This window comes from Sorex fumeus, unplaced genomic scaffold (assembly GCF_029834395.1).
Source record: "Sorex fumeus unplaced genomic scaffold, SorFum_2.1 ptg000098l, whole genome shotgun sequence".
In the NCBI taxonomy this organism is placed as follows: Eukaryota; Metazoa; Chordata; class Mammalia; order Eulipotyphla; family Soricidae; genus Sorex; species Sorex fumeus.
In genome coordinates, this window is record NW_026606155.1 from 25242735 (window position 1) to 25364630 (window position 121896).

The window sequence follows — 121896 nt, forward strand, 5'->3', positions numbered from 1 at the left end:
CTGGCTCTGTGCTTAGGAATCAGACCTGGTGGGTCATGGTGGGCCATATGTCGTACTGGAGATTAAACCTAGGTTGGTTATGAAGGCGAGTGCCTTGCCTACTGTACTTTCTTTCTGTCCCCTCAATGTGCTTTATGAAGTAGAATAGGTCTGCAATGGAATATGAAAATGTTATTCTCATGTTATTTTTCACAATCACAGTCACAGTCCTCCTGTTGTTCATCTATTTGCTCAAGCGGGCCCAGTAACGTTGTGAGACTTGTTATTGTGTTTGGCATATCGAATATGTCATGGGGAGCTTTCCAGGCTTTGCAGTGCAGGTGAGATACTCTCGGTAGCTTGCCAGGCTCTCCAAGAGGGGTGGAGGAATCGAACTTGGGTCAGCCATGTTGGCTGCGTGTAGGGTAAATGCCTTACCCGCTGTGCTATTGCTCCAGCCTGTTATTTTTCATTATTTACCTTTACAGGGCTGTTAGTAAAGCATTCATTTGCTGTTTTACTTGAGAGGGGCCTTTTTAATGGTTTTCCAGGATAGTTTTAGATTAAATGAAAATTCTTTTATCACTGGAAATGATCTTTAGAACCAACTTATCCTGACTCTTGAGAGATATGTACCATTGTAACATTGATTAGGTGGTGAACAGAACAGATAACACAGAGGGTAGTCAGAACAGGAAAGATGGTTTCATGATAGCACTGTAGCACTACCCTCCCGTTGTTCACTGATTTTGCATGAGCAGGCACCAGTAATGTTTCCATTGTGAGATTTGTTATTACTGTTTTTGGCATATCAGCTTCACCACGGGGAGCTTGCCAAGCTCTGCCATGCGGGAAGGATACTCTCAGTAGCTTGCCAGGCTCTCCGAGAGGGACGGAGAAATTGAACCCGGTTGGCTGTGTGCAAGGCAAATGTCCTACCCACTGTGCTATCGCTCCAGCCCATATACTAAAATTGGTTTCATGATATCTTATAATATTACCTGAAGAATTAGTAGTATTTATTGACTAAACAAGTTAAATACAACTGTGTAGGGTGATGAGTAACTACCACATAGTCCCTAAGAGGTTATGTGTGATTGGCTGTATTCAGTGAGTATTTTGAATCCTAAACTAAGAAATGGAAACATGACTTGCACAGAAGAGTAGCAACAAGACAAATGGACCACTGAGCAAGCAAAACACAACTAATTGTAACTTGACTTGGGCTGCAAGTGTAAAGTACGTACTGGATTCAAAGACAGCACAAAATAATGTAGAATAACTCAATAATCGTAGATCACTGACTATGCTTAAATGGTAATTTGTAATTTTTTTATGGCAGCACCAGGTTGTGCTAGAACTGCTGACTGTGCACTCAGGGATCAGTCCAGGTGGGGTTAGCTAGACCAAAAGGGGTGCTGGGGATCAAGCCAGGTCAGCTGCATGCTAGGCAAATGCCCGACCCACTGCAGTATCAGCCCAGCCCCAGGAATGGTAATATTTTAGACACATTTGCTTAAAATATAAAATTGTGCTCTTAAAATGTAACTGCAAGAAAACTTAAAAGTACATGTTGGGGGGAGGGGTATGATGCTGCCAGCAGGTCAATTTGTACCTGTGAGGCGAGTGTATCAGCAGCCTGATGGCATCATCAGGCTTTCAGATACCCCAAAATTGCTGCTGAGCCTTTCGTCAGACCCCAAAAACTTGGGACAAAGTATACCAAGAAAGTAAACAGCCAAAAGTTAGGTATGTGGGAGACACACCCACAAACCACCTCTGGCTTAGCTATATAATTGGAGGTATGGCCTCTCTGGTTCCTGATTGAACTGCTTAACGACCATGATTCCAGAGACTCAGAAACGAATCTTGAAACCCAAAGGCTTTTGGCAGAAATGCGTCCTGTTCCTGCAGTAGGTTACTGGCGCTGGGCCAATACAGGTGGGAGTAGGTTTCGTGCCTTGGCCTGTTCCCCCTGGCGGCCTGGTGACCGCCATCCTCCAGAGGCCACAGGACAGTCAGGTTTGGGCCTGCAGTGACGAGACACGCAGGGCCTCACCAGATGGGGGTGGAACCAGCCCTTTCCTCCCCATCCCAACAAGGCCCCCAAGTCGCGGCCTACAAATGGCCTCTCTGGCTCCTGATCAAGCAGATTAACAGCCATGATTCCAGAGATTCAGAAACAAATCTCGACACCCAGTGGCTTTTGGCAGAAATGCATCTGTACCTCATACAAGGTGGCCGCTGCCTCAGAGCTTATTGGAAAGCCAGGTATGAGCTGGCGGTGACGGGGCAACTGCAGTCTCATGGGAAGGGGGACAGTACCGACTCATCCTTCACGCCCTACTGAGGTCATGAGTTGCCCCCCACAGCAGCTCTCCGGCATGGCCATGGTTTCAGAGGCAAAAGGACTTAATCCAGAGCCTGGCAACTTGCGGCAGAAAAGTGAATGGAACATGCGTTAAACTATGGCACCATGCCTCCCCGCGAGGAAAAGGGTGTTGCTTCCTTCTACCTCCCCCCCACTCCCCTTGGCAGCAAGGTGGCTGCCGCCTCAGAGCTTGTTGGAAAGCCAGGTATGGGCCAGCGGTGATGGGGCAACTGCAGTCTCATGGGAAGGGGAGTGGGGCCGGCTCGTCCTTCATGCCCTACCAAGGTCATGAGTAGCAATCTGGCACAGCCATAACACCAGACGCACAGAAACCAATCTCATGATTATTTGGCTCTTTGCAGAAATCCAAAATCGCAAGGCTGTCATTGTGGCCACACAAGATTATATGATTCTCATAACCAGCTATAGAAAACAAAGTATTTCACAATGCCTTTTTAGCAATTCTGATTGTTTAAGGGGGGGAAATTCTAAACAATAATGGTGCATCTTTTGTCGAAATAATGAATATAATCAATGTAGAGAAGAGTTAAGTAGAAATCATCTGCCTAACAGGCATTGGGAGGGGTGGGAGGGGGGTATATTGGGGTTCTTGGTGGTGAAAAATGGGTACTAGTGAAGGGAAAGGTGTTTGATCATTGCATGACTGAGACTTCAACCTGAAAGCTTAGTAGCTTTTCCCACAGTGATTCAATAAATATAAGAATAATAAATACAATTATGAAAAAAAGGCCCCCGCGCCTGGGTGTTCCTTCCCGGAGTCCCTTGGAGGGGAGCGGGTTGAGCTTTCCTCCCCGCCCCGACCAGGGCTACGGCAGCCGAAGACCTCCAGGACCAGCCACCACCATGCTGAGACCACTCTCCGCACACATGAAGGTACTGGCAGAGGGACAAAGCCACGCGGGTTCCGGGGCCGAGACCTCCAAGCCTACTCGAATTGGAGTCGAGCATCTTCCACCCAGATCCTCCGAATTCCAGTAGGCGGGGGTCACACCCACCACCTGGCCCCCTGGCGCCGTGTAATCCCATCAGCGGCCAAGACTCAGAGACTATAAAATCCAGATCCCGGAACATCTTAACAAAACTTTTTTTTTATGACATCTTATTATCTTATTTCTACTTTGGACAAACTTGCAGGCTATCGAATGTAGCCTGCCCACAGGGCAGAGTCTGGCAAACTCCCCGTGGCGTACCAAATATGCCAAATACCAGTAACAATGATGGGTCTCACTCTCCTAAATAGCCTTGAATATAATCTCAGGGCTAGGATGAAAGAGACGTTACTGGGGCCTGCTCGAGGCAATCGACGAATAACAGGATGATGAAATGAAAATGAAAATGAAAAAAAAGTAAGGTGGAGTTCATGCCCAATTCAATCAGCTAATCAGTGACTGAGTAAAAAGCAGTATTCCTACATAAAATTTTTTAAAAAGTACATGTTGGGATGAAGATAAGGCTCAGCAGTAGAGCACATGCCCTGCATACTTACAATCTAGGTTTATTTTAGATTGAAAGGATTTTTTTGCTCTACAAAAGAGTTTGTGATTAATACTTATTTTAAACCCATAAACCATTAATATTTCCACACCAAAAGGGTAGCAGCTTGATTATGATATTGAGAGTAATAAAACAATAGCTGACATCACAAAAGAAACCAATGAAGTGATTAGTTTTTGCATTTCATTTTCATTTCATCATCCTGTTATTCGTCGATTGCCTCGAGCAGGCCCCAGTAACATCTCTTTCATCCTAGCCCTGAGATTATATTCAAGGCTATTTAGGAGAATGAGACCTATCATTGTTACTGGTATTTGGCATATTTGGTACGCCACGGGGAGTTTGCCAGACTCTGCCCTGTGGGCAAGCTACATTCGATAGCCTGCAGGTTTGTCCAAAGTAGGAATGAGATAATAAGATGTCATAAAAAGATGTCCTGATAAGATCGCGGTGCACGGTTCCGGGAGCTGGATTTTATAGTCTCTGAGTCTTGGCCGTTGATGGGATTATTTTTAAAATACATGCTCTTGAAGTTTTATGGAACATTACCATCAGGTAGATCTTCATCACTGACTTGCTAAGAATTATAAATGATGTCAGTAGAGACCCAATTACATGTGTAAGACTGGTTGAAAAGTACTAATGTAGTTAGTTTTGTATTTTAGAAAGAGCAGTGTCCTAAAAAGGGCTGGAGAGATAGCACAGAAGTAGGGTGTTTGCCTTGTGCGCAGTCAGCCTGGCTGAGCCGGGTTTGATTCTTCCGCCCCTCTTGGAGAGCCGGGCAAGCTACTGAGAGTATCTCGCCTACACAGCAAAGCCTGGCAAGCTACCCATCATTAATATGCCAAATTCAATATGCCAAACACAGCAACAACAAGTCTCAAAATGGAGACGTTACTGGGCCTGCTCGAACAAATGGATGAACAACAGGAGGACAGTGTGTGTTTGACAGTTTGTTTAGAAAGATAACCAGACAAATACAGAGGATGTGTAAAGAAGAAATTGCAGGGAAGTGAGATTGTGCAAGGTTTAAATTAATTTCGAGTATTTATATAGAGAGGAGATAGTCATTCTTTTCATCATTCTAGGGCCAAAACCAATTCCCAAAGGCTATATCCAACTTCGTGTTGGAGAATTAGGAGAAAGACGGCCTTCTATAATGACCTCTGAGGTCTTAAAACATTGTTCCTTGGGCATAGAGAATTAAATACATTCTTGATCTCTTTGCAGTCTCTTGTTACCCTCTGTATGAGCACAGTGTCAGCCAGAAGCATTTGTGCCTCATGATTTGGTTATGCTCATCTGCTGTGCTTAATACTTGAGCTTTTCAACCTTAGCAGTGTTGCCCTTATATAAAATGGGTTGCCCCAGTAAATGTTGGACAGTTAATATCTGTTTGAAGCTCCTTAATTTCATGTTTTTAATTCTTGTTACTGCTGAAAATTAGGCTAATAAATGTGTGATGAGAATTCAGACCTTCAGAATCTTCTGATGTCTTTCCAGTACTATTTCAGAAGTTGCTAAGACACTGATAGGATATTATTACAGCTGGGCTTATCTGAACACATGGCTACCTGATCATATTGTAGCTTTTATTTATGTAATGTTGATTTAGAAGAATATTGTGTATGCCTCAAAGGTACATCTTCTAAATATCCACTGCCACACTGCACATGTGGCCAGCAAAGTAGCACTATTCTAGTTTCCTTCTTAAAACCACATCCTACTAATTCATCTAAGAATATTCTCTATAAAAGATGAGGTAGTATAAATCCAACAGGCCTGCACAGTGAGGCCAAATACTGTTGGCACTGCTGAGGAAGCTACCCATAAAATATGAGAAAGCAGACAGTGGTAGACAATACTGTTACTACAAGGTCTGGATGAAGTCCAGCATCCACATAATTGAAATGGACGATGGTACATAGAATATAAGTACTTCATATTTCCAAGACATTATTTATTTCCTCTCCTGTTTCAAGGAGAAATGACTTGTTCCTTCAGGTTGCTATAGACATGTAAAATACTAGTTGCATATGAACCAATATATGACCTACCTTAGGAACATACTAGGGACATAGAATACATTATAATATGGCTATTTGGGGCGGGCTGTCCATGACCCACCTTTGCATTTAAAGATGAGCTGAAAGGACAAATATTGATCAAGACTAACCAGCTATAAGAGGAACGACACAAGTGGAATATGGAGGAATCCATGTGGAACCTTCCTTATGTTGTTTTCTTCCTGTGAGAGGTCTCATAGAGAAGACTCTTCTCTTAGCAACACAAAGCCCTCAGATCTCTGGCCATGTAGTCTTTTAGAGACTTGGTTCTCACCTTGTGGGGTGGAGTTGGGCTTGTTGTCGCTTAGGTCTCTGCTACTTCACACATACCCAAATTCTGTTATTCCCTAAGAAAGAACAGGTGTCCAGCAGCATAAACCGCTGTTTATGATAGCAGAGCAAACCACCATTAGTTGGTGATAAATGGTGAAAATCCTCCTAAAATAAAGTTCCAAGAGAGAATCATGTGCCAGCATTGTAAGCTAGCCTTTCCTAGGATAGCATCTCCGGCTTACTATGAGTTTTCTGTTCCAAGGGTAATAGAGCGGAGCTCTGTTTTGACCTTCCAATGTGTATTGGTTTCTGGAATTTGCAATTGGAGTGGGCTGGAAGACAGTAGGCAGCCTGATTCTAGAATTTGTGAAAACAAAATTTTAAAAACAAAACAAAACAAGGGAGAACATGCAAATTAAGAAAAATTCAGAAAACAAATGGAGTCATTTATCTTAAAAGTGAAAAGAACACTTGGGGCTGGAGCAATACCACAGCGGGTAGGGCATTTGCCTTGCATGTGGTCGACCTGGGTTCGATCCCCGGCATCCCATATGGTCCCCCAAGCACCACCAGGAGTAATTCCTGAGTGCAGAGCCAGGAATAACCCCTGAGCATCGCTGGGTTTGACCCAAAAAGCAAAAAAAAAAAAGGGAAAAGAACTCTTCTGAGTTAAGAGGAAAGTATCAAAAGGTCTTCACGTGGCTGTGTCTATGAGGGTGGGTCTATGGGAAGGAACTTGAGATGCCCACTTCCTTTTTCACATAAGAGGTAAGGGACCAGAGATTCTAGTGTGTAAGGCTCTTGGCCTCCATGCTGTCAACCCAGTTCAGTCTCCAGTACCCAAAACGATGCCCTGGACCTACCAGGAGTGATCCCTGAGCACACAATCACGAGTTAGTCCTGAGCAAGTCAGATATAAACTTCTTCCTTGCCACACCCCCAACCTCTCCCCCCAAATCAATAGTAGAGGCTGCAGAGATAAAAGTGTAAATGGTAAGGTACTTGCCTTGTGTGGGGCTCCCTTTGCCATGTTATTCAGATCTCCATCCCCTACTCACTGCACTGTCCAAGATCAGTTCTGAGAACAGAGCCAGGTAATTAACCCCTGAGCACCGCCAGCAGTGTCCTAAAAAGACAAAAGAATAAACACACAATAAAGAGGTAAATGATTGGCTGAGGGTGGGTCTTGAGGAAGGAGGCAGTGTTACAGAGTCTTTTACTTGCGTAATGGGGAAAGAGCAATGGCAGTGTCCTACTGGAGAGATTTATTTTATATGATTTTTCTTATTACAATGATGAGTTCTTGTTTATATTGCGTTTCCTTCAGGTGAATACATAGTTCTTAGAAAAATACCTCTTCTTTTTTCTTTCAGCTTTAGAGGATTTATCAAAACTATATACTGCTTCCTTATACCTCATCTTCCCCAAGTACATAAATCTCTGGAGTCTGGAAAAGCTCGACTGTCTCTGCCACCGGACTCTACTAGTCTACTTTTGGTAGCCTGGATACAGAGGGAAAGAGTGTTTTAGTGGCCAGAGCAAGAGTACAACAGATAAAGAGGGGATTTGACTTGTATGTGGCTGACTTGGGTTAGATACTGGCAACCCATTGATCTCTCAAGCACCACCAAGGGTAATTTCAGGGTGCAGAGCCATGAGTGACTCCTGAGTATTGCTGGGTGTGACCCAAAAACGCCCCACCAGAAAAAGAAAAGGAATTCTAAGCGTTCAAGATTTTCCAGTTTGACAATTATTTTTCCCCTTGAGTTTTATATATATATATTTTTCTGGAATAATGGAATAAGTTAGGGCTGGAGCGATAGCACAGCAGGTAGGGCGTTCGCCTTACAAGAGGCCAACATGGCGGACCCGAGTTCGATTCCTCCGCCCCTCTCGGAGAGCCCGGCAAGCTACCGAGAGTATTCGATATGCCAGACACAGTAACAACAAAGTCTCCAATGGAGACGTTACTGGGCCCGCTCGAGCAAATCGACGATCAACGGGAGGGCCTTTACCTTACCTTACCTTAATGGAATAAGTAGAAAATGATAAATTTACTTTGTATTCTACAGAGAAAGACTCGAAGGAATAGACACTTCTGTAAGTCTTGTATAATTTTCTGTAAGTCTTGTATAATTTGCTTTATAATTTGTATTAAGGTATACTTTTTTATTAAGAATTTTTGTCAAGGGCTGGAGCGATAGCACAGCAGGTAGGGCATTCGCTTTGCACACGGCCGACCCGGGTTCGATTCCCAGCATCCCATATGGTCCCCTGAGCACCGCCAGGAGTAATTCCTGAGTGCAGAGCCAGGAGTAACCCCTGAGCATCGCCGGGTGTGATCCAAAAAGCAAAAAAAAAAAAAAAAAATTTTTTTTTTGTCAAGAAAAGCCTTGCTATTGTGTTCTGTTTTTTCCCTCTCCCATGACTCTATCATCCCTTCCATTTTTTTTGTAAGTAGCAAAAGTCTGTTTAAAAGCCTGTCCCAGCTATGCCTTTTCTAATATTCTTATTATCAGAATCTAATATAAACATCCTGTTTAATGTCATAACTACTTGCATAGGAGATGGCCCATGACAGTTTTGTAATTCTAGAGACTTTCATTACATTTTGTTAGTCCAAGCACTTTAGATCTGCTTAATTGCCCAAAGTGGTGTTTGTGTGAAAGTGATTTTAATATTTCAAACATGAATTATTGTGAAATGAGGAGACATAGAAAAACCAGGGTGATTTGAGGTTGTTTATATTCAGATTCAACGGGGGAAAGGGACTTCTATTTCATTTAAAACAGGTAGTATACTATAAGTTGAATCTAGGCTAGAATAGTTACAGTTCGGTTTTAATCACTGTGTCACTGTCATCCTGTTTGTTTGTCGATTTACTCGAGCAGGCACTAGTAAAGTCTCTATTCCTCCCAGCCCTGAGATTTTAGCAGCCTCTTCTTACTCATCTTTTCCCAACGATTGGAGGTTCTTTCAGGGTCAAGGGAATGAGATCTGTTGTCGTTTCTGTTTTTGACATATTGAATATGCCACAGGGAGCTTGCCAGTCTCTGCCTGTGCGGGGCGGGATACTCTGGGTAGCTTGCTCGGCTCTCCAAGAGGCCATATTTCTCTCTATGATTTATTGCCTACTGTCTGAACCCCATCAAATATGGTATGGTAATTATGGAAACATTTTTATATGTGTCATGCAGCTGGGAGTGGCTTATGGATGTGACCTGTGGGTCACCAGAGACTGGGGGAAGCAGGCAGAGGATTTCTGCTCTCAGGCTCTATTGAGCCCAAAGTCTAAGGTCACAAAGTTCCACATTACCTGGGTTCCATGGGACTTCATTCATGCATGAGGCTCAGTTCGAGCGTCCTGAAAGCGGCCTGGAGCAAAACAAAAATTATTTGTCACTACTTCCATTTTTTTTAAAGAACATATCTAAGAATGTTCTTTCAGAAAGGATATAAGAGGATTATTGTGATTCCAGTGGAACATTTTTATATATCTTTTCTAACTTTCCCTGATTAGACATGAGCAGCCTTGTCACTTCACGTGCACGTCTGCACACACATATAAGCTAAATAAAGGAATCTATATATATTAGCTCATCATGCCTTACTTCCAACCTTATCGTTCTCTCTGAATTATTTCTAGATGCTCTTTGTAAGCACACAATTGTTAAAGTTATAGCTAAGCTTCCTTTCTTTTATCGGTTGCATACTTTTGAGCATTTGAGTTACAACTTGAGATATAAAACAAAAAAACTCTACTCATCATTACCTTACATAAACTAAACTTGTGCATATCATTTTTTATCACTTCCCCCAAGCACCACTGCATGTGTTCCCCAAACACTTAATTAAAAATGCAATCCTTAGTTTACTTCTTTTATCTGTTGTAAGTACCACTTTGTGTTTATTTTTGTAAACTGTTTTAGTAATTCCTGTGAGTGTTCTGTTTCCTTTCAGTTGTTTTGTTTTAGGGACTGCACCCAGTGGTGGTCAGGGTACTCCTGGCACTGTTTGTGGGTAACTCCTGATGAACTCAGGGGACCGTGCAGTGTATGACTTACTACATGCAAAGCATGAACTCCAGCCCGCAGAACTATTATTTCAGCCTAGTGGTCTGTTAAGTTCTTACTGTGTTTTGTTTAATTTTCTTTCAATTTTGTGTTGTTCTAAATATACCTTTATCTATTATTCTAATATCACTGAATATTGTTATCCCTTCTTGTTGCTAATCATGCAACATGGTAGCATTTTATTAAGTGCTACAACAGTTTCTCATCTTTCATTTCTGCCATGTAATGTCTGGATTCCTCGTATTTTTAGTTTTTGAATTTTGACATAATTCTGGCTTATAGCAAAACTGTAAAATTAATAGAAAGATTCCTATTGCCCAAATTCTCCATGTAGCAACATATTTTCCATATTTTTAAATTTCATTAACCACTTGATTTTCTGATGTCAATTTCTGCTTCTCTCTGTCTCTCTGTCTTTGTCTCTGTCTCTGTCTCTGTCTCTCTCTCTCTCTCTCCCTTCACTCTCCCTCTCCCCTGCATTCCCGTCCTTCCCCCATCCAATTTCTGTATATGCATGTTTATTGAAAACACATATAAATTTCTTATTTTGGGATCAAGAGTTGGTTACAGTCAGGATGCTCCCTTTTACTAGGTACTTTAATATGAATTATCTAAAACCAAGAAAGCATTTTTTTCTTTTTTTTCTTTTGGTCTTTGGGTCACACCTGGCGATGCACAGGGGTTACTTCTGGCTCTGCACTCAGGAGTTACTCCTGGCGGTGCTCAGGGGACCATATGGGGTGCTGGGAATCAAACCTGGGTCAGCCGTGTGCAAGGCAAACACCTTATCCGCTGTGCTATCTCTCCAGCCCCAAGAAAGCATTTTAGACACTTATGAACATCAAAGTTCAGTTTATCAAAAATACAGTTGTGCAACGCTGGTAGACATTCTCAGAATTTGATAGTGGTGCCAGGGAAGTCATTTTGTCAAATGAGTATCCCCAATTATTTATTGCATTTAGTTATCCCATTTCTTTAGGTTGGTATACAGTTCTTTAATCTTCCTTGTTTTTCATGAGACTTCTTAAAGTAGTTATTTATTTTGTTCATTATCTCAGACTGGATATGATTTTATTTCAATATTTATTTGTGCATTTTTGTTAAGAATCAGAATAGATGGTCTACAGTAACATTTTCTTTGCATAACAAAATTATAAATAAAAGTACTTTATATACTTCAGTGCTTGAAGGCATAGGCTATTAAGTCATGTATTGACATTGTTAGGAATGACCCAGTAAAATGAAAATTTAAAAGACTAATTGAGCAATTAGGAGGAATTTAATCTTCAGAAATGTGCTTATATAGACTTCTACCAACTGATGATAGTCTATGAGTAAACACACACACACACACACACACAAATGTCTTATGGCACTCAAGTTAGAAAATATCCTGGGATGGGTGTAATAGGGTGATGTGTTAGCAGCAAATGTAAAACCACCCCAAAAACTAGCCTAAGTGTGTAAAAAAATGAACTGTAAATTGTCCAAAGTGGTATTCTGTCATATAACCTTACACTCATTTAGGATCTCTTTTTGGGAGTAAATACACAGATCACAGATCATCCTGTTATTCATCGATTGCCTCGAGCAGGCCCCAGTAACGTCTCCTTCATCCTAGCCCTGAGATTATATTCAAGGCTCTTTAGGAGAATTAGACCCATCATTGTTACTGGTATTTGGCATATTGGGTACGCCACGGGGAGTTTGCCAGACTCTGCCGTGTGGGCAGGCTATATTCGGTAGCCTGCCAGTTTGTCAAAGTAGGAATGAGATGTCATAATAAGATGACATTCGCGGCCGCGCGGTTCCGGAAGCTGGTTTTTATAGTCTCAGAGTCTTGGTCGCTGATGGGATTACACGGCGCCAGGGGGCCAGTTGGTGGGTGTGACCCCCGCCTACTGGAATTTGGATTTACTCTACTACTCTACTACTACTTTGGGAGTAAATACGTGATTTCCAAAAATCTAATATCAAAGCAGTGGGAATCTGGATTGTCTGCAGTGGTATCCCAACCATCATAGAACAGATTCTGGACACTGCACAGGAAAACTGACATAAAAAAGTGTTAAGGAACAGAAGGTGATATGGAAGTCCTATTCCCCATATAATGCAGCCAGATATCATAGCCTGCTCCAGCCAAAAGCTTAGGATACTTACAGTGTAGATATGAAAGCTTCAACTAAAACTACAAGGAAACAAATAGATTTCTTTTCCTGCATATCATGTTGGAGCTCCTTTATCTTTTCCGCAGTTGCATTTATTCTGCTATTCAAACACTCCTTTGCACTTATTATATCATCATAGAGAATACCTCATTATTTCTGTCACTGCTGAGTGTAGTTTTCTTGTTTCTGCTGTCACACTTCTTGTGCTCTGCTGACAACCTGTTACATCGTCCTAGTTTGTTTGTTTTATTTAGTTCATGTAATATCCTCAAAAGGGTATCCTTAAAATCACTTTCTGAGAGTTCACAGAACTGGTTGGTACAGGTAGAGCCTTCTGTGTTACTCATTTCACTCCTAGAGCTTGGTGTGGTTCTGCGCCTCTTTCCCACTGTGTGGTGGTGTTCCTGTTCTGCTGAGGGTGAGTCTTTGTATTTAGACCCTGGGCGAGGGAGGGTGTCGTCTGGGTGATAGGCTGGGTGCTGCTCTTCTGCTCCTCATTTTGTCCTGTGACACAAAGGAAGTCTTAAGTGTGAGCTGTGTGTAGTGTGATGAGCAGAGATGTTGTGTAGTTGCATAAGCAACTGTGCTTTTTTCCATAATTTTATTTATTTTTTTCTTCTTACATTTATTTATTGAATCACTGTGGGAAAAGTTACAAAGCTTTCAGGTTTAAGTCTCAGTCATACAATGATCAAACACCTTTCCCTTCACCAGTACCCATTTTTCACCACCAAGAACCCCAATATACCCCCTTCCCACCCCTCCCAATGCCTGTTAGGCAGATGATTTCTACTTAACTCTTCTCTACATTGATTACATTCATTATTTTGACAAAAGCTGCACCATTATTGTTTAGAATTCTCCCCCTCCCCCAACAATCAGAATTACTGAAAAGGCATTGTGAAATACTTTGTTTTCTATAGCTGGTTTGAGAATCATATAATGTCATATAATGATTTTGGATTTCTGCAAAGAGCCAGATAATTACGAGATTGGTTTCTGTGCGTCTGGTATTATGGCTGTGCCGGAGAGCCACTCATGAGGGGCAACTTGTGACCTCGGTAGGGCGTGAAGGGCAAACCGATACCGTCCCCCTTCCCATGAGACTGCAGTTGCCCCATCACTGCCGGTTCATACCTGGCTTTCCAATAAGCTCTGAGGCGGTGGCCACCTTGATGCCGGGGGGCGGGAGGGGAGGAATGTGGAAGGGAGCAACACCCTTTCCTTCCCAGGGAGGCATGGCACTGTAGTTTAATGCATGTACCATTCACTTTTCTGCCGCAAGCTGTTGGGCTCTGGACTAAGTCCTTTTGCCTCTGGAGCCATGGCCATGCCGGAGAGCCACTCATGGGGGGCAACTCAGGACCTCGGTATGGTGTGAAGGACGAGCTGGTACCATCCCCCTTCCCATGAGACCGCTGGCTCATACCTGGCTTTCCAATAAGCTCTGAGGTGGCGGCCACCTTGTATGCGGTACAGATGCATTTCTGCCAAAAAGCCGCTGGGTTTTGAGATTTGTTTCTGAGTCTCTGGGGTCATGGTCATTAATCTGCTTGATCAGGAGCCAGAGAGGCCATTTGTAGGCAGCAACTCCGGGGCCTTGTTGGGATGGGGAGGAAAGGGCTGGTTCCACCCCCATCTGGTGAGGCCTCGCGTATCTCATCACTGTAGGACCAAACCTGACTGTTTAGTGGCCTCTGGAAGGTGGCAGTCACTGGGCCGCCAGGGGTAACAGGCCAAGGCACGAAACCTATTCCCACCTGGAGGGGCCCAGCGCCAGTGACCTACTGCAGGAACAGGGTGCATTTTTGCCAAAATCCTTTGGGTTCCAAGATTCGTTTCTTAGTTTCTGGTATCATGGCCGCTAAGCAGTTTGATCAGGAACCAGAGAGGCCATGCCTCCAATTATATAGCTGAGCCAGAGGTAGTTTGTGTGTGTGTCTCCCACATACCTAACTTTTGGCCGTTTACTTTCTTGGTAAACTTTGCCCCAAGTTTTTGGGGTCTGGCCAAAGGCACAGCAGCAACTTTGGGGTATCTGAAAGTCTGACAGTGCCATCAGGCTGCAGATGCACTTGCCTCACAGGTACAGATTGGCCTGCTGGTGGCACCATACACCCGCAACTGTGCTTTTTGAGAGATGTGGAGATGGCCAGCTGATATCGTGGAGGCGGCCAAGGGGAAGGTGCCAGGACCCAACTGGCAGTCTGGGCAATTGGCTTCCAGACATAAAGGCCCCAGGGATATCAGGTGGAAGTTGAACCTCACCTAATTGTTGAAGTTTCAGGACTTGAGGAGGTGACCTGCTAAAAGATCGATTAAGAATGTTTTTGATTTCTAGCATTTTGTTGGATTGTCTATAAGGACTATTTTTTTTTAATCTCTGTCCTATATCCCACTTTTGCTGCAATGAGCACAAGAATATTCTCCATATTGCATCTCCCCTTTGTCCGATGTTCCCCTTTTTCAGATAGACCTACAGAAGTTACTGATTCTCTTTTGGTCTTAAAGGCACTTTCTGCTCATGAGGGTAAGAGGGTAATAATTAACATTTCAAATCTTTAGATGTCAGAGTAGAAACTGAAAGTAGTGTGTTTTTGTGTCATTAGTATATTTGTGTTTTTAAGGTGGTTTCACTGTTTTGTTTTTTGGGCCACACATGGAGTTGGGGACTACTTACTAGTGGCTTTTCAGTCAGAGGCTCATGGATCACTCCTGGTCAGGTTTGAGGGAGCATTTGTGGTGCTGAGGATTGCCAACACCTTGTGGTGTTGACTGCATGCAAGGAAAGCTCCCCCCACACATTGTACAGTCTCTCTGACCATAGGTTTCTGTTATTTAAAATGTACATGCACTTGTCTTTGACAAAAATGCAAGCAATTTTGTTAAATGCACATGCATTATAAGATTCTGTATATACTGCCATATTTTTGTTTTTTGGGTCACACCCGGCAATGTTCAGGGGTTACTCCTCGCTCTGCACTCAGGAATTGCCCCTGGCAGTGCTCAGGGGACCATATGGGATGCTGGGAATCAAACCTGAGTCATCTGCGTGCAAGGCAAACACCCTACCTGCTCTGCAATTGCTCCAGCCCCTATACTGCCATTTTTAGTATAGTATTTTATATTTATTAATAGGTTACTTTGATTAGTATTTCTTCTATTTCCTTAAATTTTGTCTCCTATCTCTGTTACTTACTTTTCTCTTTTCTGTTGGAAAATTCAAAGTCTGCCTCCCACTGGTGCAAATCATGCAGCTGGATTTCCCGTACTTGGGATACTTTCAGGGATATGTATCTGGAATGCAATAGGTAAGCCTTGCCTAAGTGTTGCCTAAAACACTTTCATGATGTGGCTTTCCCCGTCAGGTAAATATAGTTTATTCTGTTTCTAAGAGAGGTGAGTAAATATTTTTGAAGAGAACACTAGATTTTTATCTTTTGTGGTTTATTTGTAATGATGCCAGGGATTTAATTCAGGGCCTTACACATGGGAGGCACATGAAGTCAACTGCAGTGTCTTCAATTATTTTGATGTCTTCCAGTTAGATGCATACAAAATACTGCAGTGTCTCTTTTCACCCTTTTAAACATTTTATCCTGTACATTAATTCTCATTGTCTCTGATTTCCTCCCCTTACCATCTTTTCAATGTGGTTAGATCAAACTCATTTCTGTTAATGTTTGCCATGTTTATTTTTTCCTATCTAACTGTTCAAGTTTTTTTTTTTCAACTCCTCATCTCATGACAACTCGTACCTAACAGATTGACTACGCTGGGTTTTTAGTGAGGAAATTACAACTGAACTAGGTGTAATTACAGTTACCCTGACCTATTTTCAGAAATCAATACTGAGTCTTCAACATCTCATAAGGTTCCCCGAGGATAACCAAGAGTTAACTCCAGAGAATAGAGGCAGGAGTAACCCCTTTTCATCGCTGGATGTGCTCCCCCTCCACCCCAAAACACAATCTCTGTGAGTCAGCTAGTTTAATTTGATCCACTCTGCCTATATGTTTTCTATTTTCTTTTCACTAAAGAAAAGAAAATGTCCAAGTTTATGATAAGTATGATAAAGTTTTGTGATAAGTATGTTTTATTCCTACAGTTCACTATTAAACTCTCTGTTTCTCCTTCTGATTTTTCTGTTTGCTTTATTGTGCTATCTCCTTCTATAAGTAAATAATATTTTAGTTTCGTTTGGGGGCTACATAGGCAGTGGTGAGGTGTGCCTCGCTGTGCACTCAGGGACCACTCCTGAAGGTACTGGTGGTAAGGGTGGCCAACATCCTTACCACCCATATATGCAGGAGATCAAGCCTGGGGTTGGGTCACCTATCGATAGTCTTGTCTGCTACAAGTATGGTGGTTTATTTCTTTTATTTCACCACAAAATAAATGAGTGCGATCTAAGTTACTCTGGTCTTCTCATTTCAGACTTTGAACTTATTCATCATAACTCTGGATCATATTAAACTATATTCTGATATGCTTGTAGCGCCAGTAAAAGTGATAGTGGTGTTTCTTGCGGCTAGGATCCACTTGCAGCATTCCTTCCCTGCTGATGTAATTGCAAGGTCTAAGGACTGAGCCATCTTGACGAATCACACAGGAAAATTTTCATGGTAAAAGATACACAGGCAAATCTAGTTCCTCAAAATCAGAGTTCCTGAACTCCTGGATTTAATTCTTTTTTTAAGTGTCAAGGTTTTTCCCTCTCTATGATGCTTCCTCTCTCTTAGGCGGGGGTCACACCCACCAACTGGCCCCCTGGCGCCGTGTAATACCATCAATGGCCAAGACTCAGAGACTATAAAAACCAGCTCCCGGCCTCGCGACATCTTATTATGACATCTTGTTATCTCATTCCTACTTGGACAAACTGGCAGGCTACCGAATGTAACCTGCCCACACGGCAGAGTCTGGCAAACTCCCCGTGGCGTACCCAATATGCCAAATACCAGTAACAATGATGGGTCTCATTCTCCTAAAGAGCCTTGAATATGGTACTTTCTTAAAAATCTCAGGGCTAGGATGAAGGAGACGTTACTGGGGCCTGCTCGAGGCAATCGACGAATAACAGGATGGTCGTGATTCGTGATGATGCTCTCTGCAAATCTGTGCATTTGACTTATGCTGTGATGCTATAATTCCACAATTCAACTTTGATTTAAAGTGAGATTGGCCCTGTGGCACAAACAGATGGGTGAATCCTTAGATCCCTGAATCCTGTAGATTCCTCAAACACTTGCTTGATAAGGAACTTCATCTTGTGGTAACTCAGTGAATTGTGATGTCACTACATTCCCATTCTCCATTGGAGTTTGGCAGGATGGGAAAGCTGCAGACACACCCAACCTACCCAGAATCTCATTCTTCCCTCTTGGCAACACTCTGTATCAACACTCTTATCTGTTGAAAGCTAATGCATGGACAAAAATGGTTAACATAGGGAAATCTTTGAAAAGGCGCTAGAGGACTGAAGAGATAAATAGGGAAGGAAGAATAAGAAAGATATACAGAGGTATGAATGTCAGAAGGAAAGCCAATAGTAATACTGAGGAAATAAATATAAATTTATTTTTATTTATAATTTAATTTATAAATATATAAAATTTATTTTATATATAAATGTATTTCATACAAATTTATAAATAATTCTAAATTATAATTTATAAATATAAATAAAGGAAAGGGGTTGAGATGGCCATATCCTAGAAATTTAAATAATGGACTACATCCATGTGGTCCTTGAATGTATAAGTCAAGGCATTTCCCTGGTTTTGCTGGTATTATAAATAATCAGAAAAGATGTTCAATGTTGCTAGTAGCTGTACTTTTCATAAGGTAATACTGAGCAGGTGGTGGTTGCTTAGAGACTTAGAAGGTCTCCAGAACGGTGACTCAACATTTGAAGGGAAAGTTATTGCTTTAGCCTTATCTCGAGGTGCTTTGGGGTATGCCTTTGGGACACTGACAAAGGGAAACTGGATGACTGGTATGGGTTGCCTTGAGAATGACTGTGTATTGTTGGTTCTCAGACGTCTGAGAAGACTGTGGGGTCTAACTGGTTTTAATACTTTTTTTAATCTTGAAATAATTTTTGGAACGTGATCACCAGCTCCCCATCAGAGTTGGAACTGTTGCTAGGAATCACAGAAAGTAACATCAGGCAAATGGATACCAAGTCTCCTGTCTTCTCCGTTTCCTTGATTCTTCCTGTAGTGACCTTCTTGGTAAAACTCTTCAAGAAGGTGGTGGGGATATAGAACAAAAGGCTGAACACAGGCTTGACTTTGCATGCTAGAGCTCGGGGTTGGCTCTCCAGGACCATTTGGCCTTCTAAGCACCCTAGGATGACCCTCAAATTTAGAGCTGGGAAGAGCCCATGAACACCACCAGATGTGTGTCCCCACCAAGCAAAAATAATACTCTTGCAGAAACCTTGCCTTACGAGGGTCCCCCCTCAGCACCATAGAAAGAAAAATTATGGCCTTTTCTGCCCACAAAAAAATAGTACTGTAGCACTGTCCTCCTGATGTTCATCGGTTGGCTCGAGTGGGCTCAGCAACGTCTCCATTGTGAGACTTGTTACTGTGTTTGGCATATCTCATACATCATAGGTAGCTTGCCAGGCTTTGTCGTGTGGGCGAGATACTCTCGGTAGCTTGCCAGGCTCTCTAAGAGGGACGGAAGAATCGAACCCGGGTCAGCCACATGCAAGGCAAATGCCCTACCAGCTGTGCTATGGCTCCAGCACAAAAATATAATGTTACATAAAACACTCTTCAGGAAGCTAGTAGCAATAAAAAAAAAAGCCAGTAGCAATCAAAAAAATATAGGTGCAGCTTACCAGCTCCAGCTTTATAGACCAAATAAAAAGTATAATTTAAGGTTAAAAACTTATCAATAATCAGCACATAGTAAGATCAGCAGAATGATGCCACAGATTTGTGGGGACAGGGACATCAGAAACCTTGGATCTCAAATCCATGGCACTCTCTGCTGTTCACTCTTTCATTAAATTGTGGCCCTCCAAATGAATTTCATGACATTGAAAGTTCATGACCTAAGTTTGAGAAATACTAAGACTCTGGCTGATTTAAGAGAGAGGGTTTAAGGAATTTGAGATCACTGCTGAAAATGGAAGAATTAAATGAACATAAAAGAGGAGCTCCCAGTGCTTGAAGTGCTGGTAATGGTAGAAAGGCAGGGTGGGCTGGAGAGAGAGCACATGGGTTTGAGTCTAGGGGCCGACCCCTACCAGGAATGATCCCTGAGCTCCTCCACGTGTGACTGAAAACAAAAGACAGGTTTGCTCAGTGATACCGGTTCACCTAATGATAATGTGACCTTTCATTTAGGAGGATTTTATGGTGGCACTGCCGTATTTTAGAGTCCCAGCAACAATGTTTTTTTCTGCTAATGCAGTTGACCATACAATATACCTCAATAGCTTTTGATGGGTTATTTTCCTCTTTACACAGCATTCCCTTTATTCTCTTCCAACTTATTCCACTGCTATCCTAATAATCTGAAATCTGTGGTAAATGTCAGAGATAGAAGATAGACATACAGAAGCCATCTGGCAATTAGTATACATCTCCATAGATATCCTATCAAAGATAGATAGATAGATATCCTATCAGATGATATCCTAAGAAATTTCATATAGCGATCTTGATTTTATGAAATCATGTTATCTATTGGTTTGCGGAAAATCCCAGACAATATAGGTGTTCTTGGTGAATCAATTCCTTAAAATGTCCCAATGGACTTGCCCCATTCCTATGGGATAATGGACAGTATTGCTCAAACACAAGTTAATGTTCATTCAGACAGTTGAGCATCAAAATGCAATCTACTTAATATTTAAAAGCAAAAGTTAAATTAATTTGGAGATATGTTTAAATTTTAGAAGGCCTAAACTTCAGAAAATAATAATGCAAATAATGGGACTGCACTGTCATGTATAAGAAAAAAATTCCCAGACATTTTACTGATTAAAAGCATCATTCTACTTGAGCCAACTTGTATCTCACTCTTTCCTCTCCTTCTACCATTTCTATTACCAGTTGCCCACCAAGCCCAACCTAGGTCATCTTTGACTTTTTTTTCCACTTTCAGCATGCAGTTCTCTGATGATTCAACGCTTCCATGACACTGATTCGCACAGGTCAGCCCAGCTCTTAGAGCTACTTTGTGAGAAGAGCTGGACCAACAGCACCACAATCTTCTCTGGTTCTGAAAAGATGATGCCATAACGCCAGTTCCATCATGGCAATGAATGAGGCCACAGTGCCCCTCAGGGCCTTTGTTCTGCTACTTATGTTTGGGGTGTGTCTGTGCGTTTATGTTCACTCTCCGACAAGGCCCTCCAAGCTCTTCTCTTCCCCAGAATTGGTGATCCCCTTGAAGGTGACCAGCAGGGCCAGAGGTGCCAAGGTTATGGGCTTGCTCTCCTATAGTCTGCGATTTGGAGGTCAGAGACACATTATCCACTTGAAGGTCAAGAAACACCTGGTTTCCAGACACTTCCAACTGTTCACCTACACGGACCAGAGAACCCTCCAAGAGGATCAGCCTTTTGTTCCTAATGACTGCTACTACCATGGATATGTGGAGGGGATCCCCCAGTCCATGGTTGCTCTCAGCACCTGTTCTGGAGGCTTTCGTGGAATGCTGATGATAAATGATCTTGCCTATGAAATCAAGCCAGTTAGGTTTTCTGCCTCATTTGAGCACCTCTTGTATAAGATAGACAGTGATGACACACAGTTCCCACCTAAGAGATGCGGGGTAACAGATGACAAAATAGCTCAACAACTTAAGTTTCAAGAGTCATTTAATTTCACACCAAGGCAGACTGATTATAAGTCCTGGTGGACCCACTGGAGATATATTGAGTTGTTGGTGTTTGTGGATCATCTTCGTTTCCTTTATCAGTATAGTAATGTATCATTAGTAGGGCAGGAAGTATTTAATGTTGTCAATATAGTGGACAGCTTGTACCAGTCTATAAGAGTAGATGTGAGTTTGACTGAACTTGAAATCTGGAGTGTACAAAACCCCGTGCCTGACTGGGATATAGACAGCTTTTTAAAATACTTTGCTGTGTGGAAGTTGATAGCATTTGGTGCAAGAAGAGAACATGATATTTCTCATGTTTTCATAAAAAAATCTTTTGACTTAACTCTTGGTCTTGCCTATGTTGGGACAGTGTGCAATTTTCCTTTTAACAGTGGAATTGAGTCTTTTACAAGTGATAATCTGGCTGCTTTTTCAATTACTGTGACCCATGAGATAGGTCATAATTTGGGCATGCAGCATGATAAAATTGAATGTGTATGTGAGTCTGACTTTTGCATAATGTATCCCTCCCTTCATGCAACAGAAAAATTTAGCAACTGCAGTTATGAGAGTTATTGGAACACTGCTCTTAAGTTTGGAACTTGTCTGACTAATGCTGCTCAAAGACAGAGTTTTAGCATACATTTCTGTGGAAACCTCATAGTTGATGAAGGAGAACAGTGTGACTGTGGAACCATATACCAGTGTGCAAATGATCAGTGCTGTCTGCTGAATTGCACTCTGAAACCTGGGGCTGTCTGTAGTCATGGAATGTGTTGCAAAAACTGCCAGTTTTTACCCTCAGGGACTTTGTGTAGACAACAGGTCAGTGAATGTGACCTTCCAGAGTGGTGTCATGGCAACTCCCCTGAGTGCCCCGAGGATGCATTTGTGCAGAATGGACTCCCCTGTCGAAACTCTTCCTTTTGCTTTCTGTCCAGATGTAGTACTACCCATGACATACAGTGCAAGAGGCTTTTTGGCAAAGATGCAAGGACTGCATCTCACGCATGCTTCCAAGAAGTGAACATCCAAAAAAATCGATTTGGTCACTGTGGTATTGTTAGAAATACCTATGTGAGATGTGCAGACCCTAACATCCTGTGTGGGAGGCTTCAATGTGAAAATGTGAAAAGAATTCCTAATATGATGGATCATACTACAGTGCATCAGTTTTACTTAAATGGTACCACTTGCTGGGGCACTGATTATCACTTAGGAATGAAGATACCTGATAATGGGTTAGTGGAAGATGGCACAGACTGTGGTCCAAAAATGATATGTCTCCACCAGAGCTGTATTAGCCTTAAGAATTCTTGCATTCCTGAAATCTGCCATAAGAATGGTATCTGTAATAATAAAGAGAATTGCCACTGTAACTATGGATGGGCACCTCCTCACTGCAATGTCAAAGGTTATGGAGGTAGCATTGATAGTGGGCCACCTCCTCTGTATCTAGGAAGAAAGAAGAAACATTTGGATTTCCTAACAATATTATGGATTATTCCTGTCATAGTTTTCTTTTCATATGTGTCTCTTCTGCATTTTAGAGGAGAAAAAGAAAGGAACAAAAGGGGGGAAGATGGAGGTAAAATTCCTAATAAATCTAAAGGAGAAAGCAATAAAGAAAGGAATGAAAGAGAAAATGATGGAGGAGAAATGCCTGATAGATCTAGAGGAGAAAGCTAGGACACAGAGGAGGAAGGAACTGGAGAAAGAGATTTTAAATTAAGGCTTCTGCTTCATTTTAAAATGTCAACTCATGTTTTTCTTCTACCAGAGAACATTATGATTTGGTTATTTAAAGAAAAACTTAAGGATCCATCATATCACAATCATAAATATTAATATTACACCACATGGATTCTGAGCTTTTTACTCTCATGTTTTAAGCAATATCAACAGTTCATTTACTCTACAGTTTTTTTTTCACTTTGTTTCCTTATCAAGGGTACAGAACACCATTTAAAAAATGAATAATTTATCCTCATTCTTCTTCAGTATTGTGTAATTTAAGGTTTAGCATTAAACCTCTCTTTGAATTTACCACGCAAAGCACTGAAGTTTCAGTACCATCCCACGAGCAAAATTACCCCTCAATCCTTCTATCCTGCTTCCGTTTTCACTCCAGTAGCTACCATATTATAGGAGTCAGTTTCTTTGGTTCCACCCTCTACCCCCATTTTTTCCCCTAAACATTACTAGGAATGATCCCTGAACACACATCCGGAAGTAAGTCCACCAATGTGCACGCCTTTCCCCCACCCCACCCCTTGATACTAGCATGTTGTGTTTCTATAGTTTTTATTTTTGATAAACTTTGATAGATATTTGGCAAAGTTATTTTTTTAATGAATCAAAGTTATCAAGTTCTTCATGATTGAGTTTAGGCACACAGTGTTTCAACACCAGTACCTTCACTAGTCACCACTTCCCTCCACCACTATGGAGTTTCCCTTCCACCTCTCAATCTGCCTCTATGGTTATTGTGCTTTCTACTTAATTTCAGCATTTCATCTCCTTCACAGTCACCACTTCCCTCCACCAATATCATGTTGTACCCTCTCCTGACCTATCTCCTTGACTACCTACACGCAGACACGTGACAAGCTGTTTACTAAAGACCATTTATCTTGTTCACTATTTCCATTGTCTTTAAGGAATTGTTATTACCCTGCTATTTTTTTTAATATCAAATATTTGGTAGAGATCATTCTGTATCTGTCCTTCTCTAACTACTCAGTATTCCATTGTGTATATGTATTTTAGTTTCTTTATCCAGTCATTTGTTCTTGGGCAATTGTAGTTCCAGGTTTTGACTACTATGAATAGTGTAGCAATAAATGTAGGAGTGATGTTTTCTACATTTTTGTTTGAGGCCCAAGGAGTTGAATTGCTGGATCATATGGAAGCTGAATTTCCAGTAATTTTGAGGAATTCCCATAGTTTTTTAAAAAGGTTGTACCAGTCAACATTCCCACAGCAATGAATGCAGGTCACTTTTGCCCACACAAGCTGCTGCTATTCCTTTTGATGTGTCCAGATATCTTTCTGGAGTGAAGTCATATCACATTGTTTTGATTTGCATTTCTCTGATGATTAGTGATGCAGAACATTTTTTCATTTACCTTTTGGTCATTTGTTTTTCTTTTTTGAGGAAGTTTCTCTTCATCTCTTCTCCCATTTTTTGGATAGAATTTGATATATTTTCTTGTAAAGTTATACAAGTGCTTTATATATCTTGTATAGTAACTCTTTATCTGATGTATGGTGGGCAAATAGTTTCTTCTGGTCTGTGTTATGTCTTTGTATTCTGATCATTATTTCCTTTGAGGTAGAGAAGCTTTTAATTTAATGTAGTTCCATTTGTAAATTTGCTTCCATTTGGTTGACCAAGGGTATTCTATCCTTAATGATGCCTCTAACTTCAATGTTATGTAGACTTCTGCCTATGTTTTCATATGTATCTTATGAATTTATGTCTGATATCTAGGTATTTAATCCAGTTTGAGTAGACTTTTTTGTATGGAATTAGAAAGGGGTCTGAGTTCTTGTCTTTTTTCCCCTTTATCTCTTTCTCTTTCCTTTTTTTTTTTTGCATGTGACCAAGTTTTTCCAACACTATTTGTTGAAGAGGCTTTCCTTGCTCCATTTCATATTTTTTTTTTGCTCTTTATCAAAGATTAGCTGGCCATATCTGAGGGAATGTCTTTGGATTTTCAATTCTAGTCCATATGAAGGGTCCATTTCAACTCTGAAGGAGATGAAATGCTGAAATTAAGTAGAAAGCACATTAACCATAGAGGCAGATTGGGAGGTGGAAGGGAAACTCCATATTGGTGGAGGGAAGTGGTGACTAGTGAAGGTACTGGTGTTGAAACACTGTGTGCCTAAACTCAACCAGTATCATGATGTTTTAATTATTACTGCTTCATAGTACAGTTTGAAGTTGAGGACAGCAATGCCACCCCATCTTCTTTTTCCTGAGGATTGTTTTGGCTATTTTGGCATAATGGGAGTGTGATTTTTTTCATATGAATTTCAGGAATGTTTGATCTCTTTATTTGATGTAATAATTACCCTTATGGGGACTACATTGAATCTCTATAATGCTTTGGGGAATATTGCCATTTTGATGATGTTAATCCTCCCAGTCCATGAGCAGGGAATGTGTTTTCATTTCCTTGTGTCCTTTTTTATTTATTTTAGTAGTGTTTTGTAGTTTTCTTTGTATAGTCCTTTCACCTCTTTTGTTAAACTGATTTTGAGGTCTTTGACTTTCTGAGCCACAATCATGAATGGGATTTTAAAAATTCTTCTGTTTTATTACTTGCATAGAAAAATAGCCATGCACTTTTGAATGTTGATTTCGCAGTCTGCCACTTTACTATCAGTCAGTCAGTCCTCCCGTTGTTCATCAATCTGCTCAAGTGGGCCCAGTAATGTCTCCATTTTGAGACTTGTTACTGTGTTTGGCGTATTGAATACATCAGGGGCAGCTTGCCAGGCTTTGCCGTGCGGGTGAGATACTCTCAGTAGTTTGCCGGGCTCTCTGAGAGGGGCAGAGGAATCGAACCCGGCTTGGCCAGGCTGGATGCGTGCAACTTTACTATACCAGTCTATTATTTCTAGGACTTTTTTTTGGTAGCATCTCTAGGGATTTCTAAGTATAGTATCATGTCATCCACAATAAAGTGAGTACTTGACTTTTGTTTTTTTCCTGTCTGGATCCCCTGATATCTTTTTCTTACCTAATTGCTATGGCAAGTACATCTAGTACTATATTGAATAGAAGTTCCAAGAGTGGGCAACCTTATCTTGTACTTGATCTTAGAGGGAAGGCTTTCAGTTCTTCCCCATTTAGTAAAATATTTGTTGAAGGTTTGTGATACATGGTTTTAACTGTTGTGGAAAGTTCCTTTAACTACCATGTTGTTGAGCGTTTTTATAATGACTGGGTGCTGAATATTGTCAGATGCTTTCTATGCATCTATTGATATGACCATATAATTTTAATATTTTTTATATTGATATGGTGAATCCACAAAGGTTGGCTTGCACCACCCTCGTATCCCTGGAATGAATCACATTTGGTCATGGTGTATGATCTTTTTGATGAGTTGGATTTAGTTTGCTGGAATTCTATTGAGGATCTTTGCATCTATGTACATCAGGGATATCATTTTGTAATTCTCCCTTTTTGTGCTGTCTCTGTGTGCTTTCAGTATCAGGGTAATGTTTGCTTCATGGAAACTGTTTCAGGGTGTTTCTCTTTCTTTGGTTTCCTGAAAGAGCCTGAAAAACACTGACGGTAGCTCTTCTTAAGTTTTGCAAGAACTCACTAGTGAACCCATCTGGACCTGGCTTTTGTTTTTGAGGAAACTTTATTACCATTTTGAGTTCCTTGATAGTAATTGCTGTTTAGGTATTCCATATCTTCTTGGTTCAGTCTTGGGAGATTAAGGAGTTCAAGAATTTATCCATTTCTTCTAGGTTCTCTCACTTCATGGTATAGATTTTTAAATTAGTCCCTAATGATCTTTCAAATTTCAGTAATGTCTGTTGAGATGTCTCCCTTTTCATTTCTAATTTGATTTATTAGTGTTTTCTCTATTTCTTTGTGAATCTTGTCAGTGATTTATAAGAAAAAATTTTTTTAAAGAGCCAGCTCCTGGTTTCATTAATCTTTCAGAGTATTTTCTTGGATTTGCATTTGTTAATTTCTGCTCTGAATTTTATTTCCTTCCTTCTGCTTTGGGGTCTTTTTGTTAGTCCTTTTCTATTTAGGGGGGGATGTGGGGTGTTTTCACACCCAGCTACACTCAGGTTATTCCTGGTGGTGCTAGGGGGACCATACGGGGTGACTGGGCTGTGTGCAAGGCAAATGCCCTACATGGTGTACTTTCACTTTGGCCCACCTTTATAGTTTCTTAAACTGTGTGTTAAGTTATTTATGTGGGCCCTTTTTTTCTTTCAAAGAATGCTTGCATGACTATGAAATTTCTTCTTGCTACTGCTTTTGTTGTGTCCTGTAAGTTTTGGTAACTCATGTTTTCATTCCCATTTGTTTTCAGAAACCTTTTTATTTCCTCTCTGATTTACTTTTTGACCCTCTGGTTGTTCAGTAGTGAGAGGTTCAATTTCCATATGTTTGAGTTTCTTTATGGCTGTTTGTGATAAACTTCCATTTTCAGTGTATCATGGTTTGACCAGATAGTTTATATGAATTCTAGTATCTTGGCTTTATAGAGAAACACTTTGTGACCTAGCATGTGGTTTATTTTGGAAAATGTCCCATGTGCATTACAGAAGAACATGTATTTGGCTTTTTTTGGCGGGAGGGGTGGGTGTGCAAAATCCCTATACGTATCTGCTAAAACCTTTTCCATTTATTTCTTCAGAGATAGTTTTTCTTACTGAGTTTTAGTCTAGTTGATCTATCTGGAGGTAACAGAGGTGTTGAAGTTTCTATCATCGTGTTGCTATCAATGTCTTTTTTTCCCTTTTTTGGGTCATACCCAGCAATGCTCAGGGATTACTCCTGGCTTTGCACTCAGGAATTACTCCTGGCAGTGCTCAGGTGACCATATGGGATGCCGGGGATCGAACCTGGGTCAGCCGTTCGCAAGGCAAATGCCCTACCAGCTGTGAGATCACTCCGGCCCCTATCAATGTCTTTTTTAATGTATCTGAGCAGACATATTTTGCTGGTATCATTTTCTGGTAATTTGCTGGTCCTTCATTAGGTGCATACTTGTGTAGGAGTATGAATTCTTCTTGTTGTACACATCCCTTGATCATTAAGAAATCTCCTTCTCTCCGTCCTTTAAGACTTATAAACTCTGAAGTTTATTTTTTTTATACAAGTGTGGCTACCTCAATCTTTTTGAGGAAATTTTTTGCTTGAAATATTGTCTACCAACTTCTGACTTTGAGTCTGTGTTTTCACTTACTATTTTGATGTGTTTCTCGTAAGTAGCAAAAGGTTGGATTCAATTTTCTGATCCTTCATTCCACTCTATGTCTCTTAATTGGTACATTTAGGCCACTGACATTAAGTGAAATTATTATCATAGAGTTTTATGCCATATTTATGTAGAAGTTTGGGATGTTTTTAAGATTTGTCTTAAAGAAGCCTCTACAGTTCTTCATGCAGCACTGGTTTTGAGCCAACGAAGTTCTTGAGTTCTTTATATGTGAAGTTTCATATTGTTCCTTCAAACCAATGAAAGTCTGGCTGGTATAAGAATTCTTAGTGAGGTATTCACTTATCACTTAATCACTTAACTTCCCGTTAGTCGTCGATTTGCTCGAGCGGGCGCCAGTAACGTCTCCATTTGTCCCTGTCGCGTGCTAGTGTAGCCCAATGGCATCTGTTCGCTCTGGGAACATGAAGAGCCTCAAACTGATCGTTCATGATCTTGATGAAGAAGTCTGACCATCTGGTAGGTGGGCGGCCACACAGTCTTTTGACATCCCGTGGAATCCAGTCAGTAACAGCTCTAGTCCAGCGGTCATCTTTAAATCTCATTACGTGACCAACCCATCTGATTTTTGACACCTTGGCAAATGAGACAGCGTCCCTGATTCTTGATCGTCGACGGATGTTGGAACTCCGGATTCTTTCTCTCATTTGAGTGAAACATGATATTCCAAGCATAGCTCTTTCTATTCCTCTTTGGGAGACCCGAATAGCATTCTCATCCTGTTTACGTAGGGCCCAGGTCTCTGAGACATATGTTAATGCAGGAAGAACAGTGGACTCAAAGAGATATGCCAGGAGCCGGAGGTTCTTCGTCCTCTTAGTTATTTCTTCGACGTTCTTGAAGGCATTCCAAGCCGCTCTCTTCCTCCTGCGCAGCTCGGGTGCCAGGTCATTTGTCATGTTGACTTCTCGACCTAGGTACACATAGCTGAACGGAGATGGTCGTTCCATTGAGAGAGAATGGGGCGTCAGAAACGACGTTGTTTCTCATAAACATTGTCTTCGTAAGATTCAGCTGCAGTCCGACCTTTCCACACTCACGGTCAAAGTTGGCCAGCATTTGTGCCGCTTGGCTGATGTTTGGTGTTATTAAAACAATGTCATCAGCAAAGCGGAGGTGGTATAGTTGCCGACCATCTATCTTCACTCCCATTCCTTCCCATTCCAGTCATCGCATGATGTTCTCGAGGGTGGCACTGAAGAGTTTCGGTGAAATGGTATCGCCCTGTCGAACCCCTCTTGACATCAATGATTACTTCTTTGTAGAATGGTGAGATCCTGGTAGTGAATCTGCAATACAGCTCACGGAGGATCTTGACGTATTGAGCTTGAATGCTCTGATTGGCTAGGGATTCAATGACCGCTTCCGTCTCAACAGAATCAAAGGCCTTCTTTAAATCAATGAACGTTAAACAGAGCGGCATCTTGAACTCCCGAGAAACCTCAATGAGCTTGGTTATTGTGTGGATATGGTCGATGGTGCTGAAACCTTTGCGGAACCCAGCTTGCTCGCATGGTTGTCCTTCATCTAGTGTTCTGCCAATCCTATTTAGGATGACTCGAGTGAACAACTTGTAGATGACAGACAATAGGCAGATCGGGCGATAGTTGCCAATGTCATGGATGTCTCCCTTCTTGAACAGTAGTACGGTCCTGCTGGTTTTTCACTGGGATGGAACCTTGCATTCAGACAGGTAGCGTGTGAAGAGCCGAGCCAGTGTATTGATGAGTACTGACGGCAGGTTCTTCAGGTGTTCAGATCTGACCTTGTCTGGGTTGGGTGCTGTTTGTTTCTTTACCGATGAAATGGCGTGTTGGATTTCGGAAGGGAGAACATTGGGAACGACATATCCATCCTGTGGAATTTGGTATGTTGGCAAGTGGACATGGCTATCGAAGAGATTTGAGTAGAAGTCATGGATAATCTTCTCCATTGCCGTTCTGGAGGATGTGATGGATCCATCAGGACGTTGGAGGGCAGTCATCTTGGTCTTGTAGTTGGCAAAGGACAGATAGGTGTTACGAATACTTTTCCCGGCTTCTGCCGCATCTACCAGCACTTCTGCTCTTCTCTCTTTGAGGTCTTCCTTGATCGCATCTCTGCACTGCTTTGGGAGCTTGGATGTTAGCCTATGCTTGCCTGAGGCATGCGCCAAACCATGCTGGCGAATAAGCTCAAGAGTTTTCGAAGACAGGCGTTTTTCTGTGGCTATCTCTCTCTTGGCGTTCCTTGCACATTCATGGAGGTGCTGTACCAATCGATCGTATTCCTCATCAATGTTGTCAACAATGGCATCTTCCCATGTTGCCGCAATAGTGCCAAACTCCCAGTTGGTGGTCGTTCTGGGAGTTCTCTTTTTGAACTTTGCAGCCCTTTCTCCCCACTCTGTGAAGTAGAATTTTGCACGAAGGAGACGGTGGTCCGATCCCGCTCGGAATTTTGGGACAACAGCGACATCGGTCAGGCAAAACCATCTATTGAATATGATGTGATCTATTTTGTTGTGGAACCGTCCACCGGGAGACTCCCATGTCCAACGTTTAGATTCGGCCTTCTGGAACTGTGAGTTACCATGGATGGTCTTGGTCGACATGATGAACTCAGACAGTCTCTCACCCTGTTCGTTCCATTCTAGGCCACGGGTCCTGATGTGAAGTTATTCAGCTGATCTTCTCGGTCCTATCTTGGCATTAAAATCACCCACAATGATCTTGTCGAAGGTGTGATCTTCTTTATAGAACTACTCCAGTTCCATGTAGAACTACTCGATTTCTCTTTCATCATAATGAGTTGTTCGTGTGTAGACAATGAAGATAGAAACTGCCGGCAGTGAGCCACATCTATTCAAATGTAAATGTCCGATTCGGGTTGTTAGGCATTCAAATGAATCAATGCTCATGGCCAAGTTTGTGTTGACAAGGACACCGATGCTTCCAACACCTCTTTTATCGCATGTTCCGAGGAACAATTCTTCTCCAGTGTCGAAAACGGCATGGTGAGAGTCATGCCTTCTTGTCTCAGTCAGACCAATGATGTCGTACTTGATCATTCGCACTTGTACCATCAGGTCCTTGATGGATGCATCTGATGCTAGCGTACGTGCATTGAAAGTACAGACGATCATTTTTGTGTTCCTTCGTTGTGGCAGCCTAGTTCGGCCTTGAGATTTTATCGGCCTCTCCTTTCTCATCCTTCTCAGTGCTGCCATGTCGGTGAAGCCTTCAGGGTCAGGTGAATGAGACCAGTTGTAGTTACTGGTTTTGGCATATCGAATACACAATGGATAGCTTGCCAGGCTCTTCCGTGCGGGCGGAATACTCTCGGTAGCTTGCCAGTCTTTCTGAGAGGGATAGAGGCTTTTGGGGCGACCTCTAATCGCCCTCGTAGGTGTTCCCATATTTGAACCCTATCAAATATGGTACGACAATTCCGGAAAATGGGTATTTAGTGTTTTATGATGTGTTGCGCATCCGCTTTGCGGCCGCGCGGGTCCAGAAAGCCTCCTGGAGTGTGGTGGCGGCTGGGTAGTGGAGGTAGTGTCCATAGTGTCTGCCAGTGGGGTATTTATCTGGTATTTATCTGGTAGAGTGGGTCTTCTGTGCGCAATCCGATCCCTGGGTGGTTGGTGGAAGCGGACAGGGCAGGGTACGGTGGGGCTCCTGATTAGAATCCCTTTGTCACCTGTGGTTGGTGGAAGCAAGCAGAGGATCTCTGTCCCTTGGTCCGCCGAGCCTGGAGTCCACGGTCTCAGAGAGTTCTGCTTATCTTGTTCTGTGGGTCTTCAGTCGTGCATGAGTCTCGGCCGGAGCTGCCATGCGGGTGAGGTATTCATTTTATTGATATAACCTACCATTGTCTTCAGGCCTGCAGGGTGCTGTTTGATAAATCTGATTCTATGTGTATGACTTTCATCATTCTGATTAGGGTGTGTCTTTAAGTTTTTTTTATTTGAATCTCTTTTTGGATTTGTTGTTACTGTGTTTTGGCATATCGAATACGCCATGGGTAGCTTGCCAGGCTTTGCCGTGTGGGCGAGATACTCTCGGTAGCTTGCCGGGCTCTCCGAGAGGGGTGGAGGAATCGAACCCGGGTCGGTTGGGTCGGCCGCCTGCAGGGCAAACGCCCAACCACTAGCACAGCGGTAGGGCATTTGCCTTGCACGCAGCCAACATGGCTGATGTGAAATCAATTTCTCTGCACCCCTCGGAGAGCCCGGCAAATTACTGAGAGTATCTCACTCGCACGGCAAAGCCTGGCAAGCTACCCATGACGTATTCTATATGCCAAACACAGTAACAACAAAGTCTCACAATGGAGATGTTACTAGGCCTTCTAGAGCAAATTGATGAACAACGGGAGGACAGTGACAGTGAATCTCTTTTTGCTGGTACAATATGGGTCTCTTAGATCAGAATGCACATGGTCTTCAGTTCTGGAAACTTCTCAGAAATAGTGGCTTTGACTGTTACTTCTTAATCTGGGTTGTCTTCCAGGGTCTCCAGGATTCCAATGATTTCTATGTTGTTCCTCTTGAATTCATCTCAATGTTCTCTTGTCATTTATTTTGAGGCTTTTTCTATCTTCTGCTGTTGTTGAGGGTTTTCTCCATCTCATTTTGGAGCTCAAAGTCGGCCAGCATTTGTGCCGCTTGGCTGATGTTTGGTGTTATTAAAACAATGTCATCAGCAAAGCGGAGGTGGTATAGTTGCCGACCATCTATCTTCACTCCCATTCCTTCTCATTCCAGTCGTCACATGATGTTCTCGAGGGTGGCACTGAAGAGTTTTGGTGAAATGGTATCACCCTGCCGAACCCCTCTCGACATCAATTATTACTTCTTTGTAGAATGGTGAGATCCTGGTAGTGAATCCGCAATACAGCTCACAGAGGATCTTGATGTATTGAGCTTGAATGCCCTGATTGGCTAGGGATTCAATGACCGCTTCCATCTCAACAGAATCAAAGGCCTTCTTCAAATCAATGAACGTTAAACAGAGCGGCATCTTGAACTCCCGAGAAACCTCAATGAGCTTGGTTATCATGTGGATATGGTCGATGGTGCTGAATCCTTTGCGGAACCCAGCTTGCTCGCATGGTTGTCCTTCATCTAGTGTTCTGCCAATCCTATTTAGGATGACTCGAGTGAACAACTTGTAGATGACAGACAATAGGCAGATCGGGCGATAGTTGCCAATGTCATGGATGTCTCCCTTCTTGAACAGTAGTACGGTCCTGCTGGTTTTTCACTGGGACGGAACCTTGCATTCAGACAGGTAACATGTGAAGAGCCGAGCCAGTCTATTGATGAGTACTGACGGCAGGTTCTTCAGGTGTTCAGATCTGACCTTGTCTGGGTCGGGTGCTGTTCGTTTCTTTACTGACGAAACGGTGTGTCGGATTTCGGAAGGGAGAACATTGGGAACGACATATCCATCCTGTGGAGTTTGGTATGTTGGCAAGTGGACATGGCTATCGAAGAGATTTGAGTAGAAGTCATGGATAATCTTCTCCATTGCCATTCTGGAGGATGTGATAGATCCATCAGGATGTCAGAGGGCAGTCATCTTGGTCTAGTTGTTGGTGAAGGACAGGCGGGCATTACGAATACTTTTCCCGGCTTCTGCCGCATCTACCAGCACTTCTGCTCTTCTCTCTTTGAGGTCTTCCTTGATCGCATCTCTGCACTGCTTTGCAAGCTGGGACGTTCGCTTGCGGTTGCCTGAGGCATGCGCCAAACCACGCTGGTGAATAAGCTCAAGAGTTTTCGAAGACAGGCATTTTTTTGTGGCTATCTCTCTCTTGGCGTTCCTCGCACAATCATGGAGGTGCTGAATTAGTGGATCGTATTCCTCTTCAATGTTGTCAACAAAGGGATCTTCCCATGTTGCTGCAATAGTGCCAAAGAGTTCCCAGTTGGTGGTCGTTCTGGGAGTTCTCTTTTTGAACTTTGCAGCCCTTTCTCCCCGCTCTGTGAAGTAGAATTTTGCACGAAGGAGACGGTGGTCCAATCCTGTTTGAAATTTTGGGACAACAGCGACATCGGTCAGGCAAAACCGTTGATTGAATATGATGTGGTCTATTTCGTTGTGGAAGCGTCCACCGGGAGACTCCCATGTCCAACGTTTAGATTCGGCCTTTTGGAACTGTGAGTTACCATGGATGGTCTTGGTCGACATGATGAACTCAGACAGTTCATCACCTTTCATTCACCTTTCCATGAGTGTGGAAAGGTCGGTCTACAGCTGAATCTTACGAAGACAATGTTTATGAGAAACAGCCTCGTTCCTGACACTCCATTCGCTCTCAACGGAACAACCATCTCCGAATGCAACAGCTATGTGTACCTAGGTCGAGAAGTCAACATGACAAATGACCTGGCACCCGAGCTTCACAGGAGGAAGAGAGCGGCTTAGAACGTCTTCAAGAGCGTTGAAGAAATAGCTAAGAGGACGAAGAACCTCTGGCTCCGGGCACTTCTCTTTGATTCCACTGTTCTTCCTGCATTAACATATGCCTCAGAGACCTGAGCCCTACGCAAACAGGATGAGAACGCTATTTGGGTCTCCCAAAGAGGAATTGAAAGAGCTATGCTTGGAATATCACGTTTCACTCAAATGAGAGAAAGAATCCGGAGTTCTGACATCCATCAACAATCAAGAATCAGGGACACTGTCTCATTTGCCAAGGTTTCAAAAACCAGATGGGCTGGTCACGTAATGAGATTTAAAGACGACTGCTGGACTAGAGCTATTACTGACTGGATTCCACGGGATATCAAAAGACTGCGTGGCCGCCCACCTACCAGATGGTCAGACTTCATCAAGGTCATGAATGTTCCTAGAGCGAACAGATGCCATTGGGCTACACTAGCATGCGACATGGACAAATGGAGACGTTACTGGCACCTGCTCGAGCAAATTGACTATTAACGGGAAGTCAAGTGATCAAGTGATTTTGGAGCTCACTGATTTTGTTCTCAGCTTTTGTTACTCTGATGCTGAGGCCTTCCAGTGAATTGTTCATTTCATCTACCAAATTCTTTAATTCTGTCATTTATTATATTTTAAACACTTTTCTGTATTTTCTTGCCTATCAGTACTACTGTTTCAATAGTACTGAACAATAACAAGCTCAATGAACAACTTCACCAATTCCTCTCTAAATTTCGTTATCTGAGAGGCTGTATAGGTGGCTATTATTGATTGAATATTTCAGGTTATTATCTTTGTTTAGTGAGCATAATGGGGTTTCACACTGTTTCCCTATCATGCCTGTTGTAGCCTGGATTGGAGAGTTTCCCCTTCTCCATTCATGCCATTCTGTTTCCAGGAACTTTTCTGGGGGAACCAACTATATGCTCAACTATTCATTCCCTGATGATTTCCAACCCATTTTTTTGTTATTAGGTTGTTTAGAGTTTCTTTCGTTGGTTCTGGGAAGCATTCAATACCCTTGACTCCATCTGTGTTTTAGCTTTTTGTGAACCTTGCTACCATAACTGCTATTGTAAGATTTTTGTGGGAATGGTGGTTAGAGCTAGGTTAAACTGAATATTTGCACAGTGTGGATGGTGGTAGCCAAATTATTCCTGCATTAGTTTTTAAAATTTTATTTTATTTTAATAAAATTATTGAGTCATTTAGTACATTCAGTATTCCAACACCAATTCCACTACCATTGCACCTTCCCACCACCATTATTTCCTATTTTCCCAACCACCACCCAAGCCTGCCCCAATAGCAGTTCTCAAATGATTTATTTTGTATTGCTTGTTATGGTTAATTCACTAAAAATGATGAAAAAATATTTCCTTAGAAGAAAGTGTGTTAAGATTGTTGGAGCCATTAAGCTATTGTATAAGAGATCACTAACCTGTTGTTACAGGTTAAGCCTTGTGTGTTGATGTTTTCTAAATTAAGATTGGTTGCCTTCTACTTTACATCCCATCCAACATGGTGTGATACTCCTGGTATATCAGTGATGCAGAGTAGGAGATGTCAAGCAAACATGAAAGTGGTCACAAGCTCCAGGAATTATAAAATTTTGATGAAGTGATAGTGCTGGAGTTAAAGTTTTAACTAGATGGTGACTCTGAAGTCCGGAAGCATCTCTGCAGCTTGTTGGTCAAGATTTATTTATGAGTTTCTGCATGAGTTTAGTATAGAAGGACAAGGAATATTTTCTATGGTATGTGCAGGAAAGGTATTATTCACAGCCACTTTAGCAGTTGTAATTTCATTTACACAAATAATGGTAGCCTTTTCCTAGACTACTTAAGCAGGGTTAGGATCTCTCCACTTAAATGGTGGCAGGAAGTGGATGCTGAGGATAAAGCAATTCACCAAATTTATTAATTAAAAAATCATTCGTTGGGAAAGGATATTCGCCCAATACCCATCGGACAAGGGGTTGATATCAAGGATATACAAAGTACTGGTTGAACTCAAGAAGAAAACATCCAACCCCATCAAAAAATGGGGTGACGAAGTGGCCGAGATTAGTACCAGGAATTTTGTTCCATGACTTGGAGGCCAGCCACACATGCTAGGGGAAAAGGAAGCTCAGATAGAGAAGAGAGCACCAAATAAAGGGTGTTTGGAGGATCCTCCCAGGGTGGGAGAAGCATGCTGAAAGTAGACTATAGACCAAACATGACTGCCACTCAATGCCTCTCTTGCAAACCACAGGACCCAAAAGGATAGAGAGAGAACAAAAGGGAATGCCCTGCCACAGAGGCAGGGTGGGATGGGGGGGGATAAGGGGTGGGAGGGATGATGGGACCCGTGGTGGTGGAGGATGGGTGCTGGTGGAGGAATGGGTACTTGATCATTGTATAACTTAAACGCAAGCACAAAAAATTGTAAGTCTATAACTGTACCTTATGGTGTTTCACTAATAAAAAAAATGGGGCGACAAAATGAACAGATACTTTCTCAAAAAATAAATCCGAATGGCAAAAAGGCACATGAGAAAATACTCTATATCACTAATCAGGGAGATGCAGATCAACACAACAATAAGGTATCATCTCACACCACAGAGACTGGCACACATCCAAAAGAACAAAAGCAACCGGTGTTGGCGTAGATGTGGCAAGAAAGGGACCCTCCTTCACTGCTGGTGGGAATACTGACTGGTTCAGCCCTTTAGGAAAACAGTATGGACGATTCTCAAAAAATTAGAAATTGAGCTCCCATTTGATCCAGCAATACCACTCCTGGCAATATATCCCAGAGAGGCAAAAAGTACAGTCGAAATGACATCTGCACTTCTATGTTCATTGCTGCACTATTCACAATAGCCAGAATCTGGAAAAAAACCTGAGTGCCTGAGAACAGATGACTGGTTAAAGAAACTTTGGTACATCTACATAATGGAGTACTATGCAGCTGTTAGAAGAAGTCATGAAATTTACACACGTGGTACTACATGGAAAGTATCATGCTAAGTGAAATGAGCCAGAAAGAAAGGGACAAATATAGAAAGATTGCATTCATCTGGGGAATATAAAGTAACAAAATAGGAGACTAACACCCAAGAATAGCTGAGATAAGTACCAGGAGGTTCACTCCATGGTTTGGAGGCCAGCTGCACATGCTAGGGGAAAAGGAAGCTCAGATAGAGAAGGGAGCACCAAGTAAAGGGTGTTGGAAGGATCCTCCCAGGATGGAAGATGCATGCTGAAAGTAGACTACAGACAGCAGTCTGGATGATTTTCACTCAATGCGTCTTGCGAACCACAGCACCCAAAAGGAAAGAGAGAACAAAAGGGAATGCCCTGCCACAGAGGCGGAGTGGGATGGGGGGGGGAGTTAGGGGAATGGGAAGGATACTGGGATCACTGGTGGTGGAGAATGGGCACTAGTGGAGGGATGGGTACTTGATCATTGTATAATTGAAACCCAAACACAAAGACTTGTAAGTCTACAACTGTACCTCATGGTGTTTCACTAATAAAAATTAAAAAAAATTCTTACTAACGCACTGGGATTTACAATATGGTTACACGTGATTTTCATGTATGCATCATTTCAACACCATACCCATTACTAGTGAGCCCGCTTTCCTCAACAACTGTTCCAAGGATCCTTCCCACCACATATCCCCTGTAAGCTCAGTTCTATAGACAAAATTCTCAGTTCTGATAATTTTGACCATTTGTTGTTCCTTTACTATTTTTATTTTATCTCATATTTGGGATAGAGCTCTTAGTTTTTAAATTGTGGTAGTGGTTACATATACACATTTAGGTAAATAGAGCTAAACTTGAATTTTTCAAAACTAAATCAATCATAAATAAAGTAAAAAGTTTTTCAAACGTATATCGTTTTCTTACAAGTACATATATTTAAAATAATATGTTCTACCAACAAAAAAATGCTTTATCACTAATCATCAAGGGCATTCAAGTGAAAACAATGAGATATCTTCTCATGCCACAGAGACTGACACACATCCAAATAAACAAGAACAACCAGTGCTGGTGCAGATGCGGGGAGAAAGGAATCCTCATTCATTGATGGTGGGAATGCTGACTGGTCCAGACTTTTTGGAAAACAATATAGAAATTCCTCAAAAAAAAAAATAGAAATTGAGCTCCCATTTGACCCAGCAATACCACTTCTGGGAATATACCCTGGGGCTCAAAAAACACACAGCAAAAACACCATCTGCACTTCTATGTTCATTGCAACACTATTCACAATAGCCAGAATCTGGAAAAAATCTGCGTGCCCAAGAACAGACGGTATGGATAAAGAAACTATGGTACACCTCCACAATGGAGTACTTACACAGCTGGTACAAAAATGAGTTCATTAAATTTACCTATAAATGGAGATGGAGGGTAGTTAAGATAGAGGAGGGACCATTATGACAATACTAGTTAGAAATGATCACTCTGAACATGAATGAGTGTTGAAATCAGGTAAAGGGATATGCATGATAATCTTTCAGCATGTGTATCACAAATCATAATGCCTAAAAGAGAGAAAGAGAGAGACAGAGACAGAGAGAGAAGAGAGGTGCCTGCCATAGAGAGTGTGGCTTGAAGAGATGGGAGGGTAACTGGGGACACTGGGAAATTACACTGGTGGAGGAATGGGTGTTGGAACATTGTATGTCTGAAACGCAATCATGAACAATTTTTTAATGTTCTATCTCATGGTGATTCAATAGAAAAACAAACTTTAAAAATTTTTATTTTTTAATGAATCACCATAGATAGTTATAGACTTACAAATTTTCGTGCTCACGTTTCAGTCATACACTGATCGAGTACCCATCCCTCCACCAGTGCCCATTCTCCACTATCAGTGTTCCCAATATCCCTCCCTCAACCCCCTCCAACCCTCCCCCCTCCATCTCTGTGGCAGGCAGATTCCCTTTTTACCCGCTCTCTCTCCTTTAGGGTGTTGTGGTCTTCAATGCAGGTATTAAGTGATGATCATGTTCGGTCTGTAGTCTACTCTCAGTACACATCTCCCATCCCGAGTGGGTCCTCCAAGCATCCTTTTCTTGGTGGTCCCTTTTCTATCTGAACTGCCTTTTCTCCCAGCATGTGAGGCCAGTTTCTGGGCCGTGAAGTAATCCTCCTGGTTCTCAGCTCTACTATTCTTGGGTGTAAATCTCCCATACTGTTACTTTATATTCCACAAATGAGTGCAATCTTCCTATGTCTGTCCCTCTCTGACTCATTTCACTTAGCATGATACTCTCCATGTTAATCCACTTATATGCAAATTTCATTACTGCATCTTTTCTAACAGCTGCATAGTATTCCATTGTGTAGAAGTACCAGTTTCTTTAGCCAGTCATCTGTTCTTGGGCATTTGGGTTTTTTCCAGATTCTGGCTATTGTAAACAGTGCTGCAATGAACATATGAGTTCAGATGTCATTTCTACTATACTTTTTTGCATCTCCGGGATATATTCCCAGAAGTGGTATTGCTGGGTAAATGGGAGCTCAATTTCTAATTTTTTGAGAAATGTCTATAATGTTTTCCAAAAGGGCTGAACCAGTCAACATTCCCTCCCCACATCCACACCAGCACGGGTTGCTTTTGTTCTTTTGGATGTGTGCCAGTCTCTGTGGTGTGAGATGATACCTCATTGTTTTGATCTGCATCTCCCTGATGATTAGTGATGTAGAGCATTTTTTTCATGTGCCTTTTAGCCATTCGGATTTTTCTTTGAGAAAGCGTCTGTTCATTTCGACACCCCATTTCCTATGGGTTAGGATGTTTTCTTCTTGTGGAGTTCAGCCAGTGCCTTGTATATTCTTGATATCAACCCTTTATCTGATGGGTATTAGGTGAATAAACTTTCCCATTCTGTAGATTGTCTTTGTATTCTGATCACTGTTTCTTTTGAGGTACAGGAGCTTCTTAATTTAAGATAGTCCCATTTGTTTATGTCTATTTCCACTTGCCTGGTCAGTGACAAGTCATCTTTGAAGATATCTTTAGCTTCAATGTTGTGGAGGGTTTTGCCGACCTTGTCTTCAGTGTACCTTATGGATTCCAGTCTGATATTGAGTTCTTTAATCTATTTCGATCTGACTTTTGTGCATGCTGTTAGGTAGAGGTCTGAGCCCATTTTTTGCAAGTAGCTGTCCAGTTTTGCCAGCACCATTTGTTAAAGAGGCTTTCCTTGCTTCACTTCACATTACATATTACATGCTAGTACATTTTAGGATTTATAGGAAATAAATAATAAAAATATAAATTCTGTGAGTGAAGAGAGTTAAGCAAAATTAAAGGGGAGAATCTGAATATGCCTCTAGAAGTATAAAAGTGCATTTTGTCTTAAGAAAGGGAACGGTTTTATGTTAGAAAATATGATACTGCTTATGTGTCTATATTAATAAGTAAGGATTGTTGAAAATCTTCTATGGATATAAAAAAACTCACTTGGTCAGATATGTAACACCCAATATAAATGAAATGTTAGTTTGATATTGTGAATGTATAAAATTCCCTAGAGTAGGAGTAAACAAACTTTATCTAGTAGAGGGCAAACATAAATGACATGAGTAAATGCCATACTCAAAGCCAAATACTGAGGAGTTTATCTAGTTTTAAAAACTAAACAAAACAAAACTCCATTAATGTTCTTGCAAGACTAGTTTCAAATCTATTAATTCCCTAAGCTGTTGCCTATCCTCGAAGTTCTGTGTTGTTCCTTCAAATTTGAATAATAATCTAGACGAAAAGAGCATTCTTGGTGAGTGTTCAGTTCACTGAGTTTTTGCACTATAAGCCTCTGTTCTCTTCTGGCTCGGAGAGTCTTGTTTGATCTGCTGTGAATCTTTTAATATCTTTCAAATAGTTTTAATTTTCTTATTTACATAGGTCAAAATCATACAGTAATCACAAATTGACTCTTACTGATTTATTTTCTGATCATTCTACTTACCATTTCTTAAAGTGTTGCTGGAATAAGCAGTGTAAAGTAAATTTATTATTTGCCTAAGGGGGCAGGCTGGGGTAGGCAAGGAAGCTGGGGAGGCAAAGTCACACTGGTGGTGTTGGAACACTAAATGCCTGAAACATCTGTATAATGAACACCTTTGGAAATAATGGCGTTTTTAATAAAAATTAATTTAAATTTTAACCTATGTAGCACTGCACTGTAGCATGTCCTTCCATTGTTCATCAATTTGCTTGAGCGGGTTCCAGTAACATCTCCATTGTGAGACTTGTTACTGTTTTTGGTATATCAAATATGCCACAGGGAGCTTGCCAGGCTCTGCCGTATGGGTGGGATACTTTTGGTAGCTTGACGGGCTCTCCAAGAGGGACAGAGGACTAGAACCTGGGTTGGCCGCATGCAAGGCAAACACCCTACCCATTGTGCTATTGCTCCAGCACAAATACGGAACGCTTCACAAATTTGTGTGTCATCCTTGCACAAGGGCCATGCTAATCTTCTCTGTATTGTTCCAATTTTAGTAAATGTGCTGCCAGGGCTGGAGTGATAGCATAGCAGGTAGGGCGTTTGCCTTGCACGCGGCAAACCCGGGTTTGATTCCTTTGCTCCTCTCGGAGAGCCCGGCAAGCTATCAATAGTATCCCGCCCACACGGCAGAGCCTTGAAAGCTCCCAGGGCATATTAAATATACCAAAAATAGTAACAAGTCTCACAATGGAGACGTTACTGGTACCCACACAAGCAAATCGATGAACAATGGGAGGACAGTGCTACAGTGAAAAGTTATTCACAGTAATTTATTACATTCAATGTTCCAACACCAATCCCACCACCATTACACCTCCCCACCACCATTATTTAGAAGTTTCCCACCACCCAAGCCTGCCCCAAAGCAGATACTCATTAATTTATTAATTTGCTCAGTACTCTGTTTCTATCTTTGGAGTCTGTCGTTTTGAGTACATTGTGTCTTAGAATTTTCCTATTTGAGTCTATTTTATCAGGACCCTCAACTCTGGAAAATTCTTTTTATTGTTTCTTCATAAAATTTGCCTGTTTCTCAGAATGTTGATAATTCTTGAGCTCATCCCCTAGTTCTTTGGTATGCTGTTGATTTCTTTTCAGAATATTTCCCACCTACTATTGTTTTCTAGCGGTTTTCTCTATCTCATCTTGGAGCTCCTTGATCCTTTCCTCAGTTGCTGTTAATATGCTGGTCAGAGCTTCTATCAAGGTTTATTTTTTCTTTTCAGTATCTTTCATACTCTTCATTTCTGTCATTTCTGCTTGGAGTTTTCTCATTTAAGCTCTCACACTTTCCCCCCTCATTTCAGCTCTCACACAACCTGTGCCTTTTTTCTTTGAACTCATTGAACATCCTCAAACTCAAGATGGTGTCACTAAAATTTTTGAAGAATTACTAAGCTGGTTGGTGCTGGATGCGGCTTCTGTGTTTTCATTCATTGAGTTTGGTGGATTCCTATGTATCTTCCCCATGGGGTCTAACTGTGCTCCTGTTGTGGTGAAGGCGAATATTTATAGTCGTCTTCCTGGGATTCTCTGAAGAATTAATTAGGCTGGAAATTGCCCTTTTCCTTCCCTGCCTATCTTCACCCAGTGATAGAGAGTATAACAGTGTCACTGTCACTGTCCTCCCGTTGTTCATCGATTTGCTCTAGCGGGCCCAGTAACATTGTGAGACTTGTTACTGTGTTTGGCATATCAAATACGTCACGAGTAGCTTGCCAGGCTTTTGCCTTGCGGGCGAGATGCTCTCGGTAGCTTGCCAGGCTCTCCAAGAGGGGCGGAGGAATTGAACTTGGGTCGGCCATGTTGGCTGCTTGCAAGGCAAACGCCCTACCCACCTTGCTATGCAGTGTGAAATTTTATTAACTGTCTAGATCTGTGGAGCTGGGCTCATTGAAATGGCAGAGGCCAGGTGTGGAGGCTACCAGACCTTGCTAGGAATGAGGAGAATATGCCTGCTCCCATTCTGAAAAGACATTGGTATTGTCAGCTGGAAAATTAATCTACTTGAAGAGATGGTACAGCCAAGAGAGGTTCAGAGGGCTGTGGAACCGGGCCAACTGAAATGGTGGAGGACAGGCATGGAGACTCAAAATTAATTCTTCTCAAGGAATAAGGTTTTGACTTTGTTCTTTTAATGTAATTATTTTAATGTCTTATTTTTGCCTCTATTCCTTAGAATTTTGTTCAATTTATCTATTTTTTCTCCTTTTTTTTGGGGGGGGTCACACCCAGCGGTGCTCAGGGGTTACTTTTCTGGCTCTGCACTAAGAAATTTAGTGCCTTAATCCTTGTATTATATTTCTGGCTACAGAGAGCTGTTTGCTTTTGTTTTTGTTGAGGAATCTGAATCACACCTGGTGGTGTTCAGGGCTCATTCCTGACGCTATGCTCAGAGATCACATCTGATAGTTCTCAGGGCACTAGATATTGTGTCAGGAACCAAACCTGGGTCAGCTGAGTCCAAGCCATAGCGGCTTGCTCTACGAAACCTCCAGCCCCAAGGGGTCCCTTTTCACCAGCTATTTTGTGTTTTCTGTGTAATCTCTTTTTTTTTCACTTTTTTAAAAAACAATTCATTAGTGAAACACCATGAGGTACATGACTTACAAAATTTTGTGCTTGGGTTTTGATTATACAATGATCAAATACCCATCCCTCCACCAGTGCTCATTTCCCACCACCATGGATCCCTAGTATCCCTCCCACCCCCGTTTCCCCCACACCACCCTGCCTCTGTGGCAGGGCATTCCCTTTTGTTTTCTCTCTCCTTTGGGGTGTTGTGGTCTGCAAAAGAGGAATTGAGTGGCAATCATGTTCAGTCCATAGTCTACTTTCAACATGCATATCCCCTCCTGGGAGGATCCTCCAAACACCCTTTATTTGGTGCTCCCTTCTCTATCTGAGCTGCCCTTTCCCCTAGAATGCCCAGCTGGCCTCTAAGCCGTGGAGTAATCCTCCTGGTACTGATCTCGGCTATTCTTGGGTACTAATCTCCTATTTTGTTACTTTATGTCCCTCAGATGAATGCAATCTTTTTATGCCTATCCTTCTCTTTCTGACTCATTTTGCTTAGCATGATACTTTCCATGTAGTACCACTTGTATGTAAATTTCATGACTTCATCTTTTTAACAGCTACATAGTACTCTATTGTGTAGATGTACCAAAGTTTCTTTAACCAGTCATCTGTTCTTGGGCACTCAGGTTTTATCCAGATTCTGGCTATTGTAAAGAGTGCTGCAATGAACAAACAAGTGCAGATGTCATTTCGACTATGTGTAATCTCTATTCTAACGGTAAAATGAGAGCTTATTGTTCTTCGTTTTGCACTTCCTCATTATTGTGATCGTTAGTTTTTTTTTAATGTTTCCATTAAACATTAAATTACTCCATTAAACATAAAGTGATAGCACAGCAGTAAGGCATTTGCCTTGCATGCAGCCGACCCAGGTTCGATTCCTCTGCCCCTCTCGGAGAGCCCGGCAAGCTACTGAGAGTATCTTGCCCACACAGCAAATCCTTGCAAACTCCCCATGACGTATTCAATATGCCAAAAACAGTAACAACGAGTCTCACAATAGAGATGTTACTGGGCCTGCACGAGCAAATCGATGAACAACGGGAGGACAGTGCTACAGTGCAATGTTTCCATGAACAAATTTGATGCCTATTTTTTAAAAAAAGTATTGTCTTTAATTTACGGTCACACCCTGCAATGCTCAGGACTTAATCCTGGCTTTGTGTTAAGAGATCACTCCTGGTGGTGCTCTGGAGACCATATGTGGTGCTGGGATAGAAACAGAATCCATTGCTTGTGAGGCAAGCACCTTCAGCCTTGTATCATCAGAACTTACTTCAGCCTCTGTGGTAAGGGGGTATTCCTGGTGGTGTTCTGGGACCATATGTGGTGCTGAGGATGGAATCAAGGTTCACTGCTTGCAAGGCAAGCACTGTCACCCCGTACTATCTTTCCTGCTTTTGATCAATATTTGGAATAATGTTTAGTTATGTCCATTTTAAAATTTGATAGTTTTTTCATTATTTAAATTTACTGAGTTCTTCATATACGTTGGGTAATAATACTTTCTTCAATGCATGGTTTGTAAGAATTTCTTTCCAATCTGTGAGTTGTCTTTCCACTTTGCCAATTGTTTCTTTTGCTGTGCAGAAGGTTTTGAGTTTGATTTGCCCAATTTGTTAATTTTACCTTTGTTGTTTGTACTTTTGAGATTATGTAGAAGAAAAACCCTCCCAAGGCCAATACTGATATACTTCTTCCCTCTATTCTTCTTGGAGCTGATAGTATTAGATACTAGAGATAAATTAAGGGTTAGAAAGATAGTACAAAGGTTAAGGACCTTGCCTAGTCTGTGGCTGTGGTTGCAACCCTAGGTTAAAAAAATTTTTTTATTAAATAACTATGATTTGTAAAATTGATAGTTGAGTGTTAGGCATATAATATATCGACATCAATCCCACCACCAGTGTCAACTTTCCTCCATCCCAACCCCTAACCCATCCCTACCTGTCAAATTGACAGGCACATTATAAAGTTTCAGTGGTTGCAGCTTAGATCTCATGTTTTCAGTTTTGTTGAGTCTGTGTTATGAGTATATGGCTATACCACTCACTTATATCACTGGTACAACTGAAGCCCTGATGCATGTTCATCTATTACATCTTATCCCCCAACCCCCTCGCTGCTCCCCGCTTGATATCTTTCATTTGTCCTTCTCCTTTCTAAACACTGGGGTCAAGGGTGATCTAGGCATCCTTCCTTTACTACAATACATTTCCTCATCCAGTGTTCTACATACCACAGGTGAGATCATCTGTGTTTGTCTTTCTTCTTCTGACTTACTTCACTCAACATATCTTCCAGTTCCAACTAGTTTGCAGCAAATTTCATGATTTCATCATTCCTTGCGCTGCTTAGTATTCCATTGTGTGTATATACCACATCATATTTACTTCATCTGTACTTTTTTTTTTGGCTTTTTGGGTCACACCCAGCAATGCACAGGGATTACTCCTGGCTTTACACTCAGGAATTAGCCCTGGCAGTGCTCGGGGGACCATATAGGATGCTGGGAATTGAACCTGGGTCCACCACGTGCAAGGCAAATGTACTATCACTCCAGCCCTCATCTGTACTATTTTTTTCTTAAATTTTTATTAATGAAACACCATAAGGTACAGTTGTAGACTAACAAAATTTTGTGCTTGGGTTTCAGTTATACAATTTTTAATGTTTTGAGAAGTTTCCAAGCATTTTTCATTGTGGCTGAAACATGCAACAGTCCCACTGGCAGTATATAAAAAGTTCTACTTTTACTATATCCCTGCTAGCACTTATTGTTTGTAGTCTATATACATATATATGATTATCATATATCTCATTTTAATACATATTTATCAGATAATCAGTGGATGAACATCTTTATACATGCCTGCTGGTCATATTTATGTCGTCTATGAGGACATGGTTGCAAATCTCCTCTCCCCATTTATGATGCGAGGGTGTACCAGGTGTAATGCAGGGCTTATTTCTGGAACTGTGCTCAAGGATCACTCCTGTTGGTGTCTGGGATACCATATGCAGTGCTGGGGATTGAATAGGGGTCAACTGCATTCAGGGCAAGTGCCTTAACTCTGTTACTATTTCTCCAGTGAAATAATATTATTTATAATAAATTTAATAAATTAATTAAATTATATAATTATAATTAATTTATAATTAATTAATTTAAATATAATTAATTTATAATTAATTTAAATATATTAATTATAATAAATTTATAATAAATAATATTATTTTGGGGGGGCAGGCATACGTAGCAGTGCTCAGGGCTTACTTTTGGGTCTGTGCTCAGAGATCACTGCAGCTGGCACTTGGGGACTATATGCACCATTGGATATCAAAATATTCTGCTATGTGTAAGGCCTTTCCCTGTCTTTTGATGTGTTAGTTGTTGTTGACCTTTTGACAGTGCTTTGTATATTTTTGATATTATCCCTTAGTCTGATGCAAGGTGTGCAAATATTTTCTTTGAACAATAGCATGTCTTTTAAACTTAGGCCTCATTTATTTTGCTGTCAAAAGCATTTTAGTTATATACATTTTAGTATATAGTCTCATTTATTTCTGCTTTTTTTTCTTTGCTGATAAGACTACATTGTTGAGAATTCTTTGGAGATAAAGATCTTGGAAAGTTCTGCCTCAATGAGTTTTATAAATGTAGCATAAGCATAACATTGGTTTGCCCTTCCTCCCTGACTGCAGGGAGCTTGGGTTTGTTGACTGCTCCCCCAACCTTTCAATTACCTTTGCCTCCTGATCAGGCTCTGCTGACTTGTAAATACTGTTTTTCTCTTCTCTTTAATGTCCTTTGCATAGTTACTTTAGAGCAATTGCTTTCTGTATGGACAGAATGTTGAGACTAAAGTGGTCATCGAAGCCCTAGCCAAACAGGGCATTCAAACTCAATACATCAGGATCCTCCATGAGCTGTATTATGGATTCACTACCAGGATCTCACCATTCTACAAGGAAGTGATCATCCATGTCAAGAGAGGGGTTTGGCAGGGTGATATCATTTCAGTGACACCGAAACTCTTCAGTGCCACCCTCGAGAATGTCATGCAATGACTGGAATGGGAAGGAATGGGAGTGAAGAAAGACGTTCATCAACCACACCACCTCTGCTTTGCTGATGACAGAAGAAATGCTGGCCAACTTCGATCGTGAGTGTGGCAAGGTCGGACTGCAGCTGAATCTCACGAAGACAATGTTTATGAGAAACGGACACGTTCCTGATGTTCCATTCGCTCTCAATGGAACGACCATCTCCGAATGCAACAGTTATGTGTACCTAGGTCAAGAAGTCAACATAACGAATGACCTGACACCTAAGTTGTGCAGGAGGAAGAGAGTGGCTTGGAACACCTTCAAGAGTGTCAAAGAAATAGCTAAGAGGACGAAGAATCTCTGGCTCCAGGCACATCTCTTTGATTCCACTGTTCTTCCTGCATTAACATATACCTCAGAGACCTGGGCCCTACAAATACAGGATGAGAACGCTATTCGGGTCTCCCAAAGAGGAATTGAAAGAGCTATGCTTCGAGTATCGTGCTTCACTCAAGTGAGAGAAAGAATCCAGAGTTCGACCTCCATCGACGATCGAGAATCAGGGACGCTGTCTCATTTGCCAAGGCATCGAAAATCAGATAGGCTGGACATGTAATGCAATTTGGAGACAACCTCTGGACTAGAGCCATTACCAACTAGATTCCACAGGACATCAAAAGATCATGTGGCCTCCCACTATGAGATGGTCAGACTTCTTCGTCAAGACCCTGAACGATTGGTTTGAGGCTCTTCATGTTCCTGGAGTGAGCAGACACCACTGGGCTACACTAGCACACAACAGGAATGAATGGAGACGTTACTGGCACCTGCTCGAGCAAATCGATGAGTAACAGGATGTCAAGTGATCAAGTGATGGACACAAGAAGACAGTTAAAAAATACATGCTTTTTCTAACTTGGGGATTAATTGATCCAAGAAAATATTACCTCCTGGACATCAGCTCTCTTGACTTAAACCTCAGTTGCCCTTACTTCCTAGGTTCCCAAAAGCAGGGTCCCAACGAGAGACTGGATGGACCCAGGCAAGTAGCGAGCTACCCTGGCATTAAAATGGGCCTGGCCAAAGTGTCATAATGCTTAAGTATAAGTTAGGAGCATAGTCATGGACAAATTCTGTCATGATCCAAAAAGGGATAACTAGATTCAGACCTTGCTAGGGTTAGGAATGATTAATACGGCCTGAGCACTGTAGTTTGAGTCTGTGGCGAGATGTCCCCAAGAGAGTCGTCCTACAAGCTTAATTGTGTCTATTACTGTGTCCATACAGAATGGCAAATATTAGGAAGTTGAATTAAGATGTTTAATTAAATTAGAATTAAAAGGTAAAGGTAAAGGCCCTCCCGTTGTTCATCGATTTGCTCGAGTGGGCCCAGTAACGTCTCCATTGGAGACTTTGTTGTTACTATGTTTGGCATATTGAATACGTCACGGGGAGCTTGCCAGGCTCTGCCGTGTGGGCGAGATACTCTCGGTAGCTTGCCGGGCTCTCTGAGGGGGCGGAGGAATCGAATTCGGGTTGGCCAAGTTGGCTGTGTGCAAGGCAAACGCCCTACCTGCTGTGCTATCGCTCCAGCCCCAAATTAGAATTAAGATGCATAATTAAATTATGGATCTAAGGAGAGAGGAAACACACCTTAAGTGCTGTTTTGCCCTGGTGAGCTGCAGGTGGTCAGGAAGGCTTGAAAAACATGTTGACTGGGCTTCCCTGGGAAAGCGTGGTTTGGGAGGCGTGGTTAGAGAACAGGTGGTTGAGGTGGTGGCTGCAGCCAGGGTCTCAGAGCTGGATTCAGGAGGGAGACAGAGTTGCAAGGAAATTATACAGCAGAGAGTTGGAGAGAGCTGGAAGAGTTGGACAGGTAGAGAGTTGGAGAGAGCTGAGAGGGTAGAGAGACAAAGTTGTGGGCAGAGTTGTGGAGAGCATTGTGGAGAGAGTTTGGGAGAGATGCAGAATGGAATAAATGGCAACTAATCACTAACCAGCTTGGCACTCATTTCTCCTTCATCCACCCATTGCAATGGCCTTCCTGGGTGGGGAAGTGGTTTGAGAGCACCGAACGCGGGTGGCGAGAGAAAGCCACCTGGATGGAGAGCCCATGATCATCTATTACGTGTGATCACTCCTACTGTCATCTGAGCTAGAAGGGGTTTACACAGCCTGGTGATGAGGTGTTTATACAGCTCTGAGGAAAGGTGATTACTCATATAGAGACAGGTGTGATGTCAAGGTCTTTTAAACAGTTTGAATTGACCTTTGTGTATGGCGTGATATGGGTTTGAATTATTTTAAGTTTTCTCAGCACTATTTGTTGAAGAGGCTCTCCATGCTCCACTTCATACACCTAGCTTGAAAAACCTTATCAGTCCTGTACCATATATCTAGAGTTCAACATGATAGAAAGAAACCAAGTGTTTGTATATAGAATTAATGCATTTCTCTGCACTAGAATTCCTTCATTATTTGTTTCTAGCCATTTTCCCATGTTATTACCCTAGTAGTATCACTAACCATTTTACTCTTTCCATTCATATACTACGTTACTTGCTCCATTTCGTATATAGACTCATCAGTATCCTGATTCCATAATTTCTCTCAATTTTCTTCTCTTAGTGAGAACTCTTTCTTATTTTTGAGTTCTTAAAAATTATTCTTTTGGTGTCAGAGAGACAGTATAGGAGGTAAGGCACTTAGCTTGCATGTGGCTGCAGTGGCCTGACCCTGGTTTGAATCCTAGGCACCATATATGGTCTCCTGACTACTGTCAGGGGTCACTCATGAGAACAGAACTTGGAATATCTCCTAAGCATCACAACTGTGAATATATTTAATCACAAAACACAATATATTTATACTGAGGTATAAAAGCAATTTATTTACATAATCTCTTAGCACTGTCCACTGTCCTCCCGTTATTCATCGATTTGCTTGAGCGGGTCCAGTAACATCTCCATTGTGAGACTTATTGTTACTGTGTTTAGCATACTGAATATGCCATGGGTAGCTTGCCAGGCTCTGCCATGCGGGCGAGATACTCTCAGAGTATCCCAGAGGGGCAGAGGAATCGAACCTGGCTCGGCCGGGCTGGCCTCGTGCAAGGCAAATACCCTACTGCTGTGCTATTGCTCCAGCCCCTTCTTTTTAAAATTAAAGAAATTTAGTTTTTAATTAAATCACCATGAGATACAATTATAAAGTCATTCATGATTAGGTTTCTGTCATACAATATTCCAACACCCATCCCTTCACTGGTGTGCATTTCTGACCACCAATGTTCTCAGTTTCTCTTTAGCTAAGCCTTCCCCCCACCCTGCCTCAATGGCAGGTATTATTGCTCTCTCTCTCTCGCTCTCTCTCTCTCTCTCTCACACACACACACACACATACTTACACACACACTCACTCTCTTGCTCTTTCTCTTTTATTTTTGTTTTTTCACATTTTATTTCACGATCACGATCACGATCATCCTGTTGTTCATCGATTGCCTTGAGCAGGCACCAGTAACATCTCTTTCGTCCTAGCCCTGAGATTTTAAAAAGTGCCATATTTAAGGCTCTTATTCGATATGCCAAACACAGTAACAACAAAGTCTCCAATGGAGACGTTACTGGGCCCGCTCGAGCAAATCAACGATCAACGGGAGGGCCTTTACCTTTACCTTTACCAGGGTTAGGAAAATGAGACCCATCATTGTTACTGGTATTTGGCATATTGGGTATGCCACAGGGAGTTTGCCAGACTCTGCAGTGTGGGCAGGTTACATTCGGTAGCCTGCCAGGTTGTCACATTTTATTTTTTTAAAATTTATTTTGTATTGAATCACCATGAGATAGACCACTACAAAGATGTCCGTGACTGTGATTCAGTCATATAATGTTCCAATACCTATCTCTCCACCAGTGTACATTTCCTACCACCTGTATCCCAAGTTTCCCTCCCACTATCCCAAACCTTCCCCCCCCACCAAGTCTGTCTCTATATCATATATCAGACACTTTTCTTCTCTCTCTCCTCTCTCTCTCTCTCCTTTCATGCATTATGGTTTGCAATACTGTTACTGAGTAGTAATCGTATTTGTTTAGGGAGTTCAGTATTTTTATCTGGAAGGTACAGCTGGAGTAGCCTTTCCAACTCGGTGGCAGCTTTAGGGTGTAGACTCTCTTTCTCCCTTTCGGCAGTGTGCAATCCACTTATCTTCTATGGGGTGACTACGTAAAATATCACTTGTAACACCTGCATCATTTGTATCACTTGTCCCGTTGTTCATTGATTTGCTCGAGGGGGTGCCAGTAATGCCTCCAATTGTCCCTGTTGTGTGCTAGTGTAGCCCAATGGCATACTGGGGGCTCTTTCAGGGTCAGGGGAATGAGATCCATTATTTTTACTATTTTTGGCACATTGAATACATCACAGTAGCTTACCAGTCTCTGCTGTGGAAGAGGGATACTCTTGGTAGCTTGCCAGCTCTTTGAGAGGGAGAAACTGCTCTTTGAGAGGAAATAATCTCTTATTCCCCTGAAACTAGGTTAAGAATCAGTGTTAGATAAAGACGCTGTCCTTGCCCCAATGACTAAAGGACAACTTGTTCTCAGTCTTCCTCATTCTGTCCTTTCCTTTAAGTCTAATCATTACTTTCTCTTGATTTGGAGATAACACAGTGTACCTCAGGAAACCATCCCCAAAGGGATTTTAGTCTTTCTGGATACCCACTAGTTTGCCACCAGAAAATGTTTTCCCATGACCCTAAGTGTGGTTGCTTTAAGGGCATGAGTCCATCTTCCATTCTGTCATCTTGGTACGAATGCACAAGCTTGATTTTTTTTGGGGGGGGGGCAGGTGAGGGGAAGGGGAGGTTAGGGTTTTAGGGCTTTATCTGGGATACTAAAGGCTATTCTAGACCTCATTCTGGGCTTCGCTTCTAGAGTTGCTGGTGGATAGTGCAGAGCCAGGCATCCAACCAGGCTCAGCTTGCATGCAAAGCAAGCACCCTTCCTGCTAGACCATATCTTTGACCCCTAAACAAGCTTTCTTGACCCAATTTCTTTCTTTCTTTTTTCCCCTTTATTTTATTTTATTTTTTAAGTTGTAGATTTACAATTTTTTGTGCTTTGGTTTCAATTATACAATGATCAGATACCCATCCCTCCACCAGTGCCCATTTTCCACCACCATGGATAATATCCCTCCCACCCCCATCCCCCCATCCCCCCTGTCTCTGTGGCAGGGCAATCCCCTGTGTTCTCTCTCTCCTTTTGGGTGTTGTGGTCTGCAAAAGAGGCATTGAGTGGCAAACATGTTCAGTCCATAGTCTACTTTGGACATGCATATCCCCTCCTGGGAGGATCCTCCAAACATCCTTTATTTGGTGCTCCCTTCTCTATCTGAACTGCCCTTTCCTCTAGGATACCTGGCTGGCCTCTAAGTTATGGAGTAATCCTCCTGGTGCTGATCTCAGCTATTCCTGGGTATTAATCTCATACTTTGTTACTTTATATCCCCCAGATGAATGCAATCTTTCTATGTCTATCCCTCTCTTTCTGACTCATTTCGCTTAGCATGATACTTTCCATATTGTACCACTTGTATGTTTGACCCAATTTCTTGACCAATTTGATTGTTTCTTGAGTGGTAATGGAATTAGACCTTTGCAGCAGTTACATTTATTACCTCTATTTCCTGAATATACTTAGTGACACTTTTTGTTTTATTACCCTATGTGTTTCTTTGAAGTTGGGAGCTTAGGTGAACAGGACACTATTTTCAGGCACAGCGAAATGATTTCTCCCTTCAGTAGTCTACTGGAATGTTCCTTTTATTTAGAATGTTTTGAAACATTTTTTTCATTGATGAATCTTTTTTCATTTTATCTTTCTTAAAATTTAATTTTTTATTTTTGGCTTTTGGGCCACAGATGGCAGTACTCAGGGAATGCTGGCAAGCTGTTCAGGGTTACTCCTGGCTGTGCTCCTGGGGGCATACAGTGCTACAGATTTATTCCAGGCCTCCTGCATGCAAAGCACATGCTCCAACCCCTTGAGCCATCTCCCAGGACCATGGATGGCTTGCTTAATTTTCTTTCTCCGGTCTCCCCTAACTCACCCACTTTTTGTGTTGCTTTCTTGGTTTTGGTGCCAATGATTAAGCCCAGAGCCTGACATATGGGAGGCATGCACTATACACTGAGCTACATACCTAAATCCCTTCTCCAACTTTATTGATCTCTTCTCTGGTATTCCAATTTCACTGACTTATACCTTATTTTATTATGGATCATATTGTTTTTAAAATATTATTTGTATTGAATCACTGTGAGATACAGAGCTAGAAAGCTATTCATGGTTGGGTTTCAGTCATACAGTGTTCCAACACACCCATCCCTCCACCAGTGTACATTTCCCACCACCAATGTCTCCAGTTTCTTTTTTATTTTTTTGCTTTTTGAGTCACAGCCAATGATGCTCAGGAATTACTCCTGCTGGTGCTTGGGGCACGATATGGGATGCCTGGGATTGAACCCGGGTAGGCAACATGCAAGGGAAACTATCTACTGTACTTTTGCTCTGGCCCCTAATGTCTTCAATTTCCCTCCTGCTACCACCACTATCCCCCAGTCTGTCTCTGTGGCAGGCACCTCTCTCTCTCTCTTCCTCCATCTCCCTCTCCCTCTCCTTCCCACTTCCCCTCCTCCCTCTCCCTCTCTCTTTCCCTCTCCTTCTGGGCATTATGGTTTGTAATAGATACTGAAATGTCATTATGTTTTATACTCTGCTTTTTATTACTATTAGCCTCCTCCCACCTCTGCCCGTTCAAAGAGAATCAGAAGTGAGATCTGAGTTTGAAGTTGAGGTCAGTTGTTTTCAATTTCATCTTATTTGATCCTTTCAACAATCTTTCAAAGAGCTGCTGTATTTTTTCAGACAGGGAAACAGGTGACTTAGGTTATCTGTGCTAAATCAAACAACCAGAAAAATATGGAACCAAAACCTGAGATAAGATCATTTGACATCATTTTTGCCTGCCTGACTGCCTTCCTTCCTCCTTTCTTCCCTCCCTCCCTCTCCTTCCTTCCCTCCTTCCTTCCTTCCTTCCTTCCTTCCTTCCTTCCTTCCTTCCTTCCTTCCTTCCTTCCTTCCTCCCTCCCTCCCTCCCTTCCTTCCTTCCCTCCTTCCTTCCTTCCTTCCCTTCCTTTCCTTTCTCCCTCCCTCCCTTCCTTCTTGAACTACACCCAGTGTTGTCAGGAGCTACTCCCAGCGGTGTGCCTTGCTCCAAGCTGCAAGCACCTGCTTGCCACATACATACAGTTTAATTTTCCCTCTGCATAATACTAGTTAGCTAAAACATATGGCCACTCCAAAGGTTTAAGTCCTCTGTCCTGAGCACAGGCACGTAATGCGGCGTATCTGCCTGCAAATGCTTACCTGAAGGAGTGAGATTTCTGATTTTGCGACCGCGCTAGTAGATTTGCCTCCGAGGACTATCTCAATCTGGTTTAACAGTTCCCAAGTGATGAAGGGTTTTTTTTGTTTGCCAGCTGTCATGTGTGGGTATTGTCTGAGAAAGCAGGAGATTTTCATTAGGCTTTCCATGGGCAGTATCAGCTTCCCGCTTACCTTGACGCTTCCTCTCCTCTCCGTCCACCCGAGGACTTGGCTCCAACTCGCACCTCCCTTTGAGACCGAGCGGCGGCGGGCGCCGCGCAACGCCGCACGCGCACGGCTGAAACCACGACTCCCAGCATTCCAGGCGCTCCCCGCCGGCCGGACTTCCTCTTCCGGTCTGGGGGCGGGACGGAGGTCGGGGGACGCCGCTGAAACCGAAAGTGCTGTCGCTGCGGGCGGCTGGCCAAGTTCCACTCACCTTCACCTGTGCGCGCCCTGCTTGACCCAGGTGGGAGCCAGACGAGCAGGGAAACATGAATGGACGAGTGGACTCTTGGGTCAGGGAGGAAGAGATCAATCTGACCCGAGGACCTTCAGGTACGCGCGGAGCCGGCCGTCACTCGGAGTGGGGACTGGAGGGTGTGATTGCCGAGCCGGACACGTCTTCTGAGGCAGAGGCTCCTGGCCTCGGACCGGCGGGCCTCCCCCCGCGAGAGGGTTCCCACGTCTCTTGTGAGCTCGTTGGAGAGATCCTGACGGCCAGCGTGAGGCAGACGCGGTCGTGAGGGGTTCGGCCTCACCACCGCATGTGTGTCTAGTCAGGAGAGTTTCCTTCTGCCAATGCCCTAGAAAACGTATACACATTTTCGGGGGCGGAAGGGGCGGTGTATATGTGTGTGTGTGTGTGTGTGTGTGCTGTGTGTGTGGTATGGGTGGTGTGTGTGTGATGTGTGTGGTGTGTGTTTGCTGTGTGTGTGGTATGGGTGGTGTGTGTGTGATGTGTGTGTGTGTGCGCGCGCGCGCCTATGTGGTATATGTGTGATATGTGTCTGATGGGTGGTGTGTGTGTGTTTGTGTGTCGTGTGTGTGGTATGTGTGCTGTTGAGTGGTGTGTTTGTGTGCCTGTGTGGTATGTGTGTGATAGGTGTCTGATGTGTGTGGTGTGTGTGGTGTGGTATTGAATATGGTGTGTCTGAGCGTGTGTTGTGTGTGGTATGCGTGGTGTGTGTGTGTGTGTGTATGTGTGTGTTTTGGGGTGGGTGAAGGGGGGGTGAACTTCTGCCCCGCAAGTTCCCTGGAGCACACACCCCCTTCCTTTGTCTGTCCACTCTTCTTTTGTCTGCCCTGTCCTTCTGAGAGATGGTTTAGTTGATGGGAGCACAGTCTGTATGGACTGTAAAGGGCAGGTTGGGGGCGGGGCGGGGGGGTGTTGCTTGTCTGCTTGTTTCCCTGCTTATCTGCTTTCTGGGAAATTCATTTAGTATTAACTTGATTGTCAACTCAAGAAAAAAAAAAAAGAGACCTTTGGGGTATATTACAGCAGTACCCATATCCGGATCTGCCTCAGTCTTTTTAAAAAAATGATTCCTAGGTCCTGTCTTTCAACATTGGGAATCAGCACGTACAGGTGCTGTTTAATTCTATTTCTCTTTTACCTTTGTAGTTCTGTTTCCCTTGATTGACTCCCTCTGACTTTAGGCATTCTATGTGCTCTCTGCCTGGGATTTTTGTGTTTCCTTTTCACCTGTCCAGTGGGCCTCTTGAGAGTTTGCCCTTGAGATTTTGTCCATTGAAATCTATGATCTAACCTTCAGACTGTTTCTTATTGGTGGGCAAACTCTACTGATGTATGCCTTTGTTTCTAATCTGTAAATGGTGCATGATAGGATCCACTTCGTAGTGTTATGAAAAGATCTAGGATCTGTATACATGTATGTAAAATATCTAGAACATTGCCTAGCACAAGGTAGATACTGTGTAATTGTCATCATTGTTGACTCTCATGCTAGATTAGATCTGGCTATCACAGTAAATTCTGGTCAACAGTTATTCTAAGAATCTCTCCAGAAAGTCATCAAGTGCTATGAGCTCTGTTTCAAAAGTGTTTCTAAAAGCCTTCTGCCCCCTGTTCTTCCAACACTACTACCTAGAACAAATCACGATCTTTCTTATTTGGAATTTTGCCATAACTTTACTTTCACTCACAGTATATGTATCACTTATCACTTAATCACTTAATCCCTTAATCCCCGTTATTCATCGATTTACTCGAGCGGGTGCCAGTAACGTCTCCATTCATCCCGGTTGCGTGCTAGTGTAGCCCAATGGTATCTGTTCATTCTAGGAACATGTAGAGCCTCAAACCGATCATTCAGGGTCTTGACGTAGAAATCTGACCATCTTGTAGGTGGGCGTCCACGTGATCTTTTGATGTCCCGTGGAATCCAATCAGTAATGGCTCTAGTCCAGCGGTTGTCTGTAAACCTCATTGCGTGTCCAGCCCATCTGATTTTTGATGTCTTGGCAAATGAGACAGCGTCCCTGATTCTTGAGCGTTGACGAAGATCAGAACTCCGGATTCTATCTCTCATTTGAGTGAATTGTGATATTCCAAGCATAGCTCTTTCGATTCCTCTTTGAGAGACCCGAATAGAGTTCTCATCCTGTTTTCATAGGGTCCAGGTCTCTGAGGCATATGTTAATGCAGGAAGAACAGTGGAATCAAAGAGATGTGCTCGTAGCTGGAGGTTCTTTGTCCTTTTAGTTATTTCTTCAACGCTCTTGAAGGCATTCCAAGCCGCTCTCTTCCTCCTGCGCAACTCAGGTGCCAGGTCATTCATCATGTTGATTTCTCGACCTAGGTATATATAACTGTTGCATTCGGAGATGGTGGTTCCATTGAGAGCAAATGGAGCGTCAGGAACAAGGCTGTTTCTCATAAACATTGTCTTTGTAAGATTCAGCTGTAGTCCGACCTTTCCACATTCACGGTCAAAGTCGTTCAGCATTTGTGCCGCTTGGCTGATGTTTGGTGTTATTAGAACGATGTCATCAGCAAAGCGGAGGTGGTGTAGTTGCCGACCATCTATCTTCACTCCCATTCCTTCCCATTCCAGTCATCGCATGATGTTCTCGAGGGTGGCACTGAAGAGTTTTGGTGAAATGGTATCACCCTGCTGAACCCCTCTCTTGATATGGATGATTACTTCTTTGTAGAATGGGGAGATCTTGGTAGTGAATCCGCAATACAGCTCACAGAGGATCTTGATGTATTGAGCTTGAATGCCCTGATTGGCTAGTGCTTCCATGACCGCTTCCGTCTCAACAGAATCAAAGGCCTTCTTTAAATCAATGAACGTTAGACAGAGTGGCATCTTGAACTCCCGAGAAACCTCAATGAGCTTAGTAATCGTGTGGATATGGTCGATGGTACTGAATCCTTTTCGGAATCCGGCTTGTTCACATGGTTGTCCTTCATCTAGTGTTCTGCTAATCCTGTTCAGGATGACTCGAGTGAACAGTTTGTAGATGACAGACAATAGGCAGATAGGGCGATAGTTGCCAATGTCGTGGATGTCTCCCTTCTTGTATAGTAGTACAGTCTTGCTGGTTTTCCATTGGGATGGAACCTTGCATTCAGACAGGTAGCGTGTGAAGAGCCAAGCCAATGTATTGATGAGTACTGATGGTAAGTTCTTCAGGTGTTCAGGTCTGATCTTGTCTGGGCCAGGTGCTCTTTGTTTCTTTACCGACGAGATGGCATGTTGGATTTTGGAAGGGAGAACATTGGGAACGACATATCCATCATGTGGTATGTGGGCAAGTGGACGTGGCTATTAAAGAGATCTGAGTAGAAGTCATGAATAATCTTCTCCATTGCCCTTCTGGAAGATGTGATAGATCCATCTTGATGTCGGAGGCAGTCATCTTGGTTTTGTAGTTGGTGAAGGACAGGCGGGCATTACGAATGCTTTTCCCAGCTTCTGCCGTATCTACCAGTACTGCTGCTCTCCTGTTTTTGAGGTCATCCTTGATAGCTTTTCTGCACTGTTTTGCCAGTTTGGATGTTCGCTTGTGGTTGCCTGAGGCATGTGCCAAGACACGTTGGCGAATAAGTATATGTATATACTTCATAAAGTGTGTATGACAGAACTATCCATACTTTATCGTCTTTTTTGTTATAAAAAAAGTGGAAGTCTGCTATTAATATGACTATATATCATTGCAAAATTGTATGGTTTAGTGTCACGCTTCATATGGCAATTGTTTGTTAAGTTTTTTCAATATGTCGAAGTCTATTAGATTCACTTTTTCCTTTTTATGTAAATTTCTCTGCTCTTATTTTTTTTTTATCCCCCACCTCTCTTGGTACCCAGGGCCTTTCAAATGGCATTCCACTGCTCTATCTCTGAGCTTCATTCTTCACCTAATTTTTATTGTCTTATGAGATTAACATGAAAAATGATTTAACCAAAATCTGTTTTTTTATACATTCATTGGCACATTGTTTTTTCATTTGGGGGCAATTAAAAACAATGGTAATTTGCTTTTTGTTGCAAGAATTTTAAGGCATCTGATTATTCTCCTATTTTATCTCCTGTAGCTTGAATATCTTTATTACATTAGCTATTTTGTTATGTGGTTTGAGGTTTGATTCTTGTCTCTTGCTAGACCATTTGCTGTGGCATCCACATTATTTCCAGAATGTCCTGAAGATAGCATAGAGAACTCTGATACTATCTTTCATGCTCTAGTTAATACATAGCTTTTAAGTTGAGCATATTATCAAATATTACTTCACCATGTTTGGTATTTATGCTACAGTATTACTTTCAACAAACTTTATATTTGGGGGGAAGGTGGGGTATGGAAGCCAAGCAGTGTTCATGGGACTCACTGCATGAAGTCACTCCTAGAAAGGAAGCTGGGCAGGACAGTTGAATTCTAGGGCAGCCCTGTGGTACCAGTGTCCCCCTACCTGCCCACCCCAGGGTCACTCCAGAGATCCTCAGAGTGGTGGTTGGGGTTTACTAAAATTTCAAGTCCGGTTGATCTTGCAAAACCAATGTTCCTGATGTTTGTATTTGTATTCTAAATCAAATCAGGAAAATTAATTAAGAATTCTAATAGGGGTCAGGGAGAGAGTTCAAAGGGTTGGAGCCCATGTAAAGCAAGCAGCAGGCCCTGAGTTTGATCTCTGGTGACCTTTAGTATCCTTAGGCACCAGCAGTCCTGAGTTACTGGCCTGAACACCATTTTGCCCCGTTGATGAGTATCAGATATGCCTGGGCCCCTGAGCATTGCTTGGGAGCTAACTTTTCCCCTCCTATGCCCCCCAGCCCCCAAATAATTTATATACATGTAGTATAGTCACCTAGAAGTAATTTAATTTGTATGCTAATTTATTCATCCTATGACGTCTTTAATTCTGAGTATTGCCAGGTTGCTCATAGTGTTGAGAGTTATAAATTCAGTATTAAAATCATACAAAAAATACTCTGTCACCTAGAATTATTTTTCTTGATATATGATACTTTAAAGAAATCTTGTAATTCAACTTTTCTTCATTGTGTCATAATGAAGATAAAAAGGTAGTACTTAGTTGTTGTTGCTAGAAACTTATGCTAATTTTGGTAATTCTGTAGAGATTTTGTTTTTTTTGTTTGTTTGTTTTGTTTGTTGGGTCACATCTGGTGGTGCTCTGGGCTTACTCCTGGCTCTCTGTAGAGATGGCTCCTGTTGGTGCTCAAAAGACCTATATACTGGGGATTGAACCCATATATACTAGGCAAGAGCTTTCTCTGCTATCTCTCTAGCGCAGTTTTGTTTTAGTCTATAGAAGAAATATGAAAAACCTCCAGTTCTAAATAACCACTTCTATTTTATAGGCAGCCTTGTACCTTTTTCTGTATATGATGTCTTATGCAAGAATATGATCATTTAACCAGGCAACTGCAAGAAAATGTCTGTATTCACTTTGTTTTGTTTTTTCATCATACCCAGTGGGACTCAGTACTTACTCTTTCCTATGCATTTAGAGATCAGTCACTCTTGGCAGGACTTGGAGGGCCATATGGAGTGCTAGGGATTGAACCCAGCTTGTTTGTTTGCAAGGCAAGTGCCCTACTTGCTGTACTCTCACTCTGGCCCCTGTTTAATTTGTGTGTGTGTGTGTGCCAGTATTCTGTCAGAGGCAAGAATCCAACAACATATGAAAAGAAGCATACACTGTAATCAAATGGGTTTTATCCCACAGATGCAAAAAATGTTTCAATATATGTAAATCAATTAATGTAACCGCTGTACTAAAAAGAGGAATGATAAAGGCTATAATGATCATATCAGTTGTTGCAGAAAAGGCTTATGACAAGATTCAACACCATTCATGAGAAAAAAAATTAAAATTAAAATAGGGAGAAAAGTAACATACTTCAAAATGGTAATGACCATTTTTCTTTAAAAAAACATTTTTATTTATTTTTGTTTTGTTTTTAGTTTTTGGGTGACACCCTGCGATGCTTAGGGGTTACTTCTGGCTCTGCACTCAGGAATTACTCCTGTCAATGCACCGGGGACCATAATGGGATGCTGAGGATTGAACCTGGGTCAGGTGTGTGCAAGGCAAGCACTCTTACCCATTGTACTATCTTTCCAGTCCCAGTAATGACCATTTTCAACAAATTCACAGCCATTATCATATTCAGTGATAAAAAAAGAAAACTCTTCCCCAAGACAAGGCTGTCTACTTTCACCGCTCATCTCATTCTTATTCTGTACGGTTCTGAAAGTCTTTGCTGTAGCAGACAAGAAAAAAGAAATCAGAGTAGTCCAAATTGGAAATGAAGTTAAACTATATATGCAGATGGTATTATAATATACATAGAAAACTGTAAAGAATCCACCAAAAACTTGGAATTTAAGCATCTTTTAAGACTAAATCAACAGTGGAAAGTTTGAATATTAACTGTTGATAGAGACTGAACATACCAAGGTGAGAATCTAAGAGAAAGACACCCAATTAAGACCTAGTGTGTAAACCTCCACAAACCTGTCTTATACTTTCTGTTTAACTCGGGACTCATGGTAACATTTTTCTGTTTATTCATGTTCCAAATAGATCTGAAGTTAGAAGCGCCATCTCCTTTCCTTATTCTTGACTATATGAAGTTTAGCCCTCACAGAATTTATAATCCCAGGGAGGCTTGATGTTCACACGTAAAAATGTTAAATTTCAGAGAAAAGATACTGACGGTCAAGGGCCATTGTGACTGTTTTGTAGTGGGAGGGTGAAGGAAGTGTGGAGGGGCGTGTATTAATCTGATTGTGTGCTGAAAAGTTCCAAGAATGGAGCCCTGGCTGAAGCCCAGATGGTCAGTACAAAAAAAAAAGTGAAACCTTGTTTGGTTTTCACAGACAGGCTAGTGTCTGGAAGAGGTCTGTGGGTGGTGTAAGCAGTAATAAAGAAAAAATAGAAGAAAAAAAGTAAAGCACTTTCTGAGATCAGGAATTAATTTGGATAGAAGGAGGGTTTATTTTGGAGCACAAAAAGGGAGATGAGGATAGGCAACAAGATGCTTAATTGCCTTGCATGTGACTGCTTTAGCTGAGACACTGGTTTGAATCTTTGCTGAAGAACCTTTTCTGAGGTAAGTAGGAACTGGATGTTCTTCTTAATTTTAAAGTGGAAACTTAGCCTTTCTTTGAGCTTTTGTTTTCTTTTCTATCCCTTTCCTACTCATTGGTTGAGATTCAATTGCAGTATTAACTCATTTCAGAAGCTTTTATTTTATTTATTTTTAATGAAACACCGTGAAATAGAACTACAGACATACACAGTTTCGTGATTACATTTCAGTCATACATACAATGTTCGAGTGCCCATCCCCCCACCAGTACCCATTTTCCACCACCAATGTTCCCAGTATCCCTCCGGCCACCCCCATCCCATCACCTCCCTGCCTCTGTGGCAGGCACATTCCCTTTTATTCTCTTTTCTTACCGAAGGTATTTGTTCGCACATTAGGAACACCATGCACTGTTTATTGAGTGTCTGTCATGTTTTGCCAAACTAATAAGCTCTTGCTTTTATTTATGCCCAATAAGGAGCAGGTGAATAGTGATTTTCCCATCTTATACATGAGGAAACCTTGACTCTTACATTATACAGTTCTTTAAGTAGCAGAGTTAAGAATTAGATCCAGAGGCCAGAGGTTATGGTGCATAGAAGACCCCAGTTTGATTCCTAATACCACATCACCCTTGAGTACCAATGGGTGTTACTCTGGATGCCCTCAAGCACCATGGGTTGTGGCCCTGGTATTTATTGCACTGCAGAACCCAAGCAGCACCACATCTTCCAGCTCTTGCATTCTAATTCTGGCCTAATTGACCAAGAATAGCCAGGAATATCTGTTGAGAATAGCTTGGTAGCCTCATCCCTTTCAAAATAAAGAGAGGAAAATTAGAATTACATTCAGATCTATGTGAATTTAAAAAACCGAGGCTTTGAGTCATTATGGAAAGTTGTTATCAATTTTTTTAATTCAATTTCTTGTCTCTTTTGTTTCCACAAGATTCTTCACATTGCTATCTTAGTATTTCTGTATTTGCTTTCTTATCTCCTCCTCCCTCTAGTTAATTCTGAGCTCATCACATTAAAAGAATATATGTTTCATTTCTTGTTTTTCTAATGACTAATCTGATGCATGACATACAGTAGTCAATAAATGTTTATGAGTTGACTCAGTAAATTGATGAATAGCAGAAAAATATAATAAGGCTTTTGTTAAGAGAACCCCTGACATTGTGTCTCAGCTTTCAAAGAATCATAAACAAGGTTTTCCCACCAAATGCTTAGGTTGTTAAGAAAGATTAACTTTGGGTATAAAGTGTTATAATGCAGTGTTCTTCAATCTTTGTACCTGCATAGTAGGGAAAATAGAATTATTTCTCAGACTGCCAACAGCTAATACAGAGACAAAAACTAATATAGATAGTATTTTTATTTATTTATTAAATCCAATATCACAGAACTATATATGTTGGCTAGTGAGACATTTGTTGCTGCTTCGAGGTTAAGACATTTTATGTATGTGGCTGGAGCTTTGATTTTTTTCTCTCTGAAAAGGTCTTTTTACACAGGTCTTTTTACACAGGAAGTTGAAAAAGACGATAAAAAAATTGGATAACTTCATAACTTAGACATGGATATTCTGTTTTGAGTAATATCCAGAATTGGAACAATGATGGCATTATTTATGCCTGGATATCAAATTGACATCAGAAGACAATTTGATCAACTTTTCTTTTTCAGATATCTTTCTTTTCAGGAAGATGTGTGTGTGTGTGTGTGTGTGTGTGTGTGTGTGTGTGATGATACTCATTTTCAGGGAAATAATGATTAAAGTTTTCAGATAATACCCTTAAGGGTTGAATTTTTATGTTGAGTATGACTTGCTATTGATAATATTCTCCCCCAAATGGAAATGTGTATCTCTTTCTCTTTAGGCAACTGTCCAGACACAAAACATCTTTTTGAATGCATCCACTTATCTCTAGGGGTAAAGGTTTTTGTACAAGAGCCCTGAAGAGGAATACTAAAGTTTGTGAAGAAGGCTAAATAATATGTGCCATATACACAAGCTTAGCCATCCATTCTTCTTCATTTAGTAAGAAGAAGAGCTTACAGCTAGGCCAGATTTCACTCTCACAGAAACTGCTTTACTACCTGTCAGTTCAAAAAGACATGCAGGTGCCTTGTGGATAACCACCTTACTTCTCTGTGGAGATGATGGTAGTTTGATCCATACTTTTGTACTGTATCATTGTTATGAACAAGCTGGAGTTCACAGCTCGACTTCAAATTTTATTAAAGATTTTCACTGCGTTATTCATCATGGTGTTTAGTTCAGCAGAAAGCTGCTTTGTTGTGAGGTGCTCCCATTGAATCATGAAGTGAGTAGACAAAATTACTAGGTGTTCAACTTACTTTCCTTTATTTTTTGCAACTACTCCTGATTGATATCAGTCATATTCTAAGCACTGTTTGGACACACTTTGGTGCACTTCCTCCCTGCTTTTGAAAGTACTCATTCAAGAGCACTATTATTTCTGAACTAGTGTTCCATTCAGGTAAGTCAAGGCAACAAAGAAATTCTTTCCTTAAGCAGTCATCCTCGCTGAACTTCATGAATTAAAGTAGGAGAGCATGGTTACTCATATTAGGTGACTCATCAGGTTGAATCACAAAACCTGTCAATTTCTTTATTGTCTCTTATAGCTTGCTTTGCAGTATTGGCCATATCAACAGTTGTGTTATGACTGATGGTGTCTGAAAGTGATAGAGCCTCTAGTTTTTTAAGTGCCTTGAGGACCCAGAATTTCCTGAACAACAACTGAGATGCAAGATTTTACTTACCAAACTTATTACCAAATAGTAAACATATTTCATTTTTTTGTTTTAATTATTTGAAGAGCAGTTAAAACTCTTCAAAAAGTGACTTTTCATTGGTCACCATTTTTTATTTTGCTTTTCTGATTTTCATTTTGCGGATATAATGTTTGATAAAGTTCATTGGGTTATGAGAAAAATCTCTCTGCTTTAAATGTAAATGATAAGCAACTTTGGAGGTTTCATAGTGTCATTTGACAGAATATACTACATCAAAAACTTGGAAGGCAGTTCATTTCCAGGTGCAGTGATGAAACCAAGTTTTAAATACTGGTTGTCATAATTTCCAACACAATTTCCCATATATTGCTCCAGCCATTTATTATTTTTTTTCTATTTGTCTTTTTAGTTTTTAATTGCATATTGCTAAGTATCAGCATACTTCTTTTTTCTTTCTTCTAAATTTTTAGCACTAAGTTTTGATAAACTTTTGGTACCATCACTGTTTTTCTCCAGAATATTGTCCTTGTCTCTGCTAAAGAGAATTAGAAGGTTTTCCTATTGCCTTTTCTTTTTTTGTCCTCATTTTGTATCACTGTCATCCCGCTGTTCATCAAGTTGCTCTAGTGGGCACCATTAATGTCTCCATTCGTCCCAGCCCTGAGATTTTAGCAGCCTTTCCTTACTCGTCCTTCCCAATGGTGCCATATTGGAGGCTTTCAGGGTCAGGGGAATGAGACCTGTTATTGTTACTGTTTTTGACATATTGAATATGCCACGGGTAGCTTGCCATGCTCTGCCGTGTGGATGGGATACTCTCAGTAGCTTGTAAGGCTCTCTGAGAGGAACAGAGAATGTGTAAAAGAGAATATGAGCAATTATGTTAAAACCAAACACGTGTGCTGCTTCAGGTACATCAGTGGACTAGACTATAAGAGGCCACACGCTTCCGGGAACTTTGTTCTATAGTCTCTGGATCTTGGCCATTGATGGGATTACATGGCGCTGGGGGCAGTTTGTGGGTGTGACTGCCAAGCTACTGGAAAATGGGGGATCTGGATGGAGGAAGCCCAGTCCCAATCCAAGCAGGCTTGGAGTTCTCCGTCCCGGGTCCCACATACCTGGGTTCCTCTGCCAGTTTCTTCATGTGTGAGGCTCGTTGGATGTGTAGAGAGTGGCCTTGAGCTTGGCTGTGGCTAGGTTCTGGAGGTTTTCGGCTGCTGAGGTTCTCCGAGGGGCCTCGGCAAAGACAGCCTGGCACAGGGACAAGAGATTCTCTCATTTTGTAAGGTTTCAAATTTTATATAAAAAAAAAATGTTTTCTGAAATACTACAGTGCAATACTAGAAAATGAAATGGATGCATATGATAAAATAAGAATTTCAGCAACATGAGATCAGCAGATGGGCTGATGCAGTATTGGTGTTCTCGTGCCATGCACTTTTTGTGGCACATCAGTAAGCCAGGGCTTACTCCTGGCTTTGGGGATCACTCCTAGCAGTGTTCAGGACCCTTATTAGGTGCCAGGGATCAAATCTAGCTGGCTGCATACAAGGCAAGCCTCCTTCCTCCTATACTATCTCTGTGGCCCCATATTCAAGTGATTTTCTTATTGTTGTTTTTGGGACTTATCTGGCTGTGCTCAGGGCTTACTCCTGGTTCTGTGCTCTTGGATCACTTTTGGTGGTGTTCTGGGAATCATAAGTGGCACCCAGGATCAAATCTGGGTGACTGCAAGGATAGTGCCCTATTATCTCAGCAGCCCTCCTATTTCTATGCTTATTAGCGATTCATATATATTCTGAAGTTTACTTTGAAGTTATTTGCCCGTTTTTATTGGGTTGTTTTCTTATTATTGGATTGTAATAGTTCTTCATATGTTCTGGATAAAAGCTCTTTCATGTCTAATGTTACAAATGTTTTTATCTGCTCTGTTTTGTCTCTTTGGAGTAGGGATTGTGTTTGAAAGAGTAGAAAACTTGAGTTTTTTTTCCCCCCAATTGGTTTTTTTTTTTTTTTTTTTTTTTTTTTTTTTTTTTTTTGCTTTTTGGGTCACACCCAGCGATGCTCAGGGGTTACTCCTGGCTCATGCACTCAGGAATCACTCCTGGCGGTGCTCAGGGGGACCTTATGGGATGCTGGGAATCGAATCTGGGTTGGCCATGTTGGCTGCGTGCAAGGCAAATGCCCTACCCGCTGTGCTATCGCTCCAGCCCCCCCCCATTGTTTTGAGGTACTGTGATTTACAATACTGTTAACAATAGTTTGATGTTTACATTGTTTCAAAACAATAGCCACCAGTAGAGTGACTCTCTTCTCTCCACCAATGTCCCAAGGACCCTTCCCATCCACCCTGTCCCAGGTAAGCTCAGTTCTGTACAATTCCAGAAAACTTTCAAGTTTTTATTGTTGTTGTTTTAGGGCCACACCTGGCATGACTCGGGTTACTCTTGGCTCTGAGCTCAGGAACTACTCCTGGTGGTGCTCAGTGGACCACAAGGGATGCCAGGGATTGAACCTGTGTCTGCCATACTCAAGGCAAGCACCCTACCTGCTGTACTCTCACTCCAGTCCCAGACTTTCAAGTTTCAGGAAGATGAGTTTGATAGTTTCTTTTTTTCTTTTTGATTTTTGGGCTATAGCCTTGTGGTGCACAGGGCTTTTGCTGGATCTGTGTTCTGGGGACCTTATGCAGTACCAGGTATCAAACTGGGATGAGGAGAATGCAAGGCAAGTATCTTATACCCTGTACTCATTCTCTGGCCCCTTGACAGATTTTTTCTTTGGGAAAGTTTCTGTTCATTTTATCACCCCATTTTTTGTTGGAGTTAGATGTTCCTTGACAGATTTTTTTGAAGGTTTGCATTACTTGAGTCTCATCCAAGAAATTTTAACTATCCCAGGTAAAGATTTCTATGCTGCCTAGTGGAAATTTTATGGATTAGTTTTTATAGATTAGTTTTTGTGTTCAGTTCTGTGATCCATTTTCAATTGTTTTTGCTTATGTTTTCCATTAACATTGATGCTGTCTTATTTCATACAGATTTGCAGTTGTCCAAACACTATATTAAAAAATACTATGCATTCCCCATTGAGATACAGTACTACTTAAAAAAAAACTGATTGACTATATGCCGCCCCAATATTGACCTTTCTTTCTCTATAAGTACCACAATATGTTAATAAATGTAACTTTATTTAAACTTTAAAATAAAATGTCTTCCAGTTTTGTTCTTTTTTTTTCCAAATGTTTTGACATTCTAAAATAGAACCTTAAGGATATACATTTTTGGGGCTAGGGACGTAGCTCATTATAGCACATACAAGGCCCTGGGTATCCTTGGTAGACATATACCTTTGAGTGCCACTGGGAGTGGCCACTATTAAATATAGGTATGTATTATTATTATTATTAGTTTTTGGTTTTGGGGCCAGTCCTGGCAGACTTGGGGAACCACATGGGGTGCTGGGGATTGAATTTGAGTCATTTGCATGCAAGGCAAGCACCCTGCCCACTGTATTATTGTTCTGGCCATGTGTATGTATTTTTTGTAGTGTGTATATATCATATGTATATAAATTTCTACAAACTTTAGAATTAGTTAAGCTGTTTCTACATTGGGGCTGGAGCGATAGCACAGCGGGTAGGGCATTTACCTTGCAAGCGGCCAACATGGCCAACCCGAGTTCGATTCCTCCACCCCTCTTGGAGAGTCTGGCGAGCTACTGAGAGTATCTCGCCTGCATGGCAAAGCCTGGCAAGCTACCCATGACGTATTTGATATGCCAAACACAATAACAATTGTCACAATGGAGACGTTACTGGGCCCACTCGAGCAAATCGATGAACAACGGGAGGACAGTGACAGTTTCTACATTGAATCTACCATGTCAGTTTAGGAAGAATTGCCGTTCTCTCTCTTTCGGTTTTGCCCCCAACCCCCGTCACACAATGCTCAGGGGTTTACTCCTGGCTCTGCACTCAGGAATTATCCTGGTGGTGCTTAGGGGACCAAACTGGTTGCTGGGAATTGATCCCAATGTGCAAGGGAAGCACCCTACCTGATGTGCCGATGTACTCTCTCTCTAGGATCTCTCTCTCTCTCTCTCTCTCTCTTTTTTCTCTCTCTCTCTTTTAAGAATTTCTGTCTTAGGTAACCAACACACACAAGTGAGTTGGAGGTTGAGGAAGAGGAAGAGTGGGTGAGAGGGAGGGGAGGGACATGGGTACATTGGTGATAAGTGTGGTGTCAGAATTATGTCCATGAGAGACTATTAATAGTAGTATTGTAAGCCAAAAATAAAATTGAAAAAGATGTCAGTTATACCCAGGGTTGTAGTCCATGAACATAGTCCATGTTTTCATTTTATATAATTTTTATTCAATTATCTCTGTGGATTAGGAACATAGATCAGTGTTTCTGGACCCATGTCTTGCATATCCAGGATCCCAGGCTTGGCCACTGGTACTGCATGGCCCCCTGAGCACTGCCAAGTATGTCCTTGGTGGCCCTCATGCACCATTGCATTGCCATGCCCAAGTATTGAACCATACAGTTTGGGTAGCCATATGTTGCCAGGAATGATAGCTCCTCCTGGAACTCCTGAGTACTGCTTGGTAGTTGCCTTCATATAAATAAATTTTCTTAGTAATGTTTTATAGTTCTTCACATAGAGGTTTTTTACATTGTTTAGGAAATTTATTTCTAAGTATGTACTGTTCATTGGAGTGATAGCACAGTAGGTAGGGCGTTTGCCTTGCACGTGGCCAACATGGCCAACCCGAGTTTGATTCCTCCGCCCCACTTGGAGAGCCTGGCAAGCTACAGAGATTATCTCACCCACACAGCAAAGCCTGGCAAGCTACGCGTGACGTATTCAATATGCCAAACACAGTAACTAGTCTCACAATGTTACTGGGCCTGCTCGAGCAAATCGATGACCAACGAGAGGACAGTGACAATGACAGTACTGTTCATTGATTTGAATAGTATTATTTAAAAATACTAATTTTGGGCTAGAGCGATAGTACAGCAGGTAGGATGCTGGGTTTGCTTGAAGCTGAGACCCGGGTTTGATCCCTGGCATCCCATATGGTACCCCCATGCACTTCCAGGAATAATTCCTGAGTGCAGAGAAGGAATATGCCATAAGCATCACCGGGTGTGCCCCGAAACAGATCAAAACAAAAAACCCTATTTTTCAGGGCCAGAAATATAGCTCAATATCTGAGTGCCATGGTTTGCATTCCAGAAGCCTGGGTTTGATCCCCTATGTCACATGGTCCCTGAGCACCTCCAGGAGTGACCCCTGAGCACAGCTGGAAGTAGCCCTCAAGAACTGCCCAGATGTGGCCCAAGTGACAAAAGATTAAAAAAAAATGACAAAATTCTTATTTCTAATTTTTGTGTTTTGACCTTGTATTAATGCAATCTTGATTAATTAAGTTATTCAGTTGTGAATTCAGTAATTTGTATTATTATTTCAAGTTTTGGGGCCACATTTGGCAATGCTCAGGAGTCACTACTGACTTTGCATTTAGGAATGACCATGTGGGATGCCAGGGATTGAACCTGGGTCAGCAGCATTCAAGGCAAATGCCCTACCCACAAGACTGTCTCTTGGCCTCGTTTGTATAGTCTTTATTTAACATTCATTCATATCAATATAAACTATCATGATTTCTGTAATCAGAGGCAGTTTTCTTTTTCTTACTGCATGCTGAGTAGGACCTCCAAAACAGCATTAGAATAGTAGTGAAGAGAGTGGGCATCTTTTACTTGAACCTGGTTTTAGGGATCTTACATGCTTATAGATGTTTTTGTGTTAGACCAATGAAGATCTCTTATATTTTCAGTTTGCTAAAATACTTTGGGGATTCCTTCCAACCAGTGCTTATTCTAAGAGGGTGGACTGACAGGGTGGAGGGATATAGTAGAGAACCTAGGAACATTGGTGGAGAGAAGTTGACACTGGTGGTGGAATCAGTGCTGCAATATTGTATATCTAAAACTCAACTATGAATAACTTTGTAGATCATGATACTTTAATAAAATTTTAAAAATTAATTGTTAAATGTAGGATTACCATATGATCTAGTAGTTCAACTTTCTAGATATACATCCAAAATAATTGAAAGTAGGGACTCAGACAGGTACCTGTATGTGGTTTCATAGCAGTGTTATTCACAGTAGCCAAAATGTAGATATACATATATACACTATGAAAGATAATTTAGAAATGAGTTTCTGATATATTTTACACCATGAAGATAATGTGCTTAGTGAAATATGAAAGACACTAAAGAACAACTACCGAGTGATTCTTCTTATAAGAGATATTTGGAATAGGCAGTATTTTAGAGACAAAGGTTACTGGGGCTAGGGCAGGGAAAGAAATGAGAAGTTTTTATTTAATGGGTACAAATTTTTTTGTTGTATTGGTTTGAGGACCACACCCGGTGTTGCTCAGGGGTTACTCCTGGCTCTGCACTCAGGAGTTACTCCTGACAGTTCTCAGGGAACTATATGGGATACCAGTGATCAAATCTGGATTGGCTGTGTGCAAGGTAAACTTGTAGTACAACATATAGGCTCTATGGGCATACTTTTTTGGGGCAGTGTGGGTCTAATCAAGTGTTCCGGTTGTGATGTTTGCTGCCCAACATTGTGGGTATATTAATGACAATGAATGTTTGTTTAAAATGTTAATTCTTACATAATTTTACTACTCAATAAAATTATCTGACCAGTCAAGTTTGGTTTTATGTTACATTTATTTTAGCATAGCATAAGTGAATAATGAGTTATTTGTGCAATCGAGTTTATTTCTGGGAAAAATTAGCAATTCCCTGGGTATAGGAAAAGCCATTGATTTGGTGAGAAATGAGTGATTACTAATCTGTCCTTAACAACTGAAGTGGCTATCAGAATTACTATTAATGTGTTATTTAATTTTAGTTATTTCTAGAATTATGATTATGATTTCTGGAACTTTTATATATGTGTATATATATCTGTATTCCTACTATATAATATATCTGTATATGTAATATGGTATTATTATTTAAATTAATCTGGTTTTGGGGTCATACTTGGCAGTGTTCAGATTTCTGCTCAAGGACTGTGGTGCTCAAGGGTTACTCCCGGAAGTACTCAGATCCATATGTGGTGCTGGGGATTGAATTGGGGTCAGCTGCAAACAAGGCAAGTACCTTAACCCCTGTGCTACCTTTCTGACCCTTATTAACTTTAACATAGGTGGGAACCTTTTTCTGCCATTTGAATATTACATTACTCACTTGCCACATAATACAGGCAGACAACACACAGACAGTCTATGAGAGCTACATGTCTGTTCAGTCTGGTACCAGGGCCAGATCACATGATTTTGCAGGCTGTATAAGATGCAAATTCTCCCCACTTCTGCTTTAGGACATTACATTTTAGAGATAAGAATCTGAATGAAATGATGGGTCAACCCTCCCCTCCCTGCCCCCCCCCCCCCCGCCCATGCACACACTTTGGCCTAAAAGTAAACAATAGTGGCCCCTACTAACCTGACAAATCTCTAGAATGATCACTTCTTCCTCTAGAATGTGTTACTCATGGGGACAGTTCTGCGATCATTAGCCCTTCATTGCTTATTCTGAGCCACCAAAAAAAGAGTTAACTCCTAAGAAATCAGCAGTGCTTAACAAAGTTCTTCAAGTGTTTGGTCATTTTTCTTCAAAAGTACCATATAGCAACATGATTGAAACTCACTCTTAAGTTATCAGATACTCATATCTTGACTTCAAGAAGAGCTGTGTGACCTTTTGGATATGGTATAACCTCTTAATGCATCCTCTTTCAACTTCACCTGAAAAAATGTGAATGCTGATCACTTCATGTTTGTTGAGTTTAAATGAGATAATATATATAAAGTGTATAGTCTTATATTTGATACATATGAAATGTCAACAGTGCATTGTCCTGACTTAGCATCAGGAGGAATCTACAAGAAAGAGTTGAATTATAGATAAGTTCAGTTAGATAAGTATTCTGGCTGACCAAAAGGATTTCACATCAGTTCAGGGGTCTTTATGTTAAGTGGTATTGTTTATTTACACCTGAAGTAGCAGGTTGTAAGCATCTCTATGATGATATTTCGGAGGGGCAGTAGACTGCACTTGTATGCTTACAGAGAAATGTAGATTTCTTTCATTCTTTTTCAAAGCCCCTCCTTTTTATAATTACTATATTGCATCCAGGTGCTTAACACATGCTTCTTGTTTTCAATATTCCCTGAGGCAGCTGTTGTATTTGATTAGGATCTTGTATTTCATCAAAGATATTCTTCAAAAAGTTTGTTCCAGTATTAGGGGAGACTAACGGGCTTCAGCCACCTTGCTCAAACTTGTCACAGTTTTTAAGTAACTATAAAATCTTATATAGTAAGACTCCATTTACTTTTCCTTCTTATTTCAAGTAATTATAAACCATCCCTTTATAATACCTCCCACCTACTCTGACTCACAGTGCAAGTGATCTATGAGAAACCATTTAATATCTTAAATTTTTTTCGTTTTACCCTTCTAGGAAGTTGAAATAGTCATCTTTCAAAAAATGACTTTCTCTTTCATTCTCTTGTAGATATTCTGTGTAAGGTGTGCTGTTTAGATTCTTCCTGGCACTTCTCTCTTTGAGCTCTGTATGGTTCCATTATATCATAGATTAATTTGATAGCACATATGTTGATATTGCAAACTTCATGTGTAAAGTTTCATTCCACCGATAGGGAGAATTTTTCTAGAAAGCCTATGTTTATCTCCTATATTTCTGTTTTCTATTGAAACTGCCAATAGGCTAGTATCAATGACTGTATCTTCCAGTTGTACCACCATATTACTGTTTTTCATTTGTTTCCAAACTATCTTCTACATTTTTGCACAGTGAATTCTAGAGTGTCTGACATAAAACTAAAGAAAAGAAACAAGGAAATTTCTTTTCCTATAATGCATACGTAAATCCCCTTTGTAACATAGTTCTGTAAAATGAAATCCCTCCCACAACTTAAGAAAAAAGTTAGTTCATGGAAATAGTGCTTGTTTCCTTTTTTTTTTAAAACTTAACTTTTATTGTAAGAACTCAGATGGAATTTACTCAGTAGATTTTTAGGTGTACAGTACCAATGGCAATTGTGTTAATAAAATTTATTCATCTTGCAAAACTGAAATTTTACGCAGTTAAAATAGTCATACAAATAAGGAATAGAATAGTGGTAGCCATGGAGTACGATAGTGAAAAGGGAATTGATAGTAATTTTTCTAAAGTGACTAAGACTTGTTAGTGGTCTTAGTCACTTTAGAAAATTGGCATGACAGTGGCGTCTTCGTCAGCCGCATCAAAGAGAACGGGGCTGTGCGGTTGTGTTTGAAATAGAAAAGGAAAGAAGAATGAATTTGGTGATTTAGTCCTGTGAGGAAGCATTAGTCATATTTCTGCTGACACCCTATACTACTGTCTTCTGAACCCCTTTTCCCATCATTCAGACTAGGGAAAAAAGAGAAAAGGAAAACCATTTCTTCCCAAGACCATTTCTTTCCAAGTGCTACCATACGATACTTTGGTTTCTCTTCAGATCATATGAATCTTTTCCTTTTACCAAGATTCCACCATACACAAGTGTTGAAAGGTTGAGAGAAGTATAGTGGGGGGAAAATTTGATTAGTATCTCTTTTACATTAAATTGGGAATAGTTCACTTGCAGATTAACTAAAAGCATAACTGCTTCTTATGAAGAAAACTAACCCTGTTATTTTGGTAGCAGAAAAATAAAAAATTTGGCCCTTAATCACAGGAAAAATCAAAACTAAGAAGCACAAAAAAAAAAAAAACAACTAAGAAGCACATCTTCGAATCACTATTGTTTCACTGGGTTTAGCATAGATTTTTTTTTCCCTTGTTAACGAATGATAACAGTCACAGTATTTTTAATCTTGTTTGATTTAAGTGAACAAATATGGGTTCTCTTGAAATGCTGTTGGTGATACTGTTCATGATCTTATCCATGACTCTTCACCAGCTAAATTATAGTCACCATCAGCACCTGCCTCACAGGACCCTCTTTCTTTCTCCTCTTTTATAATCCCTTTCTTTTCACCTCATCTCCTTCATGATTCCTCCATGATTTTCTTAGGGCTGGGCTTCAATATCATCGGTGGGACAGATCAGCAGTATGTCTCCAACGACAGTGGCATCTTCGTCAGCCGCATCAAAGAGAACGGGGCTGCAGCCCTGGATGGGCGGCTCCAGGAGGGTGATAAGATCCTCTCGGTGAGAACTGGCTTTGGCCTCCTCAACTGTTCCTTGCTCCCTAGATCCTAGCCCCTTCCCCAAACCCCTTCCCTTGGGAAGAATTCCTGCCTTTTTTCTTTAATTGGGAATATCTAGGTTGAAGTTCAGTGAAAGGGTCTTGATCATTTATCTTTTCTAGCCATAGAGTAATACAACCATCGAGCATGGAGGGTATTAGTTCACTTGACAGACGAGGAAAATTAAGACCAATATGTGAAGTCACTCAGGTTTAAAAGACATAAAATAGGGTATAGTGAGGGACTGTTTCAGAGGGGAAGAACTTAAATCTGCAGTTAGGGGAGCTGGAGAGATCATTCCAAAGGCCAAAGCACGTGCCTGCATACGTGAGATCTATGTTTAATCCTCCCTTGCAGCCTGTGGTTTGATCTGAGCCCTGCAGGATATGACCCTGTTAACCTCTATCACCACTGGGTCTGAACAGCATTACATTACTAAACCAAAGTGTTGAATCTCCTGGCCTGATTGACTTAGTATTTCCAGGGGTAACCCCTGGAGCATTGTTTGAGAGGACCCCCACCCCCAAATAAAATAAAACCAGTAGTTTTTGTTATTTATTCATAATACTTTATTACCTCACTTCTGATTAACAGTGATCTGTCCTTGCTCCAAGAGGGGATAAAAATAACATCGGAATTAAATATCCTTTTAAGTCGCAGAGCCCTTTTTCACCCTTCAGTAGGTGTAAAATTGAAGTACAATATGTTTTGTGTATTTGAACACTATAATCCCATATTCTTTGCTAATGACTTTAATAAGATACAATATAAATTAGATTACTTTCTGGAATTCCTTAGGGGTGGGGATCAGGTTTCGTTTTTAATTTTTCTTTAAACCTTCTTTATCCTAGCACAGTTCTCAATATATAACAAATGAACTGGTTAGGACATTCAGGCAAATCCAGAAAGACTGACTGATCCAGGACAACTATATTGTCATGAATGGTAATGTACCATTTTAGTACTTCTGTTTTAGTTCATTCAGCTTAGACCTAGAGATTGAGAGTTTACCAATGATCTCAGAAAGATATTGGAAATATTGATACGTTTACAAGTAGAATATTTCCTATGGCTTCTTAAAAAAACCGTTTGAAAAAATAGGAAATCAAGTTGAATAAGACATTGAGGAAAACTTGGTAATGAGTTGTTACAATAAAGGTATAATATGTAGTTAGTGATTATGCTATTTAATATTGTAATACAGTCAATACTCTTTCCAGAACTATAAAGCCTGGAATCCGTGGTTGAGAGGGATTTGAAAGTTTAGGGCTTAAGAAGAAAACCAAGTTACTCAAGCTTTGGTTGGGACTAGAAAGATAATACAGGAGTAAGGCACTTGCCCTGCATGTGGCTGACCCTAGTTTAATCCCCAGTATTGCATATGGTCCCCCAAGCCCTACTAGGAGCAGTCCTTGATCATATCTGGGTGTGACTCAAACTACTCCCTCTCAAAGAAAAATCTTTGGTTACAGGTAGATTGTTGAGAAAAATGAGAATAGTTCAAACATTTTTAACACAATATTCCTAGAAATTTAAACTTAGTGTAACATTGTTATAATTCTGTGAGTTAGGTGCATTTCTTTTACCTATTTTGTAGCTAAAGAAACAGAGTCCTGACAAGTAAAGCAGCTTTGTCCAAAGATCATAGAACTAGTAAATGGGTGAGGAGGAAAACTCTGATCTATCTGAATTTGAGTTGTCTACACCTAATCAATATTCTATTCTTCCTCCTAAAAGGTAAATAAGGAGCTAGGATTTGTTGTCCTAAGTAGAAAGTTGCATGGTGAGTAAGCAGTTGCTTTTTTGTAGGGTTTTATCTAAAAACTCAGATTAGTCTTTCTGTTAACGGTTGAATTAATGAGAGGGAAATAAAAGGTATACATCTCAATATGAGAAAATTTATTAGACATAAACTGAAATGAACCATCTTTTTTGAGTCATTGCCTCATAAAGGAAAGAAATCATTAGAAGAATCACTCAAGTTTTTTAAAAGGGTGTGGTAGGAGTGGTGAAGGATGTATATAGCTTAGTGGTAGAGCACATCCTGTGCATATATGAAGCCCTGGATTTGATCCCTGGCACCTGTCGCCGTCCCTGGCAAAGAAAGGTTTTGGTAGGAGACTGAATGTCAGTGAAAAGTAGAAATCTGAAAACTTAGCTCATTTGATGATAAATTTATAGCAAAGAAATTAGCATATAAATATTACAAAGATATATACAAGATAATAAATAGTATGAATATATATGTGACATATTACAAAGAACCACTTGAATTTATGGCCTAGTCAGCTAAGGAACAGATGTGAAAGAAGAAGAGAGAATGATCAAAGTAGAAAAGGCAAATTGCAGCAGATACATGGGAAAAATAAAAAAAAAAAAAAGAGAAATAGAAAAGTATACATATACAAGAGGAAACGACCAGCATTACTTCTCTATCCTGTTTGGGGTATATTCTTTGACTCCTGTTTCTTTTCTAAGAGTTTGCTCCAAAAATTAAGGGCTGAGAGAAGTGGGGCTCTCCCAAGCAATGCTCAGGGGATCTGGGTGCTATTTCCAGCAATTTTCAGCCAGTTGGACTTTACGGTTCAATCTTAGGATGCAGTGCTGCAGAAGCTCTGTAGTGCTAGGAACTACCAAAGGCACCTGGTGACTCTGGGGGGCCCTGTGCTGCCAGGGATTGAGCAGTACATGCCTTGTTTACCTTATATTATTTCCCTGGCCTAAAAATTTTTTATTAAGTCCCACTCCTTAAAAAACACTGCCTTATAAGAAGACAAATAAAACCTGTGTTGCTGCATGCACTATTTTACATCCTCTCTTTTGAAGTGAATGTATGGCTTATTAACCATTAATTGGTTTCATCAATTGATTCTTAAGCTCATTTTTCCCCCTTAATATTAAGGTATGTACTTAGTATTCTCTTATTATTGACTTTGGAGTATTTGTAAAATGATGCTAAATTATGTATTATTCTGTATTCCCATTTATTCCTTCTTTGTGTGTGTGTGTGGGGGGGGGGGTTGGGGCATACCCAGTGGCACTTGGCCTACTTTTGGCTCTGTGCTTAAGGATCACTCCGGATAGTACTCAAGACCATATGCAAATACCAGGGATCAAATGGGGTTGTCTGTGTGCAAAACAAGTGCCTTATTTAGTCTTTCCATTTCTCCCTGATAACGCCTGTGTTTCAGGGTCTTAAATTTAAATAGCTAGAATCTGGAAAAAACCTGAGTACCTGAGAACAGATGACTGGTGAAAGAAACTTTGGTACATCTACACAATGGAGTACTAAGTAGCTGTTAGAAAAGATGAAGTCATGAAATTTACATACAAGTGGTACTACATGGAAAGTATCATGCTAAGTGAAATGAGTCAGAAAAAAAAGGGACAGACAAAGAAAGATTGCATTCATCTGAGGAACATAAAGTAATAAAATCGGAGACTGACACCCAAGAATAGCCAAGATAAGTACCAGGAGGTTTACTTAATGGCTTGAAGGCCAGCCGTACATGCTAAGGAAAAGGCAGCTCAGATAGAGAAGGGAGCACCAAATAAAGGGTGTTGGGAGGATCCTCCCAGGATGGGAGACGCATGCTGACTATAGACCGAACATGATTGCCACTCAGTGCCTCTTTTGCAAACCACAGCACCCAAAAGGAGAGAGAGAACAAAAGCGAACGCCCTGCCACAGAGGCGGGAGATGGGGGTTGGGAGGGATACTGGGATCAGTGGTGGTGGAGAATGGGCAGTGGTGGAGGAATGGGTACTCGATCATTGTATAACTGAAACCCAAGCACAAAAATCTGTAAGTCTACAACTGTACCTCACAGTGTTTCACTAATAAAAATTTTTTAAAAATTTAACTGCATGATTTATTATGCTTTTTCTCATCAAAAGAGTTTTTTGTTTGTTTGTTTTTTGCTTTTTTGGGTCATACCCGGCAATGTTCAGGGGCTACTCTTGGTTCTGCACTCAGGAATTACTCCTGGTGATGCTCAGGGGACCATATGGTATGCTAGGAGTCGAACCCAGGTCAACCACGTGCAAGGCAAACACCTTACCCGTGGTGCTATTTCTCCAGCCCCCCAAAAAGATTTTTTTTGGTGATGATTGTGAATGGTTTAAAAATAAATTTTTGTAATAAATTTAAGTAGTATTTAATGTACTATTGAATCTGACAGACTTAAACAAAAAACCCATATATTATCAACGTAAGAATAGGCCTCAGGTTTCGAGGGGGGCTAGAGATTTCTCATCCAAAGTTCACTTTGGATGTATTACAGTGCTGTTGGTTAATTTGCACAGATGACCAGGGAACTTGGGGAAATTTAACTTAATTTAATTATTTTTGGGTTTGGGGTTATACCCAGTGGTGTCTTGGCTTTTTTGGAGGGTCACTTTGGCAGTGCTTGAGGGGACCATATGAGGTGATGAGCATTGGACCTTTTCTGGCCACTACAAGGCATGCACTATCTTCTAACAGACCCTGAAAATTGTATTTTTCTGAAACAAGAATGTAAACTAATTTTGTCATTTCCCTATTTGTCTGACAAAATGAAGAAAAGTAAACAAGAAGAGTCAGTTCTCAGATAACTGTATTTTTATATTTTATGAAGCTCACGGTATAGATGATTTTTATACTATACAGATGACTTTTCTACAGTCATTATATAACATATTAGGCCATTAGTTGCATTTCATATCCTCATTAAATACAGTTCTTGTTTGTTTTATATTTTGGGGGGTCATAGTGGGGAGCACAACAAACTTCTCTGGACTTACTTTTGGCTCTGTGTTCAGGGTCACTCCTTGTGGTGCTTGGGGGACCATTTGCAATGCTGGGGATTGAACTGGGGTTAGTCATGTGCAAGGCCTTAAACTTCTAAACTGTCTCTCTGGCCCCTTACATATAATTCTGATTTAGTGAAAGAGTTAAGTAGTCTTCAACAATTTACCATCTATTGTAATTACTTGATGGCCTACAGAACACTGTTGCCAGGTGCTACAGAAAATGAAAAAGAACATGAAAGACTGGTCTCTGTTCTTGGTTTAAAAATAAGTTTGAAAGACCCACTAGAAACTCTTGTTTAAAATCAACTACAGAGATAGATATTGAAATATATAGAATCATTAGACAGATTACCTAATTTTCTAAAGAAGATTTGCCTTATCTCTGTATCCTTGTCATGTAGTCCTATAGTCCTGGTATAAAGTAAGCATCCAAAGAGTTAGTTGCTCTGTAAATGAATTATGCCATAACATTGTTTTGGTTGGACCTAATTAAAAAGAAATTAAAATATCCAGAATATAAACAGTGCTTATTAAATTGAGTCCATTCTGTCTTAACATTATGTATAATGTATATATATATATATACACACACACATATATGTGTATACATAATAGTTAAGACTTCTATAACAACATTATCCTGAGAAAACATTACACCTTTCCCAGAATTCAAAATCACTAAATATTTTTTAAAATAAAAAAAAACTAATTTTAACTTGGTCAACTATTTCCTGTGGTAGAAAACAGGAAACTCATGTTTTAAAGACAACAATCATAATTTGACAAAACATTGTATGTAGCTTCCTCAGTTAATTGGCTCACCACCATCCCAATTCTTTGAACATTGTCAGTGAAATTTTTGGCAATTTGCAGATCTGCCAGTTTTGTGAAATGCTATGAGCAGCAGAAGTAGCAAGTTCAGCAGTGTTTCGAGATTTCTTAGTGGCTCAGTTGTATATGTTCAAAGACCATCTAACTATAATCTGGGAGCTAATTAGAAATGCAGAGTCTCACAAGTTTTCCTCCCATTGTGTCAAGATCCCTTATCATGGGTTAGTTTGTAAATAAAGATGGAGAAATATTGCTATGTGTCTTTCAAATCTTCTAAATTATAGACCTGTAGTGACTTAGCATGTGACCAGCTCCATTTCAGTCATTTTGAGTCTCAGCACTACATTGTCCCTTGAGGCCACTGGGTGTGGCCCCCAAACTCCCCAAAATGATAGTTGCCAGTAGTAGGAAATAGATGTGCACATACATAGTAATTTTGTGTAAATGATACATATGTTACCTAATATTATTTTAAAAAGTTAAATATCCTTGATGCAATGATTTGACTTCACAGTCTTATATAATGGGTCAGTAGGCCAAACTTCTGTAATGAGTTAGTAGAACAAAATTTGAAAAATAATGATCAATCTGGTAGTGTAGATGCCAAGAACCAGTTCTTGCCCCTGCTAAAACACAACCAGAAATCAACTTTAATCAATTAGCATAGAAAATACATCAGTTCACAGTTTGGTTTGTCTTGACATAATCACATCATCTATATATTTAATGGCTGCAGTACATGGAAGTGGAAAAGTGGCACTTGGGATGAAATTCAAGGAACAGCATATGAGAGCAACAGTCACCATTGCTGGCATATGACTGACTCTTCCATGGGACACAAGACAAAATTAGCCCCTAACAGCAAACTTCCAGACATGGGTGAAAAACTGGAGAAACTAAACTCTGCAGCTAAAAGCTGACAGATTAAAAACAACTGGACTAGGTGACTCCTTCATTCATTCAAGTCCCTCCTTCATTCAGGGATTTGAATAGGTCAGAGTTTTGACCATGAACCCTTGAGTAGGATTCAGATGTGACAGTGGAGGTAGAGAGATAGTATTTATAGATCATTTCCCTCCAACTCCCAATTCCCTCAGTGCAGCATTGTGGTCAGCAGTTTTCAATCTCCTCAGTGTCTTCCCCCATCTCCCTCACAGCTGTAAAAACCAGTAATTCTCACTCTAAAGCTACAACAAAACAGAATTGGCTAATCCAGATTTGTAAGCAGAAAAGTTACTCTGGCAACTATTGTAACAGATGGATATCCTTGATTAATATTTAGAGAGAAAATATAAAGACACACCACTAGATTATATAACAAGACAAATGAATTAGAAGAAGCGTAATGAAATTGCTTTGTGGCTCAAATTCCATTCTCTTGGCTGGAGTATATTTGGAAGAAATTTCTTTCTTTCTTTCTTTCTTTCTTTCTTTCTTTCTTTCTTTCTTTCTGTCTCTTTTCTTTTCTGTTCTTTCCTTTCTTTTTTTCTGAGACACCTGATGATGCTTAGGGGTTATGCCTGGCTCTGCATTCAGGAATCACTCATGGCAGCATTTGAGGAACCATATGGGTTGTTGAGGATCAAAACTGAGTTGGTCTCATTCAAGGCAAGTGCCCTACCCATTTTCCTGGTTCTCCAGCCTCAAGGAAGAAATTTTCTTTCTGAAAAAAAGACTGAGTTTGATGCACTCTGATAGCTAAGATTAAAGCACATCATGATAAAGGATTGTTGGACAAGAGAAAAGAGACAAGAGAATTATACAAGAGCTAGGATGCATTGCCCTTTCAACATTGTTCTTTATTTGAAGGATAATAAGGGGAGTTTCACATTTGTTTTAAAGATGAGTGTTCTGGGTTGAGTATACTGAATCTCCCCTCAAACATATGATCATCTAATCTTTGATAAGGGAGCAAGAAATGTGAAGTGGAGCAAGGAAAGCCTCTTTAACAAATGGTGCTGGCAAAACTGGACAGCTACATGCAAAAAAAAATGGGCTCAAATCTCTACCTAATACCATGTACAAAAGTAAGATCAAAATGGATTAAAGACCTCAACATCAGACCGGAATCCATAAGGTACATTGAAGACAAGGTTCGCAAAACTCTCCACAACATGAAGCTAACGGTATGTTCAAAGATGACACGCCACTGGCCAAGCAAGTGAAAACAGAGGTAGATAAATGGGACTATCTTAAACTAAGAAGCTTCTGCACCTCAAAAGAAACAGTGACCAAAATACAAAGACATTCTACAGAATGGGATACGATATTCGCCCAGTACCCATCCAACAAGGGGTTGATATCAAGGATATACAAAGTACTGGTTGAACTCCACAAGAAGAAAACATCCAACCCCATCAAAAAATGGGGTGACGAACAGAAACTTTCTCAAAGAAGAAATCCAAATGGCAAAAAGGCACATGAGAAAATGCTCTACATCACTAATCATCAGGGAGATGTAGATCAAAACAACAATGAGATATAATTTCACACCACAGAGACTGGCCCACATCCAAAAAAACAAAACAACTGGTGTTGGCACGGATGTGGTGAGAAAGGGACCCTCCTTCATTGCTGGTGGGAATGTCGACTGGTTCAGCCCTTTTGGAAAACAGTATGGACGATTCTCTAAAAATTAGAAATTGAGCTCCCATTTGACCCAGCAATACCACTCCTGGCAATATATCCCAGAGAGGCAAAAAAGTACAGTCGAAATGACATCTGCACTTTTACGTTCATTGCTGCACTATTCACAATAGCCAAACTTTGGGGAAAAAAATACCGAGTGCCCAAGAACAGATGACTGGTTAAAGAAACTTGGTACATCTACACAATGGAATACTATGCAGCTGTTAGAAAAGATGAAGTCATGAAATTAACATACAATTGGTTCTACATGGAAAGTATCATGCTAAGTGAAATGAGCCAGAGAGAGACGGGCAGACATAGAAAGACTGCATTCATCTGGGGAATATAAAGTAACAGAATGGGAGTTGAACACCCAAGAATAATTGAGATAAGTACCAGGAGGTCTGCTCCAGGGCTTGGAAGCCGGTCTGACATGCTGGGGGAAAAGGCAGCTCAGATAGAGAAGGGAACACCAAGTAAAGGATGTTTGGAAGACTCGTTCAGATGCGAGATGCATGCTGAAAGTAGACTATAGACCGAACATGATGGCCACTCACAACCTCTGTTGCAAACTACAACACCCTAAAGGAAAGAACAAGCAAAAGGGAATGCCCTGCCACAGAGATGGGGTGGAGTCGGGGTGGAGTGGGGTGTGGGGGTGGGAGGGCTACTAGTATCATTGATGGTGGAGAATGGGCACTGGTGGAAGGATGGGTACTCGATCATTATATAACTGAAACCTAAACACAGAAATTTGTAAGTCTACAACTGTACCTCATGGTATTTCACTAAGTAATAAATAAATAAATAAAGTAGATAAAAACACAAAAGATGAGTGTTCCAAGATTCCACAGTATTATTTTGAATACTTGAATTTAGGGCATTGATTGACCTCCTATACACATCTGTATGCAGACAAATTAGACAACCTAGGATAAATGGAAAAAATTTTGGAAAGATTTCTATGGAATCACAAAGCCAGAACAATTCTGAGGAAGAAGAAAGAATGAGATATTATACTCCATGACCCCAAACCATAGTATAAAGTGGTAAAAATTAAAACAGTAGATACTGGAACAAAAAATAATCACACGGACCAGCCTAGAAATAACCTACACGTATATGGAGAGTTAATCTATGACAAAAGAACCAGACTATACAACTGGGAAAGAAAAGCCACTTCCACAAATGGTTATGAGAAAACTAGAAAATCAGATGCAAAGAATGACATCACTAATACCCTATGCAAAATCCAACTCAAAATGGATTAAAGGTTTGACTATTAGACTCATAAACATAATTGACATAAAGTACGGACACATTTTAGGACCTTCATCTCAGAAATGTACTTGAATACTCAGCTTAAAAAAAAAACAACCTAGCAACTGGGAGAATTTTGCATTTCATAAATCTGACAAAGGAGTGATATATAAAATAACATAAAGAATTATAACTCGGTAACAAAAAAGGCAGGCAGCCAGATCTTTTTTCTCCGTAATGTGCAAGAGACCTAAGTAAGTGCTTCTCCAGAAGAGACATATGGATGGTTAATAGAAAAATTGCTCAGAATCACTTATTAGGGAATCATTTATTAGGAAGTCAAAACCACAAATACCAACAAGGATGTGGAGGAAAAGGAATTCATACACATTGTTGTAGAAAACATAAACTGATGCAGCCTCTGTGGAAAATGGTATGGAGAATTCCTTAAAAAACCGAAAATAGAATTATACCATATGAACAACAATATCATTCCAAGTCATATATGAAGGATATAAGAACAATTTAAAAGGTGTTTGATTTAGCTATAGGTTCATAGCTTCATTATTCACAATAGCTAAAACATAGAACCAACTTAAATGCCTCCAACAGATGAACAGATAACTGGAAAAAGGAGCTAGGAGATAGCTCAGGGTGAGTGGCACTTGTCTTAACACGTACAGTGACCTGATTTTGATCCACCCACCAGATATGGCCCAGGTCACCCCTGGGCCAAGCATTGAATCATCTGACTTGGTTGGCTGAGTATCCCTGGGAGTGGCTCTCAGATGCACCTGGGCAGTGCTTTGGAGGTCCCCTACCCCTTAAGAAGTAAATTGTTTTTATTTAGTGGAATTAAATAGAAAGTGGAATTAAATAGAAGGCCTTTGATTCTGTTGAGACGGAAGCGGTCATTGAAGCCCTAGCCAATCAGGGCATTCAAGCACAATACATCAAGATCCTCCGTGAGCTGTATTGCGGATTCACTACCAGGATCTCACCATTCTACAAAGAAGTAATCATTGATGTCAAGAGAGGGGTTCGGCAGGGTGATACCATTTCACCGAAACTCTTCAGTGCCACCCTCGAGAACATCATGCGACGACTGGAATGGGAAGGAATGGGAGTGAAGATAGATGGTCGGCAACTACACCACCTCCGCTTTGCTGATGACATTGTTTCAATAACACCAAACATCAGCCAAGCAGCACAAATGCTGGCCGACTTTGACCGTGAGTGTGGAAAGGTAGGACTACAGCTGAATCTTACGAAGACAATGTTTATGAGAAACAGCCTCGTTCCTGATGCCCCATTTGCTCTCAATGGAACGACCATCTCCGAATGCAACAGCTATGTGTACCTAGGTCGAGAGGTCAACATGACAAATGACCTGGCACCTGAGCTGCGCAGGAGGAAGAGAGCGGCTTGGAACGCCTTCAAGAACTTCGAAGAAATAGCTAAGAGGACGAAGAACCTCCGGCTCCGGGCACATCTCTTTGATTCCACTGTTCTTCCTGCATTAACATATGCCTCAGAGACCTGGGCCCTACACAAACAGGATGAGACTGCTATTCAGGTCTCCCAAAGAAGAATTGAAAGAGCTATGCTTGGAATATCACGTTTCACTCAAATGAGAGAAAGAATCCGGAGTTCCGACATCCGTCGATGATCAAGAATCAGGGACGCTGTCTCATTTGCTAAGGTGTCAAAAATCAGATGGGCTGGTCACGTAATGAGATTTAAAGACGACCACTGGACTAGAGCTGTTACCGACTGGATTCCACGGGATGTCAAAAGACCGCGTGGCTACCCACCTACCAGATGGTCAGACTTCTTCATCAAGATTATGAACGATTGGTTTGAGGCTCTTCATGTTCCCAGAGCGAACAGATGCCATTGGGCTACACTCGCACGCGACAGGGACAAATGGAGAGGTTACTGGCGCCCGCTCGAGCAAATCGACGACTAACGGGAAGTTAAGTGATTAAGTGAAGAAATAGAAAGGCCTTTTAATTTGAACACCCAGTATTGTAAATCAATAAAGATAATATCAGTATGCTGTCACTGCATAACTAAAACTTTTGTTAAATGTATAATGTTATTTATAGATGAAACTGTAAAACCAATAAAAAAATCCCATTATAACATTAATGAGTAGTGGCATGCTGTTGAAATAAAATCCTTGCTATGTAAATTTCCATAGTTTAATGTTTCAGAGTGAAAGTTGGGGGCCAGACTACTTCAGTTTTAGTTCTGATTTTGCTGCTTCCATTCTTTATGCCTGTGGACAAGTTGTATAGCCATTTCATTTTTGTTCCTTTTTTGTTTTGTTTTGTTTCGAGTTAACTTTATTGGTTTTTATTGGTTGGGAACCATATCAAGCAGTGCCCAGGGTCTACTCCTGGCTTGTGCCCAGGGGTTACTCCTCTTGGGTCTTAGGGTGCCATATTAGTCCCAGGGACCAAACCCAGGGCACCTGCATACAAAACATTTGCTCCAGTCTCTTGATCTGTTCTGACCCTTGTATGTTTGGGGGCCACATCTAGTTGTGCTTAAGGGACTACTCTCAGTGACTGAAGCAATAGTATGGCAGTAGGGTACTTGCCTTGCATGCACTGGAGCTGGACTCAATCCCTTGCATCTTAGTCGTCCTCCCAACAACTGCCAGGAGTGACTTCTGAGTGCAGAGCCAGAAATAGTCTCTGAGCATCCCCAGCTGTGACACTCCCCACTCCCAAAAGGAGCTCGCCCCAGTTTGGTGCTTAGTGGTTACTTTTGGTTCAGTGTTTGAGATCTTTCTTACCCAGTGCTGGGGAAACTAGGCAGCTAAGGATCAGATCCAAGGCTTCAGCATAAAAAGCATGCACTCTAACCCTCTGAACTAGTTCTCTAACTCAGCCTTTCTATTTTTTTCACCTAATAGGGATATCTGACTTAAAATAATTGTTTGAAGAATGAATGATATACTACTTGTAAAATGTGTAGACGGCATCATTATGTTTTCAGACAGCTATTACTGTCTACTCTGACAAAACTTATTTTGAGCTCAAGGGTCCTGTGTTTAAATATCACGTAGTGAGTCCTCCAGTTTGAGTTAACATTACGTTGAAATTTGATTTGATATTGAGCTCAATCTTTTTCTTTTACTTTTTTTTTTTTGATTTTTGGGTCACACTCGGCGATGCTCAGGGGTTACTCCTGGCTCTGCACTCAGGAATCACTCCTGGCAATGCTTAGGGGACCATATGGGATGCTGGGAATCGAACCTGTGTTGGCTGCGTGCAAGGCAAATGCTCTACCTGCTGTGCTATTGCTCCAGCACCCTTCTTTTACTTTTTTGACATCAATTTTCTTATCTGCCTCTAAGAGAAAATTAAACACCTATTCTTTTTTTTTACAGTGAGAAATGTAGTTATCACTTGGACTAGATTACTTAAGTTTTTTTAAGGGAAGAGTGTTTTTTTAGTACTGTTGTTGTGGATGTGAATGTGATGACATCTGTTTTATGTTTCTTTGCTGTGGTGGGGGGCATTCCTAGTGGTATTCAGGGTTTACCCCTGGCTTGTTGTTCAGGGATCACTTTTGGCAAGGCTCTGGGACTCTATTCAGTGCTAGGGATTGAACTGGGGCCATCCACATAAGTCAAGCATCTTACCTCTGTACTAACACTCTAGCCCCCCCGGACCCCCACACAATGTTTTATTTTGAGGTTAGTGAGTTATTGCAATTTTTACTAGAGCAAAGGATTTATGAAAGGGAATAATGAGAAATTAAACTGGGAAGATAACTTGAGACCGTTTCTTAGGGGACTTGGCATATTAAATTGAAAAAAATCCAAGATAATAATTAAGAACCAAAAGATCTAAGTAGTAGAACTTACATCTCGAGGCTAGAAAATGCCTAATGAAGCTAGTAAATGTAATTGCTAGAAATCATGAAGCTAGAAAATATGATTGCTTGAAATCTTGAGGCTAAAAAATGCCCAGTGAGGCTAGAAAATATGATTGAGTATTTCATAGATGTTTTCACCTCAATTAAGGAGTTAAACCTAGTTTTGAGATAAGGTAAAAGTAGCAGTGAGAATATCAAGCTGTCTTGGCAGGGCATGGATATTAGAAAAGATAATAGATACAATGTGAGAAATTCTCCGTATTTTTAAGAGTGATGAGGCAAGTCAACCTGATGAAAGACAGAATTGAAGTTAGGGGTTGATGGTAGAAAAGGTCTGGATCTGTTATCATAAAGTTATCTTAGAGAAATTGAAGAGTTACAAGGCTATAGCAATAGCCATCCAGAGTTAACTGTGTGTGAGGAGAGTGACCTCTCTTGCAGAATATTAAACCAAGTGATTACAAGGAAATTAAATGCATTATGTTGCCCAGAACTGGAAAAAGGGCCGAAAATCTGGGGTAGGAAATTCCTAATTGTTCCCTAAGAACTTCGTTGAAATCCTAGATGAATAAGAATGCAAGTAAAGTCTGAAAAAGGGGGGTTAAACACTTAGATGAAGATAGAGGAAAGTCTGTATAGGAATAAGAAGTTTGGAGAAAATAAAAGTTGTGGTTAGTTTTTTAAGAGTCTGAGATACTGGGACTGAAGCTTGTCTAATGTTGAAGTCCAGGGCTAATGCCAGTAGTTGACTAAAATGGAAATGAGCTAGAAAATATTGTTCTGGAAAAGTAGAGAGTCTATAAGGCCAAATTGTTGGTAGATTAATTTACTGAGGGATTGGCAAGAGCTAAAATGAAGGAATGATTTTGAATCTCTTGGAGAAGGAACATATAAGGGTTTAATGAGTTAAAGGCTTGAATTTCAGGTGAACAGAAAATAGTTAAGTCAGGGTGTAGGAATGAAAACACAGAAAGGACAATTAAGTGCAAGGTCATTTTGAACTTCTGGTATTAAAAACTTTAGACCCAGCTCCTACATTTACCGTAACTTTGTGTAAATTTTTTAACCTTGCTAAAGCATTGGTTTCTTCATCTGTGAATTCAAGGTTAAAATTGCTTCCACTTCATAGGATTATTGTGAGACTTAAATTACATATGTATGTAAAGTATGTAGAATAGAATAAAAAAATGTTAAGACACTACTGTGTTGATGGCATTGACATGTATAATTTTAATGTAGAGTGTGCCTTAAGTGCAGCATAGAACAACTGTCACTTATGGGCAGTGTCATTTCTGACACTAAAAAAGATAGGAATGTCAGTAGTCCTTCATATTATTCACCTTTAAGTGCTAGGCAGGATTATACTGAAGCATTAGTTAGGAATTATTATCATCGCCAAAATGTGTTTTCCAGTAAGTTTGAGGATGTAGTGTCCATTGAATCAAGGAGAATTTTTCCTCATCCAGTAAGACCAATTGAATGGACTAATACATTTACACCCCATCAAAAAAAATATGGGAGAGTTCATAGAGTTATGTTTCTAGAGCTGACACTGGTAATGCCAGGAACCAGAACTATAAAGGGCAGAGTAGTAACCTGAAAGCTGTAGGTGACCTATAGGAAAGAAAGTTTAGCTATAGGAAAGGAAATTGATAGCTATGGAAAACATAAACACAATAACTAAATCCCAAGGGTTAAAACAAGGGGTTGAATAGGAGCTAAGAAGTGACTACCTTTTCAAAAACTAAGGTGCCCTTCAGGTGGCTCATGAAACCTTAGTTCTGTAAAATATAACTTTGGAAATGAAAATAATTACTAAGTTCTAAATTAATTATCCCACTTTCTAAGTGTTTTGTCACATAAAATACCTGCCACAGTAAATCACTTTGCCTTATGAGAGTTTGCTTTCTACCTCTCTTACTGCTTTTCCTTGTTGTGTTTGACAGGTTAATGGCCAAGATCTAAAGAACCTCCTGCACCGGGAAGCTGTAGACCTCTTTCGAAATGCAGGCTATGCCGTGTCTCTGAGAGTGCAGCATAGGGTAAGTGTCATGTGTAGGCAGCAACCTGGTATCAGACTTTTTGAACCAATCTAGAAAATAAACCTTGTGGTATAATCAGCATTGACTTTGACATCATGTTTTGGTGCTATGGATATTGTGGAGCATCAAAGTAATGTGTCTTAAGGATTTGTGAAGATTGATGGGAGGCAAGTACTCAACCAAAAATTACTTTTCAATAGGGTAGAAAATGTATGCCTACACTTGAACATCCTGATTTAGAGAACTTTTTTTTTTGGTTTGGGGGGCCACACTTAGCAGTGCTAAGGGTCAGTCACCACTGTCACATGCAAGGCAAATTGTCTTACTTCCCATACTCTCTCTCCTGCCCTTCTTATTTATAAAATGTTAAATGTGAATGGTGAGTTTTTTGACACCAGCTGTTTGCTTCTTCGTATCACTATCCTGAGTGTTTTTCTTATCTACTTTGTGACTTTGATTAGGCTCTCGGAAGGTCCAGGAATGCTCCAGGAAAACAGAAATACAATTCAGAATTTAGTCCAGGCAGTGCCTATCCCTGTATCAATCACTTTTTTTGATATTTTATCATTTGAATTATGGGACGAGATCTGGGTACATATAGTTCTCCCATAGTGCAAATGGTTTTGGAGTGCATTTACCAATCTTTATTATATCTTTAAAATAACTTCCTCTTGCACTAGAGAAATCATACAAGGGTTAAGGCTCTTGCTTTACACATGGACTACTGACTTTTAGTCACGTTTTGGTCCCCTGAACACCACCAGGTGTCATTCTTGAACCCAGAGCCAGTGTTCAGGAAAACCTGAACTGCTCGGTGTGAGCCACCCCCTACCCCCAGCAAAAAAATAGTTACTCCCTCTTACATTAATGACTCAGCTCCTCAGTGAGACTTCAGAGATGAAGAAGAGAGTTCAAAAGGAGATAGTAAAAACTGTAGAAAGAGCAAGACCTGAAAGATTCCCGAGGAAACAACCAGAGTTACAAACAGAATCTGGGTATGTTGGAAAAAACAAGTCCATAGGAGACAACTTTGAGTCTCAGTTGCTTCTGCCTTGACTCATTTTTGTTTCTAAATCATAAAAGAATTTATAAAATAGATAAGGCAAGTTAATAATACTCAAAAATCTGTTGTTGTTGCGTTACTGCCTGCAAATAACAAAGATGCATAAGATGTTAAGGAAACTATCCAATTACAATGTGTCCTAAAGAATGAAATGTTTAGGAGAAAGACCTGTATAATGAAACAGCAAGACATTGTTAAAATACACTGTTAAAAGAAAGACCAAAAGACATTCCGTGTTCACATATGAGGAAAATTAATTTAGCTAAAATACCAGTTTTACTAAAAACATTAGATTGACTTAATACAATTCCAATTAAAACACCAGTGATAGATTTTAAGGAAAAAACCAAAAAGACTTTGAGTTTCTTGTTTGGGGAGGATTTGGAGGACACACCTGATGTTGCTTGGGGACTGCTCCTGGCTCTGTGCTTTGGTTGTACTTAAGGGAACACAGCTGTGGTACTTAGGGGAACATTAGGTACCTGGGCTCTATACATGTCTCCTGCGTGTATGTCTTAGGCCCTGGAGGTTTGTATAGAATTATAAGACACTATATAGCTAATGCAATCCGGAGAGGGGAAAAAAAAAGCTACCTGACCTCAAATTATACTACAAAGCAACAATAATTAACGATGTATTGCATTGTAATGAAAATCAACACAGATCAATGGAATAGAATTGAAGTCCAGTGATAAACCCACATGTTTGTTGGTGGCTAATTAGTGTCAAAAGATCCAGTACCACACAATAAAGATACAACAGAGAAAGATAATCTCTTCAGCAAATGGTGTTGGCAAAACTGGACAGCTATATGCAAAAGAATGAAATTGGACCATTTTTTATCCCCATGTACAAAAATTAATATTTGATAGATTAAAGACCTGGTGTAAGACCCCAAAATAAGCTACATAGAAGATGGCATCACTCGAGAGAAATTTGGGGTGGGGTAGAGGAGGGGGAGAAATTGACTCTCACAGCAAGAGAAGCAAAAGCATATTTCAAAGAGAAGGTCTACATTAAATTGAAAAACTTTAATACAGCAAATGAGAATTTAAATAGAAGAGAAAGTAACTCACCAAATGAGAAAAGATACTTGGGTATTGTATATTCAAGAAGGGGTTAATACTCAAGGCATTTTAAAAACCCACACAACTTAACAGCAATAATAAACAGAATCCAGTGGAAAGAATCATCAGAAGAGTTGAATAGATACTTCTCCAGTGAAGACAGATAGATGGCTGACAGGCTTATGAAAAGATGTGCATCATCGCTGATTATCAGGAAATGCAAATCAAAGGCCTAATGAGATAATGTCATACTTAAGAGAACCGATCACCACAGAAAGAACAACTAGGGACTGGAGAATTAGTACAGTGTTTGCCTTGCACACTGCTGACCCAGGTTCCATCCCCAGCATCCTATATGGTCCCAAGCACTGCCAGGAGTAATTCCTGAGTGCACAGCCAGGAGTAACCCCTGAGCATCACCAGGTGTGGCAAGCCCCTACCCCTCACCCCCGCTCCACCAAAAAAAAAAAAAAAAAAGAAAATGAACAGTTAGAAATATTGATAATATGGGGAGAAAAGGAACTCTTGTACAGTGGTGGAACACTTGCCTTGCATGCTGTCAGCATGTGTTCAGTCCCTGGCACCATATATGGTCTCATGAGCATTGATAGGAATAACCTCTGAGCACAGAGCCAGGAATAGCTCTTAAGCATCACTGGGTGTGTATTCCACCCCACCCTCCCCAGACCCCACAGAACACAAACACATGCATGAGAGAGAGAGAGAGAGCGAGAGAGAGAGAGAGAGGGAGAGAGAGAGACACACACAGAGAGAGAGAGAAAAAGAGAAACTCTTGCATGATATTGATGGGATTATAATTAGTGCTATTATTTTTGATACAGAAGTATAGAACTTCCTATGCTATTTAAAAATGTGATGTGATCCAGTTTTTCTCTATTAAAAGAATACAGAAACATTTAATACAAGGTTATATTACCCCAGCAGGTGTTGTGGCATCATTTACAGTGCTAAAATATGGAAAAAAACAAAATGCCATTGAGAAAATATCATGAAGACATGATATATTTATATAATTGAATACTATCCACCTATTAAAAAAGATGCAATTTGCAGCATAGTGGAAGGAGCTCAAGGGGATTAGACAATGTAAAATATCAGAAGGAAAAGATATGATTCATTCGTACATGCGGTATAGGCATATATAACTGATAAACAAATGAATAAAATTTAAAAATAAAATTCTTGAATTTAATCTAAGGTCAGTAATTTCAAGGTGTCTTTTTTTTTTTTTTTTGCTTTTTGAGTCATATCTGGCGATGCACAGGGGTCATTCCTGGCGATGCACTCAGCAATTACCCCTGACAGTGCTCAGTGGACCATATGGTATGCTGAGACTCGAACCTGGGTTGGCTGCCTGCAAGGCAAACGCCCTACCCGCTGTGCTATCGCTCTAGCCCCTTTAAGTTTTCTTATAGGACCAATAGATTTTATCTCTTATCTTTTCCTGATAGAGCTTGAGGGAGTCAGTTTGTATACTGAACGAGGTTATTTTATTTACCCTCAGCGGTCCCTTTAGGACTTTTGCAGAGCAGTGTTTCTTCAGGCTTATTTTTCCCACTAAGAAATGGTGACTCAATGGGGCTGGAGAGATAGTACAGCAGGTAGGGCACTTGCCTTGCATGTGGCTGACTCGAGTTTGATCCCTGGCATCCCATATAGTCCCCAAGCCTACCAGGATTGATTCCTGAGCACAGAGTCAGGAGTAACCCCTGAGCACCATCAGGTGTGACCCCCAAACAAAAACAAACAAAAAATTGGTGACACTGGTGTATCAATTCAGGATAGAGAATTCCTGCTAGACAGTGCTTGTGGTTTACAGTATTCTAGAGACTGGACATAGATACAGGTAATATTTCATCTAAAATCTAGACAACAGTCAGTACATAACATTTTTCCCTTCCTTTCAGTCACAGGTGCAGAATGGGCCAATAGGAAATCGAGGTGATGGAGAACCAGCTGGGATTCCCATGTCCATGGTGCTGTTGCCAGTGTTTGCCTTCACCATGGTAGTAGCCTGGGTCTTCATGAGATATCGGCCACAACTTTGAAAAGCTTGTGTTCTTCCAGTGCTCTTGATGAAGATACAGTTCTCTTTTCACCCTTCTCCCCCTGCCATTCTCATATCTCTCCCTCTCCTTCTTTCTGCAAAGCCAACACAAGATTTAAAGAGACTACCCCCAGAACCTTACTGTTGAAGTTTTCCAAATCCTCACATTCTAATGGGAGAGTAAAGACATTGTTTGAAGGAAAGCTGGAAAAAAGACTTGCTCAGAACAAATGAGGGGTTTTAGAGTTAACTAAGACCGCCAGTGGAAATTCAGCTACAACCCAAAGAAGGAAAGATCCATCCTTTTCATTACCATGGTTGATACCTTTCTTCTTGGCTGGCAGATCTCAGAGGCCAGCTGTGGTCTAAAAGAGAGAATGTTTTCTTTTTAATGTTCTTCCTTGAGAAGTTTTGTGGCCTTTATTTAATTTCAAACATGTTTGGGTGGCTATAGCAAAGAATGAGGAAAGCACTTTTATTTTTTTTTAAGCAAACATATGCACATATGCCTTACAGAGTTGAAAGATACTTTGGTTTCTAGGTTTCTGATGTAAGTGATTAATCTCAATCGAATTTTATATGTAGTGAGAATAAAAAAGTGAGCCCTAAATGAGGATGCTCAGTAAAAGTCATTAAAATGAAAAGAAAATTGAAGCAGCAAGTTAAAAGTTTTAGTACAGTATTTCTTCTCAAAACAGCTATGGCAAAATTGAGTTAAAATGCCATTATCTAGTATTGGCAGGTCAGTCTTTGAAAATAAAAAATTTTACATGTGAAGATAAATCTTATAATGCTAATAACATTTTAAATAATATCACAGTCTCTTTATGTTTATTTTTTAAGACTCCCAAGCAGCACTCAATAGGCCTGGGGGCCTCTCCCTACAATCCTTGGGCAACCTGGTGATGCTCAGGAATTTCTTGGACTGCAACTGACTATACTCAGAGGACCATGTGATGCCTGGGGTCGAACTGGGGTGGACTACATGCAGGACATGCACTTTAATCCTTATAATGTCTTTCCAGTCCCTCACAGACCTTTTTTTTTAAAAAAAAAAGTTAGCTGGAGAGATTACGCTTAGAGCTATGATGACTGTACTAAACAGCCCAGTGACGAACTCTAAAAGGAAGATATAATGCCTCTAAGGTGGTATCTCAGACTATCTCCTGGAGTCTTTTTGGTTTATAGTAGCAAGCAAAAATGCAGAATGGATATGAAATAACCTCTGCTTCTGATTCAGTTGGGAGGGTTTAGGTTGCTAATTATTTTGAAAAGCTCTAGACATGGTTCTGACTTAGTTTTGATGGTGCCAGTATTTGAACCCAGACCTCACACAAACAAGGCAAGTACCACTGAAATACATCCCTGGCCCATGACTTTTTTCATGAATAAGCCATTTTACAGGGAATGGGAAGATAGTCTTGTTTGTTTTAAGGAGTTAAGTTGTTTGGTGTGTATTTGATAGGGAAACCTTGGGACAAGTAGAGAGATGAATGGATATTAGGGAATATCAAGGATATTAATCATTCTGTTCGTGTGAAATATAGTGTTGATTTTTAAAACACTAAGGAAAATTGAGCAAAGGTTAATTTTTTGATTTTAAGAAAATTATTTCCATGTTTTAGGAATACTGGTCAAACTGTTGGCTTTATGTAATCTTGATAGCAAAGGTATGAGGACTTTCCCTTGAGCAACCAGTGTGGTCAGTTTTTCATTATGGCTAATTAATATTTTACAAAAATTGGTGGGACATTTTTATGAAGATGTACGTTCTAAACACTGTTCCTACTGGAAAGAGAACACCTATGCATACATATAAGAACATTAGGGCAATGCAAGTTGGTGTCAAATTTAGATTGTGAATCTAAAAGGGAACAGTTACTGAGAATTTGGGCACTGCGGAAAGTTCCATGGAGGAAGGTGACATGTTAGGATCTCTAAGAATCTCACCTAGTTAAGAGAATTCCTAAATAGAGAAGAAGCTAATAGGTATATCATCAGGTTAAGTAGCAATTGAAAGCAGTAATAAAAGAAATAATGCTTTTTTAGAACCACAGTGTACCAATAAGGATGTGCTGACAGTGTTTTTTTTTTCAGGACTGCAGAAAAAGGAATTTGTCATATAATGACATCAGCCACCAAGGGGGGTGCTGGCTTTTAAAAATAATTTAAAAAGAAATGCATGGGCTGGAGAAATGGACTGAGCACCTGGTTTGTGTGTGGGAACACGCAGGTTTAGTGCTGGTCCCTTGAGCACTGCCAGGAGTAACCTCCAAACACAAAACTGAGAGTAGCCCCCTGAAAATTCCTAGGTAGCAAAAAATAAATGAGTAAACCCAGTTGAGACCTTGTCTTGGGTGAGCTGTTCCTATGGAGTAACTTGTTTTAAACAATCATTATAAGACTTGTGCCTTTAACCCTGCACTGTCAGACCTTTCAAAATTTATTTAGACAGCTGCATTTGTAGATTCCACCAAGATACACTGACAGTATTCCAGCTCTTACTTCAACTGGCCCCACTGCAGAGGTATAAGCCTTGGTGCCCTCCCTGTCTGGAAGCATAGGCAGCAGCTTCTGCAGTGGGCCTGCTTACCTCACAGGATTCACCTCAGGATTTGAACATTTATTTCTGAGAGGACCTTGACATTTACAAACCAGAAGGATAATTATTCAGTTTTTTGTTTGTTATTTGTAAATAAAAAGAGCTCCTATTCTATATGCCATCGTTGATAAACATTTTACTTTGGTTGATAACAGGGATTCTGATGCACTTTGACAATTTAGATTTACTTCAGAATTAAGTGGCATTTAGACATCAATATGTAGGAAATTCAGGTAGACTAGTTACAATCTTATTTGTGTTTTTTAAAAACTTATAAATTACTAACCATAGATGAGGTGTTGAATCCATTATAGAGCATTTAAAATTCATGCTCTTTTGAGATGAAATCTAATGGATTTTTATCATTGAATAGTGTAGTTGTTACCTAAATTACTACATTTTCTTTTATTTTGAGGGTTGAGGGGTTGGGTCACACCCAGCAGTGCTTGGGAACTACTTCCAACATGGTATGGAGGATTGACTCCAGGCTTCCCATATACAAAGTGTACACTCCAGTCCCTTGAGCTGCCTCCCCAGGCCCAACTCGCAAAGTTTTAGAAATTGTTTGAAATTATTTTTAAGACCACATACTTAAAATCCTCTATATTTGTTATTTTCTATTGTACATGTAATTCCAATGACATTGCTTCATTGTCTTTTTTGTTAAGTTTTAGTCTGTGCTATTTAATATAGTCATGCCATATGGCCATGTATAGTGAAAAAAGCAAATTAATAATTGTGTCTGCATTCAGTGTGGGGTGATGTACAGAACCCTGATTAGTATAGTATTTGTTCATGTCTCACAACTCAGAGCTCTAACTGTCATTACAGACACTAAAGAAAAGAGAACAAGTTACTTTCCCAAGATTTCATTGGTGGTAATAATAGAATCAGAGTTTTTAAACTTAGGAATTCATGTACCACCATCAGTGATATTCCCTTACTGGCAGTGATTCTCTGAGGTTTTTGGACAAAGCTTCACTCCTTGGAATTTATTAGAAAAGCAAATACTTATTAACCCAGACCTATGAAATTAGAGACTTGAGTAGGACACCCAGCAATATTTATATTAATAATTCCTCCAAATGGCAGATTTATTCTAAAGTTATAGAGTCACTGCTCTTTGTGTGTATATGTGTGTGTGTGTGTGCATGCGTGTGTGCGTGCGTGCATGTGTGTGTGTGTGTGTGTGTGTGTGTGTGTGTACTTTTTTCAGATTCGAATCACTTGGAGAGCTTGTAAACTTTCTGATGCCCGATTGTGCCTACTTAGAATCTCTGGGGGTGGGATTTAAACAGCAGCAAAATTAAGGTCATCAAGCATTTCCTGTTTACAGTATCAGTGACCAAAATCCCAACACTGGCATTTAAACTTAAACACTATTTAAATAATTACATTATAGAGAAATTCTTCAAGTCAAAAATGAGTTCACTTGGGCTTATTCTACTCTCTGAGATTCTGCCTTTAGTATAGATGGAAACTGAGACAAGGAGGAGGCGCTGGTGTTTGATTTGCGTAAGGACTGATCCACCTCCAGCAAGGTGCATTGGTGTTTGAATTTGTGCTTCCATTGAATTAGAACCAAGTTATAGACCACTGGAATGAAATAGGAACCTCAAGTTCTAGATCAGTCTATCTTAGATATTAGGAAATCAAGGTCCAGTTTGATCAAAGGATTTTGGTGGTGGGGCTGAAATGTGGAGGCGGGGACAGCCCAAGCTGGCAGTGCTTGGGGACTACTCTCAACTCTGTATTCACACTTCACTTCTGCCAGTGCTCAGGGGACCATGTAGTGCCAAGATTGAAACTTGGGCCTCCAGCATGCAAAGCATATGATCATCCCCTTGATCTCTTCTCTTTCTTTGGTATAGTAATTAGATCATCAGATCCTAGACTTAGTCTATTACAGAAGTGCCCTTTTAATGTTTATATCTTGAATATGTCCATTACATGAATGTAAAGCATTTTATACAATGTTTTTGTTTGTTTGTTTTTTTTAAAATCTAAGTCCACTTCCATTTTCTCTAGCTCTTAAGTGAAGACCAGAAGAATTTTTTGTCAGGCTGAAATAATAACTACAAGCATCATGTTATTTTGATAGATTTGAACAGAATGATCTGAGATAGGTCTGGTGTCAAATTCAAGCATATGAATTCTTATAAGACTAATTTTAATAGTTCTAAACTAGAAAAAAATTTGTGTTGGACTTTTCTTTTTTGTATAAATATTTTTAAGGTATACATTTAAAAATGAACAACATAAAGAACATTTAGGCTTAAAGTAAGTGCCGAAGTGGAGTTTGGAATTTCTGTGGAACCAATAATTTGATTTGGTTTATTTTTGTTGAAATACATCTTTGGACAGATAAGTGTTTTTCCCTCATTCAATGTGCTGAAGCAAGCAAACATTTTAAATAAGGTAGTCTTACTAAAATGAAATAGTGTATCATCTGACAGTGGGGCAGGGAATGACTTTCAGTTATCTGATGTTAAAGTTTTTTTTTTCTAACATCAACCTAGAAGTTGAAGATTGAGTTTTGACGTTCTATACCTCTTACCTATAATAGTTTGGATTGATTACTATCATAGGGTAAGACACTTTGCTTTTCCTCTTTAATTGCAAATTATTTTAAGAGCTGGATTCATCCCCCAAAAAGGCAGTTGTGATTAAAAGAGAGTTTCTTAAGAAATTCTGTTTTAATTAGAGCCAGGTTCTTCTGCCATAGTCTTGCCATATTCTGTTTTTCATACACAACTACAAAGCACTTTGTCTCCTTACCTGAACTAATTCTGCAGTCACCTATAATAAAACATCCCTTTGTAATCAACTATCTTACAACAAATGCTGGATCCTGTTCCTAAATGTTTTATTTTTGTTGGACTTTCTTTTTGCTGGGGAAAGGGAAGAAGAAAGTCCTAAAGTATATTTTCAAAGGTCAGGTCAATCATTAACTGACAACTGCTTAGAAAGAACTTTGTATTTACTGTAAGCATTAAATTTATTGACCACTCATGGGAAAATGTGAGAATTGGATATCATTTTAATCCTTTATCTGCAATGCTAATTTGAATAAGAGTTTCTCAATGTTAGATATTATGTACACTTTACCCCTCAGGCTATGTTAGTTCTTATGAATGTAATTTTATTTTCCCTTCTACTTTGATCCTCATGTCACATTGCATGCCTGGATAAAACAACAGATTCTTAGATGAAATAAATGCCCTCTGGCAACTAAGAAGACAGAGGCATAAAGCCTATATTTCAGGGAATATTGTAGATTAAATATATTAATGAAACCACCGAAGTAGGTGTTATACTCTTCCTCAGCTTTGCTTTTGATATCATATACAACAAGAGAAATAACACTAATTTATGTCTAACTCAGTATTCGCAGTTAATAAAAAACGTATTTATCAATGAATTGTTTTGGTTTTTCTTGGGTTGGCCCATACCCAGCAGTGCTCAGGGAATACTCCCAGCAAAGTTCGGGAAATCATGCAGTGCTGGGGATCTAATCTAGACCTCCTTGCATGCAAAGTGTATGTTCTAGCCCTTTGAGGCATTTCCCTGGTCTGTAAATGAATCTTTTGTTGTCTTTGGGCCACACCTGGTGGTGCTCTGGTCTTATCCTTGACGGCTCAGTGATCACTCCTGAGGGTTTATATGCAGTCCTGGGGATCAAACCCAGATGTGCTACATGCTAGGCAAGTGCCCTGTCAATGAATCTTGACAGTATTTTTTTCCCACCTTATTTTGGAGGTTGTTGAATAAATACTTGTTTTTGCTGCCAGTTTTTAGAGTAGCACCTCAGAGAAAAGGGGAAGAGAAAAGAAATTTAAATGATCAATTTGAGACTTTTTATTCGAGAAGTTAAAGGAGCATTATTGTATACTGCTAATAATAATTGTTGAGTGCATTTTTAGTCTTAGTCTTATTTCAGTTGTTTAAATATAAACCCTTTATGTTGTAATCATTAAAGTCACTTGCCTTTCTTGAGGCTAAGTGAGATTAGGATCCCCAGCACTGTATGTGGTCACTTGAGGACTGCTGGTTGTGGCCCCACTGCCCCACCCCTGTCTCATAACATCTCTGTAAAATAAGTGTTCTCATTTCACAGGTGATAAAAGCTATGCACAGAGATAGTGTGTAATTTGGCCAATACAGCTATGAAGTGCCAGAGTGGGAATTTAACTAGAACCTTCATACATAACCATGGCATTAAACTGTCTCCTTTCTATGGTGCTAAACACCACATTGGGCATTGGGCACATGACCCTTTGCATAATGTGTAAACATTTTCACAATCCTGCAGTGCAGTGTCAGTAATCTTGTGTGTGTGTGGGGGGTGGGGTGGAGAGGTGTTTTTTTTTTTTGTCTAATCCAGACAGGAATGTTTTGAGCATTATTTCAAATAGTGCCAATACTAATAAAGTAGATCTAAAAAGTTCCTATCACAATTTAGTGTTTCATAAATATGTGGGGTGATGGATGTTGACTAAACTTATGGTCATTTTACAGTACATACCTTTTCTCTAACATATTTCTCTGATACAGTGTTAAATGTCTATTGCAATAAAATGAGTTTAAAAATTTTAAATGGTGTTACTTGATTTTGAAATACTTTAGGAAGTAGATTTATATTTGAGTTTTCAAATTCTACTTTTATTGGTCATGCACTGTGTTTTCATGTATGGGAAGCTACAGTATTTTATTTCAAAAATGTTTTGGGTTTGGGGCCACACCCTACAGTATTCAGGAATTACTGCTGACTCTGCTTAGGGGTCACTCCTGTCGACACTCAGGGACCATATACAATGCCAAATTGAACCACGTTGGCTGCATGCAAAACAAAGGCCTTAACCTTTGTACTATCTTTCCAGCCCTAATATTTGACTTTTCAATGAGTGGTGGACAATGAGTATTATGCAAGTACTTAAAACACAAGCAGGAGATGTTTTTAAAGTTTATCAAGATAAAATTACTCACTCTGAATTCAAGTCTTTAATTTCTAGTATAAGTTTTCCTGCAGTTTTATTATTTATTTACTTGGCATTTGGACCACACCTTGCAGTGTCCAGGGGTTACTTCTTGTTCTGTGCTCATGGATTACTCCTGGGACTATTCAGGGAACCATATATGATGCCTGGAATTGAATCAGGATCAGTCACTTGCAAGGCTACACTGAGTACTACATAGTACTACATATATAGTACTACAGAGTATACTACATATATAGTACTACAGAGGGTTTTTTTTTGTAACACATTCAAATAGGTAAAATGCTGTTTCACTATTGACATATCATAATAGCACATACTCATCTACCTGATAAAGGAAAACCTAGTTAACTACTTAAAAATTTTACATACATGCTTTACTCCCATGCCAACTAGAAGATGTTTATTCGCTCTACTAAAATTTTCTCTATTAATATGTATTTGATCTAATGAAATTTGTTGTCTTTTAAAAAATTATGTACTTTAAGATAATTTAACTATGAATTCTGAGTATTAATCTCTACACATGGCAGAGTCTGGCAAACTCCCCATGGTGTACCTACTATGCCAAATACCGGTAACAATGATGGGTCTCATTCTCCTAACCCTGAAAGAGCCATGAATATAGCACTTTAAAATCTCAGGGCTAGGATGAAGGAGACGTTACTGGGGCCTGCTCGAGGCAATCAACAAACAACAGGATGATTGTGATCGTGAATCTGTACAAAAGAGATCTTTGGCACTTCTGTGTAAAAGTTACCTCTGGTTTCTCTCCATAGAGTTCCAGGGAATTAATAATCCCTGGAATGAGGGACTCTTCACTATCTAGCATGATGTGGGAGATTCTTATCAGTTTTTTTTTTTTGGTAGGAGTACTGCTATTTATTCAGCCACTGATTAGCTGATTGAATTGGGCATGAACTCCACCTTAATTTTTATTTATTTATCTTTCTTTTTATATTTATTTATTGAATCACTGTGGGAAAAGTCACTAAGCTTTCAGGTTTAAGTCTCGGTCATACAATGATCAAACACCTTTCCCTTCACCAGTACTCATTTTTCACCACCAAGAGTTTTTTAATTGCCTTTTCATTTGTTAAGTTCTAGATTGTGCTTTAAGGCATGGAACTTATGGAAGATGGAAGACAAATATATTCTTTTCACTCATTCTATAGCTTATACATCATAAAAATAAGACAAATATAGGAATGGTTCTACAACCAGGATATTAGTGAATATAATTGTCAGGAAAGAAATAGTACTAACAGAGAAACCGTTGATTCCTTATCTGAATAAAGACAAAAACTTTTTTTTTGCAAAGGGATTTATTTATCTATTTTTTAATAAATAATGTGAGGTACAGCTACAGACTTACAAACTTCGTGATTACGTTACAGTCATACAATGCTCAAGTACCCATCCCTCCACCAGTGCCCATTCTCCACTGCCACCCCCACCTCACCTCTCCGCCTCCCTCACTTCTGTGTCAGGCACATTTCCTCTTTCTCTCCTTTTGGGTGTTACGGTTTGCAATACAGGTACTAAGTGGCCATCATATTTGGTCCATAATCTACTTTCAGCACACATCTCCCATTCTGAGCAAGCCCTCCAAGCATCATTTACTTAGTAGTCCCTTCTCTATCCCAGCTGCCTTTTTCCCCAGCATGTGAGGCCGGCTTCCAAGCCATGGAGCAATCCTCCTGACCCTTATCTCTACTATCCTTGGGTGTTATTCTCCCATTTTTTTACTTTATATTCAACAAATGAGTGCAGTCATTCCATGTCTCCCTCACTCTCTGATTCATTTCACTTAGCATGGTACTCTCCATATCGATCCACTTATATGCAAATGTCATTTAATCTTTTCTAAAGCTGCATAGTATTCCATTGTGTAAATGTACCAACATAAAGACAAGACCTTAATTTTAACTGATTTCAAATTACACTGAACTGGAACTTGGGGGGCCAGTTCTTAACCAATCTAATTCTAGTCATAGGTATTATGTGGAACAGAAGGAAGTACTTACTCTGCACTGTGATAAATCTTGACTCCAAGGTGAAAGCTGAGTTTAGATAGGACAGTGATTTTCTCAGTTTATAACACCAGCAGCATTACATGGAATTTATTAGAAAAGGCATTTTTCAGGCCTTGTGTCAGACCTACTAAAGCAGAAAGAAACTTTAGCATTTAAGACCCAATAATCTTTTGCTAAGATTGTCAGGTTATTGTGTATGGACCACAGCTTCAGAATCACCGGAGGAGTGAAAAAATGGGAAAATGTTACACAATTTAAGATTTACAGGATTGAGGACAGAAAATCTCAAAGTTGAAGAGGATCCAGGGGCTTCAGACATTCATAAAGTCACAGGAGGAGGAAACTTGAATGTTACCAAATGCTACAGGAAGTTCAGTTCTCGACAGGGCCCATTTACACCGCTTTACCTTTGTAATGAATCTGGAGTCATGCTCTTTCCAAATTTTATAAGGTTTTGGGGTGAACCAAACCAGATATATCAATTATAAAACCAGAGATTCGTGAAGAACTAATCTTTTTCATGCCATGGTCATTTTATCAAGCTATTGGAGTTCTGAAACACTAACTTCATTGCTAAATATATCAAGCCTAGTTACTTGGGGTATTAACTTTCACTTTATAAACTTGCATGCTTTAAGTGACCTTAGAGGGATTATTATAGTGGAAGTTTCTGAAATACTTAGGGGACAAAATCTCCAGGATGAAGTATAAGCTGAAAGGTACAGTGGCAGAAAGGCAGGACAGGCATATCACAGAGGATCTTAAATTTCTTGCTATGAAAATTGGAGGGGCCAGAGTGCTAATTCAGCGGGTTTACATAATGCATTTTTTGCATGCAGGATGCAGGGGTCTCCTTCCCAGCACCACACAGTCCCTTAAATAGCTCCAGAAGTTACCCCTCCCAATCTGAGCTTCTAAGCTATTGATATATGACCCTCCCCACCAGTCCATAAAAAAAGAAAAGAAGAAAGAAAGAAAGAAAAGAAGAAAGAAAGAAAGGAAGGAAGGAAAGAAAGAAAGAAAGAAAGAAAGAAAGAAAGAAAGAAAGAAAGAAAGAAAGAAAGGGAATAACCACTTTTGGCAAAAAGTAGTAGAATCTTATTCTGTTGTCTCAGATAACTTTCGGCAGTATAGACGATAGACTTGAGTAAGTAAGTAAGTAAGTAAAGGCCCTCCCGTTGATCGTCGATTTGCTCGAGCGGGCCCAGTAACGTCTCCATTGGAGACTTTGTTGTTACTGTGTCTGGCATATCGAATACTCTCGGTAGCTTGCCGGGCTCTCCGAGAGGGGCGGAGGAATCGAACTCGGGTCGGCCATGTTGGCCGCGTGTAAGGCGAACGCCCTACCCGCTGTGCTATAGACTTGAGAACCAAAATTAATGTTGTTTGGTTTTGTGGAATTTTTTTCCTTCACATTTTATAGTAGTTAGGTAGTTAGGTAGATATTAGTGTTGTTATTGTTTAAAGTTTCTCCCAAGAAAAATGGTTAATTGGAGCTGAAGCAACAATAGCACAGCAGGTAGGGTGTTTGCCTTGCACGCGGCCAACCCGGGTTCTATTCCGAGCATCCTATGGTCCCCTGAGCATCACCAGGAGTAATTCCTGAGTGCAGAGCCAGGAGTAACACCTGTGCATAGCCGGTTGTGACCCAAAAAGAAAAAAAAATGGTTAGTTTTAGAGGCTACTTTAGTAGGTAGAAAGATAACAGATTCAGGTAGGAATATTTAGGGGGACTAGAGAGGAAGTATGGAAAATGTTGCACCTGTGTTTATGTCTCTTACTCTACACCAATCTGTCTTCTGAAACAATACTTGGTAATGTGGCTTTCTCTGATCCTAGGAAATGGCGTCTGTGGCAACTGTTTCCCAAACTAGTACACACATTACACACATATTCCTGTACCCATTTGGCTGCATGTGCCCATTTGGTTGTAATAAACGACCACACCTTTTCATCTCTGTTCCTTCAGAGTTCTAAAGACTCACAAAAATATGTGCTGGGACTTTGTTTACTCCGGGAGATAGACATTTACACTGGAAAGAACACTGCAGGTTTTCCAGCAGTGTTAGTATTTAAAAGACTCCGTGTTAGCAAGACACTACATTGACCACTATTCTACCTAACATTTTGTGGGTAGAAATAGTTCACCTAATATTTCTAAAAATATTTTGTTTTTGACAAGGTAATTTTCAAGGTTATTTATAGTAGTTTCAGGTATACAAGTTCCAGCACCAATTCCACCACCGGTGTCAGCTTCCCTCCATCAATGTCCTGGGTTCCCTCACAACACCAACCCTAACTCCCTAACAGATACATTTCAAATTAAACCGGTAAATTTTCCCATCCCACCAATAGCCATAGAGAAAACTAGTTCTCAAGTAGGTTTATTTATTTATTTATTTATTTATTTGATTTTCGCTGCACCCAGAGGTACTCAGGGGTTATCCCTGGCTCTGCGCTCAGGGGTCTCTCTTGACCGGGCTCGAGGGACCAAAAGGGATGCGGAGGATCTAAGCTGGGTCCGCAAGGGCTGGAGCAATAGCACTGCGGGCAGGACGTTTGCCTTGCACGCGGCCGACCTGGTCCGATTCCCAGCATCCCGTATGGTCCCCTGAGCACCGCCAGGAGTGATTCCTTAGTGCAAAGCCAGGAATAACCCCTGAGCATCGCCGGGTCACACTCCGCGATGCTCATCCGGGGATGCTCAGGGGTTGTGTGACCCGGCGATGCTCAGGGGTTACTCCTGACTCTGCACCCAGGAATTACTCCTGGCGGGGGTGGGGGGAACCATACGGGATGCCCGAGATCGAACCCGCGTCGGCCGCATGCAAGGCAAACGCCCTACCTGCTGTACTATCGCTCCGGCTTTCTTAGCAAACTTTTAAAAAAATCATTGTTTAATTAAAAAAAATTCTTAATGGACTTGTATTAAACAGTGGCAAAGTGTTCTAAGAAAACGCTGGCTAAGATTCAGAACGTGGGGAGGCCCTAATTTTTAACATAATTTGCGGAGAGTAGAAACGCGGCTAAAGCACCGAAACCTTAATTCCACTCCGGGGTGCCGGAACCAAATCGTTGACATTTGAATTTCCAGACGGACACGCCGCTCGGTGACGACGGATCGATTGCTCTGGCCTGGCGGAGGCCTATCCGGCAGGACAGTTCCCAGTTCGCTCCGCTAAGCGAAGCAGGTGAGTTTAGGACGTCCTTACGGGCCACGGCGCAGGAGCAGCTGAGATCCTGGCGGCCGCGCTGGACCTCTGCGACTGAGCGACCGGTCGCGTGGAAGAGTCATGTCTGCGCACTCCTTGGTGCGCGCCCTGCGCAAGAACAAGACCCTTCGCTACGGAGTCCCTATGTTTGTGAGTGCGCTGAAGGGACGAGGGGGCGGGGCCTCACCGAGGGGCGTGGTGCCCAGCGGGCGGGGCGTGCTCCGGGAGGTGGCGGTGAGGGGGCGGGGCTTCACGGAGGGGCGGAGCTCCGCAAGAGGCTGGGCGTTCCGCCGAGTGGTGGTGGTCAAGGGGCGGGGCCTCACCGAAGGGGGTGGTGCCCAGGGGGCGGGGCTCCTTAAGGGGCAGGGCGTCCGCCGAGTGGTGTCGGTGAGGGGGCGGGGCCTCCCCGAGAGGCGGGGGTTCCCGGGTTCCCGGGGGCGTCGCTGAGGGGGCGGGGTTTCACCGGGGGGAGGGGTGATACCCACGGGGGCGGGGCAGGGGCGGGGCGTGGAAATTGGCTGGGCGCCCGCCGGATGGTGTGTACCGTTTGACATTCTAGTTGTCTCTTCCTCTTGGTACTGAATTGATTTCCCCAAACGGGATGCCCAGTTCCTTCTTACCTTTCCTGGTAATTACCAGGAAATTGTTTCAGTATTTGATGGCCCACGTCTAGGTGATTCCTAAGATTACTCGCACTTCCCCCGCTCTCTTGCACAGTCTGCCACAGCTTGACGGGACCGACTGAATGTCGATGGAACTAGATATAGTTATTGATTTAACTGGAAATTCTCGTTGTTTCACCTTCCTAGTTTGTGAACTGACCCAGTTTTCCCAGGATTGTAGTACTGAGCAAAATAGCCAGGATATGAAAACAACCCAAATGAATAAAAAATTATTACAGAGTTGTAAGAAAAGAGTAAATCCTGCAATTTCCTGAAATTTTGAATGAACTGGAGAAATTAAAAGCAAATTAAAAGATGATATGATGCGAAATCATATATTTCTCATATATCGCATCTACATATGTGCACATCATATGTATATGTAATACGAATACCGTGTGTATATGCATGTGTATACCACATATATGTACATATATTCATATGTGTATATATCATACGCACATATTTATGAAATCATACATATGAGAAAAATGAGATGACCAGGTTCATCTATGGTGTAGAGACAAATAAAACAAGGGAATAGACAATATTGAAAGATGACAAACTTTTGATTATAAAACTGAGAAGAGATCACCAAATCACAAGATCACCAAACTGTAAGGGGGAAAGGGATGGGGAAGAAGAGGTGGTCTAGAGTAACACAAGGACAGTGGTTCAGAGTATTGGGTACTTTGATGGCGGAGAAATGGGGCAAATTGGCTTGTTTTGCAATATGATAAAACTGAAAGAATTCTAGTTTTGAAGAAACAAGTCCTGAATTCTATTCTTCACTGTGCCCAGTGTAATTTGAATAGGTGGATAGCGATTATCAGGAAGAGTATTCTGTAAAATTTTGTGTAATTTATTACCATTGGCATTTAGATAATCTATAGGCTGAGTTCTGTCTTCCTATTATTTAACTTTTTTATTCCTTTTTCCTCTTCCCTATGCCCTACTATCATTGTTTCCTTGTTTAGTTTTTTCGGCGGGAGGCCACACCAGTGTTGCTCTGGGATTACTCCTGACTCTGTGCTCAGGGATCATTGAGGGTGGCTGGGCCCAGTGGGGGTGCCAGGGAATCGAACCCCAGTCTGCCTCATATATGACGAATGCTCACCCTGCCCCAGTTTTCATTGTTTGTTGTTTAGAATACAGAGATTGTCATCTCATACACCTGACTGGTGCTCACATGTATTTCCAGCTGTGGCATTCAGCAGGGGGGTGCACAGCAGGTCACATTGCTTGCATACATGGTCATAGTGCTCCCCAAGGTTTGTACTGCTCTGCTTGTGACACTCACGTATGTGCTCACCAGGATTTGTGTGCTTAATTAATTCTCATAACCTAAGTGACAGGGTGTTCGCCAGGCTTGCAGCAGTGCTCACACATTTGCTTGCTAGAGTCTCACTTCCTGGTATTAGCCCTTGCACATTTCTGTAGCTGTGATGCTCGCTGTGTTTCTCATCCCTTTTTTTGTGGCACATTGGCACATGTCGCTGCAGTGCGGCTGGAAATGACTTGCAGCAATGGGGATTACAAGCAACAGAGCAGCGAGGCTCAAATCACAGAGCTGTCAGGATTGTGCTCAGCACATGTGGGACACCAGGGGTTTGAACTCACGACTAACTGTAAATAAGCAAGATGCAGAAAGCCCCTGCTGTATTCCTCCAGACCCTCCTGTATTGTTTAAATTATTTTCTTTCTCTGTTTCAGTTGCTGATTATTGGTGGTTCTTTTGGTCTTCGTGAGTTTTCACAAATCCGTTATGATGCTGTCAAGATTAAAGTAAGAACTATGATTGAAGTTTGACATGTGTCTGTGTATTTGTATATCCTGATTAGGAGACTGTGGTACTCAGTATACTAAGTAGTCTGAGCTTTTTCCCCACCAACTGATGTATGAGCTTTTTGGGCTCTTTCTTATTCTTTAAAATAACAGTAACGAGCACAAGGAACTAATCATGAAATGTAAAGAATTAAGTTCTCTTCCTTCTTACTCACTAAAGCATTTTCAGTAACCTTAACCTTCTCCCACAAAACATGCTGTACTGTAGTTTTTGGGATTTAGTTTTGTTTTGGTTTTGCACCATACCTACCTGTTCTCAGGGCTTACTTCTGGTATTGTGCTCAGGGATCACTCCTATAGGGATCCATATGTGGTGTCAGGAATTGAACCTGGTGGCATGTATAAGGAAAGCACCCTGTACACGGTGCTATCTCTCCAGCTCCATTTTTGGGAATTAGAAGGAAGTATTTCACTTCATGTTAGTTTATCCCATATGTGAGCCCCTTCACACATTAATGCAGGTGCTACAATTTGTGCTAATTAAGCCACATCCAGGTGTAAGCTTCTAGAGGTATGTGCTTGCATCAACATGTTAACAATAAACCAATAATTTCATAATTCTTGGTGAAATTATTTTTCATCATAAATAAACTTATCTTTCATGGGTATTCTTTTTACAGATATGCCTTGTGGCCTTTCTTTTTCCTTTAAATTACTTCTTTATAGATGAAGAAACCAAGAGCTTAGTCATTTGTCTGAGGTTTTATATGTCTATTAGAGGTACTATTCCACCATCTCTGATTTTGCAATGATGTAAGATGATTTTACAGTTACTGTCAGATTTAAGCTAAGTATTTTATAAAAACCCTGGCTAGTTTTTTTTAGTAGACAGTTTTTATAGCACACATCTGGTATTTGCGGTTTTATCCAAACTATATATATTTCATTATTAAACCTTTGTAATATATATATTTTAAAATTTTTATTAGTGAAACATCATGAGGTACAGTTGTAGATTTACAAATTTTTGTGTTTGGGTTTCAGTTATACAATGATCAAGTACCCACCCTCCACCAGTGCCCATTTTTCACCACCACGGATCCCAGTATCCCTCCCACCCCCTATCCCCCCATCCCACCCTGCCTCTGTGTCAGGGCATTCCCTTTTGTTCTCTCTCTCCTTTTGGGCGTTGTGGTCCGCAAAAGAGGCACTGAGTGGCAATCATGTTTGGTCTATAGTCTACTTTCAGCATGCTTCTCCTGTCCTGGGAGGGACCTTTGTAATATTTGTGAGAAAGTAAAAATAGTAAAGACTTAAATTTCCTTAATTAATTTGGGGAGAAGGAGTGGTCAGATCTGGCAGTGTTCAGGGGCTGTTCTCAGGATGGTACTCAGGACTCACCCCTGTTAGTACTTGGGGGACCCTTGGGGGACCATGTATTGCTAGGAACCAAACCCAGGACCCTGCACACAAATCAGGTCCTCCAGCCTTTTGAGTCATCTCCCTTGTCCTTTATATTTTTGGTGGGAAAAAAGGCCCCACACCTAGCGGTACTCAGGGGTTACTCCTGGCTCTGTACTCAGGAACCTCTTGGCGAGCTGGGGGGACCATATGGGATGCCAGGGATCAAATCCGGGTTGACTGCACATAAGGCAATCACCCTATCACTGTACTATCTCCCCAGCCCTCCTCTCTTGCCCTTTGTTAATTTTAATTATTTAAGGGATATAACAGCTCTAGTTATCCTTAAAGATAGCAGCTGTTAAATATTTAATATTTAAGTAATACATTTAGCAAGAATATATAGTTTCTATGAGACTAGAACAGTTTCTTTTTTATTAAGCATCCCCTACTTTTCTCTTTAAGATGAAATTTATAGACTTTAAGAAGTGGTATGACTTATGCATATTGGAAAAATAATTGAATATTTGTTATGTGTTTGTCATGTATTAGATCCAATAACCTGATTCTTAAAAATCTTAAAGCATAATTGAAATTTAAAGATATCTAGTAGAAAGATGTACCCAGATAGGGACTGAACATGTGGCTCAGTGGTAAAATTCAAGCCTTGCATGCCTGAAGTTCTGGGTTCAATCCTTGACAATGCAAAAACACAAAAAACTAAATAAAAAAAGAGCCAAAACTTATAATAATACCCAACAAAATGCAGTGTTATAATTTGCACAAAACATTTCTAAATTCAAGGAGGGGCATATCGTTTAGACTTGGGAAATGAGTATCAGCTGTATCAACCTTTGTTGGTTTTTTTTTTAAATATAAGTTATTTTACTTAAGTCCCATTGTCAGATATATCAGTCTTTGAGTTCAGACTTTATGATTGAGTAAAGTATTATCTAAGCAGTAGGCAAAATTAAATTCTTTAACAGAAAAGGAGTATTATGCTCAGATTTCAATTTTAGTGATAATTCTAGCAGTGGATTACAGGATGCAAGGGGTTGGGGAGAGTGAGAAAACAAGATCAGAGGGAAGAGAGATACTTTAAATTAGAGATGAGAACTGTAAGTACATTTTGGTGGTAGTGTAGATGAACAATAACATAGCTGGAACAAAGACATTTGCAATGAAGAACAAAATGAATCTATTCCATAGACTGGAGAGATAGCATAGCAGGTAAGGCGCTTGCCTTGCATGTACCCTGACCTGGATTCAATCCCCAGCATCCCTACATGGCTCCCCGAGCATTGCAAGGAGTAGTTTCTCAGTGCAGAGCCAAGAGTAACCCCTGAGTATCACCATGTCTGACCCAAAAACTGAAAGAAAAAAAAGAGAAAGAAAGAAAGGAGAGAAAGAAAGAAAGGAAGAAAAGAATCTATTCCAGGAAAAAAATTTAGCAGTAACTTAATAGTTTTTTTATGGTTAATATATTTGTAATATAAAAATAAGAATAAATTATAGGTCACTCTAGGTTTTGAATTTAAGGAGTGGTTAAATGATAGTGCTAGTCATTCAACTGAGGAGAAAGAGTGAAGGAAATTACAGTAACAGGAGAGTTCCAGAAGACAGAAACAAAGAAAAGAGAACAAAGGTAGGTTAAATCGAGAGAATGAGATTGATTGCAAGGAAGAGCACAGTCATTTACGTGAACCAGGTTGAGAGGCTGAGGATTGGGACATGGTGGAAGGATGCACACATATGCCTTGCATGTGGAAGACCTGGTCTGATCCCTTGGCCCACATATGCAAATGTTGGTTAAGGTCTGTGGCAGGAGGCTGCAAGGACAGAATGTGGGTGAGAAGGATCAGAGGACAGGGAGATTGGCCTTAGTGATTGAGAGGTTCAGTTAGGTTGATGTTGATAAGTCGAACTCAGATAAAGGGTTTATTTATTTATTTTTAGTTTTTGTTTGTGTGTGTGTGGGTTCTGCAGGGGCAGAGGGTTATCTTTCAAGCAGTGCTCAGGAGACTGGGGGCTTCATTTGGAAATTCTCTGCTAACTGGGCTGGAGCTCAAAGTAAGGACCCAAGGATGCGGTGCTACTCAGGGCCTGCAGTGACAGGATTACCCAGACCACCCTAATGGTGCTTGGGGCATACCTGGCCATACCTGGTGATGCTTGAGAGTTTACAGGCTACTACCCTGCCACACTCAGTAAACCATGTAGTATTAGGGATTGAACGGGGTCAGCTGCATTCAAGATATGTACTTTAGCTCAAGAACTGTTTTTCTGACCCCATGTGAAGAGTTGGTCTTTGAAGGGGGCCAGAAAATAAATAGAAAGCAATCACTTTTCATTTTTAATGTGAAATAGATATGTACCTATCTTCCTTGAAGACCATTACTCTTTTTCCTCTTGTTTCCCACACTTTGATTCCAATTATAATAAAATGACATATTTCTGAAAAATATAATCCTGAATGTGGAAATCAAGTAAATTTACAGTTAATGTAAATTTAAAATATATTTGGTTTTATCTGCACTTGTTTGTTCATTGCAGCACTGTTTACAATAGCCAGAATCTGGAAAAAACCTGAGTGCCTGAGAACAGATGACTGGTTAAAGAAACTTTGGTACATCTACACAATGGAGTACTATGTAACTGTTAGAAAAGATGAAGTCATGAAATTTACATACAAGTGGTACTACATGGAAAGTATCATGCTAAGCAAAATGAGTCAGATAGAGAGGGACAGACATAGAAAGATGCATTCATCTGGGGAACATAAAGTAACAAAATAGGAGGCTAACACCCAAGAATAGCCAAGATAAGTACCAGGAGGTTTACTCCATGGCTTGGAGTCAGCCACATATGCTGGGAGAAAGGGCAGCTCAGCTAGAGAAGGGAGCACCAAATAAAGGGTGTTGAGAGGATCCTCCCAGGATGGGAGATGCATGCTGAAAGTAGACTATAGACCGAACATGATTGCCACTCAATGCCTCTTTTGGAAACCACAGCACCCAAAAGGAGAGAGAGAACAAAAGGGAATGCCCTGCCACAGAGGCAGGGTGGGATGGAGGGCATGGGGGGTGGGAGGGATACTGGGTTCCGTGCTGGTGGAAAATGGGCACTGGTGGAGGGATGAGTACTTGATCATTGTATAATTGAAATCCAAGCACAAAAATTTGTAAGTCTACAACTGTACCTCATGGTGTTTCACTAATAAAAATTAAATAAATAAATAAAAATATCATAATTTTTCATTCACAAAAATATATTTGGTTTTAAGTATATCTTTTATGGACTCCGTTAAAATTTTTTTGTCTGTTTATTTTGTTCTTCTCTCATTTGAAAGCTGTATTTTTATTCTACCACTATAGATTATTGTGTTTTGTAATTGTTTTTTCCTTCTACTGTCTTGTTTTGAGGGGTTACAGAATACATATTCAAATAAGTGCTACTTTGGCATGTGCAGTATCTTTGAGCAGTAGGCAGTTAAGGCACTGTGGACTCAGGAAGTCTAATTTGAATTGTTTTGTCCATTAAAAATCTCCAGTGGGTTGGGGAGAGAGCTCAAAGGAGCATGTGTTTGAGTGAGAGTTTAGCCAGATGAAGTATTCTTGGTGAGCTGTATCTCATGGTGATTCATTAAAAAATAGCACTGTAGCACTGTCCTCCCGTTGTTCATCGAATTGCTCGAGCAAGCCTAGTGACGTCTCCATTGTGAGACTTGTTGTTACTGGTTTGGCATATCGAATACGTCATGGGTAGCTTGCCAGGCTTTGTTGTGTGGGCAGGATACTCTCAGTAGCTTGCCAGGCTCTCCGAGAGGGGCAGAGGAATTGAACTGTGTTCAGCCGGGTCGGCTGCATGCAAGGCAAATGCCCTACCCACAGTGCTTTAAAATGTGGAAAAAATATATCTATATAAAGGAGCATGTGCTCTTCATGTGGGCGGCGTGGTGACACCAAGCATCACTGGGTGTGGCCTAAACATTAAATAAAATAAAATAAAATTTATTTGTATATTTTGGGCTGGAGCGATAGCATAGTGGATAGGGCGTTTGCCTTGCACGAGGCTGACCCAGGTTTAATTCTACCTCCCCTCTCGGAGAACCCGGCAAGCTACCGATAGTATTCTGCCCACACGGCAAAGCCTGGCAAGGTACCCATGATGTATTTGATACGCCAAACACAGTAACCAGTAACAAGACTCACAGTGGAGACGTTACTGGTGCCCGCTTGAATAAATTGATGAACAACGGGATGACAGTTCTACAGTGCTACAGTATATATTGATTCCCCCAGCTCTACCCCCGTGTGTGTGTGTGTGTATGTGTGTGTATGTTTGGGGGGGGGGGGTTATGTCACTTGTTACTCCACGCCTTCAGCATTGTCCTTTCATTTTTTAAAAGTTTTTAGTGCATTTCTTATGGTAGTGTATAGTGGTATTTAAAAAATTGTGTCAGGAAATCTGAACTTAATAGATAAGTTCAAGATGTTTGTATGTCTTAACACCACCCAAAACAGTCATTTAAAAAGCCCTTAATCTTGGGTCCAGGGAGTCAGTATAACAGATAAGGTGCTTGTCTTGTAACCGACCTTGTTTCAATCCCTGGCACAACATATGGTTCCCCAAGTTCCTCCAGGAGTGATCCCTGAGTGCATAGCCAGGAGTAAGACTTAAGCACTGCTGGGTGTGACCCAAAAACCAAAAAGAAAAAGAAAAACTCAATCCAACAGTAGCCTGCAAAAAGAAAAGAAAAATAGCGGAAGTAAAACTGAGGGTCCGAGTAATTCTTTCACAGTACCATCAACATTGAAGATATAATTTCATCTTATTTAGCATTTGAGGTTGCTGATTAGTTTTTGTCTTTCTGTAGTTAAGCTGTTTTTTTCACTCCAGAGTTTCTTTTCATCTTTAATTACAAGATAGCATTCTTTAACCTCTTTTACTCCTGAGGACCAGGGAAAATAGCAAGATTTCTTAGACTGACAGATAACACAGAAATAAAACCCAGTGTAGATAAATTTTATTTATGAAATGTAATGTTATAAAATTGTGATTGTCAGCTAGTGCAACTTCTGCTGCTGCTGTAATGGGGAGAAAAATTTTGGCAGACTTCAGGAAACTTTTAAGGACCAGCACCAGACCATGAGACCACAGGTTGAAAAATAGGGATCTAAAGCGTTACTTTGTAACTTGATTAACAGTGGGCTTTAAAAAAATGTTATGGTCATTTTTTATGGTGTTCAGTCTGAGTACTCATGTCTTTTCTATATATTTTTTAATTACTGATTAATTATTGCCCTTTGTCAATTCTCTTTATTTTCTGATTCTAAAAGCCCTTATGACATAGACTGGAACTTTTGGATCTAGTTTTCCAAAAATACCTTTTATTTCATTCATGCCACAACTTTGTATACCATTCTCTCAGATTCTCAGGTGGTTTTTCTAGTATATTACTGTGATCTTAAGCTGTGTTCAGTCACTATATAGCTATTCCATTGACTTTAATTTGCATATGTTATTTGTGTTAGCAATCACATTCTTTCCTAAAGACTTTCTCACATACAGGTAGCATGACAACAGACCCTACTTACCACTATGAAATCCTAAGTTTTTCATAGATACTTTTCTTTCTGGCTTATGAAGGTAGACCTTTTTTTGTTTGTTTGTTTTAGAGTATAGAATTTATTCATTTTTTTAAAAATTTCATTTCTATGTAATGTAACTTAGGATGGTGTTAATAGCATGAACTTAAAAGGCAGAAGGTTCAAGTCAAGTTTGGCCTCTGAGGGGCTAGAGCGATAATACCATAGGTAGGGCACTTGCCTTGCATGTAGCCAACCCAGGTTTAAGTCCCAGGGCACTGTATGATTCCCCAAGCCTGCCAGGAGTGATCCCTGAATGCAGAGCTAGGAGTAAGCCCTGAACACCGCCATGTGTGACCCCCCCCCCCCAAAAAAAAAACAAGCTGGGCCTCTAACAGGTTATTTAAAACCCCTATGTTCCATAATACTTTCTGATGATAATAAAGCTCATGGGTATTTGTGATAAAAGAGATAGCCTATATAAAACACGTAACAATGCTCAGTAAATATCAGTGCTATTGTAGTAGTGGTGGTAATAGAGCACTAGTTAACATTATGGGAATGGATGGTAGAAATTTTGTAATGTGTTTATAATTTGTTATACTATCTGAGCCACCCCTTATTTTATTAAAAATTGAAGAGTGAGACATTTTCTGCCCTTCTTTTACAAGTGTGAGAATCCATAGTTTGATTCCCATCAACACCAAAATAATAATAGCAACAAAGTAAAATGAAAATCGAACTAAACATACTTAAATAACTTAGAGTTTCTCCCTTTTTTTTTCTATAGGTTGATCCTGAATTAGAAAAAAAATTGAAAATGTCTAACGTATCTTTGGAATCAGAGTATGAGGTATGTTAATTTATAGTCTCACATCAGTTTTCTTAGTCAGTGACTACTTCTGTGCATCTTAAGGTGAATGTCAGTTATTACAAATGCAGTGATTCCTGAGTGCAGGGTCAGGGGAAAGTCCTGAGCACCACTGGGTATGGTCCAAAATCCAAAAAATTAAATCAAATAGGGACCACGTAATGGTGCTTTGTTGGTCCCAGAACCACTCATAGGAATTTAAGACTCTGCTCTGAAGGTCTGATAGTTGAGTGCTAGAATTTCAGTACTGTGGGTGCTCAAGACCACCAGGGTGGCACTTGGTGGCACTCTGGGGCTTTATAGACCAGGAATTAAGCACATTTCCAGTTTTTGGGCCTCTCCCCAGCCTTCTTTGAACCATATTTCTGGCCTAAGAATTAGTCTTTTTATTTATATTTTTATGTGTGTGATTTTATTTTGTGCCATTTCTGGTGGTGTTCAGGTGCTACTACTGCATATTGCTTAGAAGTCTCTCATGGTGGTTCTTGGGGGGACCATACAGTGTCAGGAATCAAAGTCGGACCTCCCTCATACCATCAAAGACACACACTCTCATCCTTTGAGCTATCTTTCTGGTAACCTAAAGATTATTCCGAAATTCACTGGATCATAAGTTTTATTGCATTTGGGTGAAGGTCTTAAATTTTTTTCTGAAAATCTTTTTATAACTGAATCATTTCATGACTACACTTGAAAATAATTTACTCTTTTCTTGTACAATAAATTATTAGAATTTTGTTTGTCCATGTGTATCTAAGATCGATTTATGGTTAAACTTAATGAAATGTGGAGAATTGTTTTATCTGCTACTTCTTCATTATTTTGTCAATCTCAGTAATTGGCTATTTCTCATATTGCGTACTTTGCTGGTAGTGATACTCTGGAAGTTTTGTCAGGAGTAGATTTTAATTTTTATTCTTTTAGAATCATTGCATTTGAGAACTGAATATCTTTTGGTCCAGCATTTTTTGTTATTTCTTATGAGGCAATTAATGTCTAGTTTGCTTAATTATTTGCTCAAGTATGTACAGTTTGTTAGCGAAAGAGTAATGCTTAGTTTCCAAATATCAAGGTACATTTATTTGATTTTTCTTATCTTTGAATATAAGCTGTCCTATGTTCTCTCAGCTTTTCTATCCTATTCAGTAAATATCCAAGAACAATCAAAGCAGCTATGTGGAAGTTACTGTCATATAGCTGTCATATATGGGTGAAGAAACATTTATATTTATTTTCAGTCTACCTTCATTCCTAATCTCAAGGCTTTTCACACTCATAGTACAGTGATCCAAACTACAATTGAAACTGGCTTTTTATGTTGGAAATCTTTACTAACGGCAGCTCTGAGAATGTCTTCTCATCCTAAAACCCACGCTCATTTTCAGGTGTAGATACATCATCTTTGTTCTCTATCCAAAATAAACCTTGTTATTATTTTTCTCTTATTTACTGTTATTCCTCATACACATTTATGCTGGTCATTATTATGCTGAGCAGCCATCATGGTTGTACTTTTGTTTTTTCCCAGCTTTCTTCTTTTCTATTTTTTTTCTTTTTGGGGGGATGGGTGGAATTTGAGCCATAACTGACAGTTCTCAGAGACTACTCCTGGCTTGACACTCAGGAATCACTCAGGGGATGATATGTGGTGCTGGAGATCCAACCAGGGTTGGTCACATGCAAGGAAAGCTCCTTACTCTCCCTACTATCTCTTTGCCCCACTTCTTTTCTTTGTGTGTTCAGAAATAATGTAGACACTCTATATTTTTATATTTTTAGTGTTTTTGGAGAGAAAAAAATAGGTATTTATATAAATAACAAGCAAGTAAAATCCTATTAAATATATCATTTCTTTATTATTATCATACAGTCAGTCCAATAAAATTATAATGAAGGTCCTATTGGATTCTTTCCATTTATTCTTGCATTCAGTGGAATCCTAATCAAAACCACAGGGCTCCTACACTAACACACACACACACACACACACACACACACACGCGCGCTTTAATTTTTGTGGCTCTGTAGAAAATAAAGGACTCCACTTTTGAAGACTGGAAGAATATACGAGGACCCAGACCTTGGGAAGATCCTGACCTCCTCCAGGGACGAAATCCAGAAATTCTGAAGACTAAAACAGCTTGACTGTGTTGATTATTTTATTTTAATTTTTAAATAAAAATGTTAACTGGAATTCTCACTATAGACGGCTGTTCACTAGGAAGAAAATTTCATTCCAACAGAAGCCTGACTATGAGTTATCTGATGGCAAATACTTTTAATTTTATCAGGTGTAAGTTTTTATACTCCTTATCTTCTCTCTGTAAATAAAAGTGACCATCTAGACTGCCAATATTTTATTCTGGTCAATAAACTGTGAATATTACATAAAGAGTGTTGTTTGTTCTCCCAACCCTTCACCCCTGTTCTATTTCTTCCAGCCATCAGGGCAATATTTTAATACTTCATTATAATTTCTTTTGAGAATGATAAATCTGGAGCTAGATTCTTTTATTATCAAGCAATGATTCTAAGTCAAACCTGTGTAGTAAAATAATTTTTACCACATTCTCCTATGATAGTTTCTCTAT

The 121896-nt window shown here is 40.5% G+C and overlaps 3 protein-coding genes and 1 pseudogene across 3 annotated transcripts; 3 read left to right on the forward strand and 1 right to left on the reverse strand.

The window, feature by feature from the left end:
* Positions 1 to 20710: 20710 nt before the first annotated feature.
* On the forward strand, positions 20711 to 22984 carry LOC130041291 (disintegrin and metalloproteinase domain-containing protein 20-like). Its single transcript, XM_056133353.1, has one exon. The coding sequence runs from the start codon at positions 20723 to 20725 to the stop codon at positions 22982 to 22984; it is 2262 nt and encodes a 753-aa protein (XP_055989328.1). The 5' UTR covers positions 20711 to 20722.
* A 19166-nt stretch (positions 22985 to 42150) lies between these two features.
* On the reverse strand, positions 42151 to 42251 carry LOC130042171 (uncharacterized; annotated as a pseudogene).
* A 13927-nt stretch (positions 42252 to 56178) lies between these two features.
* On the forward strand, positions 56179 to 97195 carry SYNJ2BP (synaptojanin 2 binding protein). Its single transcript, XM_056134413.1, has 4 exons — positions 56179 to 56363; positions 76336 to 76472; positions 91858 to 91953; positions 96012 to 97195. The coding sequence occupies exons 1-4, from the start codon at positions 56300 to 56302 to the stop codon at positions 96150 to 96152; spliced, it is 438 nt and encodes a 145-aa protein (XP_055990388.1). The 5' UTR covers positions 56179 to 56299; the 3' UTR covers positions 96153 to 97195.
* An 11718-nt stretch (positions 97196 to 108913) lies between these two features.
* Positions 108914 to 121691, forward strand: LOC130042059 (cytochrome c oxidase assembly protein COX16 homolog, mitochondrial). The gene is made up of 4 exons (XM_056134414.1): positions 108914 to 109148; positions 111374 to 111445; positions 119225 to 119287; positions 121334 to 121691. Exons 1-4 carry the CDS (start codon positions 109080 to 109082, stop codon positions 121448 to 121450), a joined length of 321 nt encoding a protein of 106 aa, XP_055990389.1. The 5' UTR covers positions 108914 to 109079; the 3' UTR covers positions 121451 to 121691.
* The last annotated feature ends 205 nt before the right edge of the window (positions 121692 to 121896 follow it).

Coding starts and splice junctions, on each gene's coding strand:
- LOC130042059 (XM_056134414.1), top strand. CDS start 109,080: ATGTCTGCGCACTCCTTGGTGCGCGCCCTGCGCAAGAACAAGACCCTT. Junction 109,149..111,373: donor GCTACGGAGTCCCTATGTTT/GTGAGTGCGCTG, acceptor TCTCTGTTTCAG/TTGCTGATTATTGGTGGTTC. Junction 119,288..121,333: donor CTTTGGAATCAGAGTATGAG/GTATGTTAATTT, acceptor GTGGCTCTGTAG/AAAATAAAGGACTCCACTTT.
- LOC130041291 (XM_056133353.1), top strand. CDS start 20,723: ATGGCAATGAATGAGGCCACAGTGCCCCTCAGGGCCTTTGTTCTGCTA.
- SYNJ2BP (XM_056134413.1), top strand. CDS start 56,300: ATGAATGGACGAGTGGACTCTTGGGTCAGGGAGGAAGAGATCAATCTG. Junction 56,364..76,335: donor TCTGACCCGAGGACCTTCAG/GTACGCGCGGAG, acceptor TGATTTTCTTAG/GGCTGGGCTTCAATATCATC. Junction 91,954..96,011: donor CTCTGAGAGTGCAGCATAGG/GTAAGTGTCATG, acceptor CCTTCCTTTCAG/TCACAGGTGCAGAATGGGCC.